The sequence below is a fragment of the Apis cerana genome, linkage group LG10 (genome assembly GCF_029169275.1).
Source record: "Apis cerana isolate GH-2021 linkage group LG10, AcerK_1.0, whole genome shotgun sequence".
In the NCBI taxonomy this organism is placed as follows: Eukaryota; Metazoa; Arthropoda; class Insecta; order Hymenoptera; family Apidae; genus Apis; species Apis cerana.
Window position 1 is genome coordinate 2875420 of NC_083861.1, and position 116584 is coordinate 2992003.

The 116584-nt window shown below is 30.6% G+C and overlaps 3 protein-coding genes and 2 long non-coding RNA genes across 13 annotated transcripts; 4 read left to right on the forward strand and 1 right to left on the reverse strand.

The window, feature by feature from the left end:
* The first annotated feature begins 17878 nt into the window (after positions 1-17878).
* Positions 17879-18724, forward strand: LOC107995722 (uncharacterized). The gene is made up of 2 exons (XR_009831501.1): positions 17879-18321; positions 18390-18724. It is a non-coding gene; the product is annotated as an uncharacterized LOC107995722 (long non-coding RNA).
* A 12549-nt stretch (positions 18725-31273) lies between these two features.
* Positions 31274-68913, forward strand: LOC107995723 (sodium/hydrogen exchanger 3). 7 transcript variants are annotated; one of them, XM_017053375.3, is made up of 19 exons: positions 33701-34403; positions 34473-34568; positions 34658-36057; positions 39553-39816; positions 43240-43436; positions 44056-44312; positions 47610-47827; positions 50135-50337; positions 55222-55311; positions 55867-55937; positions 56779-56994; positions 58150-58285; positions 59139-59300; positions 59427-59496; positions 59588-59692; positions 59977-60078; positions 60468-60629; positions 62391-62567; positions 63759-68913. In XM_017053375.3, the coding sequence occupies exons 3-19, from the start codon at positions 35598-35600 to the stop codon at positions 63995-63997; spliced, it is 3129 nt and encodes a 1042-aa protein (XP_016908864.1). In that variant the 5' UTR covers positions 33701-34403; positions 34473-34568; positions 34658-35597; the 3' UTR covers positions 63998-68913. The 7 variants fall into 7 exon arrangements, 6 of the variants coding, with proteins under 6 accessions (XP_016908863.1, XP_016908867.1, XP_016908864.1 ...); XM_017053376.3 differs by having other exon boundaries at positions 33701-34219; XM_017053377.3 differs by having other exon boundaries at positions 33701-34170.
* Positions 68914-69507: 594 nt separating this feature from the next.
* LOC107995725 (uncharacterized) lies at positions 69508-74016 on the forward strand. 2 transcript variants are annotated; one of them, XM_017053379.3, is made up of 13 exons: positions 69509-69882; positions 70495-70572; positions 70634-70728; positions 70809-70886; positions 70983-71129; positions 71209-71284; positions 71377-71564; positions 71675-71819; positions 72138-72353; positions 72689-72807; positions 72995-73130; positions 73207-73545; positions 73644-74016. In XM_017053379.3, the coding sequence occupies exons 1-12, from the start codon at positions 69589-69591 to the stop codon at positions 73510-73512; spliced, it is 1878 nt and encodes a 625-aa protein (XP_016908868.1). In that variant the 5' UTR covers positions 69509-69588; the 3' UTR covers positions 73513-73545; positions 73644-74016. The 2 variants fall into 2 exon arrangements, with proteins under 2 accessions (XP_016908870.1, XP_016908868.1); XM_017053381.3 differs by lacking the exon at positions 72138-72353 and having other exon boundaries at positions 69508-69882.
* Positions 73579-76706, reverse strand: LOC107995726 (uridine-cytidine kinase-like 1). Of its 2 annotated transcripts, XM_017053382.3 has the most exons (11): positions 76300-76698; positions 76107-76234; positions 75903-76004; positions 75551-75721; positions 75364-75470; positions 75123-75293; positions 74971-75042; positions 74615-74866; positions 74334-74543; positions 74070-74255; positions 73579-73996 (listed from the first exon to the last, which is right to left on the reverse strand). In XM_017053382.3, exons 1-11 carry the CDS (start codon positions 76350-76352, stop codon positions 73679-73681), a joined length of 1770 nt encoding a protein of 589 aa, XP_016908871.1. In that variant the 5' UTR covers positions 76353-76698; the 3' UTR covers positions 73579-73678. The 2 variants fall into 2 exon arrangements, with proteins under 2 accessions (XP_016908871.1, XP_016908872.1); XM_017053383.3 differs by lacking the exon at positions 75903-76004 and having other exon boundaries at positions 76300-76706.
* Positions 76707-89637: 12931 nt separating this feature from the next.
* On the forward strand, positions 89638-95247 carry LOC133666819 (uncharacterized). Its single transcript, XR_009831509.1, has 3 exons — positions 89638-90219; positions 91135-91231; positions 95205-95247. It is a non-coding gene; the product is annotated as an uncharacterized LOC133666819 (long non-coding RNA).
* The last annotated feature ends 21337 nt before the right edge of the window (positions 95248-116584 follow it).

Genomic DNA, 116584 nt, shown 5'->3' on the forward strand with positions numbered 1-116584 from the left:
ATTCTGTCGAAGACATTTTTTTTTTTTTTTGATAGTGGAACGTCGATGCATCGTAAATTTCAATTTCATCTCGATCTCTGGTAAAAATTGCCTCGACAAAGTCGTGGAAGAAGGCTGATATCGATATATCTTGCCGTATAATCGAGTGTCTTCGAGGACGATCGGATATAAATAGATCCAATGTATCTCGATCCTTTAAATATATCACTCTTTTTTTATACATATATTCGAGAAGTAAAAGGATTCACTCGTAAATCTTGCGATCTAGCGGGACGCATTTGGGGAAAAAATGCATGGTTCATAGAAAGGAAAAAAAAGAAATTGCGAATCTAGAACGCTGTCCAAACAGGGTAACGCGAAACATCCAATTTCCTGTTAATATGTGGCCAGAAAATATATAGGAGATGGATTTCCATGATCTTGCTTTTCTACCGTGGCAATTTTTCAGAATAATCTGTCGGAAAATTTGCCACCGGATCCAAAGACTCTGTCACGTGTGCTTCGTCACACTTAACTTCTTCCCGTAGATTGCACCATTTTTCGATGACACATCCCCGAGATTTGATGAATTCGGCATAATGGATTTGGTGAGGGGATAGAATTATACTTTAGAATTGTATTTTTAATCTCGTCCAGGCAAGACTTTTAGAAAGTTTCACGAAAATCGGCGAAACCTCGCGATCCACGACAATAGATCTCGAAGTCGTTAAATAATACACAATGGCTTTCGAGTTGCTCGCGCGACGAACGATATTTTCAGCCGCTTTGAGAAGTACGTTCGTGCAGACACTTCGATCGTCTACACATAAAGCCGAAACAAGTGGAAAGCCGATGTGTGGTCGTTGTTTTACTCGTTCATCGTGTTGTTCATATCTTTCGGTTTGGGATTTCAGTGACGAGTTTTTCGGCATAGAGAGAGAGAGAAAGAGAGAAAGAGAGAGATTTTAATTAACGCGGCCGCGTAACTGGCTATAATGCGGAGAAATTACTCGACGGATTGTGTGTATACGAGATTTCGACGAGGTGAAGATTATCGAAAAATTACGAGAAGACTTTGACCGATGAAATTATATCAAGAAAAATAGAAATATGCGCAATAAGTGGTTTTTTGAAATATTTAACGCGATTTTATCGACGAAGTAATCCCATAAAAATCGGATAAGAGAAATGTGATAAGTGTTATTGATTTTCTGATGATTTTGGCGATTAAATGAGAAATACTTTAAGAGATTATAATTAATCTCGTCAAACGATTCGATGTAATCAATAATTTTTCTATCCATCGATTTAATATTAAATTTTAATATTATTATAATGCAATTTTAATTTACTCATATTAATAAAATAATAATATTAATAATCATATGTATTATGAATGTTTATGCATAAAATTATAATATTAATAATAATAAGCGTTTAATATTAATAATAAATATTTTAACATTGAAAAACATGCAGATAAAAATAATACAAATAGAATTACATTCGTATTATAAAATATAAATTTATATAAAGTTTTAAACGTTTTATTTTTACAATTTCGATCGTAAATATGCACGCTAAAAATAACTTTTCACAAAAAAAAAAAGCAATATTATTAATATTTTCAAAATACACAAATAAGTGGCAAAAGCATGCGGTTAATCCCAAAATAAAATAAAAATAGAATTTCGATAATACAAAATTATCCATTAACGTTATCCATCGAATTTTAAAATTCCCCCGCTATAAAAAGATAAAAACACTTATCACATTTTTTCCTCTACATGCAAACAACTCGCAAATCGACCGATACCCAAATTCGTATCTCGTTAACGCATTTCTCCATGCTTACGTGCCTTCGATGAATCTTCTATCGAGAAATCCCACCTCCTATCTAACCAAAGGATTTCTAACTCGAAAGCAATGAATCGAGTCTTTCTCCTGCGGCGTTACGATTGAAAAGGGAAATTATTTTCGCGGAATCACTTTTACCTTCTCCTGTGTTCTCTACGATTCTTTTTATCCACCCTTCCATCTTCCCTTTTTCCCAACGATAGTCAATTTCTTCCATTACACGTGTTTATCAGGCGGCACGAAATAGTCCCAGGTATTGCGGGGAAAACTGTAGAGCAGGAAACTCGCGTGCACACGGGGCTAAAATCTGGCCTACCGATAGATTCCTCGCAACCCTTGGTCGACAGCCCTCCCCCATGGCTAACAAAAGCACCTCTATACGAATGAAACGATAGCACCCCTAACGGCGTGTCACGCGAAACTTTCACGAAGGCTACTCACCCTTCTTCTATCTTTCGCTTCCTTTTTCACGACGTTGTCGCGCGGTCTCCATCAACCCCCTTCGTCGCTGCGTTTTCTACGATTCATAATGCTGCGTACACACCGACGAAAAGCGTTTTAGAATGTGTTCCTTGTGGATACAGAAAATATTAATCAAATGGTAATAACAAATTCCTCGAGATTTGTTTTATTGTCGAACAAAAAGATAACGTTTCGCGGTCAGAAGAGTTATGGTTTCGTATCGTGTTTGTAAATTAGATAAATGATATTGCGTTATCAGCATAGTTTCTCTACCCTGTCACCTTCTGTGATAGTTGTGGAATGTAGATTCAAATCCTCCATCTACGGATGCATCTACACCAGCGTTATGCTAATCGTCAAGTGTTGGATCGTGTGTTGTCTAACTTCAGTAAACGTTAGCTATGAAGTGGAACGATTTTAAATATAAAACTTTTGACGATGTAATATTTAGGAAGATGGAAACACATTTTGTCCTAGATTTGTTATTCAAAAGAGGATAGTTTAGCAACTCTATTGTTACTAAAGTTATTATGCTCACTTAGTAATTGTAGTGTTAAGTACACGCTGTACATTAAAGATCACGTGTATAGTCGGTTAAAATTTTTCAATTAATCAATAATTCTGATTCGAGCAAAGTTTAATGCCAGAGTTCTCTGCATTATTATTCGATGTTCCATGATTTTGGTATTTGTATTCTAGTCTCATCTGGTAAAATCATTCAACTGTATGTAACATTATATTTTCGAAAAAATATACTTTTGATGTGTTTATCTCTGTATGATGTCTCTAAGAACATATTTAAACAACTACATATTCTTTTCTTTGTTTTTAATTTCAAAATTTGTTTCAATATACACACGATGAAAATTAACAACGAACTGTTTGCAAAAATCAAACTTTACAACAGTTTATATATTACAATATTGCTCTTATTCACGTTAATGATGTAACCAACTTTGTTCATAAACTTCAGAATTGTTCTGGTCAATGTGAACGCGGCATAAGACACCGGTGGGTGAAATTTCCGCAACATTTGCGAGTTCACGACGACGTCGTTCTCTCTATGGCAACGATACTCGTCTATAAAACTTCCGACGTTGTTTTGAACGCGATACCATACATATTTCGATCTACCTAATTCAAACTCGAATCTTCGTTTTCCTCTTTTCTTTTTCTTTTTCTTTTCTTTTCTTTTTTTTTTTTCCCTTTAAATAATCAGATTTTTCGGCCAAAGCCAGGTATAGAAACGAAAACAATGGACTTGAAATTGCTTCTCACCATGGTTCTTCCAATTTGTCGGGAAACTGGCGCGTTTTTGAGAGGCTGCGTCAGGAGTTTTCCAGCCAGAGTTTTGTTAAAACGACCATTCGAAGGAGCTTTGGAATAGAATCTCGTTTTCATATGCTTCCTTTTGGATGTCAATGGAGCCTGTTATACTTTGTGTCGTGGTCACCGTTTTAACGAGGTTCGGATTGATTTTTCTTATTAGAATGCCTTTGTTTTTCGAATTTTTCGCGACTCGAGAGAGGATGTAACGGAATTTCTTGTCCTTCCAGTAAAACCTCGTTTTACTGGACTGACAATCCATGTACGTCGTCCGTCAATCGTTCACAAATAATGAAAGACAAAATAGAAAAGTAGATACAAACAAGTATTTTTATCTTGGAATGGAGAATAAAAGACAATAATGGAGAACAAGAGACAATATCTATAGATAAATGATCAAAAAAACCTGCAAATAAAATATATATTAAATTCATGAATAACTAAATATCTAAAACTATTTTCAAATCAACTTTTTAATAATATCAAAATAACATTTAAACATTCTCACAAAAATTTAGAATTGAAGAAGATTATTTCTATACCAATAACCTTTTATTTTCACGTTGAGTTGTCGTTCTATTTATTTCTTTTTGAAAAATATAGCTCTGTAAATAATCTATTATTCTTCGAATTCATCAACTACAGTTCTCGGTATTCACGAACGATAACACCAGGCAACGTACGTAGCTCGTATAATAAACAATGTCTGGGAGGCTTAAAAGCGAAATAAAGTGTTTCGAGTTTTCCTTGGGAAACGGTGAGTTCAATTTTGGCATTCCACTTTCATACCTCTTGTCATATCCGGTTGGCTACGGTATTTTAACTTCGCGAGATTGAAAAGGAACTGCTCGAAACGAGGAACATTGAGTTTTCTCCCTTTCTTTCCTTTTTTCCCCCTCCCTTTCTCCTCTTTTTTCTTCCGTTTTTTCGCGATGTCTCGACGAATCTAGCGTATTTTGAAAAGCGCCGTGTCAGAGTTTCCGCGAGATCGTCTACTCTCGTTGATGACGAAACTCGATTGCACACGAGGAATCCTCGAAGTTCCTCGAGGGTAGAACGAACGCCGAGTTTCCCACGGTGCACCGTCATCCGTTGATTTTCTCGTATTCCAGGGGAAGTTTTTTTACGGTTCGAAGAAACTGTGTCGGGTTTTCCGCAACATCTACGTAGGACCCGCGAAGGATACGGAAAGGACAAAACATGGTTCCACGCGTAGGCACCGGCCGAGTTTTCTTTCTCTCGCGACTACGTCTACCTATGCTTGTCACCGGTTATATTTTATATTTCCGAAAGACTGCGTCTGCTTTGTTGGGACACGCGACGTGTTCGTGAATATACGACTGTGAAACTTGGTTCTAAAACGAAAACGGTGACGGCTCGTTCCTTGAACCGTGGGATTCTTATTCTACTTCGTATTCCGATCGTTCTGAAAAATTATCCATCAAGGGAAACGATGCGTTAAAATCGGTGCTTTTATTTATTGGGATAAAATTGTTTTTTCGATTCTTTGGTAAGCGCTAAGCATATCTAGTTTATCTCGTTATATTAATTATTTATATTTGATGTTGTAAAACCGAGATGTTGTTGAAAAATATAAAGTTATTCTTGCATATACTTGCTATTGCACTTGTGAAGAAGTCTTTACTATTCAAAACCGTTATAACAAAATGTTCACGACATATTCGAAAAAGGTGGCGTTGGCGAAGTTGTATGAAACCGACTTTGATGTTCACATTAAAACGCGATGTTCTTTTGATCATAATAATTTTATTGCAGAACGTTTCTCACAATTCTGCGGGAACTGAGCCGGGTTTTACTGTGACGAGGTCGCAATCTTTGCCAGCACTGCTACCCTGGAACTCGTTCCTCATACGAAATGAACTCCGCGACTATTACTGTTGTACGACAAGTCTTCTCCCTTCGCTTATGGCTATATTTTTCGTTATTGTGAATTTTCTAATATTCGAAAATGATCGCAGTGGCAGAATTTTCCCCGATGGAAAGCCGACATTGGAAACTACATAAAACATTGGACGCAATTTATTCCTTGGATGAAACGAATTTCAATATTTATAACCGAATATGAAGTTTCCCAACCATTTTCCCCATGAATACTTTTAATGCTTTTGATTACTCGTCGTCTAGTCCATAGGACTAGAAAAAATATTATAAAATTCACTAAAGCGTTTCATTTCCCTATTCATAATATTTTAATAGAAATTTTTAATAGTATCTTTAACGAATTTCGATTTGGTATCATTCGTTCTACTGGTGAAATTGAAAAATAATACTTTCAATTTATTCAAAAGATCATATTATGGTATCACAAAATGATTATCATAAAATCTTTCATCGATACGATTATAAAACTTGTTAGTCGAGAGAAAAAAAGATCCGATACGTTTCGAACGAAACACGAGATTTTTGATTTTTCCTCTCTTGTATATATTTTCAGTATATTGGAACAGAGAAATTCCTATTTAAAATTATGCTTTTCCCTCCATGTTTATACTTTATTCGACAAATAATATTAACATTTTTGTTTTTTGTTTCAGAATACTCGAGAAGCAACGTCGATCATAATTGTATTAATAATCGTACGTTGTATTTTCGATATCATAACTTATAATAACATAAATTTCTAGAAGAAGAAAACATGCTAAGAAAAATACCACTGTTAAATCTAGATCTAAAGTTATCTTCCCTCACAAGAAATAGAAATTATTCCCATTTAATTTAATTATTTGGAATTCAATTCGAGATACAATCAAATTAAGACAGATACAAAATTTAAATCCTTTCCCTTTTATTCTCTCTCTCTCTCGAATAATATATCTGATTGTTATAAAAATGATTAAAAATTACTTTCTTTATTAAAAGAGAGAAACATAGTTCGAAAGTTTCATCACTCTTTCAATTCTCAAAGTCGCATTTCAAGATTAGGAAACAATCGTTAAAGTAATGAATATTAATACCCTGTTGATCGATAATAATACGTGTTTGCATTAAACAAGACACTTATACTTTCCCCCCACAATAATTTAAGGATTCAACCATAATAAGCTGCTTACTACCCAACACTACCCAACATCATAAATATGGCACCTCGGCAAAATTTATCTCACGAAAAAGAGCTCAAAGAGGTCCTTGACGGTGGTATACACGTACAATGTTTTCCGTGTTCGAGGTATCCTTCTTCCCTTACGTTTTCAATTTATCCAACGAATTATATTATAGCTCGTACGCGATGCCGCGCCAAGATTTGCCGAAGGTGTGCAAATCTCGTTTGTCACGCGAAATGAACTGTGACGTTTATGGTGAAGCACGGATGTTCGCTTTCTACGCGATGTTGTCCGACCGTGTCTCCAGAAATTTTGCAAGGAACAGGGATTTCCATGACATCTGCGAACCCCGTTAAGAAGACACCACCGACCAACAACAACAACAACAGCAACAACAAAACTCGTTTCAGACGCGGAAACGAAAGCGCTGAAGCGTTGATAACACGGAACTAGGAAAGTGTGGGCGTGAATTAGATTTCGTTGGAAATTGCCACGTGTATCGTTTGTTTACCTGTTGGAGCGAGTAAGAAAGTCAAAGGTGATTGAACCGGACCTATTTCGATCGCTTGTTGCGCGTGCATTTAATTATTCATGTTTTATCGAGCGAATTTTCAATCTTATTAGAGACGCGGATTTCATCTCTTTCAGTTTGTTTGAAAGGCAGAAGAGAGAATGAACGGGATTGAACTTGTGAACGGACGATATCGTTCGGTTTGAAATGAGCCAAGTAATAAAGGGGTAAGAGCAATGGTACAGGACCTAAAAGAAAAATTTGTTAAATTCTCGACTGTGTTCCTCTCCCGAGGTGAGGGACTTTCCGAGTATAATGGACTTGTAAGTTGAGATTTTGAAAACGTGTGCGCGTGCCTCGGACAGGGCGGGTGTAATTCAACGGGGATTGTGTGCACGTGTACGTGCGCGAAGCTGACAAAAGCACTTAAAGGTGCCCGGTCGAGGCGAAATTTCCAGCAGTTGAAAAGAAAACCGTCTCCAGCGGAAGAGTTTAGAAGAGGGAACTTTTCAAGTTTTGAGATTTCAGTTAAGAGGCTGGTGGACAGTTTTCGAAAAGCGTTTAGCATAACTGTATATCGATTGCGTTTATATCCTCTTTTATCTCGAAAGTTTTCATCTTTTCTATAATTGTGTTTTGAATAAACTTTCAATATAATGACGAATATTAATTCTAAAGGGATTTGATAAGTTCTAAATGAGAAGAAATAAGAAATGAATATAATAGGATCATGAACGATTTCTCACGCCATCAAATTAAGTCATTTGAGATACTGTTAGTCCTCAGAAATCCTTTTTATTATTGCTCTCTCTTTTTAATAAATATTCTTTTGATAGAATATCTCAAATTTATATTTACTATATATCGTAGAGTACATATACGTTTTTGAATAGTGATGTGAAAATTTTTGCAATCTCCGCAAAAAAAATATCTGTATCGATTCGTGTGCTTAACTTGTTTGTGCTTATTTTGTGAAAAAAATTGTTGAAACTCGCGAATGTAATTGTTTTTCATCCCGCAACACGCGTGTACACTATTCATATAAATACATTAATACGTCCATTTCTTCCATTAACCGGTAAAAGAAATGCCATACACTCATACGTAGTTAAAACAATCGAAAGTCCTTGGCAAGCGAAAAATTTCGCTCGTTAGGGATGAAATAACGGCGTCGAGCTTAATTAACAACGCAACAACAAGTTGCAAACACGTTGCTCTTCTCGAGCGGATTAGACAGCGATGCTTTAAAGGAAGCGGCGTCCGGTTTAATTAGCTTAGACAGTGCATTTTTTTAATTTAAACAAACATTACAAGACTCGAGCTCCTTTTGTACGAATCGCGACTGTTCTGTCTCGTTCTCGACAAAAAAATAATAATAATTATTTTTTTCGCTTTGGGTACAAGCCTACGCGCGTTTATCTTGGTCTACGCGTAGATGTGTATGCACGTATACACGGACACCTTCCAATTTCGAATCAACGTTGCTTTGATTAAGCGAAACTTTCCGCTCCTTTCAACCGTCGAGTTTTTCTGACTGCAACGAAGTCTGTGCCCGATGCAAAACTTTCACGACTCTACCTTTCTACCACCCTTATCCCCTCTATCTTCCTTCCGTCGTTTCGTCGCTTTTTCTCCCCTCCTGGCTTGCTAGTTTTTCCATTATCTGTTTTTATCTGTTATCCGTGCTGCTTTGGTGGAAACGCAGAACCGCGTTAGAAGCGAAACGATCGTAAGAACGGTGCCCTGGAAAAATTGGTCACTCGGGATACGTTACGTTACGAGGTTTGGAACGTTTCAAGATTTTTTTTTTCGCCCTCTCTCCGTTCAGTTGTAAAAACGTAGGGACACTTGACATCCTCTGTCTTTTTAAAATAACGTACGCTTTCCACGGGAATTTTAAATACCGCGGGAAGAAAATTTATTTGAATATTTAATTTGAAAAAATTATATCTTTGATCCTCTTTCGTTACTCGGTTCCCGGGGATAAAGGGTTTGGGATAAATATAATCCGCTTTAAAAATGAAAATAAGAATCATTTTTGTTGATTGAAGAATTTGAAATTGATAGGTGGTGTTTTTTGTCCTTGCAGAAGTATTTGATAAATTTGAAATTGTAGAAAATTATCATTAACGTTATTGTTTCGCACGTGTCATAATCAAGTTGTTATGTATTTTATTTAATTTCGTATTTAATATTTAAATATAATAATAATATAATATAACAATAGCGACGAAAAATTCGCGTTACTATGAAATAAAATGTATTCAGTGATGAACCGTGCTGGAGGAATTAAAATAGTTAGGAGATTGTTACAAAATTTTCGTTGATTATGATATAAAATTATTGGTGTATATTCTTCTTATTTGAACGTTAATTTTGATAATTTTAAAAGGAATTGCAAAGATATGCCAGTTAATTATTTAACAAAGTTAATTAAATTCTCATTCTACATAGACAATCCATTATATTAATTTTTCCGATAATTACAATCATAAATATTGACAATTACGAATATTGATAAATAAGTTCTATGGAGTTAATTAAATATTTACTTCAGATAGACAGTCCATTAAATTAATTTTTCCAATAATTAAAATCGTATAATATTGATAAATAAATGAGTTCTCATTTGTCGATCGAGTGACAAAACGCAGAAGATGAACGAGCTCTCGAGCTTAACTCTTCTCCTCTACGATGTTCAAGCTTGGCCTCGAGCAACCCTACGTCTATGTACCCTGTCTCGCCGCTGTCATCTAAACGGAAAAGGGGGAAATAACGAGGGACAAGGGTCTTTGTTTGAGACCTCGAAAATGTGATTGTTTAAGCCGTGGCGGCCGAATCGTCCTACAGACAGGACAGGCCTCGTATTATTTAGTTAAAACGAATTCGTGGTTATTCATTTGGACCCCGAGAAACATTTAAGCAGTTTGACCAATGTATTTCAATTTGCCTTAAAATATCAAGAGCTTTTATGCTCGAACTTCATAATAATTTTTCGATACAGAAACTTTCGAAATTAAAGTTTGTAAATATTTTTAAATATATTAGAAATAGAAATCGATATAAAATGAATCATCCGTGATTTCTCGTATGTCAATTTGAAAAGAATTCTAGACGTGGATATATAATGATCGATTTGGTTTAAAATAACTCCACTATACTTTCTTCTATTCGTCTAAAAATCGACACAAACTTTCCAGACAATCCACCACAATATCCCGCTACATTTTATTCAAAAAAGTATAAGAAACTGCAGCACAAGATTATCGTAAAATCTTACTTCAAACTCTGCTACGAGTTTCACCTTACAAGGGAAATCCAACCCCAATCTAACCTCCTTTGTTTCATACTTGTTATCTTCGTGCCTTCAACGATGTTTACTATAAATCGATTACAAGGTAAGAAATTCCACGACCATAGAACCGACCCAAGGTACCCATCAACGTCAACGAAGAGACCTGGCAACCTATCGCATCTCTCAACCCCCACAACTCGCGATTCAACCTCGATTCAACGTAAAACCAAAATCCAATCCAAGCAGAAGTTACTTCCAACAAAATCGTTGGATCAAGTCCGTTTACGCGAAACATGCCGCCTTCCCTTTTTACATAATCAGAAAATAAGATTCATCGTTCGCTCGGGGCAGCGCCCATTTCTCCCCCTCCTATTCCTGCAAATCCCTTCCTTTCTCACCGCGTTTCCCTTTATTGAATTGATTGCAGCCAGGAAATTAAGGAATAAAATTAGCCATAGCGTGTCGTGATTAAAGTTGCCCTGGTAAATCAACGAACGTCTTCCCGAAAGGGGAACAGGAACTAACTCCCCCTCCGCGAATAGTATCGGAGGTACCGCGGGATTGTTTCACAGGGAGCGTTGCAAATATAGGAAACTTCGGATGCATCGATGTCGTCTGTAATTTACGTGCAATGCGAAAACTTCTGCACAGCCACCGTTATTTCCATCCTTCCTTACCGGTGCCTCCAGCCACCCTCTATCTCTTTATTTCTCTCTCTCTCTCTTTCCATTCCCCTGTTTCATCGTTGCTCAGTTCCACAGGGAGAGAAAGAAAGACGTATACGCTGGCTGCACACATAGTGGAGAGAACAGAGGGGAACAGAGACGATGACGTGTCTCTATATTAAGATCTTGAAAATGTGATTGCTTAAGTTCACCGTCCTTCTTCCTTTCTCCATCTCTCTTTTCTTCGTTTTCCTAGATTTTCTCCTCTGTTATCGGCGATACAGTCGACCAACGAGAAACGGTTAACCGTGAAGCGGTTTAAGTCTCTTTCTCGTCTCTCTCCCTCCGATTCTCGGTGATCGTTGCCCGTATCCAGAGATGTCCTCTTAATGAAATGAAGCCTGTAATGAAAGGGGCGCAAGGCAGCGTGAATAAGCGCGCCTCCTCGTGCCCCTCTCCCTTCGCGAAAGAATATTCGCGGTAATTGCGTTCCGGAAACGACGCGAGACCACCGCGATTCAACCGATCCCACGGTTATTTAAAAAGCCGCTTTTTAAAGCTGACTCGTGTAATTACTGGAACGCGTTTCAACCCCCTTGTTTCATTCACCGATTTAGAAGGCTGACTGTGACGTCGAGTTCCATGTGAAAACCTTCCTCGACACCCTTCGTCTCGTGATTAATACAGGCTTTCTGGTATCGAATGTTTACTGATCGAATGTTTACTGATAAAGATTTCCTGGAAATCTTGGCGATAATCTTGAACGGTAGTTTGTTAAGTTGGTAATTGTGAGATTTAATTAAGCCTTTGTGATTTCAATTCGATGTTTGATGGAGAAACGATTAATAATCGTCATTCAATATGATTTATACTTTTTTAATCTCTAATTTTTGTGGTCTTTCTTTTGGTCATTCTTTTTTATTTTTATTATAAGTAAATAATTGAATTTAAATATATAATTAATCTTTAAATATATATATATCAATCTTTCGTATAAATAAATATAAAATAAATTGGACGAAATAGGATAATAAATTAAAATCGACGTCAAGAATTAATAAATATTGGAACTTCTTTTAAATTATGTATTCGGATTTTTTTAATATTACGTGGTTCTACCTCTTGATTTATTTAGTAAAAAATTAAATTGCTTATGAATATAAAATACTATCTATTTCATTCGTTAGAATGATGTTATTGTATTGTCAGTATAAAAGAAAGTTTAATCTTTTCCTTCTGTAATAGTACATATCAAATATCTGCTTTGTATTCAGAGATTTGTAATCATGATTGGTCATCGATTATTGTATTTATAATGTACATTATACGATGCTATGCAATTTTAGTTCAAAGAGCTTACATAATATGATAAACTGTAATTAACAGTAAGGAAGAATTCATAATTTAGTAATTAAGAGTTTAATGAGATAAGAAGATCAACTTTGTTCTTCTTTTCTATGAAAAATTTTTTTTTTTTGCTTTAAAAATCTACCATTTAAGCCTGAATTTTTAAAGGTCGACTGTGTTCTAACAAAGAATTGAAAAAACAATAACTTTTATTCCTATCATTCTATTAAAATAATAATTTTATTATTGTTATTCCCTATTTTAACGCAAAAAATAAATTTATAAACATAAGGCAAATAAATACAGATAAAATACATATTACAGAAGGAATTACGAAATTAATATTCACATATCATTCGTCACCCACCTTATTAAAACATTTTGTTAACATCTTTAACGTTAATGTAATTATCGTGATGTATAAAATTCATCTAATAATATCAACTCGTATTATAATTCAGAAAGATCGAAGCGAAAGATTAAGAGAAACGCTATTTGTCCTACTTCTTGGGACAGCATCGTCGACTGTTAACTATAAATCATAGGATTTTTGCCCGTCCCTAGACCCTAGGATTATTCGAACGATCTTGTGTCAATGTTTAAGATTTACCCTGGCTAGGTGTTTACAGAGTCCAAGGAATCTAGTCCCGTTGATAGGAGAGCAAACCGAGTTCCCAGACTTCGAGTGTTTCTTCAAATTCGCCTGTGATCGTGTTCCCGCGCTTTATGCAAGCAAAGTTTGCCGTCACGAAGAACGTTATAAATTTTCGAGCAGCCATTACTACCTTCACGCGCCGGCGACGCGTCGAAATATCGGCCATTTTTCCAAGATTGCGGGCCCGTTCTCCGTTCCTAGCAGACCTTACCCCATGAATATTAATCCATAAATAGTTCACTTTGTTTTCTCTCGTTTTAAATGTTTTAAAGAAGACTGTCTCCTCCTTAGTTTATTTCTAGATTGTATTTTTAAGCAGAATTAGCTTTTGTTTTGCTATTATATTATACGTAGATCGATCCAAGACTTCGATAAACTACTTCTAGTAAATAATCTTTTCACGAAGATTTGCATTATTATTAATAAATGCCAATGTTTATATTTTCAATACGAAAATTTATTTATACGTGTCCGTATTAAGTGTTTATGCAACTTTATATAATACTAGTAATTGCAACAAAGATATACTTTCTGTCTTTTAATTATAATATTTATCGATCAAGAAGAAGAATTTCAAATTCTATCAGTTTTTAATTTCAAGTTACGAAATTTTATCACATTTATTTCAAAACGTGTACATAATTTTTTATTACGAAATTTCCATTTAGAGATAGTGATACCACGAAAATTTATACAAATATCATCGCATGATCCTCTAATGGATATTATAACAGCTTATAGGTTAAGTATTAGGTTAAGTATAGACTGACTTATAGACGATATATTCAAAGCATATATCCAAATATATGTCGTTCCACGTTTATAGGATATCCTTTAGCTAGCGTATCGTGTGGAAGAGTATCGTTGTCCATCGATGGATCAATGGGACATCGGCACGATTTAATTACTCCGGCGTTGAGCACACGATCGATGTTCTCTTTGCATCGACGAGATATCCACGCGTTTCGAGAATTTCGCATGGTTGAGTCCATAATTCAGCTCAGTTGTCTCATTATCCACGCTTTGTGGCGCGGATTGCTTGCATTTTTCAGATCGTCCATTAATTTCAACGCTGCACAGCATTTTAAAAAACGTCTCTTCCAAATTACCTAAAACCCTCCGAGATACTTTGTAAATAAACTGATCGTTAATTTCAACTCTATAATTGATTCGAACCTTAATAATTATTCGCATTCGCCGTCTCCATGCGAATTATCGATTAGAAACAGATAATGACGTTCTAAACCCTCCCTCTTAAAATAACCAATTACTTTTTGCTCGTCATTGTTTCAAATTTATGGCTTTACATATACGTGCACGGATGTATCGAAAGTCTGAATTTCAAACCTCGATAATTACATTCATAACCTATAGGTCTTGCCCTTAAACCAACTCCCTGCTGTAATTGTTCGTGGTATCTATACCACGTATGGAGGCCAATGACACGCGAAGAAATAAAGATCTATATCAGGTATGCAGGGCAACGTATGAAGAAACGAGAATTCATACCAAGTGTAAGGCCTGTTATTTTGCTGTGATTCACGATCGAACGATCTTCAAACACTTCTCCAGCATAGTTATTATTCGGAATATTTGCGTTAATATCGATTACGTACAAATAAATAATGAGATATTACAAGTGAACGCTGTTACAATATTCTCAACCCTTTCTATATATTCATAATTAGATTCAACGTTTTATTTTATTCGAATCTTTTTAATTTTTGCAACGACTAATTACGTGAAATATATATTTCTTTGTAAAAAGAAGTCTTGAAAGATACTTTGAAAAGTAAAGTCCAAAGAATTATACACATATCATTTTAATAATTTATGTTCCCCATTTCAATGATTGCAACTTGTACTCTTTTAATAGAAAAAATTTAAATACACAGTATAAAATATTTAAAGATATTTCCAACGGAAAGAGAATTTATTTTAGTTTAACTTTGTATACCTTGCAATATCTCCACTTACTTTCAGTTTAATTTATTTTACTATTACACCGAAACTGATTGAAGTGATTAAAAGATCGACATATTTATAGCATTCGGAAGTTATTTATCTCTGGGGTAATTAATGACCAACAAGGGTTAAATGTTCTAAAGTTAGATAGTGATAAATTTAATGCTATGTAAACGCATATGTATGATCATCTGCGTATTTAGTATTTAATTTAGAGAATCAAAGCTAAAGTTCTCGGTATTCAAGGATTCTGTACATATATAAAATCTACTCTAATTTCTCTTATTTCAATACAAACGTATTACCCTCGTCTTGGAATATTTATTTGTTAAAAAATTTGGAAAATTAATCGTTAAAAAATGTATACCATTCTTATATCACTAAATATATATTCTATATCACTTTCATTAAATTAAATATATTTTTGAAACAATAAATAATTCTTGAAACATAAATGATAGTTTTAAGAAAATTATTTACACGGAATATAATTGAACAAAAGAAACATACATACGTTGTCGATAACGAACGTATCGTTTATAAATCAAATAAGTTTGAAACAAAATATCATTTAGATCACTCGAAGGGTAAAAATAAGTGTATATCGTAAGTTTGAGCGAAGAGGCCGCGATTATTTCGAGCAGAAAAATTGGAGCGTAAGATCGATGATCACCGAGCAAACGAAAACATTATTCGATACTTAAAAACTTCCCTCGAATCTGATAGAATGACTTTTCAGAAACAGACACGGCCCCCTCCCCCTACTTCTAACTTTCGAAGATGCAACAATTCCAATTCAGAAGGATCAATCTCCGGTAGGGAACATTCGTGCCGGAAGTCGAAGAACTGTAATATCGTTATAGTCTCTCTCTCTCTCTCTCTCTCTCCCACCCCCCGTTACGAAACGAGAGAAGTCGAGAAAAGGTGAAAAGGAAAAATAAAAATAGAAAAGAAGAAAAAAAGGGGGAAAAGAATGGAAAAAGGGAGAAGAGAAAGCCTCGTTATCTCGATGTTGCTCGCGAAAACGCTTTAAGCTACACGATCCTTCAACCGTGTAACGTCGCTTTTACGTTTCAATCGTGCTCGATAAATTCGCAGAGGGAGAGGGATCCGTGTTCGACACGCGAACCAGCCATTTTCGCGAGAACGACGGAGCAACGACGGTCCAAACATATTTCTCCTTAATTTTCGTTCGTTTTCCACGCCTTTGAGTGTTCCCGCTCTCTTTGTCCAACCCTCCCTCCCCATCCTACCTCGTTATCAGTGGCCGAGGTATACAAACCAGGCGACCAAAGTCTTTTCCCTCTGATCAAAGAAACGAGGTGTAGAATGCAAGAGGTCGCGTTACATCGAGTATTAAGGGAAACAAGCCCCGCGAAACGCGAGGTCCTTTGAACCTCGAAATGAGAGCACGATCCTCTCTCTCTTTCCCTCTTGGTCGTGATAAAGTCTGAAGAAGAAAGAAAGAAGCAGGTGGGTGCAGTTTACGCCTTGATTAACGCCCTGTGATCAAAGCGTGATCAACAGCGGGTAAAGAAGAAGAAGAAATCAGAAAGAAAAGTGGACCAAGCGATGGGACTTTACTTGCCTCGACCGTCTCTCTCTCTCTCTCTTTCTCTCTCTCTTTCTCTCTGTGTGTCTTTATACATGTATTTACACAGGAAGGAACGAGAGGAACCATTCACTGAAGACAGAAACAGGCGATAGAGCGGGCTCGTGATTTTCCTCGTGGAACGTGTATAGCAGAACTGCATGGTCGAGGGAACGAATTTTGGGGCGGTTTTGATGGAGTAGGTTGGAGTGCTCGCTACGCTGCTCGAGCGTTGGTAATTTTTTGTTAAAGCTACTGGCTTACTGGGTGTTCGGGAAATATGTTCATTTTAGAATAAATATATATATCGGTCGTGTTGGATACTGTACACCGTATAAGAGGAAAAGTAGTTCGTTTCTGAAGAGATGATCGCGATAGTTTCGGGAACAGGATAGTGGGATGATATTTTTCTCCAAGAATACTCTCTTTTGAAGATATTTTAAATCGGTTGTGAATTTTGAACACGTGTCTTCTTCTCTTGTTCTTGTATTTCGTCGCGTAGAAGGAGCGCACAAGTCATATGATACTTTTTTTTGTAGTTTAAGAATCATTAATTCTGTCAATGATAATTAGAATACTTTGAGTTCGTAAAAAGATCTGTCTTTAATCGATTGTTATTCACAACTTATTTTTTATTTTTAATACTGATTTTTTTTCAATCTAAATTTCTTACAACACTTTTTAAAATTTGTCTTTTTTAAAATTGTAGTATTTAAATTTAACGATGTAAATGTAAGTTGGTTATTGAGTTAATAGTTACACCCATGACAACCATCGATATCCAACTGTATTGAAATTAACCGAAAGTATTACGTATTAAATAAGCTGTTATATTCACGAAGTTATAAATAATTTTATCGTTATACTATACGTATGATACGAAGTAAACATAAACATACCGAAAAGCATTTTCACTGAGATAAACGGAGGTTATCTCAAAGCAAGCGTCAGTCATGAATCGATTTGTTTGCAAACTAATTTATAAAATTCATAGTGAACTTCATTAGTTCACGTATTGAATACACAAAAAATGATTGCTATCGGACACGTGTTAACCATGACTATGAAAGTATTAATAGTACAATTTTTTACATACATATTACAATGTATTGAACTGCAAAATAGTAGCACTGTAATATTATAAATAAGATGCATTTCGTTATTAAGTAAGTAAAATATAACCTGCAATGAAATCGAAAGCTTTGAAATAGATAAATCACGCAATTATCGATTTTCTAAAATTTATAAAAAATAAAGTAACATTTTCTAACCAACCTAAAATCCTTCAATACAATAAATGGATAATTTCAGGCTCAACCAATTAAAATGAGACGTATCGAATTTAAATGAAATTTTACAAGTCAATAGATTCCGAATGATTACATCAAACTCTCGCAAATCGTCCATTCCATATGCGAAAATTTCTTATTTAAATTCGGTGAGCAACTTGGGTAAAGATAACAGTAAGAAAGTACGCAAGGAGATCGATTAAAATGGACCATCCTGTACAACTGTCGCAATGCGTAGAAAAGATGTACATACATTATAGAATGTCCCCTGAAACACGCGATAAAATCTAAAATTGCGGAATAAGGAAAGAGATCAGGTATTAGAAGATTAATCGCGAACGAAGGGGGGGTGAAAATTTGCTCTGAAAAATCTCTTGGATTTCAGCTTGGAAATCGACTTGGAACAATACAGGGGAGCGCGAGAGAGGGAGAGGCCGCGGCTCGCCATGTTCCGTCAACCCTTAGATTTAGTGACTGTAAGTGCTGATGTAGAAGTGTCACCCTCTCTAGCTCTCTCAATGGCTTACCCGACGTATCCCCCTAAAAAATGACCCAGAGAGCGGCGACCGATGAGATTTAAAAGCTACAAAAACCCTAGGTGGTTCAGCTCCGCCCACGCGAAATTTATTTTGACTCTTTACTGCTCACACTCCACGTAACACATGTACTGCAACGGCAATTCAAGGGGATTTCTTTAATAAAAAAGCAATCTCTACCATGTACGCTGGAATTTTTTCCCTTTATTAAACGCTCTCTCCTCCTGTGTTATCAATTTACATGCCCCTCCCTCCACTCTTGACTGCAATGAAAAACAGTGGTAAGATAAATAACTGTAGATTACGGTAACGCAACGGTAACGTCGTTACTAAAAGCTAGGGAAGAAGCCAGGAGGAAACGGGAGGAATTCCATGTTCCACTTCTGTGTTCTTTCATTACACGGGACAGAAGTTCTCCCAGGTACCCATTATACCGCTGTAAGGGAATCTTTTCACCGACGGGACATCGGTATCGATTTCCCAGATACGAACAATCAGTATAATTGCATTTGGGGTTACTTCTAGACTCCTGACCGGGACCCACTGGTAAACATTAAGCATCGTATGGATTGGTCACTTGACCCATGCGGGGACTCCCTTTGAGATTCGTTTAAGATTCGAGTATGATTCATTATTTATCGAGTATTTAATAGTTGATCAGATTAAGGATTTATTTGAAATTTCCACTTTTTTCAAGGGCACAATTGAAACGAGACGATTTAATAATACGTTCGAAATTTCTCTCGTTATTAACAGATAGAAGTATCATCGTCTCAACGATATTTCAGGTAATACTACTGCTTCGAGTTAAGTTACTTGAATTTAAGTGGTTTCCTTCTCTTGCAAGAGGAATTTCAACTGCTTGAATTCATATATATAACTTGACTAAATAAGAGTTGTGAATATCTTTTGCATAGTAATTTAATAATTAATAATAATAATTAATTCAGCGAATTGAGTTGATTAATGAAGCGACGAGTTACAAGTTTGGTTTGTAAAATATGTAATTTTACGTTAAATTAATCATGATTACGTATAATTCCGTATTTTCATCGTTATAAAACTTGTAACTTGTAAAATTTCATGGAAAATATTCAATTTTGCAAGAGGAAATTTGAAAAAGGAATATTTTAATGACACGAATGCTGTTTGACTAGAATGAATTATTATTTTAAGAATTGAGCAATATATAAAATTGAAAAAGAAAATGGATTTTTTTCCATTACTCAAAAGATACAGAATTATTAAATAATCACGTGAAGACATCTATATCAAGGGACGATTTAAAAATAGATCTCGCATTGATTTAAAAAACATCGTGTTGAACGAAATAACAGATTCGAATATTCGATATATTTCAAACCAAAGTATTTCGAAGCCAAGTATTTCTTGCTCAATAAAAACGATAATAAAAAGAATATTTCAATCGAGATGAAAAAAAAACTCGAGATTCACACCATTAGAAGAGTCACTTGAATTCAAGTAACTCCTTTAATTCCAACGTACCTTTTCGCGTCTCTCCAACAATTTATTACGATGTCAACGATGGATACTTTGTCAACCAATTTCCATCTCTCGGCATACATACTTATACAGGCTATAGAACCATCCTCGTGTAACGGCATTGTGGGAGGACAGAGAGGACAGGATAAAGAGTTTCCGAGTAACTGCGAGAGGGAATAGAACCACTTCAGCGTGAGATGTTAACCGAGACTCAAACCGGATCCGCATGACGCGTAGGAATCCCAAGGATCCGCAAACATCGAATACGCGGTTTCGTGTATCGCCCTCGAGAGTCGGTCATTGATCAGCGTCACGGAGAGGGAGGGGGGAGGTAAATCTTGATTTTAGATGCGTCACGGTACGCATGGCCAACGGGAGAGAAGAGAGTTCGATACAGTTCTCGGTCATTAAAGTGCCATTAGCCTGGACTACTTGTCCATCACGGAAATTAATGTTATAAATCCACCACTTTGAAAACGATGCCAGCCAATGCCTTTTTCTCTCTTTCCCTCTTTCTCTTTCTCTCTCTCTCTCTCTCTCCTCTTTTCCCAACACCCGCTGTTTCTGTCATTGCGATATCGCGCTCGGCCATCTCTCTGGTTTCCAGGTTCATTGTGGAGCACCGGAAGTTTCTTGCAGGGTTTTCGAGTGGCCGTAATTAAGCTGCGAACCTCGAGGACGAATTTCGCTCTCTATCTTTGGTTTTCTATAAAATAAATTCCATGCAACGATGGTGTTATAATTAGTTCCGCAGTGAGATTTTAGGTTGAGTGGGTTTACGTACTTGTTTCGATGTGTTCGCGTTGAAACGAAGGGGGAGTGTTTGAGAGTCGTCGTGGATCGAAGGAAAATATCGATCATCGTCGTGTATCGACATTTAAACGAATTAGAACGCTAGACAATGTTTTATTCGTGTATCGACGATTGCTGACGTAGACTGGAAAGACTACGGAAAGGTTGATAATGAAGATTATTCTCGTCAATTGCTGTTTCTTTTCCAGGAATTTTTTTTAATAAAATATTCGTGAAACACTTTTATACGTAATTCCTGAAAAAATATATCGTTAGATTATGGTGTTAAAATACGATTAAAATTGGATAAAGCTTGTTCTTGTTTAAGATTTTTAATTATTATGCTATCAAATCTACATTTATTTAATTCAGTTTTTCTTCATTTCGTTAATGTAATTTTAATGATTTTGTACGAGCTATATAACAAATGAGAACACTATCGTGCTTTTGTCGTTTCTTTTCTTCCATTTCTTGCAATAAAAATTTTCTAACTTTCTGTTCTATTTTTACACTTACATGTTTTGAATTTTTCTTTAAATTATATTTCTCTTGTTTAAATATTTCTTTTCTTGCAGTTTCTTTCAATTTTTTTTTTTTTTGCATTTCCTATTATATATGCTTTAAATATTTTTTCCATGATTTTATTTGCATCTGGTTTTCAGTTACAATGGATAAAACTAACCAGGCCATTACGAGCTCCTTCACTTTCACTTCTTATTACTTTCCTCCGTTTTCTCCGAATTTTCTCGCGCATTTAGCTCTTCTCTCTCACGTTTGCTTTTTTATTCTATTCCTTTTCTTTCTCCCCTTTTAATTTTTTAAGGACTTGATGCTTTGTTCCGACTTTTAGTTAGTCAATCTTCACAATTTATTTCGTAAAGAGGTCTGTTACGCCAAGTTTGCGCATAGATTGTTATTTATTATATTAAATACACTTTAAAAAAAGATTATAGGGTTCTATTTTATCTTAATTCGTTCATATATAATATATCTATTCCTCTATTTCTTTTATAATTTCATGTATTCAAAAATGAATTTTCCATTCTGTCTAAAAAAACATTAAAACAAACCAAAAACAAAAAAGTATCCAATCCCTTATTTACATATAAAAACATTAATAAGAATTATAATAAGTAAACTGAAACGAAACAATTATCATCGTTATCCAATATCGAATCAAATGAAATATCAATCCCAAAAAAGTATCACATCCAAGCACATTTCCCTAATTACCCACCTATTTCAAACTTAATTCGTATTTATCCCCTGTATCCAATATCAACCACTTCATCCCTTCGTCCAACGACACACAAAACCTTTTCAACATCTGGTTATATAGCCTGAAAAACGAAAAGAACGCACAACGCAGAACACGAAACAGCGATACTCGTATAACATCTACTGTCGTAGAATCACAATTCCTTCTCATAAATTCCGCCTCCACACAAATTCGCGCACGACAGAGTGTCCACATCGTCATCGTATCTACCATACGATACATAACGTTTTCCCATTCTTCGAATCGGATCCGCAATAGGAAACATTCCCATCTAGATTTCGAAGGCAACGCTTGCGAATTCCTCCTCCTGTCGTCGAAGGAATTTCGACGTGACGGCACGCGCGGGGATGGCCACCATCTTGGAAAAATAAGCCTAACAACAGTCCAAGGCTGCACGCCTTGCCTAACGCGAAATCGATATCGGTGCAAACACGGACACGCGGCTTCTTCTCGGACACTTTTTATCGTCCGCTTGCTCCGATTTGTCTGCACCCCCCCTGATAACGAGGATGTAAGCGGTGAGACCGTACTCTTCAGCGTCATTCGCTGAAAAATCCACCACCGGAGAGAGGATCGTCCGTCGTCCATCTCCGGTTTTTCCTTATCGTACCCGACGTCGCTTACAAGAGGATCAAGGATCATCTTGGAATGGTTGAACATCCGATGTCTGGTTTTTTTTTTAACGATCCGAGGAAGGAGTAGATTTATTTTTTGTATCTATAAATAATTGTACGACGTATTAAAAGATATGCTTGAATGTACATGATAATATATTTGTAAGATATTTTTGAAGAGTCGATTTTAGATAAACAAATGTAAGAAGTGATGTACAAAAGAGTTATTTATTGAGTTACGAGTAATTTAAGAGGGGAGAAGATATTAAGTTAAATAGATAATTTTAAAAGTGTTATATAAATGAATCAGTCCTCTTATTTCTACAAGATCTTCAATTAAGATTGCAGAAACATGCTGAGAAATTGGATGAATGGAGATCTGAAAGTTTGAAAAGATTTTGATATTTGAAGATAGAAAGAATTAAAAGAAGTTAGTTTAAATTAGTTGAAGATAAAATTTGAAGAATCGAATGAATGAAAGTTTAAAAGGTAATGATAAAAGTAGATTTATCTCTTCTAAAGAATTGGAAACGTTTAGTAAAATTTAAAAATGGAGAAATATTAAAGAATAGAAATATTAAAGAGATAAAGAATATTAAATTTTTATTAATCGTAAAAAAATTTAGAAATATTTGAATAGATAGAAATATAAAAGACTGAATATTTTCAATAAAATCTAAAAATGAGTAAAACTCTTAAAACGAGAGAATTAGAACTTCGATAATTGCAGACAATTTAATGTACAAGATGCAGTAGAAATTGATTAGTAGAAATGAACAATTTTGAATTAATAATGACGAAAAAAATAGAATAATGAAAATTTTAATGCTGAAGTTTAATAAAATCTCAGGATGAAAAGTTCACGAAATCATCAAAGAATCATATTTTTATTAATCACAAAAAAGAAAATAGAAACTGATAAAAATGTGAAGAATCGAATGTGTTTAGCTTAAATTCAGGGGTGAAAAGAATTTGAACGAAGAAAATGCGGAACATTTAATAGATGAAGATTTCAAAGGCTGGGAATGTTTGATAAAATTCGAAGGAAGCAAGAATTAAGGGGTAGAGACGTTACGGAATGAGAATGTTCAGTTTGAGTTAGTCGAAGAGGAAATTTGGAGAAATGAAATGGATGAAAATTTGAGAAGCTGGGGCTTCTAATACCAAAGGCGAGCAAAATTTAGAAATGGAAACATAGTGGAATGGAAGGATTGGAATTTTATTAAACATGAAGAAAATTGGAAAATCGAATGAATTCGCATTTAAGAGATGAGGACATAATATGATACAATTCAAAGATAAATAAAAATATAAGATGGAGAGAAAAAAGATATAAGAAGATTAAAAAAAACGATTAGAGAAAATTAAATTCTTTTTTTTTTTTTTAATAAGTATTTATTACAATATAGATATCAATAATATTTCGATTAATCTTGAAATATTTCTAGAAAATAGTATTAAATATCTATATAGGAAAAAAAATGAGAATTCAAAAATATTCGATTTTTAATTTCTGTCTTGTTTCCTGCCAAACTATCAATTAGATAATAACACAATTATCTTGTGTTATATTTTTATTAAATCTGTATCCTTTGTAACTTGAATGACGGTACAATAGAATCGATATACATCTATTTCGGTTTCGATGTTTTCCCTCTGTTACCAACGAACTCTACCAACTAATATTTCCCGGACGAAATTAAGGCTGTGTCGCAATATCGATTGGTTTACAATTGGCGCAACGTGCCCGCAAGATACACGAGGAATTATCTTTCTAATCGCTTTATCGTTATCTTTAAATTCGAGAAAAAAAAATATATATATATCGTATTACAAATATCTTAAAATTCGTTTCCAATTAAAAATAAAATTAAAAACCATACGAAAAATCATAATTGTATTATTATTTTTGTTATGTTATGATATTTAAAATATTTAAAATTAAAGTATCTACGATTTGTACACATACACAGACTTATATAATTGAGATGAGAGGAAGATACTGTATGACAGAGCTTCCATTTCTCAAATTCTATCAGCGACAGCAAGAATCACCTGTCGCGTAATACAAGAACTCTTCTGCATTTCCATATGTACGTCCCGTAGAGAAATAGCACAGGCGTGTTTTAGGTACGTTCCACTTGCTCCACGAAAGAATATTAAATAATCTCAACGTTGATTTTTAATAGAAGATTACATTTAACAATAAAAAACTTGGAAGAAAAGAATTGTATATGTTTCAAACTATACGAATTTAATCAGATATTCGATCTGCATTCGATGCATTATTTATTTGTTTAATTTAATTATAAATATAAATATTATATAAAGAAATGTTTTAGATATTGAAAAAAGAAAGATGAGATGTATAGACAGATCCATTAAAATTCAATACAATAATTAAGATTAAAGTAATCGTAGAATAGAAAATAATCGCAATAAATAATATAATAATTGAAAACAGATAAAGAAAAATAAATGAAAAATGGAATGGAATTTAATAATAAGACTAAATTAAATAATATTTATGCACGTCCAATGAAAAAGACAGCCGAAAAGATAATTAAAGAGAATCAAATGATACAATAAATAGAAAAAGGTTCTTATCATTATGATTTCAAGTCGTCAATTAATAACCAATAAATGACACCAACTCTCCTTTTATCTCGATGCAATTAGCACTTGTCGATTGGAAACTGTATCCATCTGATTGGTGTTTCTCCGATTCGATCAAATTTAAAGGCATTGTTATGTAATCTCGATTGATCCATAATAGTTTTTCACGAAGTTTAAATTTCCTTCTGCAGTATTTCATGAAATCCACCCATTGTCTCACTGAATTGTCTCGAATGGAGAATTAAATAGCATCTGATTTAAGATTTATCGTTATTCACCCAGGTGAATCCATTTCTCTCTGCTCGATTCGATTTCATTCCTCATCCCCATCTCTTCGCCCGATTTATAAGCATTGAAAAAATATTACTGTCTTTTATTTTTTACTATTAATATATTTATAATTAATAAACAAGGAATTAACCTTTGCATCAATATTTTCGATTTATTATTAAATTCGCGATAGTAAAATATTTGAAATAAATCGATAAAAAACGTCTCGAATAACGACAATCTATTTAAAAATCCTCTGAAAGAAGAAAATTTTTTAATTTTACGTTAATTATAAGTATAAATTAAAAGATATATCTATTTTCTAATCGATTTCACTTCTCCATCTATAAAAATCGAAGAAATATTATCTATTATTTCTCGCTATTAATATTTGTAACTATATGGAATTAAATAACATCAGATTTCAAGATCTATCCTTATTTTCCCAGGTGTATTCTCATTTTTCCTCGAATCGATTTCATCCTTCACCTCTTCGTCCTGTCCAATCTATAAAGATCAAAGGAATATTATCGTTTGTTATTTTTTATTATTCCACAAAGACGAATCGAAGTTGGTCGGAAAGTTTGCCAGGTGGTACAACGTCCCAACGTGCTCGAAGCAAAAACCTTTTGATAAACGCGGTTCCGCGAACTTCTTGCCTCCAAAATAACCCTTATCAGTTCCGTCATGAATCATACATCACGTACCGCAATACAAGTATAGTACTTTAAGCCACACAGAGCTCAAATTATTCTCGTCCCTGTGTACATCTGTGTCGGACAGATTAAATAAACATCGGCGTAAATCATCGTAATTGTTACATGTATAATTTCGAGAGGATTTCTCGAGCGGTGTCCCATTAATATTAAAAGTATCACGATATTTGATCGTTTCGATGAAACGATAATGTATCGATCCGTTTCTGCAGATAAATCGGCAGATAAGCCTCGCATTAAGGCCTTGTTTAGACATGGATCGATTAATATCACGGGCATCCTTTGTATCCAGGCCCGGAACAAAGGAAATTTTCGAGAGAGAATGAAATATAAAATTAAGCGGGGAAATTTTTGATTAATAAATTTTATAAAATTTAATATCGCGCGTGTAACAATTTAGAACGAAGTTGGGGATGAAGTCCATATTATTTCTTTCTTCTTTGAAATTAAATTTTTCTTTTTATTTATTTATTTATTTTTTTTTTCCTCCACTTAATAATGAACCACGTCCGATTTCCATTGTTCGAAATTATTGTACTTGTCTGTGTGTAAGGGGGATGTTATTTATCGCATCGTTGGTCGTGCACAAAATGATAAAATCGATAACAGACCGTTTTCTATTTATTATTTACAAACGGAATGGCGATCATTAATTTATAATAATCACAGTTTGTAATGACGGGCGTGAAGGACTGTGATGAAAGCAACGTTAACAAAATGAGAAAGCACAAAGAGGGTTGGAAACGTATTACAGAAGGTACAAAGGGCAGAAGAATATGCAAATAAAATTATACAGCTGCTCGAGTGAATTTCAAATAAACTGTAAATCAACTTTCATTATTGGATAAATTGTTGCCTCCGATTTTATATAGAAAATATCGATTTTCGAGGATTGATACTTCGTAATTAGGATTTCTTTGACTTAGCGAAATCTTTTTATTTATTTTGTTGCAACTTTAAAGAATTTGATACGTGAATTAATACAATCTGCACCTACAAATATTCTCTTTCCAATGCAAAATTTCAATCTCTCGATAGAAGAAAAATTTTTTTAAAACTATTCGATTAATTTTAAGATTCTAGAGAAATATATTTTTTAAAAAAGTTTAAAATTCTTCAAAATCTTTTGAAATTTCACATTCCTTTCAGATCTGTATGAATTTAAAATTTCAATGAAAAATGTTATTATCAAGAACATTTCCATTCCTACCATTAAAAAAGAAAAAGAATTTAATTAGTAGAATTACTTCGTATAACAGATCCTTATAATTTTTATAAAAATCTAATTTAAATTTCAAAACTTTTATCATTAAGCTGTTATTGTCGCAAAAATTAGCTTCAGAAATTTTTTATATCGCGCACAGAATATTACGTATATATTAAATTTAAAAAAAAAGAGATTCGTTAATTGGATCTTTAATCAACTATAACAGCAAATCTTTAAAATCTCTCGAAATCTCTTCAAATTCAATTGGCAAAAGGCAATGGACAAAGGTTCAAACGTGGCCATATCTCATTCCTTCGACTTTTCCACGTGCAACATGGAAGAACACCCTTATGATCGAACGTTTCGTTGCTTAAGCAACGCCGCTCCTGGCAAAGGCAGAATTATTTACGAGCGGGAGGAGCCAGTTCGAAATCGAAACGGTCTCGTTTACCGCATGTGCGCCGTTCAAATTGCCGCCATCAATAGCCACCCAGCACGATCCAATGGCTCCAAGAAGAAATACCACCCCTCCCTGCACACCTTCCCTTGTAAATAAAACGCGTCAATCGAATCTCTGGTAACCGGTTTTTCTCGTTGATAATAGATTCGAGTTTGCAAGTGATTCGAATAAGCCTTTATCCGAAATCTCTCGAAACGATTTGGACGTGCGCATATCTCGACGTATCTTGATGGAATCGATCATAAAATTCGAGTTGATGCGTGTTACGCAATGCGTTATCAATGAACAGTTGGTGGAACCGGTCGATTCAACCGGATAGAATTAGATTTCGTGCTAGGCCGATTATCAATAGGCTTATTATCTGGATAGATATCGACCGATTCCATGTTTCATGGTGATAAGGGAAGATTAGATGGTATTCGTTTTTCTTTCAGATGGATTTATGTATTTTGTTTTTTTGGATTTGATCGAGAAGTTATATATATATGTAGGGAATGTATATATATATTTATAGGATAATTATAATTGTCCTATCACTTGTATTTTTTTGGAATTGGAAACATTAAAATGAAAATTAAATTTTTTTTACAAATATTATATAAGAGTATAATCATGTAGAGTATTATGTGTATTAAATTTTGTGCATATCTTAAAGACAAAAGTTGCAAAAAAAAAGTAATTCGATATTGGAACAAATTAGTCGTTCAGAATTTGATTTCATTAAACAGATTCTGCGATAAAGCGTATCTCATCGAAGAAAAAAATTTACAATAAAAATAGTCTCATTAAATAAATTGATAATTTGTATCGATTTATGAAATTATTCTTCAAAAAAAATTCAATACAGAAAATCAAATTATTTCAATAAGAAGAAACATTTGAAGAATATTTTAATAACAGGAATGAAAAATTTTACAGCGATGGAATAATTAACTCGTGAAGCTTTCTGAAAAAAGTACCTGTATGATAGAATAGCGAATTGAGTAAATTGCCTTTGAAGCTTTTCAGCTCTTCCATTATAAAATAGAGAAATCATATAATAAAAATTATAATAAATATACATTGTAATTAAATATATGACAGTTAATTAAAAATGATTTCTCAAAAAAAAAATCTTTCATTCTCTCTTCTAAAAAATTGCTCGATTGAAAAAAATTCTTGTTAAGAAAAATTTCAAAGCAAAGTGATGCCAGATTGAAAGAATTTTTAACAAAATAGAAAGTGGAAAATTCTACAAGAACAGAATAAATAAATTGCAATCATGTGACAGTCATAAGTAACAATAGATTTTACATTACTAGGTAATTAATAACAATTTTGTTCAAAAATAGTAATTCTTTTTTTTTTCTTTAAAGAGAAAAAAACGATAAAATGTAATATTTTTCGTTCTCTTATGTATTTAACTTACTTATGGAGGAAAAATGGTATATCGTGTCTTAATGGTAATGGAACTTTGAATCCTTGACTGTTCACGAGGTGAAGAAAAGAATGATTTATTACATTTTATTTTCTGCTTTAAATAATCGATGATTAATTATGTCTCACATGTAATAAATAATGCGGAGAAAAGTGGAGCAAAGTTTTTATTAAAAATTCAAAATAAATATGATATGAACTTGACAACCTAATGGATACGATAAACTGAAGAAAAATAGCTTTGGAATGTATTGTATCGATTTGTAACATTGTACGTTTCACGTGTATATTTATATAACGACTATATGATTCCGGATTATTGAATCATTCTGTAAACTCGGCCAATGAAATTTACGAGAATTTAATTTTATATGAATCGAATACAAGAATAATGCAGTTTTATTTAGATGTATAACGATATTTACAAATGCAATCGAGATGGTAATGATAATAAAATGAATTCTTTTAATCGAGAGATTCACAATCAAAACGATCCTCCTTCAATTTTAATAGCTACGACTCTAATTGCATATATTATAGTTCCTTAATGTAATTCAAGGATTCTTTCTTGGTAAATTATCTCCAATTAACTGTCATTTTTTAAATACAATACATAATTCCTTTTTGAATAATAATAATAATAATAATAATAAGGAGAAAGAAAATTTTAATATTTGAAGTTTTCATAATTAAAACAATCCTAATCTCGATTACAAGACCCACTATTTCTTGCGATTAGATTGCAATATATTCAGATTAATAATTAATTAGTTAATATGCAATTAAATATTTTGTTAAAGAAAATCTATCAAACAAAAATTGAAGATTCCAGATTAATTTCCTGGAAAAAAGACAAAAACTGCTAACTCTCGTAACCACCGCAATTGCAACAGCTTGTTAAAACAGATACGATTAGTTCGAACGAAGTTCAAGACGTTGGTATTTTTAAGATTTCACGTAAAACACGGGGTGTAATTAATCAAAACGTTGACGTCGGTTTCTGGACGGTATATGGACACACGTGTGTCCCCATTTTCATCGTTTCGAGATTTCGAGCGCCACGGGTTGAAATGAGAATTAATAGCTACAGAAATAATTCGAATACCGAGATTTAATATCAAATTTATTACCGCACGTTCTACACCCGCGACGCAAACTTGTCCATGCCACCTTTCGAAAAACAAGAAAGGAACATATGCAGCGAAAAATCGTTATATCATGATCCCCTTGACATAGCGAGAGGACAATATTCGTTCAACCATTTATTCGCCAAGTATTTTATCCGATTAACCGATACGCGAAACAAAGCGAGAAATCAATTATAAAGAAATTATATTACCTTCCCTCGATACGTTCATAAGGGAAACGCGATTATCCCGCTTTTCAATCGTTCGAAATCCACGAAGAAAAAAACAAAGAAAAGTCGAAGTTGGAAAAAAAGGAGGGAGAGGAAGGGAAGAGATTATCGCGAATTCCTCGATACTCGGAGGAATAATTGAAACGGCAGCTTACATCCGGTAATTACGGTCGTTCGTTATACCGTTCCTCCATTTTTCCAACGAAAGAAGCTACACACGGTAACGTAGCAACCAATTTCCATTTTCGTTTCAACCAGACGAAACGTTGTTACGAATAGCCGGGTCCGTTTAATTATCGCGTTGTTATCGACCGTAAAGGGAACGTATAGTTTACGATTTTCCATTTGTAACAAGAGGGAGGGAAAAAAGCTCGATACCCACAGTGCACAGTTTCGTCGAGTGGTATACACCCCGAACTGATCGTGCATCCTCCTCCTCTGTCTCTGTCGGATCGACACACGTGGAAACCGTGTATATAAGTAGGCTAGAACGAGCACTGGGTCGCGGGTATGATCGAAAAGGTTGGCAAGTAGCGAGCTGAATGTCGAGGCAGCCGAGCATTTTGCTAGCGCAACAGCGACAAGGTCAAGGTTAAAGGTGTCTCCAAGATCCGGCGACGTGACGCGGCTGGTTTAAGGTCGCTCTCACTTGGATCCTCCTCGCTGTGTACGTAGATGGTCGATTTCAACGTTGTGTGCACTTACTTATCTCTGTCTAAGGCAATTTTCGAATATTTTTTAGAAAATAGAGAGGAAGTACATGTTCGATCCAACGTATTATTTTTTTATTGGTATAGGATTTAATAATATCGAATTTGGCAGCGAATAATATGAAATTTGTTGATTCAATATTGAATGACGTTAAATTATTATATAAATGATAATTGGTAATATTAAATTTTGCTTTTTAATGATGTATATTGTTAAATTTGTATTATTTTGTATTGATCACTTGTAATTGAAATTGTACAATTTTTGGGTTTAAACTTTGAAATGATACTTTATCTTATTGTGAATATCTATAATAATTTATTTAGATTAATTTAAGCTATTATTTAAGAGGAGATAATATACGATATAATATTAAAATTATTTTAGTGATCGAGGAATTGTTTTTCTGAAAAAATTTTAATTTCGATATGGAGTTATATCTTTTAATTCTAAATAATATTTCAATACTAGAAACTAAGAATCATTTTCGTGTTTTCCTTTATTGAAAATTTAATTCTACGTAATATTTTGAAATATATATAAATAGCAAATATATTATTAATATATCAATTAATTAAATATCCTAGATAAAAATTTTTAATTCAATATTGGCGCAACTGATGAAACTATTATTAATATATTTATCGTATCGTATGATATACTATATATTGATATTTAAATTTCGTTCATTAAAGATTTTTTTATATTCAAACGTCTAAACATATCTACTTGTCATGAGATAAAATTAAATATAAATTTATCCCGGTGACCTACTTTGAAATTTAATCTGCAGCAATACTAAAAAATGAAGATGCGCAACGCGAAACATGGAGAAACAAAGACTGTTCTCTGCTTAATGTAATCGAAAGGAACATTAAAGTGACCCTTTGAATCGTGCAATTCCCTATAGACGTACTGTTTCGTGCCCGATTCTCATTGGGGGGAAACGCGATGCATTTCATTAAATATTCTTGAGAGAATTTCCCCTGCAAAGCATGTCGCAAAAAAAGTCGCAGGAATAAAAACAAAAGCGTGGAAATCTACATATACGTTCCCTCTTCTAAAAATCGGATTTCGATCGGATTCCATAACGTTGGTTTACATAGCTGACCTATATCTATCTATGCAACTACACGTGGAAACTCTCAACATCCCATAATAGCTTGTAATCCAATTGCATCGATAAATACAGCATTTCTCGCTCGAATTGCCTAAAATTAATATCAGAGATAATGTAAAATTTTGTTAATTTTTAAATACTTGTTTAAATTAAGATACCTTAATGATGATTATTTAAATAATCATATTTTTTTTATATAGTTTCTGATTTTATTCTTCTTCATATCACAAGGTTATTTTACTCGAATGAAATTTAAATACAAATTTATTTTTCTTATTATTGAAAAAAGAGGCAATAAAATAATTGAAATAACCTATTACTCGAAATTATTATCTTTTATCCATATTTCAAATAAAATTTGCTCAATTAAAGACAAACAATAGAAAATGTAACTATTTCGTCGTATGATCAACAATTTTAAACCATTTAACTCTTCGATCAATATTCCTATCTATACGGAGATTGATATCTGCGGCATTAATTTTGAATTAATACCAAAATGAGGTACACCGACACACACTCAAACACGGATCAATAATCGTTAATCATGGTCGCGCGTGATTCCAATCGTAAAAACGTGAAACCTCTCGTCAAAATGATCAATTCTCGTCCAATATCCAGTTTCAAATCTCATATGAATTCGAAGATCAGACACCGCATCGTCGAGAAACAAATCCGCGCGGAAGGAAGGCAAAGCGCGATCTCCAATCCCTCCATCCGCTTCTCCAATTCCCGCCATCTGCAAACAAAGCTGCAAACCCGCCGCTGCAATTCAATATCCCATTCCGTCTATCCCTTTATCCATACACCCTTTATCCATCCCTGATTATCGATCATTCTGTGTCATGCACAATTCCAATAATCCCCCTTTTCGCACGCAACATTGCTGCGTGGCCCGATCTCGAGAGCGGCGGCCACGACAACAAAACGATTCGCGTCGAGGCGGCGTGCGAAACACAACCCAGCAGCGACGTCTCTATATCGGAGCGTCGCGACGCCTGCGCGGGTTCCGCAACGATCAGCTGGCTGGAGGCGCTTCGACGAGGGACGAAGGAGAGACGGAGCGCGAGAGAAGGCGGTGGAGGGAGCGAGAGAGGGAGGTGGAGAGGCGGTGGAGGGAGCGAGAGGGGCGATGTCGAGGCGACGAGAGTTAGAGAAGGAAGGGCTGCGCACACGTCCATCGGGTATCAGTAGCGACGTCGAGGGTGGCCTCGTCGCCAGCTACACGCACGTTTTTGGCAACGTTCGTGGCTGCCCTTAGCCGCTGGTGTCCCACTCATCGCAATGGTGTTGATCGTGTGCACGACGTGGACGTGAGCTCTCTCGAGAGCCGGCGCGCGGCCCCACGATCACTCCTCGCGCAGTGCTGCCGTGACGGTCGATCGAAGCGCACCGCTGAAACCTGGGAACGAGGAAACCTTCCATTTTAACGACACCACGATGTATCTGGCCGGCCGCCACTGCGTCGTACTCACCCTGTGTCCACCAGCGTCCTCGCCGAACGATCTTCAAGGGGACAGGAGGGTGGTGTATCGTCGGGTGCCAGCGTGAACGAGGTTCCTGGAGAAGGTGACGGTCTGGACCAGCGATTGACCCGCTGCCTCCCTTCCTCATCCGTGTATAGTACACGTTCCATGTCTTTTTTCGGAGATTCTTTTCGTTCGACTGGGCTGGCCTGTGAGAGATCTCTGGGTGGATGTTGTGGTTGAACAAGGGTGTACATAAAAATCCATTTGGGGAGCGTTAAAGAGCAAAGAGTTCACTCGAATCTGGGCATTGATCGATCCAGAGGAACATAAATGGTTGAGTTATAATGTAGAATAAGAGTTGTACGAAAGGCTGATCCCTCTTGGTCTGGTTCTGTGTTGCAGCTGCGTACCGACGACGAGATTCTCTGTCGTCGATAACCGGCCAATAAACGGCGCATAGAGAGCACGCTCGCGAGAGAGAAGCAGCGTCGAACGTGGGTGAGTAAACAAAATAAATATGCCGTCGTGGATACCCCTTTTTTTTCACTCTGGAACGAATATGGATCTCGATTTTGCCCGTCGTCTAGGTCACCTCCCACTCTCTCTCTCCCCCCCCAAGCGTATCGAAGGGTTCGTTGACATCACGACTGGAAAATTGGCTAGAGAACTTGTGGCCGTCGAAAAAGGTCAGCGAGGATACAAATATAGAAGCACTCGGGCCGCAACAATCGAGAGAAGGATGGAAACTTACTAGCTGTTTCTCGCCACCAGGATCCCAGCTGCGTCTCGTGGAATCGATATATATATATATATCTATATATGCGAAATATTCCGGGCCGCTATTAACAAATCCAAATCCGACGTTATAATCAGAATCTCAGAAGAGGAAGAATCTCGAGAGTATCGAGTGTATATATATATATATACTATTCATACAAAAACTCGTAGTTCCTATCGCGAATCGTGTGTGTATTTTCTCCATCTTTACCCTCGTTATGATTAAATCAGTGACAGAAAACAGACCGGCTAATCCGTGAGCCGTAAAATACCTGCCGTACAAGCAATAAACATTGGCTCGTCTTAACTTCATCGAACTTCGTTGAATAAAAAGTGTATGAACAAATCGTATTGTCGTATTTAGTGAAACGATCGTCTTCCACGTGTGATACAATACAAACTCTAAATGTCTTAAACGATCAACGTTAGTCAAATTAATAATAATAATAACAACAATAACAATAACAATAACAATAATAATAATAATATTAATAATAATAATTTTCAACGTTGAATAACTCTGGGAACAGCCGTGTCGCGAGCGAATAGTGCGTTAAGGGAGTTGAAGAGTGAGCTCGAGAGTATAGGAGGGTTCCGACTCTCTGAACAGCAGGAGCCTTTCAAGGTGTAGGTTCCTCGTGGTTGGAGGTCTCTTCTGATGGTACTGAGGGTGACTCAGCACCGGTGGACGAGCGCGAACGAGCAGCGCGGTCCCCGCGATCAGCACCACAGTCGCCGTGTCACGTCGTCATGGCTACACGTGCTGTCACCTCGACGATGATCGCGTTTGTTCTCATCCTTCTCGTCGCTGGTTGGCCAACAGGCGGACAAACAGGCTTGGTCAGATTCTACGAATCTGTGCCCGATCATCTGCAACCGGACAGGCGAATACCCATCAACGATTATGCGATGCACGGGCCCATCGTCGACGACCACGAGTTCCCCAGGGATCTCAGGGAGCCGTATCCAGGCAAGAGCTTTGGACCAATGGGCCCTATCGATGGCTCCCTCCCGGATGACGTCTCTTTTCGAAGTTTGTCGTCTGGACAGGAGAAAGGGGCGAACTCGATCGAACTTCTGTCGTCTCACGCTGTCGAAAAGATTGAAAAACATAAACCGGAGTATAAGATCATGTCCGTGGAGTTTCATCGCGTGGAGACACCGTTTGTCATTGGAATATGGATCTTCTTTGCCAGCATCGCGAAAATAGGTATGGAATTTTGAACTTGGAACTTGGTTCTGGTTCAGGGACTCTGATGGTTGTTTGTTGATGTTGTTGGATGGTTGACGCGTGGAAGGATCGATGAACTTTTATGGATTTTAATTTTCGATTGAGAGATCGTTGAATTTTGATTTGAAAATAATATTTCGCGTTTTTTTTTGTTTTTTTTTTATAATATGGGGACTTGGTAAATATATTCTAAGAGATGATACTTGAAAGATAGAAAAATTATTGTTGTTTGTTTGAACAGCTAGTTTTCTTTTCATTCCTTATGGCAATATTGAGATTTGTTGGATGGAAGATAGAATAATATTTAATTTACAATTGAGATTTCATTATTGCCTGATATGGATTTTCTTTTATTCCTTGCGATAATATTGGGATTCGTGAGTACGGTATAATTAAAAAGTGATAAATAATTGGGATTGATGTTTTGTGAAAGCTATTAGTAATTAAAAGAAATGAGATCGTTTGCTTGCAACAACGTGGATTTTCTTCTCTTTTATTTGATAACAATATTGAAATTTTATTAAACGGAAGATAAAAGACAATATTTGATTTACGATTTAGCTTTTATTATTGTTTCTCATCAACGATATAGATATTTTCTTTTATTTTATACGATAATATTGAAATTTATGAGAGATAATAGATATATTTGAAAAATAAATTTGTAAAATAATCGATTGGCTAAATATTTTATAAAAGAGATTAGTTAAAAGATAGAAGATAGATTTCATTGTTTGGTTGAAACAAAATGGTTTCTTTATAATTTCCGGAATACGATATATAATTGATGGATAATTTTTTATAAAAACGTTGAAACAGAATTGCAACAAATATTGAAAATTATCGAATTGGAAACGTACGACCGAATTTTAATCCGATTTATTCGAATATACATTTCTCTATATGTTTATTCGTATATTTATAAAACAATGATAAAATCGTAGCGTGTTTTCTATTGTTTGAAAAATTCAAATGAATGCAAATAAATTTCATGGATAAGTTCTATAAATTATTCAAATATTCTTTTATTTTTCTCTTTTTAACAAATAATTTATAAAAAAATATTTATTCGTTTCTATTATTTGGAATAATTTTAACTATTGTCAAATAGATCGATTGTCTCATGATTTGTATAAAGTCCATTCATGGATGTTACCATTGGTTACGTAAATGATTATTGGACATTAGATTCATATTAAACTCTATAAATAGAGGTACATTGTGTTACATTCTACTATATTTCGAATCGGTGTAAAGCGTTCCCATTGCGAAATAGGAGAGAATAATACAACAGTATCGATAATACACTGTTCAGAGACCTTAATAGAACATCCACGAACTGGAGATTCAAATAACAGAGGTTCTACTTGTTTCTCAATCGATCGTGTTTATAACGTGCACGTGAACTACTATACACATATCTTTTTATAGATTCTATATATTTTGCAAGAATAAAAGTCAATATTTCTATTTTGTATTTGATAATAATGTGTCTATAAGATATCACGTATGCACTTTAAAAATGCATTTAAATATTATTTTTCAATTGCGTAAAATATTATTCAAAAATAAATATTATAGTGGAAAAATATACGCCACATTTCTTTAATTTTTATGAGAAATGAAAAAATTCAAGAGTCTATCGACCAATTTCATTATCAGAATTGTACTTGTCATGTAAATATATTTATTTGATTTTTAACATTATATAAATATTGTTTGTTATGGCAGTAATTATATGATTATATGTCTTCTTCAGAAGTTTAAACTTAATTTATTGAAGACTTGTATCTTTGACCCTAAAAGGATGTTCCCATTTTCAACTAGGTCATATTAACCTTTTCATGCTTGATGTTGCGTACACGCAACATTATATACTACAAATATTTATTATACTCATCAAACGATGAGTGCATTTATTTTTTATTATTAATATAGATTCAATGTGAAATGAGATTCAAAAATAATGCATTTTTAAAGTTAATAAATAATGAAAACGATTCTTTTTACCGATGGAAAAGAATTCAATTTTAAAAAGATTAAAGTATTAAATTTTTTTAATTAAAATGGGATAGGAAAATCAAAAAATCGACAAAAACAAAATCAATAAAATATATCGTACTTTTTTCACATCTTGAAATGAAAATTCAAATAAACGAAACATATCAAACACAATAACAAAAATAACGAAAAATTTAATACCCTTTGCACTACAATTACACAAGTTATTGATTAATAATTTAATTTTTTAATGTAAATTTTTTTTGTATCATATGTCAAACGAATTCGTGATCTAAATTTTTATAAAAATTTAAAACAAATAATAGAATAATTTATAATTGGAATAATATAAATAACGAACGTTGCAAACACTAATTACGTTATAAATTGATTAAATCATAAAAATATTCAATATTCCAATTGCAAAGAAAATTCATTTGAAATTACATTTTTTCAAAATAGTATGGATTTGATTGAAAACTCGTTTAAACCAATTGATATTTAGTGTCATTGAATATTTTTTAGTTTAATAATCATTAATATAGATAATTTTAAAATAGGCTTATACCATCTTCAAAACTTGAGTCATTTATAAATTAATCAATTAATCCTGTAAATCAAACATCCTTAAAAAGGAAAATTGATTAATTTGACTTTTAAAATTCACTAGTTTAATACAAGCACTTAATCTTTTACTCGCTATATTTAAAATTTCATCCAACTGGTTTATATTATTATTTCAACAAGCTACTTTTCAAAGCTATTCATAACTTGGATGAATTTTCATATTTTCGCAATCAATAATGAATCTATGTAGGAAATATTCGTATCAAATTAACATTTTCAATATGTGAGAAATATAATTTCAGTAAAACTTTAATCGAATGAAATTAAATTTCAAATTAGTTCGGCATACAATGAATAATAATAATAATACATATACCTCATAAATCAAGAGAATAAATTTGGTATAATGTATATAAACATTCGCATAGATTCACGGTAGCCATAACACACGATTGAATATTCATATTTTCATAATCAATAACACGTCTATGCTCAAATATTTCTATTAAATTAATATCTCTAATTATTTTATACATTGAAACTTCGATCAAGTGAAATCAAATTTCGAATTTAACTCTCCATGGTGTAAATAATAACAGATGCAATACAACAATATAACAAATATTTCCAACCACACTCGATTCAACGAAACTTCCACTACCCCAAACCATCGAAAAAGGAGTGTACCAAAAACCAGAGACAAGGAAACCAATTTCCCCGCAACAGGCGGTTTAAAAAGTAGCTCGCTGTTCTCCAAACGAGGGTTAATAACGGAACCATTGTTTGCATCCTACCACTATGCCCAACCACCAAAAGGGTTCTCCATCGTTCTTCCCTTTCTTTCCATTTTCCATCGGTATACGGGCCGCTGAACGAGTGTTAAATCACGATCGTATGCGTTTACAGGCTTCCACATGACGCCGAAGCTCAGCAAGATCTTTCCGGAATCCTGTTTGCTGATCGTTGTCGGCGTGGTGGTTGGTGTCCTACTGTTCCAGGCGAGCAGTGTCCACGTGTCGCCTCTCACCCCCGACACGTTCTTCCTCTACATGCTGCCGCCTATTATCCTGGATGCTGGATACTTCATGCCGAACCGACTGTTCTTCGACCATCTGGGAACTATACTTCTATTCGCCGTCGTTGGGACTATATTTAACACTTTGTCGATAGGTTGGTAAAAATGTATTGTATGCACTTTGAAAATGTGTGCATGATTTTATTTCAATATTGGCGAGGAATGGAATGCGTTTTATTTTAACAATAATATTTAGGCTACCAGGAGGAATTTTATTTTTGCCCGATAATTTCTTTTATTCTCATTTATGTTTCATATTTGAAAATTAAAATAAGTTATTCTAAAATTAACGTCATCTGAATTGGTTCATCAATAATTCAATATATTAATTATCAGGTAACGGAATACGAGAATAAATCTTCTCTTCTTTTAAATTTTTTTTTTTAGAGTAATGATTTCAGTTGGATTGATCCTTTTTTTTTATTTTTAATCTCCTCTTTGGGAAATGAGTGGATGAGTTAAAAAGATCCTGGATGTGAATGTTCTTTTCGAATACGAATCGAGATAAATTACTTTTTAAAAAAGTAATAGTCAGATTCTTTTTTTAAGAACTCTCGTTGAAAACGTAAATTTTCTCATTTTCTTTACTTTGTATTTAGCTTCATAGTAATATTTCCCTTTTGGATACTTTAGTAACTTCTATTTTATTTAGCTTTTCTTTCCTTCATGTTACTTTTGTAGAAATGCATGATGAAGAGTGATTCTGAAAACTGCTTGTGAGATTATTTATGCTGGTCCAGGAACACTTCTTTCTCGAACATAAGCGGCTTTTGATGCGATAGAATCGCGCAAGTACACTTTACAGAGCTAATTAGTTCTCGTAATGGAATAAAAGATTCGTTCTTGATTAAATGGTAAAGTCTGTCAACACTTCACTAACAGCATCGTGTATTTTCACGTCATCTGAATGATTTATAGGAATTTTAACAAAATCAGGAGCAACAAATTCTTTTATCTCATACATTTTTTTTTTTCAATGTACGTTCTTGAAAACCCATTCAGGAAAATTAGCTATTAGGAAATTTTAGGGTATATTTGGCTAATCATTCGTTACTTCGAAGTTTAAACATATCAATATCAAAAGGTTAAATCATAACTAACTCCGCTTTTTTAATGAAAAAAATCAATCATCATTTCATTTAATATATATTTTATATATGTTGTACAATATTTTATATTAAATATATTTATCCATTCATGATTTTTACAATAAAAATAAAAAGATTTCTTAATAAAAATTTACAAATTTTCATTTAAAAAATCAAATTTATACTATTAAATTAATTCACATGAAATTTTAATTTTTTTTATTAATTAAGCTTCTTTTTATTCTATTATTATTCCATCATAAATCATGTCTCATCTATGTAACAGATTAGCATACAAAAACTCGCAATCCACACGATACTCGTGGTTCGACTTAATATCCGACTATTTTCTGTATTTGAAACTACTTAAGTCGATCACTTTCGTACGTCAATATCTTCGCAAAGTTTAGTCGGTCGTTGTTTCGTAATCACCCAATATACAGAGTCCCACATCTAGATCTGTATCGAGAGTGAAAAGCGGACGTCGAACCGCCCACGCAATTTCTGTTTGTGGCACGTGTCGTTCACGAAACGGCGCTTCATCGTTACGAAACGTTCTCTTACACGAGAGGACGATGATGTCCGCGATAATTAAAGACTCCACGTAGTTGGTGAGATCTCTTACGGTATTATTATTATCGGTGAATTAACCATCGAAATATTTTACAGTGACGATTTTTATTCCGTCGATTTACTGATTCATCGATTCAATGAAATCGATACGTGGATACTTCTTGTTTAGAATTTGTTATATTAAATAGAATCGAGTATGATTCATGAATAGAATTGAGGAAGGATGATTGATAGGTTAAGAATATGGTGAGGAAATGTTTAATATAAAAAAAGAAGTAACACTCACGTTTAATAGGGTTTATTATAAATTAAAATATATAAATCACTATGGAATTTATTTCATCATTTATTCGTTGAAACTTCGTCAAAGATAAAATAGAAGGTTTTAATCATTGAAGAATTAAAATCATTGGTGGATTAAGAATAAAAATGAGAAATTTCGCGTTTATTATAAATTAGAATATTCCTACTATATATCGTATCATATTCATGATTACAGAATTCATTCTATCATTGTTCATCTTCTGTTACTGATAGACAGGAAAAACCCAATCAAGGAAAAAATTGGAAACAAACTATCAATCAAATCGAAAAAATAAATAAAACTGATATGAGAATCGAAATAGAAACATATCTTTATAATTATTTTAACCATCAAAAAAGAACTAGTTTATGAGAATAAAATTTTATTCTATTTTTGTTATTGTTTCGTAATGTTTTGCTAGTAATTTGTGTTTCAGTTTTTGTCATTAATGATCGCTACTTTTAGAAAAGATAGTAGATTGCACGCCCTCTTACATGTCAAAAATAATATGAAGATATAACGATAATATAACACGATAGTTTATGAAGTATATACGTAAATTTACAACATATACAATATTTCTAGTCATGCTGAAAATTAAAATATAAATTAAAGAACTCGAAAAAAAAACTCGATCAAACGATAAATAATTAAAATAAAAATTTCGATTTTTAGTTTGATAAATATTGGTAGACCTGATAAAGTCTCGTTTAGATTAATCAAATTCTTCGAATTCAATAGATTAGTGAACTAAAGTGAACTGAATACAAGTTTTAATTCAAGTTTGAATTCGTACAAATCAAGTTACTCGATTGAAGTCGTTTCAAATAGAGATAACCCAGTAACTTCGAATAATAAATATGTATAATGTGTATAATAATACCATTAAAAAAAGTATTCAATACTAATATAATGAGAAATATTGTTAAATATAATAAACTTTTAACAATTAACGAATGAACTGTTAAAAGTTAAAAGAACTGTTAAAAGTTTGAAATAACTTTTTGTATCAACTTGTTGTTCGACAACAATTATATGATACAATTATTCTTTGTGTATTATAATACATTGAACGAATATCTCTTCCTATTCGGAATTATCGCGTTCTCTACAATTTTAATCCCGTTTAAAAAGAGAGAATAATAGATCCATTAAATAATTTTTTTCAAAAAAAAAAAAAATATATATATATATTTAAAACGCAAATATGTGAACATCTGTTATTGGCTTAAATCCAATTTTATCGAAAATTAATGGAATAATCTATAAAGTACTTAACATTCATAATTTAAAGCGGTTAAACGAGCTTACGAATGAAATATTTAACCAAATTATTGAAAATCCAACAACTTGCGTTTTGATCTTTTAATGAACTGTTTCTAAAATTTCAATAACTGTATTTCAATCGCATTTAATCGCATTTAATTTCAATTAAGCTAAATATTGAACGGATAAATATTGATTAATCAAAAGTTTTAATATTTTTCTTTACATTTCTTTTTTTTTTATTTTTAACTATTTTTTTTTATTCTTCTGTTTCAAATTGTTCATAGGTGCTTCGTTGTGGGTATTGGGTAAGAGTGGTCTTTTCGGATTTGAGACACCACTCTTGCAAATGTTCTTGTTCTCCGCGTTGATCAGCGCAGTTGATCCTGTCGCTGTGCTAGCTGTCTTCGAAGAGATCCACGTGAACGAAATCTTGTACATCGTTGTCTTTGGGGAGAGCTTATTGAACGACGCTGTCACCGTGGTAAGCATTTATGCCCGATTTAAACAATTTAACCCCTCTTAATGTATTCTAGTAAACTCTAGATTTTTTTTAAATATAGTTCAGTGATTATTCAAAAAGGAATGTAGATTGGAAAAAAAAGTAGCAACATAATATTTATATAATAATTCATAATAAAAAATGAACAAAAATACTTGTTAAAATATTACATCCTAAACGATGTTTCTCTTGACGCTCGAATAATTTCGATTGAATCATTTATATTTACATATTCCCAAAAATAAATGGATTCGTAGAATCTGAAAGAGCTCCATTTATCCCTCTATATTGGGATAAATCATTGTACGCTTAAATAGATACAGATAAATGATACAGAGAGTATGAATTCTAATTAAATTGCTCGACGAATAAAAGTTAAAATTGTTATTAGAACGAATTTAAATTTAATCTCAGTCCAAATTAGATAACCCTCGATCCTCCAATAACGATTATTATATTATATCAAATTGTACGATTTCCTTATCCATGAGAAACGGGTCTCCATGACCCGATTGCAGTCTGAAGAATTTCTAATTAACTTCGCGGAATCTCTTAATCATTGGAACAGCTTAATAAGTTACGGTTGTTTAATGACACGCAGGTGCTGTACCATATGTTCGAGGCTTACAACGAGATAGGACCGACGGAAATACTTTACACGGACGTGCTCTCGGGATTGGCTTCGTTCTTCGTGGTGGCGATCGGTGGCACGATAATAGGAGTGATATGGGGCTTCGGTACCGGTTTCGTTACAAGGTTCACCCACCAGGTTCGCGTGATCGAGCCCATCTTCATATTCGTCATGGCCTACCTGGCCTACCTGAACGCCGAGATCTTTCATATGTCCAGCATACTGGCGTGAGTAAACTGATCCTCTTCTGATGAATGCTTTAGAGATTGTGAAAGTTCAACGATCATTCGTAATTGGTGTATTTTGAGGGTTTAAGAGCGTGGTTTCTAATGAAATGAAATCTTAAAAGAGTAAAGTAGGAAATCATTGTTTCTATGAAAATTTGTTTCTTGAAAACTTTCAAATGGAAAGTTTTAATTCTGTCAAAAAGATGACTGTTATTAATTGATTGGCTAGAAAATCTCTTTGAATTTTTTTACGAAATAATGTTTCTTAGAAAAAAGAAAGAGAAGAGGGAAAAATAATAGTTTTGAATTTCGAAAGTTTTGAATTCGAGAAAATTAAATTAAGACTCTAAATTATACATGTGCATTATTTTAAAATTGTTATTTTACAAGGGGAAGATCCTCTTAATTAATTAATTCAAAAGCAAGAGGAAGTTTACGATGTATTTGAATATTACAAAAGAGTATTGGAAATCAAAACAGATTGAGAAACAGATTGTTTAAAGGAATAAGGAAATATTTATAAATTTTATTTCAGTTAATTTTTCTAATAACTTAAGATTTTTAGATTGAATTATTTCCATTTCTATATTCTAATTTTTGAGAATAATGATCATAAATTCTTTCAAAGAATTTCTCATTCAATTTACAAATTTTCAACTTTATACTTAAAAATTTTTTATAACGAAAGCTTGTAATTAGTATTGTTTGGAAACTTTGGTGACACTTGCAGTTTATTTAGAGAAAACTACACGAACAAACAAGTATACTTTCGTAATAACTATTAAATACAATTAAGAGAGAATCTAATAAGTAGTTATTTCTATATTAAAGTAACTTTCTCGTGTAAAAAAAGAAAATTTCTTCAGATTTTTAAACACGAACTATTTTTAATAAGACATTTCATGTTTTAAAATTATTAATATATTCATTTCGTTATTATTTCGCTTAATTTTTATATTTTCATGAACTTTGCGACATATATACTCTCCATTTACATAAAAAACCTGTTCGATTCTATCATCAATTAATATTCTTCGTAATTTAAATAATAAACAAAAATAATAATATATCTGGAAATACTAGCTGGTAAACTTATACCAGCCAAAGTTAATTGTACGGTCAGTCTCGTACAGGTAATAAAACACAAAACTCCAGAAAACCAGTTCATCAACGAAACAACCCTGTAACATATGCAAATTTCCCTTGTTTACATCGATAAACCGAAAATGCCCTGCACGTGGCCACCGCGACCTAGAAATGTGCAACACGAGTGTGCCAACTCACTTCTCTCGACACGCTCTCGGCCGGCAATAAATTCCAAAAAGGACCAGCTCTCACGCGAATCGTTACATACATATATATATAGCATATTCGATGAAATCTCGCCATGTTACCTCGCCATCCAAGGGCGAAACGATTCATCGATACGCTTTTAATCAATCCTCTGAAACTGTTCTTTAAACGAAACTTCAAAGTTTTTTTTCTCCTATTTTTTCCCTTTTTCCTTTTTTCTTCCTCTTCTTTTTTTTTTTTTTTCATTTTCAAATCCTCGAACCGTGTCGCGGAAGGAAGAAAAAGGTTAAAGGGAAGCCTGACTCTTTTCGTGATCGTCGATTTCGTATCGATCGACTCGATAACTCGCCCAAGGCTAAGTCTTTATTAAAAAGAAAAAAAAAAAGGAGAGAAAGGAAAGTAACAGATCGTCGTTATAAATACTCAAAAGCCTTACGATAGCAGCACGATTCTCGTTAAGTCTATTATTTACACGTTTCCTGGGGAAGTTGGTAGCGATGATCGATCCCGAAGCAAAGTACGCCCTGTGTAATAACTGTTCAAATATGCTTAACCCGTAATCGCTGCTTCTTGCTCGGCTATCGTGATTTTTTTTTTCTTTTTATATGATTAAACAGTGCCATGTGTTCGATTGACGAACAAAAGGATTTTAAATAAACGAAGGATGAGTGTGTTATAGCGGTAGTTATAGCACGATGATTTATTTGTTTAAAGAGCTTAAGATACGTGCAATATTTGAACAACGAAGAGAAATAGATCGTTAAATGGAAGATATTGTACTCTTAATTTGCTTTATATGTATTTACAGTTGCTCTTAAAAGTAAAATAGAATAAAAGTAAAACGCGATACTTCTATAATACAAAAATATATAAATAAAGAATAGACAAATTCTAATGAAAAAATGAAATATAATCTTATATTAAATTTAATAATATGCTCGAATAATTTTGGAAATTAAGACTGAATAAACTGTTTTCAAGTAATCTTGTACCAATACTTTTAGAAGTGTCTGGAAATTTTGGAATTAATTTCATCAGAAATTTTTTAGAATATTAATTCAGAAATATGCGGTACAAAGTTGAAAAGAATTCAATTATCAATGTTATTATTTATAGAAGGATCAAAAATTAGAATAAATATTAAAAGATATAAACGTAAGATATTTTTTTTATGATGAAGATATTTAACCCAAGTCACGTTTCATATTTTATCCCTACTTTACTTGGAGTTCTTACTTAGTTATTACTTAGTTATTTTAGAAACTGTTCAAAATTTGACTACATTTTCATATCTTTGTTAGATTTACGTATATATTATACATATTCCTATTTTATAGTAGAGAATTAGCTTGATGCAAAATTTAAAAAACTAATATTAAATTCTTTTATTCTTTATTTTATCTTCCTCTAATAATAAGATTTTATCCTAATCTTATTCATAAGAGTTCGCAGATTATATTTATTTAATGTCCATGTCCAACTTATCCATAAGAACAAAGATGAGAGTTGGTTCCATTTTATATATAACAAAAATTACTTTAAATATAATTCTTCATATACTCAATATTACACAATTTCATTAAGTTAGAATTAAATTTCCTTGCTGATAATGTAGGACTTTCACGACTGTCTAGACACATGTACGCCAATTTCTCTCAAGAGGTTAAATCCCCATCAAATTTCCTCTCGGCACACATTAACAAGTGAATCATGGGTGGATCTAAACTTGGATCCAAATAGTAGTCTCCAGTCAGACGTACGCACAAATTTCCACTACATATGTGTACAACGGTCGCATCCATATCGTAAATCGAATAGACGCCTCTAGCCGCCGATTTCGTAAACCCTCGGATCGTACGTTCGAATTAATTTCAACGACGTTTACGAAACGTACTGACTACGATCGATACGCGAACTCGAATCCACCCTCGCGCCATATTCGTCCCCTTTGTATCGTCCACTTCCCCCCCCATCGATTAACCGTGACCTCTCCTTTGTCACCAGGATCACCTTCTGCGGCATCACCATGAAGAATTACGTGGAGGCGAATATATCGCACAAGTCGCACACCACGGTCAAATACACGATGAAAATGCTGTCAAGCAGCTCGGAAACTATCATATTTATGTTCCTCGGGGTGGCGACCGTGAACAACCATCACGATTGGAACACGTGGTTTGTCGTCATGACCATCGTCTTCTGCTCGATCTATCGCATCGTCGGTGAGTATATATGAATCATTCCCTCAAGGTTGAGGGTGTGAAATCATCAATTGTCCCGCACTTTGTCATACAAAGAACTCGTGACAGTAATCGGTTTCACGTGGATGCAATCGACGCGTCAAACTGGACGATACGAAACTGGATTAAGTGGGGTAGGTCTTGTTAATGGTATCAAGAGATAAGGGGGGAGTCTTAAGGTTTAAACCGATTCATGGCTTATCGCGTGTCACTTACTTAGCAAAACGGTTACGCGATCGTGCCAAGAATAGGCGTTTCTTGCGCTTTGGTATTTGCCTTTTTGCCGGATAACGAGGCGGGATGATGCCGGGAAACTTGGCACGTGCCGTCCCGGGCATTGTTTCGTGTCGTTTCGGATAATTTGGATAAGCAGAAGGGGTGAAGATTAAGTAGTTCGGTTGGGATAGAGTTGTGTTTTGCGAGGATGATTGCTTTACCGTTTTGGCGGTATTAGCTTCTTAATTCTGTGAAGTTGAATGAGAGCATTTTGAGAGACGATGGTAATTTCTCAGGTGATTTTTGTGAAGAGTATTGGTGATAATTTGGTCAATGAGTATTCGGCCATGATGTATTCGACGTATAAATTTGTCATCAATATTCTATTAATAAGTTTATAGCTAATTTCCATTTAGATGGTCTACTATATAATATAATCCTAAAATATTAATGAAATAACGATTTTCAAGGCGAAAAACTATTGGATTTATCGTAATTTTTTTGTGAATTTGTATATATAGTATAGATCTCCATAATTCCATTATTACTAACTAAAATTTTTAAAATTTAATTAAATTTATAATACATATTACACATAGTATAATATCATAATAAGTTTATTATTGTAAAGAATTTGCTTGCTACAAAGTACAACAATCAATTGCATAAAAGTTTGTAACATTGTATCCAACTTATTTTTTAGAAAGAATTTCTATTTTTGTGTTTATAACGAGAGATTAAACGTATAAAATCAAACGTAATATTACAAAGGTAAAATTTTGTGTTACTTTGCAATAAAAGGATTAAAAAATAAAGTGGATGAAACAACGAAAAAGCAAAGAAGAAGACAAATTTTTTGAAATATTAAATTTTTGTATTAATACAGATACTTTTGATGGACATTTCTGTTCACTTTTATATTTCTATTCTAATTTAATTATTTAAATAGTCAATATCGAGATTGATATTCGCCAATTTAAAATAAACGAAAAGAATAATCTTGAGAAAATGAACTTTTCTCGAACTTTTCTAATCTATCTTCTCGGTTAAATCGTGAAATATCTGGAAATACTCTTAACAAGATTCGTCTAGCTTCTTCCGCAACCACCAGTTTACATCAGGGCTTACTGTCACGGGCTTATGGCTTCCTGTTCCATCGACGGTTTATCGCTAAATCGCTGGCCACTAGCTGCACTTAAAAAATTCATCGTCATCCCTATGTAGTCTGAAAATATCCTACTTTTTTCAAATCCGGATATTTCATTTTTTTTCTTTTTTTTTTTTTTTTTTTGCGAAATAGGAATCACGATTAACTATAGCCTTTCGTTGTCAGATTAAAACAACGATTAACTTCAATTTTTCACTGTCACGTAAAGAATAAAAGCTGACATTTTTCGTGAATAAAAATTTCCTCTTTTTACAAAAGAAAATTATTTTTCTTTATGATAAGAGATAAACGATAGATTTTTTTACAAATGAATCAATTTCTGTAGTAGAAAAGAAATCTTTTCTACTATTTCATAGAAAATTGAAAATGTTAATTATCAAAATATTTTCTCCTTTACAAAAAAGTAAGTTTTTTCACCATTTTGAAATTATCAATTATTGTAAACAGAAATGCTTCTTTTTACAGAAGAACAATTTACGATCGATCACAGTTTTTCAATTTTACACGTGAAAGAGGAAACCTAATAATATTTATTGCAAACAGAGGTAGAACCTAGAAATAAATCTGTGGTCAGATGACAAAGCCTGATATGTCATGTTTTGCTAACTTTACAGTACAGTAAGTTTAAAGTTTGTTCAGCTATGAAAAATCACAATGTTTCTCAAATATAGAACCTGTCCTTTTTCTTTTTTTTTTTTAAACTACGTGCTATCTTTGACAAACTAATATATATATAATATTATAGATATACGTGGAAATATATATATATCTCAATTAAAAAAAAATAAGAGAGATATATGTATATCAAATTTGGCATTTGACCGCGGAAATAGTGGTTAGATTTCATGTAACATGCTGTTTGTAGAGGGTTAAACGCGCTGACTTGGATTGAAATGGATTTTCAGGCGTGATCTTCTTGACAGCGTTGGCTAATCAATTCCGACTGCACAAGTTGAACAAGGTGGAGAAATTCGTGATGTCTTACGGTGGTTTGCGAGGTGCCGTAGCATTTGCTCTGGTCTTACTGATCGATCCGAAACACGTGTCTTTACAACCGATGTTCGTCACTACCACGATCGCAGTTATTTATTTCACAGTATTCATACAGGTAAGGATGCAATAATATTCGTAAATTGTTCAATTAACTAATTTCGAAGCATGATAACAAAAGAGATTGAAGAAAATTAAATATTACGTCTTCTTTCTCCACTGTCGGATAATTTTTCGATTATGAAAACTATTGTTGAAGAATATCAATATTAATTTTAATAGAATACAATTTGATTTGACAATCAATTTCTTTTCTTTTCTTTTCTTATATTTTCCAAAAGTTTTCTAATATATTTAGAAATGTTAAACTAATAATCTTCGGTATTTTATAACGTAACATATATATATATGGTATTAAACTAGTTTTAATATTTATTATTATATACCATTTATCTGGAAATGTCTCCAGATATCAGTTGAATAAGTATTATTACAGTTGCGATGTTAAATGACAAGGGTGGAAGCCGAGCCACAAAGTTCGAGTCAACATTTCCTTATATTTGAAGTGGTAGGATAACGTGGAAAACTTTTCAAGGGTATTTGCCTTAAAAGAAGACATTTAAGCAAATAGAAGAGATTTGTGCATTACGTTCTTTTCGTTTTCGACCATTGTTGCGTGTAATTCCCCATCGAGGATACAGAGATCGTTACGTTTCCTTTTACGTACGCCATTATAACTTCACGGTTGCTCTTTACGTTTTTCATTTGCATTATTCCCAATACATACGTAGAATTGTTTCGTGCACACATCGGTTGTTTAAACCAATAAGGTTGAACGGTGGTATAAACTTCCTCCCTGCAACTGCAATAGTGAAAAGTTTAAATTAAACTTCATCGTAATGATGCGCGATACTCTTCTCGAATCTCTTCTTCCAGTCGGTACGCGAAGATACGTGAAAAAATAATAATAAACGAGATCCTCCCTCTCGATTCAGCGAGGGAATGACACGATAACGGGGAACATCCCCTTTTTCTTTAAATCAACATTTCTCTCTCCGGGAGGGAGCTCGTTGTTCGCGGCAAGTAAACTTTGAGAAATGTTGATTCAGACTCGAAGAACCATTCATTGGCTCTGCCGGTTTGGCCAAGCTATTCTTACGAATTTTCTCAATTTCCTCGATTCTAATATGGCGGCCAGTCGACATCGATAGGTGGAGTTCACGTGACTCGAAAGTTTGTCGCGAATAAATGAATTTTTCGAAACTCTAAAAAGATTTCGTCATTAATTATTATTAAGGATGGTTTAAAAGGTTCGAAACTTAAATTAAAAGGGTTTCCAAAGTTCAAGATGGTGTCCTTTAATGTCTCTCCTATCAATTTTTGATCCGTTCGCGGAATTAAATAGCAGTTTGAATGAAGCGGGATACATTTTTAAATTGGAACGATTCAATGATTCTTTTTTGCTTCTTCTTAACTGTTCGTAGAATTAAAATACGATTTAAATTTAACGAAATACAATATAATTATTTTATAAATGTTACGTATTACGATATTCATATTTGCTATCACCTCTATTGTGTAAATATTAATAATAAAAGTATAAAAGATTTATTGTTAAAAGGCACTAAATTACAACTTACAATAAAACTTGAAAGTTTTACGAAATTTCAGCATCTTTTATTTTATTTGGTAAAATTGAAAAATAAAATTAAAATCTTCGATAGCTGAAAACAGTTCATAAACCAAAAAATTCCGTTCAGATGAAAAATAATGATGCCCGAAAGAGATCGCAACCTCCCGTTAAACTAAACGGCTATCTATAAAAAAAAAAAAAGAAAAAATAGCATGCGCATAAAACAATATATCGGACGTTACACAAATCGATATTGGATTTGATCACTGCTCGTGGAAACTAGCTAATAATGTTTCATAAAAGGTTACCAACGATGCACAGGAATATACCGGAACCTGTTATCACAGTTCATACTACTATGGCTGTACACGTTAGCCGAGAAATACGCGAACATTTACTACTTGTCTCGGTTATTTTGTCATCGTAGACAACTACGATCGAAATCTCCCTCGACTCGTACGATTTTACGACGATCTTCGAACATTGCAAACATACTGTTCTATAATATAATTTTCTCTCGTAATATGAAATAACGTTTACACGTGGACAGATTCTCTCCACTTTTATTCTCGTTTCATTATACGCTTGACGTATAACCGGATAAGGGATGGATATTCTCGCTTGGTGTTTCGATCAAATTTTGTTTTTATTGTCGCGGATGACACGATTTCGATTCGATGTTCGAATATTTTATCGCGATATCTTCAATTCTTTTATACATCAGCGAATTCAAAAGCAAACACTTTGTCTTCCTAGTGAATTGATAAAAAAGTTACGTTGATTTTTGATTCCGATAACAAACAAATGGATGATGTATTATTCTGTACGATAAATTTATTTTACAAGGATAGTATTTATTCGTAAAATATAGTATTTTCGTTTGAACTTAGAAATTATTGTAGATCAAGCAATTGTAGCAATTGAATGATAAAATTTCTCTAAGATGAAAGAGAATCTTTCGAAATAATATAAGGAAAAAATTTTTTAATCGAGTCACCAATAAAGAAAATAATCGAGATAGTCTCTTTAAGTGTGTGCACGTTTAAGTACCTGCCTTAGAGAGTGCAGCAGTTCAGCTCCATTGCGATTGACGTGAAAATAATAAACCGTTCGAATGGCGACGTCCCTCTTCCGGCACGATTACTCGCTTCAATCCTCTGCAAAAGGCGTGCCGTGATTTTTTGTTAACTGCGTTATAAATACGCAATCAGCGATGACCTTTCTTTATGCCGACACTATCGATTCCCCCGGCTCTATTTTAAATGTGTATTACTAGCGCGGATATTGTGCGCGCCATAGATGCATGAAATCGTAGTTTTATTTGAATAGCGTGCATCGAGATATATAGACCGATTCCCATCGAATTGGTATATGTGCAAGTACTTTATTCCGATCGTTTCCGATCGCGGAAGGGATAAAAAAAGTTTGAAAGGTGAAAGGTAGAGAAAGGATTATTAGAAAGGAAGATATTCAGAGTTAATAAAGAACTCGAAGGAGATTAATTTCATATTCTACATTCAATTTTCGATTCGATAATTGGTATTCGTTATTAAAAGATATCGGGCAGGTGAATTGCATTAAGAAATAATTTGTTACGAATGATTATTAATACAAAGAGTATAAATGTTAAGGGATGGAAATTTATTGCAATTTATTGATAATGTCTCTTGCACAAATGGTTTTTCGTTTTAATTTCGTTCTGCCACCCTTGTCGAGGAATTAAATCGTATTTTAAAAAAAAATGTGTACGGAGCGAATAGAGTACGAATGTAATTAGACTGCAAAGGGTTAAAGTAAAAAAAGGAGAGAATGAAAAAAAGGTTCTACTTTCATCCTAAAGGCGCGTCCTGTTTGCTAAGGAACTGGCGGTTCTGAACTTCCATTAAAAAACACTATCGACCAATCGATTGGAAATTCGATATCGACACCACTTCGTGATATCCGATCGATCGTAATAATTTGATAACTTGAAATGTTTAAATGGTCTTATATAAATAGTTATAAATTAATTTATTATTGTGATTGTAAAAAATTGTAAATATAAATGCATTATATATTAGTCGAATGCAATATTTTTTTTTGTTTTTATAATAATAGAAAATAATATTAATCATCAATTGCAAAAGAGGAAAAAAATAATAAAACTGGATGGACAAATATCGACAATATGCAAATATTACGATTTAAATATGATTAAAATAAATTCATAAACTGAATAATTCATTCATTCCGTATTATTCTTGCAAAATCAATTTATTTTTGCTTTATTATATTATGTAGGTAGATTCATATAAATTTATCGATAGATGACAACTTCGATTTCTGCTTCCTCGAGGGGTCACAAGAGATAGTTACAATAAGAGACAGGGGATACAATAATGTATCGAAAGTTGAGTACATAGAATTTCATGAAGCTATAATGTATCAATTTCATTGGAAAAATAGCGAGGGCCATTTGAACTCCACTCTGACAATTAAATACCATTGGCCTATAGAAACTTGTGCAAACTTGAATCCCTTTAATCATTAGTATCGTATTACGAATGAGGATCTTTTTCAATTTTTTTAGATGCATAATTAAAATAAACATGATATATTTACAATTTTTTACAATCACAATAATAAATTAATTTATAACTATTTAACGAAATAATATAATATTCTTACGACGAGCAAAAAGAATCACGTTTATTCTGCTCCGTGTCCGGAATACGAGTTATAGTTGTGTTAAATCGATATTTTGGATTTCAATGATAATCGAATGTTATCATTTTCTGTCTGTATTCGTACTGCGATTTGTATTCCATACTATAATTATTAACGATCGTATTTATTATTATTATTTAAAACAAAGGAAGATTATTTGTAATAAAAACTTAAAAGAAATTGTAAAGAATTTAAAAAATTTTAAAGAAAATTAATTTTAATTTAATTAATTTTTAATTTGATCAAATAAAAAATATCAACAAAAATAACTAAACATAATATTAAAATAATCATTCCTTATAAATAGTACAATAATTTAAAATTAGTATTATTCTTTTAATCGCAAGATATATAATAAAATCTCTAAAAAATTATATTGATTCAACAAAAAATACAATAAAAATAATCTCTTCTCATACATATATAATAATAATTCTCTTGTATCAATCTCCTTCCTTAATTGCAACTATACATTATAATATGCTTAAAAAATTATTTCAATCACGAAAATAATATATATTAAAACTACCACCCCCTTCCACATTCATCCTCCTACAATTTCCTCGCATAATAATAACTTAGTATTACTTCTTATCAATCGCAATTACAAGTTGAACTCTCCAAGTTGAAACATCCGCTGCTATAAAAAACATCCGTTTCCAGGGAATCACGATCAAGCCCCTCGTAAAGATCCTGAATGTGAAACGAGCCGAAAAGAAGAAGCCGACCATGAACGAGAGGATCCACGAAAGGGTACGTGCCTCATTGTCTTCGTTCTACGAACTGTTTGCCTACGATGATGGTCGCGATCGTTCGTAACGAGGCATAACTTCAACGTCGCTTCGCTCGTTTCGATCGATCCGTAAAATAAAAATGTACCGAATAGGGGATGGTTTAAGTCGTGAAAGAAAAAACGGTGCACGAAGAATGGCGAAGCTGAATGTATAAATTGTAGGGAACGCGTGGTTATACGCCCTTATCGTTCGCGCAAATATTAAAAAAAAAAAGAAAAAGAAAGGAAAAAGAGAGAGCAGCGAACTACGATACGCGAGAAAATCAATAATCGTTCGTCGCTCAGTATGAGAGAAGATTGCACTGATTTTTGCCGGAAACCACTAAATGAACGTATCACAGGAGGAAGAATAATGGGTCTAGAGTAGATAAAAACCGCGTTGCATCGCGTGAATTCGTACGTTTCGAGTCATTTGCGCGTGGTGTGCACGTGTGTATACGTTGGTAAAAGGATAAGGGAAATAATGTGCTTGATGAAATCGGCTGAGTAAAGGAAAATGGCGTCTACGTTTGCAGATAATAGACCACGTGATGGCTGGGATCGAGGACATTTTGGGCAAGCATGGCAATTATCACGTTCGGGATAAGTATGTATTACTTCACGTGTTTTATGATTGATAATATTTCGAAATGGACTTTCTCTAACGTTTTCGACTTCTTGATGGAATGATTCGTCTTATTTGATGAAAAACACTAGGGAGGTTTATCGATTTTTCGCCTCTCCCCTAATAGGATGACTCACGAGTCGTTTGAGATGTTAGGTGGGATGCAGATGATTCTGATCGCTGGTTTATTTGGTCGTAAATTATTTATTACCGTTTCGCGTCTAAGAAAGTATTTGGATTTTTACGATCTATATAGTTTAAAGATAAAAATTTCTACTTAATAAAGTATCCCTAAAATTTTGTTCTTTTACCGATCTTTTAAATCTATAATTCGATTTATTATTTGTTATTATTTTAATTTAATATATCTTCAAAATTTAAAAAAAAATATGGTTTATTTATTTTAATATCTATAAATTTTTAATTTCGTATAAAAATCGATATAAAAGATGCATATTTCAATATGTATCTTTTAAAAATAATAATTATAATAGATATAAAGAAATATAAGATGAATTTATTTTGAATTATTAAAGAATCAAACGAACAGATAAGTGTTACTAAAAGTTTCAAGAGAGAAAAAAGAAAGCTTCCATATTTGTCAAGAAGGAAAGAGATTAATCTTGATACGCAATAATATCCAACGTTCTAACAGTGACAACAAAAATTAAGAGAGCTTAAACGAAAGCTTTTTTCTTACAATTTCATCAATTATTATCTTATTATCACTTTTTCCTATCTCTCAAAAATCTTAACACAAAGAATAAAACTATTTTTATACCGTAACATTTTTCTTCGTTTCTTTTCTTGTCCCGTTTTACAGATTCAAACGGTTCGATAATAAATTTATTCGCCCGTATCTGGTGAGGAATCACTACGGTGCCGAGCCGAAAATATTGGAAACGTATTCGAAACTCGCTATGAAAGACGCTCTGGATTACATCAGAAGGAACGCGTCCACCATCGGCAATATCAGTGGAACTGAAAGCATGTCCGCTATATTCCGCAACTATAGCAACACGGGACAATTCAATGGAAGGTAGAATTTTCTATTCCTTCTTTTTCGCATTTTCTTCTTCCCTTTTCGCATCATCTTCTCTTCGCTTCAACCCTCATTGAATCATCTCCTTCGTACTTGACCTGTATATTTCCACAATAAGGAACTGGAAGAATGCTTCTTTAATCGTAACAGGTGTAGAACAAAACACTCTCCGGACACTACGGTGAAAATATATATTAATTATCAGCGGAAGTTGGCTAACAAAAAGTTTTCCGTCTGAAATCGTAGATGGGACGGAAGCAGTAGTCAAAGTGTTCTTTGAGCTCGATATTCGCAGTTCAGTGCTTTGTTTCCTTTAATTTAGTGTCACGGAAGATTGAACGGAAGGGAGATTGGCGATGATGTTAAATATACCGGGTGAGTCATTGGGATATTTAATGCTTTTTTTAAAAGAGAAATTCTTTTACGATACGATAAAAAAGATCGTCATATGTATAATCTGTACGATGCAATAATTCACTGTGTTTATAAAAATTCAGAAAAATTTTATCCTTATTATATTTTTACTTTACTCATCATTTATTTTACTTAAATTCTTTCACTATTAATGTTCAAATTTTATATTTAATCATAACGAATTACGATTAAAATAAATTTATTCTTGTATAAATACCTTTATTCAAACAAAAAGAAAATATAAACAATTCTCATTGTTCTAAAAACTTTTATTTATATCATATAAATTCATTATAAATCTGAATTAAGACACAATTAAAATAAATTGCTATTTTATAATAAAAAGAAGGCAATCTATAAATCTTAAAAATAATCGAAAACGAAAAGATACGATATCAATTCCAAATTATAATTAAGACACGATGAAATAATAAATTTTCCAAAATAATCTTTCGAAGAAAGTTAAGCCACAAATCATAAAAATAAAGAAGATGGGAAGGATACGATCCAACAGTCTTCCATCCAATGTCCCGTAGTACATTCACCCGGTTTACAAGTTGCTTTGGGAGTGTCGATGCTCCATGACTCACCCTATATACACACTGGCCAAGGAGCATAACCGAAGATAACTCTGCATTGTATCTCGATTGAACAGCGAACCCTCCTCGAAAGCACTGAGTATCGATCTTCAAGTGGCAGCCCGTCATAAAAATGCAGTCTCATTCTTTCTCCTTCCAGTCCAAGTTGCAGCCAGCTCGAAGCGGGCTGGAATATTGATCTCCAAGAATTGGAGTACAACCCTTCCAAGAAGGACTTGACGGACGCCAGGATCCACCACCTATTGGCCGAAGAACTTTGCAAGCCGTACAAGAGGGTAAGAAACCCCACTTTGCTGAGCACGAGAATTTTACATGTATTGTATTGTGTATGCACGGCCCTGAAAACTTTTGCTGATCGCGATTCTCCTTCGAACGATATTCTGTCACTGCTTTAAATTTCATCTATCAATTTTATACTTTAATTATCATCATATAAGCCTCTCGTAAATGATCGACTCGATTATTTTAATCGATCCTTTTGTAATTTATATTTGGAGATCATAAAAATAAATTTACAATTTCCAGACTTTTGTTGAATAATTATTTTTAAATGTAAAATTGTGAGGAATAATTAGTTATGATATTTTAATATAATTTAATTAATATAATTTATTTTCACGTAAGGAGTACATTAAAAAAAAAATTATATTGAATTTTCATCAAACGAAATTTTGATTAGCACTCGATCAACTGAACTCCTATCGATGTGATTTATTCATCGAAACGTAAAATTTTTATTATTTGAACGAAAAATTGTAACTAATGAGGAGAATAACTAAATTTCCTTCATTCTCTGTCCTTCGACAGATTCGATGAAATCGAGTTTTATTATAAATGCACATACTTTTCAATTCTTGTAAAAGAATTGACATTTTTTAACCATTTGATTTCATTTTCATCATACCAAAAAAAAAAAAGATTTAATTTCTCAAATTAATGCAGGGCATTTGAAAGATGAATCATTAATCGTTAAGGGACTTTCGAAGCGCCTTGGATTATAAAATTACACTATGCTTCTTCAATGTTTCAATATGTATGTAGCTCGTAAATTTGTTGTACATCTGTAACAAAAACCGCTGCATATACGAAAGAACCAAGGCAAATCAGATTTATAACGTTTCTCTACAGCATGGAACAAAACTGTTGCAGCATCGACGTTTAAGCTACAGCCGACACGCGGTGAACGATCGCGACCTGTCAACCCAAGTCAATTACAAAATGCACATGAATATAAGACGGATGATGGGAGAGCACAAGCATCGTCACAAGCGCAGTAAAAAATTGCTCAAAGTAAGAATGTTCCTCGCGTAAAAAAAAAAAAAAAAATGAACACATGTGTCGCATTCCTCGTTGAATCGACGATTACTATGATTTGCAATTAAAATAACTTTACCTTCCCTCCACCAACCTGTGTAGGATGGTAAGCAGAATCACGTGAGTTTCCCGGAGTTCCAGCAAAACGGATCAACCAAGTTGTTCACTCAAGGTAAATTGGCAAAAGGGATATCGATGAGCCCTCCTCCTCACCGATCAAAAGGTTCTTTTCGTTTGAATACGTGAACTTTTATTACTCGTAGATTACATCAACGGTGTCCTGTACGAGCTGGAAAACGGAGATACTTCAAAGCCTTCGAGCAAGGAAGACTGGGACTCTGCGATTACCTTCACGGCTCGCACTTCCGGTGAGAAGATGATTTTCTTCTCCTTCCCCCTCTTCCTTAATTTTCTCTCTTTCTCTCTCTTTTTAATTTCAACGAAGCTTTCGGTTAGTTGTTAAAAAAGTTAAGGAAGTTCTGGACAAATTATCTCCAGTCGTGTGGATTCTTTTGAGAAATTAGCTTCAGGAAAGGATAATTCAGAGTTTCCTGTCGAAGCGTTTCTTTGAATGTAAAACGAGATGAAAGGGGTAGAGCTAATTTTTGGCTCGATTCACGGTTATAATTTTCTCGACGCTCAATTTCCATAGATTCGTTGAACGTGAATACGGATGGCCACCACGGCGTCACCACCACTACCTCAATGGACACCATAAATACCGACGATCCGGATATGAAATTAGGACGAGACGGTGAGTATATCGTGACGAGCGTTGTCGATGATATCGAGGGATTTTTTTATATTAAATTTAATCAACTTCGAAATCTCTTTCAATGATATAAAAATAAATATTCTTCGATTCTTTAATATAATATAAGAAAGGAATAAAAACAATAATTGAAAATTAAATTCATCTTCTATAAAAGTGATTGGAAATGTTGTTTCAATTTTTTTTTATAATATAAAACTCTTTTGTGTTAATTAATAAGAGTATAAATTATTAATGAATTACGAATGAATTTTTTATATTTTTCATTTATTATTTTGGTAATAAAAAAATTTTCTTAAATTCCAGTTTTTGATTCGTTGAATTTTATAGAGTTTGTTTTCAGGATTTTTATCTTGTTTCTTAAATTTTAGAAAGTTACAGGGTAACAACACCGACAGCCACAGAAACTATGTTGCCATGGAAAAGGGAAGACGATTACGATTCCGGCCACCCGATCAAACAAAATGAATTTCCTGCTTGGTGTTCTAACAAAGAATATCTGGCTTATAGTTCTCCTTCGGCGACATTTTTAGGTATGATTGATTGATTAATTTGACCAATATATATGTATCATTTTACCATGGATTAGTGTATTGATATAAATTCGCGATAATGGATATACTAATTTCATTGGCTGCCACCTTATTAAGTTTTAATAAAATTTTTCATTGTATAAATAAATTTGTTGTTAGGAAGATTGTTGCTGAAATAAATTTAATAAAAAAATATTTCTGAATCATCTTAATTAAACTTATTATCCTATTAAATACTTATACTCAATCTGACTCTCTTCGACACCTAAAATAAACTCTGACATGCAGTTATTTTTTGATGGGGGGGCTCGGGTAACCCCTCTCACGTTGCAGAAAAAGCCTTTTACTTCCATAAATTATTAGTTCACGCCAAACTTTCTAAATATTGACGCGTTGTTTCAGGTATTCCCTAGCAGGTCTATTTTTTGATGCAAGGTCGATTTGATTTTTTAATCAACATCTAAAACAAGTAGAAATACACATGCACGTGTATTACCGTGTCTCTAAAAATGGCATCTGTTTGTAAAAATGTCTTCAATCGTTCAATTTTCCCAATTATTTTGTATTATTGAATGTTTTATAAAAATAAGATGGTTGTTTTTGTGATTCGATTCGGCTAATAGATAAAAAAGGTACGTAAAATGTTGAAAAAAACGCTGATTTACAGGAGAGCCGTATTTGTGAAGACAGGCCAGCTTAACGAGCTCGGAGGATACAAACCTCGGACTTCCGGCCGAAGAACATGTAAATTTTATATACTCAAGTCGTTCAGAGTTTTCTATATGTCGTTCTTTTACTTTTTCTCGATCTATAAATCTGCGAATGCGTTTTTTCTTCTTCGATTTTTGGGTTACCCGGTCCCCTTTGAAGCATATACATGTGTACACAGACACATACATATACACACACGCGCGCACTTCATCGCTACGTACACGATTGATTGTGCATCACACTGAGAAACGTGCATTCATTGAATTTACTTGTCGAATCTTTCGTGTATATTCTTAAACTCAACAGATCATTGAGTTTTTGTGTTGTCAAATTCTTTCACGAGCACTTCTGTTTCACATTTTCTTATGATGTATTTCGGTTGTTCTGGCCACCTGAAATGACAGTGTATTAATAATAATGAATTTTTAAAAGTTTACTCTAATATAGAAATATATTCTTCTCTTTCTACCCATATTTCATCTCGTTTTTTATTATATTTCTTTTCTTCTCATCTCTGTCAATTTTTCTTTTCATTCCCTGTTAATCATTATATTAAAAGAATAAATTTTCAAAGTTTATGTTAATTATTATTTTAATTATATATATATATGATTTTTAAATAATTTCTATCTTACATAATTTATTGATATTTATTGGTATTCATTGAAATTCGATTACCAAGTTTCCTACAACATCTCACTAAAGTTGTTAATAACGATAGTAATTTATTCAGTTTGAAGATCCCTAGATTTTTATTCACTTAGCGTATGTCTGATGAAAAATGAGCTAATATTCCCCATTCTATATTCCAACATTTCTCATACAAATTAAATTTTAAATGCAATTTTCCGCGTTTCATATAACAGATATGACGTAATGAGTCTTAAATTAAGTTCCTATTTCAAAAAAAATAAGAAAAAGATATTAATTCAAAAGAATAATTTCTCTCTTAACAAAGATATTTCAAGAAAGAGATATTCCAGGTGGCCGAACCGAAACATTTCATGAATCTTCATTAGCCTCATTAGTGACACTTCCTTCTAATTAAAGGTGGAATCGAGCAGCCAAAGGTCCAGTCAGTAATTGGTCTATTCCGTCGCGAAAGCGTGTGCACCCCAGATGGTATCGATTGCCAGGAAACTGTGGATGAGCGTGACGAATACACGTTGACGGGGACAGAACAGACCGAAGATTCACCTACGAAAACATTTAGTGAATACGAGAAAGGTAAGATTAAAATGAAATATCATTTTAAATTTTTTATATTTGCTTATTTAAATAGAATTAAGAACTTTACAACAATCTAAAGTTTTTAATCCTTTAAAAAATATTTCTTCATTCATCAGAAAAAATATCTTTTATTAATAAAATAATATTATTTTATTAGTAATTTTAAAATTTGATCGATCAATAAAGAAAAAGAGAGAGAGAAAACTTTGAAATTTACAACTTATTCTGTGCCTGATCTTCAGTAATTCAAGACAATTACAAAATTTAAATTTGTTATATAAGAATCAGAATTATTTAGGAAAATGTTCTGTAAATTGTATGTTAAATAGATATTTAAAATTAATTTTCTTGAAAACAAAGTATAGAAAATAAATATTCTATCTCTATATCATTATTTTCTTAATTGTACAAAATATGATCTAGAAATGATATATAATAAAATATAAAAGAAATATAAGATGAATCATAAATTCAGTATTGAAGTATTAAATATACTTGATATTGAATAGGGTGGAAATATTAAAAAGAATATTAGGAATAAAACGGTCATATTTCGTTGAAGATCATGAAATATTAGTATATTATAAGTTGTGATTTCATTGCCACTAAATATGCAACTTTATTATAGGATATAAACGTCGAATATATAATTTATGATTTTTCTGCTAGTTACATTATTCGAAGCTCCCTTAAATAAAATAGCAAATATCTCACTTCTCAGAATATTTTTATCTATAAAAATAAACTAAAATATTTTCTTTTATTATTTGAAAAAAATTACATTCAATAAGCTGAAAATTAAATTAAATCTTTATTATTATTTTTGTATTAATATTTAACATTAAATGATATAAGATAAAATTATAAATATGATTACCAAAAAATTAAATTAATCATTAATTTAAATAAAGAAAATCAATCAATAAATATTTATATATAGGAAATTAATATATTCATGAAATATCTTTGAAAGATCAATTCTAAAAGTCAAGATAATGATTTGCTCGCCAATTTTTTAATCAAGATCATTAAAATCATTAAAATTATGAAGCTAATTCAAATACATCAATTAAAATCTTATTGAAATATTAAAAGAAAAATATTTTATTGTAAAATAAAAACATTTAACCAATTCTTTTCATATATAAAAAAAATAATCCTTAACAATAAACAATTTCATCATTACAGATAACAAAAAAGGACCCACAAGACGCGTGTCCATGATGGAGCTAGGCTCGATGGAGAAGTCGCATTCAGACAAATGCACGGATGACGGTTCTCATTCCCTGCCAGAGTGTTGGAACGCTCAACGAGTCCGGATGACCTCGTTCCCATACTCAGCCCAAGTTCCAAGCCTATCGACCGCTCTCATCACCTCCTCCTCGGAATCGTCGGAGGAGATCGACGAGGAGGAAGAGAAAGCTTGACCTTTGGGGATCGTCGAGGGGCAGGCGTCATCCTACGCGGACGAGGAACGTCGTTTGCGTCGACCATGGCGACGGCCACCCCGACGTTCATTGCTTTCGTCGCTCCTGCGACGTCCCAGCGCTCCAGTTTGAATGAAGGCGAGTGTCTCGTATCTTCTCCTCCCTCAAGAGGAAAGAACGAGCAACATTTCAAGGATTAATTCCTTCCCCCTGGACGATTGTCGATCTCGCTCCCTTCAAGACGAACATTTTTAGAAAAACAATTCAAGAGGAACGAAGAGCTGCTATTGACCAGAGAGCTCTTCTTCTCTCTCTCATAGGACCACGATGACGGAAAGTACCTCTCGTTTTGATTACCGATGTTTTCATTTGCACGCAGAAACGAGTGATTCGGGATTGTTATATATATTAGATAGTTCCGATATTATTGTCAAAAAAAAGGATAATAATATTTTATCGATTGGTTCGATCGTTGATGATACGTAGAAGTGTGCGAAATTGTGCCATGATTCAAAAATTTGAATATCGGGAAAAATCGGAAATATTCGGGTAAGATTTCGATATATTCGTGTTCTTTCGGGACAAATTCGGTTAGAATTGAACAGGTACGAAGATATTACGAGAGTTCGCCCGATTCTGTTCGAATTTTTCCGAATCTATGATCTCGGGAATCTTTAATGTCAATCATTAGACAATGGATGTTTGTATCTTTATTGAAACCTATAAAAAGGAAAGAACCAAAAAAGAATATGTACAATGTATAGTAAATCATGAAATTAGAGACTGAGAAAAATATCTGTTTAGAATTCATTTGTTTAATTTCCAAAAAGTATGGCACAAATATCCGTAATCTAATGATGATATACAATCGAAATGTGATTTCGATAACGATGTTACAATTTTACGACAAAACGGTCAGTCGAGGTTGAGTTCTCTTTTGATACCTGGTGACCGCGTGAATCTTTTTTGAATATTTGACCAGACTGATGAGATGAGAGAATAAAGAGAGAAAGGGAGAGAGTGAAAGAAAGTGCGAACGAAAGAGAGAGAGAGAGAGAGATATTTTTTTAAACCGATACACCTCGTTTTCTCCGTAGCACGACTGATGATGAAATGTTATATTTACCGATAGACAGGAGTACATTTTTTTTTTTGGTAGTTGATTTTTCAAATGCTTCCTGAAGAAATTGCGGTTCGTCCAATTAGAAAAGAAATGTTTTCGATCGTAGGAATAAAGAGGGATAGAAAAGGGACCGAGCAACGATATTTCTTCGTCAATCTTCGTTGCTGCGTTGCTTTCTGCGTGCTAAAAAAGATCGAGAACAGGGAGAATGCGCGCCATTTTAAACTCCTAGACGCTGTAGCGTGTTTCTCATTTAGCGACGACTCGTTATACGATCGCTCATTAACTTGGTATCGTGGCCTTAAGATTCTACTAGAAGTATCCTAGCAGCAACTCTGAACCTTCCGGTATATTGTAAAAAAAAAAAAAAAAGAAACGAAAGAGAAGAAAAAGGAAAAAAAGAGACTAAGATTGAAGATATTAAATAAGGGAGAAGAAAGGAGTGATTTTTACGAAAAAAAAAATAAGCAAAACTCGAGGACTTGATCTGTGTTACGCTTAAATGAATAGACATGTGCACACGATGATTTTGATTCTTTTGTTTGATTTATTCGATGACGATGGAAAATAGTCTTTCGAGAAAGAAAAATAAATATATACAAATATATTATACGTGTATAATACAGTTTGATATACTTGACGCGTAACGTTGAGATCATCGCGCAATCTGCTTTCGAGTTTATAGACGCAAGTCTAGATTTAGATGTGCCACGTGCCGTGGATATACACCCATGCAAGATGAATTTGGGACGATTAACTATTTTTGTTGCCTTTAGAGGAGAAGGAAATCTTGTGAGGAGAAAATAAAGTGGTTTGAAATCATTATTAAAGTGAATTGAATAAAATTTTTTCATAAATAATATTATAAAAATATTATTATTGAAGGTATAATTGATTTAGAAATCTATTAATTAATTTGCTAACAATTTACATCTATTAATAATATATTTGTTTTTATATAGTAAAATTATTTATTATTCTTACTTCTATAAATTGCTTGGTTTCCTCCAACAAGACTTCCGTATTCTTGAAAACAACAATGTCTCCCTTTAGTATATTTCATCTTGCACTCATACTGTATTTTTGCAGAGATTCTTGCAAATTTTTAACTACAAAAAAAACACAATAATAACCGGATAAAAATGTATGTAATATTATACCAAATCTCTATTTACAAATTTTATGTGAGGAAAATTTTCTATATCTATATCTATTCGTTCTGTAAGAATCACTGCAACAAACATAGCCACATTTTTAATGATCACAATTCACATAATTTTTTAAAAACGAGATTTGAAACCGCATATTTAACGCGAAATTTTATTTCTATGTAAATTTTGGATATCATAATATCTATTTATTGAAGATTAGATATGAAAAAACAATTTTTTAATTATTAATATATTATTTATTAACGAAATATTTATTAAATAATCTAAATATCAAAATTTATTTCTTAAGTTTATCACATTTTGATGTTGTAATATTTTAAAATCTTATTGATTAACATAGAAAACAATATTATATTGAAATAATATTCAAACAATGTTATAAAAATAGTGAAATAATTTTTTAATATGTTTATGAAAAAAATTGCAATTTATTACAACTTTATCTTTTGAATAGAAGAAAAATGAATAAAAAAAAGAAAATAGTCAATAAATTGCCTCATCTTAAGTTATGCGACAAAGTAAATTTCATCATAAGAGATATTTATATAAAATTCTAAGAACAAGAATGTTCGAAAAATCGAGCATTTTATAATATATTTAAAATTGAAACCTTAAAGTTGAAACCTTTTTCACAGTGATAAAACAAACACAAACACACACATACGCGAAAATTATTTAATGAAACGCTCCTCTCCTTAAGTATGGCCTTAAAAGAAACAGAAAACAGAATAAAAAATAATTAATTAAATAAATAATTAAAAATAAAAGTCTCATATGTAGAAAACAAACTGTGGAAATGTTGTAGGTATATACCTAACATATGTACATAAAGAGACAAAATAAGAAATGAAAAAGCAACAAAAAAAAACAAAGGAAAATAACCAAAAAAATGAATTTTTCTTAGCAAGATAACGTAGCAAATTAATCGCGATGATTATTAATTACAATCATTTATCAAGACACGAGTTGAGCAAAAAGAAATGTGTCAAAGTGTGAAACTATGGCGGAGAGCTGCCATAAGGGAAAGTTTAGAATTCCGATTTTTATGAGAATTGAAGAGATGAATTATCAATTACCCCTCGCATTACCAAGATACTTAATTAAATTGAATACAAAATTAAAGCATCCATTTTCTCTCGATTAAGCGAAAGTATGCTGTAAAAACAATAAAACTTAATATATATTTGAACTTCATATGTTTAACAATAATTAATAAAATAAATATCGTAGATATTATATGGTGGAAACAAAAACTTTCTTGGTAGTACGAGATTAGTTTATATTCAATTCTATTCTATTAAATAATTCTATTGGCACTCGTGATTCATTAAGTGCTTACAGAATTGAACGAAATCACAGCGATAGTCCTTTGGAATTATTGACAATGCATTAGACTGATTAAAAATATTATTATCGAAGAAAATTGAAGAGATTAAAAAAAAAATTATGAAAATTCGTAAAGATATGAAAATGATTTATAAATATATCCAATTATTTTAACGTAGAATATTAACAAATATATAATTCTTTTAGCAAGAAAAAAAAGCTAATAATCTACAAGTGTTAATAATCGGCTGTAAGCAAGTTTTGAAATACTTGTTGAAACGAGATAAATTTAGAGTTGATAATAAATAATTGTAGCGTAAATATTTCATTCTATATGTCTTAACTTGTATTTCAAAAATTGCTTTTAATTAATTTTAAAACTTTTTTCAATACACATATACGTATTTTTTTAGAATTAATTATAGAGATAAATATTATACATGAAATATATGAAAAATATCTTTTGGCAGTAGTAATTTGTAACTTAATGTTAAAAATTATTACTCTAAATTTTCATTTCATAATATTTTTATTTAATCTCTTGAAGGATATTATCTATTATTTTAATAACTTTTCAAATATTTAAATTAATAGTTAAAAATATATTTCAGTATTTGATAATTATAGATACATTTTAATTAATATAATTGAAATTATTATTAAATATTAAGAAAATTCAATAATATTGAAATATGAAAAAATATATAAAAATTATCATTATAATTTTCAGATCTTAATAATTTTATCTCTCGAGAGATTAAATTTCAATCAATCAATTTCTCTTTCACTAAAAGTAATTCAATTATTTAATTTCCAATCTTTGAACGTTCCACTTGCTCATATATATACGTATGTTATATAAATATTTTATATACGCTGTGCCGTGATGTTCCTCGTTGAAAATTCGGATGGAAAGTATTTCTATATCGAAATACGTAAAAATAAATAACGTAAAAATATCGTCGACCAAGACTGCGATTAAAGCAAATACCGCAAAGTTTTTGTCAATTAAGGCAATACGTTCGTTAGGCTTTCCTTCGGACTCGTTGTTTAAAAGAGCATTTTTTCACGCACATATTGCTTGAATAAAATACTTGCTTAAAGCCGAGGGAGTTTGGAGAGAATAAGGGTCGATTCAATTTTCGTAAAAATCGAACGAGTTTGAAATTTCCCTTCGTGCGATATATTCCTGGTGGCCTCTAGTTACCTAGGTCAAACAAAACGTCGAGCTAGTCTCTAGACGCTAGTCTTTACGCTGTTGATTTGTTAAAATAAATGTTTATTTCGTAAAAAAACAATTATTTTATAATTACCTTTACATCTGTTTCCTCGAAGTATTTATTAAAATTATTTCAATATTTTATTTTTTTTTCGAATACGTATAATATTTTTTTAATGTCTCAACTTCATAGAAACAATAATTTTGAATAATATTTTTAATATATATTTTTTTAATTATTGCATATTAAATAATTTAAAAGAATAATTATTTTATTTTATTATTTTTTTTTTAATTAAGCAAATGATAATAATATTGCGTTTAATGAAGATATTTTTTAAATCATTTTCTTTAAATCATCATATGATATTTTTGAATTATTTCTGAACATTGTTATTGCGATAAAAAACGATACTGCAAAAATATTACACCATAAATTCACAGAAAATTTTATACAATATAAACGATCTGATTTCAACTGTCGAAAAATACGGAAGAAGTAAATGCAAATTGAAATCCATAAAAAATAAAAATTAAAAATCATCGAGAACAAACTATCAAACCTTCGATCTATTCATCAAAGTCACGCTAATTGAAAGTAGCATGACAAAACAATTACAAAATAATTAGCAACTTGTTAATGAAACAGATGCATATACAAGGATCGCTTCGAAATCGAACGGATGGAACATAACAAACGAAACCTCGTGAAAACCTCGTGAATCTAAACTAAACAATTGTGCAGATCAAAATGTCTGGCGGTGTTGTATTTTTAGTTTGCATACCTACGTTCAGTTATGAACATGAGTTAATCTTTGGCGTGCCTTTAAAACAAAACAAGAAGAATGAAAAACCAAGGAAAATTGTAACTGGACCAAAAGTTGATGTGAGACTTAGAGAGACGAGATCGAAGACACATCTATTAAGGTTGAATGACGAGCGAGATTATATCGATATCGATGATGATTTGGCTGATAGACGATATCGAAGACGTGGCATTTCCGGTCAACGGGATAAAGATCCGGTTTTCGTATCGATGGAAACGGTATTTATAATTTATATTACATATTACATTAAATATTTATAAATATTTGTTACGGATAATAGTTTAATTTTTTAAAATATGAAATAAATTATATTGAAAAAAAATAATTGAAAAATATGAAAAATCATTTACATCAATAATATACTTGAGAAAATATAAGAAAATTTTGATACTAGAATACAAGAATTCTTTATAAATGGAATGATATTATATTTTATAATTTTAAATAGATAACTATATAATTATGATGGAATGTATATAAAAGTATCATTAGATTTATTCAAAAGTTTTCGATTTGATAAAATACACAAAATACAATTTTTTATAACTTCTATATTATTACTATAATTAATAATATGAATTTAAAAAAAAAATACCAAAGTTGAAATAGAATATATATTTAAAATTGCAAAAATAAATTAAATTTTCATAAATTTAATAATTCTATTCTAATATTAAACAAATTATAAGAAGTAATATAACTTTAAAAGTGAATTATACCAATTTATTGATTTCAAATAATAAAAAAAAAGATATAGGCTACTGTAATTTATTTATTTATATATAACGAAAGTATTTCTTTTATCTTCTCTGTCGTTATTATTTTCCAAGGTCTTAGAAGAATTGCTGAAGAAGTTGAAAGTAGAACACGTTGTCTGGTGCAGGGACAAGGAGAACATGTATTACGAGGTAAGATAAGTACGCTAATTATTTTCATTTCTTATTACTCACTGACTTATCCTCTGGAAAGGTTATATTTCCTGTACCAGCCGGGGAACCATGCGAAAATTGCCTACATTGCCTCACGGAAATGGGAATTGGCGTGAAAATGAACTCCATAGTAAGGTGAATTAATGTCTCTGTATTTTCTCGCCAGGAAGCTTTTCCAAATGTCTTCGTTTACAAAATCTTCGACCAATTTCCAGCGTAATTCCGACCCAGTGCACGTATAGCGGTATAGGAGGTATTGGTGCTATGCCCATCAAAGATGATCTAGCTCGAAGGTATGAGAAGAAATTTTATTAATGCACTAAATCTATTAAGTGCGATATAAATATATATTTTGAAATTGCAATTTTTCTTTTTCTTTTTTTTTTTAGACGAAAAGAATCTGAAGAAAGAAATAATGCTTGGAAAGCTTTCGTGGAATCCATACGTTCGAAATTGACGGTTAAACAGGTCGTTGATGGGGTTCGTAGTGGAGGTGATCTCACGTTTGATTATGTATTGCTGGTACTGACTGCAGAGTAAGAATTATCATTAAAATTTATTCTCTGAAAATTATTTTTCTTCATTTTGTCAATTTAATTTTATGATTACGAATAGTTGTCTAGCAGCTCTAGGTCTCATTGAGAACAGTGCGACTAATGTTGTGGCTGCAATGTTAGTGTCTCCCTTAATGGTAAAATTTTATCTCAATAACCCTGATTATAATTATTATTAATTGATATAATTATTAATCATAATTAATTATTTTTTTTAAATATTATTAAGGGTCCTGTGATGTCCTTAACCTTTGGAACCATCATAGCTGACAGAAATCTTCAATTTATCGGTTTAAAGAGTCTCTTACTCGGGATATTCCTCTCTATACTCTTTGGCTTCATCTTCGGTCTCATTCTTGGTACAACGGAGATGCCTTGGGGTTATAACGATTGGCCAACCGATGAGATGAAAGGCAGGTATGTTTTCGCATACCAAATAATAATATTAAATTTTGTATGTAATACTAAAGAGATAAATAAAAAAAAAAAATAATAAAAATTCACATGAATTATATATTTTCTCGCAGAGGAAATTATAGATCCCTTTGGATGGGTGTGTTATGGGCTTTACCATCAGGTACAGGCGTAGCCGTGGCATTGTTGCAAGGAAGCAATGGTCCTTTAATTGGAGTTGCTATATCAGCTTCTTTATTACCACCGGTAGTAAATTGCGTAAGTACAAAACAATAACCATAAATATACAGAAGAATAAAAATAAAAAAATAAAATAAAAATACTTTTTATCAACTGAATCAAAAATTTATGAGTTTTTCATTGCTCGTTTATTATTCACGTATCCGATCGTGAATCGAAATATATATATGAGAGACATCGAAATTGGACAGTTATCGTCACAGACAGACAGAATAATTCGCCAGGGAAAATAGATATGGTATTGGCAATCGAGCGAGGTGTTCTCATTCCATCAGCAATTGATTAATGGATGGCAGTTAATCTGACCGTAACAATCGATGAAATTTATTCCCGTAGGGTTTATTCTGGGCGCTTGGATGTATATGGTTAATTTATCGACCGATTAAAATGCCGCATATGAAAGGAGAATCCTATACCAATTACAACACCTCATATGTCTATGTATATACTGATTATCTACCGGTCGAATTCTTCTGCAATGGCATAATCAGCGCGTGCCTAACCTTTGTTAATGTAATGTGCATCTTTATCACCGCAATCATCGTACTTAAGGTGATTTAGAAATCATCTTATGTGGAATAGAAAATAAGATAAGAAGATTTAATATTTGCAATGGATATATAGATTATTTAGTGCGTAATTTCATTTCTTTTATGTTTTAAACGATCAATATAAATAGAGATATTATAATGGTAAAATAGCTAAATTAGAAACAATTTTTTAATAAAAATAATTCATTAATTGATATAAATCTATTGGGATAATATATTTAATATAATTATGTATAATATAATATAATTGATTTGAAAAGATTTACTTAAAATAGAATAAATTATTCGAAATATAAACACTATTATCTCTTTTGAAATTAAATGGTTTTTGTTTAGATTAAGGAAGTAGCCGCTCCGTATACTTCAACACCAGAACTACGTCGTTTTTGGGAGCATGATATTCGCTTGGTTCGTGATAAAAATATTTCACGAGATAACAGTTCTTTAGATTCGAGGTAATTAAAATTTTTCACATTATAAAAACTATATTTTCTAACTTCTATATACTTCTAGTATAACTAATCAAGATATCTCAAAAAAATAGATTCAATCAAAAATTTCCATATATAAAAATTTTTATTTAAAATCGCACAATATTTATAATTTCAATTTGAATGAAAAAATAAATAAAATCTTTGTCAGTTTTTATGGTGGATTAAGTAAAACAAAACAACGCGTGCTAGAACAAACGTTAAACGAAGCGGTACGTGAAGCCATAGATGATGAAACATTCCGCAAAGTCCAAAGATCAAGTTATGGTCAACATGGTCCAGACGAGGTAACATAAAATTTCTAATTAATGTAATTATTTATATATAATACATATATAAAACATAAGATTGTTTTTCGTATAGTTTACACCAAAATTTGGACCTTATACGAGCACTGGAACAATTAACATTACAAATACTGAACAAAAAGAACAAACTATATCTAATGGTTTCAATTTACCGGAAGGTTCTGGCAGTACGAGCGAAGATTTGGCCGCTCTCGATAGATTAATCACATATCTTTTGGGACAATCAAATAATCCCAGTTGTGGTCATTTGGATTCTTGGCGCCGTTCCTGTAGAGCAAGTGCTCGAGGTTACAGACAATTACGCAGTACAGATGCACAAGGAGGCGCTATTGGTTCTAATATCGATACAACGTCACTTTAATCATATAGTAAAATGGATTAAAATGAATATTAGGTAATAAACAATCGATATTGAATACTGCATAAGTTTCTCAATATAACACAAATTTTATTAAAGATAATATGAGATTACTGTATTTTGTATAATAACAGATTAAATAGCTTTGACGAAACTGAGATCAACTGTATTAATCATCGATCGAAGATGGCTCGGTTCCAAAATATCGGTCACCAAAATTACCGATACCGGGCAATACGTAAAACTTTTCATTTATCACAGGATCTAAGGCAGATGTTACGATCTTTACGCGCGGAAATGCATAAGCAATTGAATGTACACCAGATTCTGCCATAAGTAGAGACACAAGCAACACATTTTCTTCTGCAACATCATGATCCAATAGGACTCGAATAGCCATAATAGCAGCAGCACCTGTTGCTACTGTTGCATCCATCAATATCACTTTATAATCTTTAATATCTTTTGGCAATCGTAGATAATAAAGCTGAAAAAATATTGCGATAATTTTTATATTAATATTTTAATGAAAATGAAGAATTTTATAAAAGTATTCTTACCTCTGGCTCTCCAGTTTGTTGATTTGTTTGTATAAGTATTTTTCCTATTCTAATATCTTTGCATACATCTCTGACAGCTTGTTCCATCGTTTCACCCGCACGCAAAATGGAAACACCGCATATTTTATCCGTAGCAGCACGTTTTCCATTATATAATACTCCTTGTGGTGTTTCTACTGTTACATCCTATAAATATATATACAAAATAATATATTTAAATGAAATCTTATTTCGTTCATATTTCATTGATATATTAGCATTTACCTCGAAAGGTAAAAGAGATAGTGCGTACTCAATAACTAAACGTATCAGACGCTTAGAATAAAATATAAATTCGTCTCTGTATGTTTCCTTGTTTCTTATAAATGTATGTAAACCCTTTATCTGAGGTGTATCTGGAAGCAGGTAAAGAGAAGATGGCAATGGCTGACCGATATAAGAATGAGCTAATTTTTCTCTGAGTTTGAAACCTCTCTAGAATAGGAAATGATAATAAGTAAATATTAAATAAAAGATACCAGTATCTAAGAAACCGTTAATTTTACCAATTGAAGCTGTGTATGAACATGTTGTACAATGAGTTCTATCGCGACTTCGTTATCTCCGCCACGAGGCACAATAATATCCGCGTGTACCATTAATGGAGCTATATAATAATAAAAAGCAGGTTGTACCATAGTACTATACTGCTTTAATACACCTTCCAAGTCTCTTCCTCTTTGTGATATATCTCTACGTAATCTCCGAGCAAGCCTCACATCAGCATCAGTATCAACAAACACCTTCATGTCGCACATCTTGACCAATCGAAGGAAGTAGATCAATGGTAATTTGGTTTTACTTTCGTATCTTATGTGTTCAAACCCACTCATTCTGCTTTCCTGACAGTAGGTCGGCTTACCTTCAACACGTCGACATTGTAGAATGTGAATATTCCCTCAAATATAATCACATTGGCACCATACATTGTTTTCTTTGAAACATAAAATAATATAATATGTACAAAAAAATATATGATATATACATATAATATTTTTACCAATATCAACATACAGTTCTACTTTCTCTACAATGCGTTACAAAATTATAGATAGGAACTTCCACCATTCTACCCTCTTTCAAACGCTGTAACGTTGTTTTAAGTAATTCAAAATCGAAAGCGTCAGGATGATCAAAATTATATTCATTGCGTGCAGCCATTTCATGCTGTTTTTCATTTAATACCTGTAACAAAAATTAAATATTTATCTAGATTCATTTTTGAAGAATAATACTTATAACAAATCTTTCATACTTTATAAAATGAATCCATACTAAGAAGTGTTACCCAAGGTACATCTAGAGATTCTATAATTTTTGTTGCAACTGTAGTCTTTCCAGATGCACTACCTCCACAAATACCTAAAAATCATTATATCATCAATTAATAACATCATACGTATAATTTTCTTTTAAAATAATATATATATTTTTATTGTTACCAATTACAAAAGGTTCTACTTGTTGACCAGCTGAATTATACCATGGTGGCCTACCAGCTGTGTATATTGTTCTTGTTTTACTTCTAAGAATAGATTCTGCAGAAGTTTTTTTGCTAGACTGAGATAAACTAGTAGTACGTTGTCTCCTCGATCTGGGTGATCTCTGTGAACCTAACAAACAAAACAAAAATAATTTTTTTAATTTATTTTTAAAATTATATAAAATTGTTTTAAATTAAAAAGATATAAATAATAAATAAAAAGATATAAAAATAAACAAAAGAAAATTTAATAAAAATCAAGAATAAAAATTATTTTAATCTATAGGTGGTATGGTAAAGGATAAAGGTACTTTTGGAAGTTTTAACTGATTTCTTCAAATTATAAAAAGACTCTACTTCAGTAAACCAAGTACATCCTGTTTGCCAAACACAGGTACTCCAAATCAATGATTCTGTAAATAATTAGTATATCACTTATTTAATCACCAAAATAAGTAAGGAACTCAAATAAAAATATTTATGTTACAAGAAATATGAATAAAAAAAAATCTCACCTGTAGAAGGTGGCCTCGGAGACTGCGGTGTAGGAGTTCCGATATCAGAACGTCTATAATGTTCAGCATCTTCGCATAATTCATCAACAAGGAAAATTTCTTTTTCACCCAAACAAACTTCATCATCACTAATTATATAAAGTTTAATGAATATATATTGTAATTGATGAAATATATAGCGAAATATTGTTACCTTTCTGAACTGGCCGAACTTGGTGGATCAAAATGCTGCATTTTAGCTGCCATGTTTTCAATCACGTGTAACACAAATTAAAGTGCATATGGTAAATGACGCTGCAAAACTATAATTCACAAAACTGCATTCTATCATGCATCCAGACTTGCCACACAAATTCCCACATTGAGAGTAGTGGAGAAAATTGATATTATTTTATCGTATTTTATCGTATTGTTAGAATCAAGAATCTTGATCTTCTTAATCTTCCACTATTCTTAATGTAAGAATTCATGTGATAGATGACATATGTAGAGATTTTTTATCGTCACTTATATATAATAATAAATCTATTGTGTAACTTATTTATGAAAAATCAGAGAAGTATATCAAATATATTATAAAGTATATCAAATGGATCTATATTGTATTTTATCTATGGTTTATTTATATCTATATAGATAAACAGAAAAAATTATCTCAAGAGATTATACCTCTCATATTTTAAATTTAAAAGCGATTGGGTAAGAAATTAAAAAATTCCAAGAATTTTATTTTATTCAAAAATAATTTCAAAATTTCGGATGAAAAATCCTTCGTAAAAATATCCAAGAGAATATAAATGAAGCATAATATAGATGTACGTTCGATGTATATTTTTGTTTCATGCCTTAACCATAGACAAAATATGAAATAGATTTAATATTTAATATATTTTTTTATTCTATGTATTCGGAACTAGATCACCATTCTAGTATTTTATATTTATATAGTATTTTATTTTATAACATTTCAATGTTACTGATATGACTTAGAATAAAATTGTATCGTTAATAATAATAATGATTAAAACTAAAACTAAATTTCAATATAAAATTATAAATAAAAAAAAGAAAGAATATTTTGTTATGAAATCTTGAAGACATATATAAAATACTACATATGATTATATTTATATAAATTACAAAACAGATAAGAATTGTATAATAGATAATTGAAATAATTTCTTAACTATATTTAATTATTAAGTATTAAATATATTTTTTAATTACAAGTTGTTTTTATTAAGCGAATATTAGATATAAACTTTTATTCCATAATTATTTTAACAAAATATATTTTAAAATTAGAAAAAATATTATTATGCATTTTATATAAATTAATTTTCATTTTTTCCATATTTTGTTTCTAATTTATTTTAGAATCGATTACGATTTGATACTTTTTAATTCATAATTAATCCTGATAAAAATTAATTATAGATTATAAATTTTATAAAATTCAAAATTAAAATTATATTTTTTTCAAAATTTTGAATTTAATATTTTCTAAAATAATACTTATATATGAGTTTTTTAAGTATTTCAAAATCATTTATATATAAAATAATTATAAACAAAAAAAATAAATGATGAAATATTATATTATATTTTATATTTTTTTTTGTATTATATATTTTTTATTATTATTTTATTATTTAATCAATTTTTATTTTAAATGTTGAGTCTTATATTTCAATCATTTTTTTGGATAATTTTTATATTAAATTTTATATTGGTAATAATAATGTTTTCTTATTATATTTTTAATATTTCTAATAAATTTAAATATTTTTAATTATACTTTAATTTTCGCACGGCTGAACTGTATTGCTCTAACCAATTAGAAAGCGACTAAAGTGACTAGTGACAAAACCAATCAGAGCGCATCATTGTGCGCATGTTATTAATCTACAGTTGAAAATCGTGACAAGTTGCATTTCATCAACAAAAATATATAATTAAATAAAATTTATTGATAGAAGATTATATTGTATAGTTATCAAACTTCACTATAAATTATTAACTCATTATTTAATTAATACATGTTTGCGTAACCGTTATTATACTAAATTTGAATTTTTATGTAACATTATAATTTGATTGGAATTTTGAAAGCGGGATAACTTTGAAAGTTAATAATTTTTTATGCATATATTATAGCAATTAAGAAAATTCAACAACTTTCATGCAAATAATATTTTTTTTAAATTTATTTATTTTAAAATATAATAGAAATATGAGTAAATTTTTTTGTCTTTTTATTCATATAGTAATTAATAATATTTAATATTAATAAATAACATAATAAGTAATAAGTAATAAATAATATAATAATAAATAATAGTAATAAATAATTAATAGATAATTCTAATATATATATTTATATATTATAATAGGTAATTCTAATATATATATATTTTTTTCCTAAAAGCATTTCTCCTAATACTTCTATTATTTCTCTATTATTTGTTTTAATATCATTCAAAGTGCTAAGGCTGAAAATATTTCATATAATTCAATTTTTCGAGAAAATTGATAGTTCGTGCTCGATTTATTAAATTATCGAACATACATCCTCTTTTTTCAATTCAATATATTATACGAGATGTTATTTGCTTGTCAAAAATCGTAACGTTTAGATGTTTTATTTTAGATATGTGACTAATATATTATAATATTTAAATGTTATTTTTTTATTTTTTTTACTATTAATTTATTATTAACTTATTATATATTTATGCAATTATTTATAGAATATTATTGTAATTCAAATTTTTTGAATAATCATAATATTTTTTTTTTATTCATTTATTTGAGCTTATTAGCTTTATTGTTTATTTTATTAGCTTTATTATTATTTTTGAGCATTTATTTTATGAATTATAAAATTCAAAATAGAATAAAACTAGATTATATATCTCATACATTTATCTTAAAGATTGAAAAAAAGAATTTAATACAAATATAACCTAAATTAAGATAAAACAAAAACATTTAACAAAACAATAAACTTTATTAAATTTACATTTAAATATTAAATTTTTCTTTATGTTATTTTGTTTATTAGATTTATTTAATTATTATGTTAAATTTCTTTTTTCCAATTCAAATAATATGTATGTTACATTATTTTGATTGATGTTTTAATTTTCTTAAATTAATTTAACTTTAAGATTAATTAATTTCTTTTTCTATGTTTTACATTTATTTTTTTCTATTATAGTTAATTTAATTTATCTTATATTCTCCATTTATATTTTATTTATTATTTATGTATTCAAATGTTAAATTTTTTTTATATTGCAACTTTATTTGATTTATATAATTGTAATTTATTAATTAATTATTGCAATATGTAAAAGAATTTAATATTACAATATAAATGAATGAATAATGGATGAATAAATATACAAACATAAAAAGAGACATAACATAAAAGTTAACTGTAATAAAATAAAAAGACATTAAAACATTGGAAAAGAATTTAATTTTTTCTTCCATGTTTTTCATTTTTTTTATTCTATTATCTATTATAGTTAATATTTACTTTATATATTCCTCTTGTATCTGTATATATATTCATTATTTATATTATTTATATATTATAAAACTAAATTTTATTATTTAATTTTATTCTTTTATATGTTGCAATATATACAAAAAATTTAATATTGTAACACATAAATAATGAATAAACCATAAAAATTAATTAAACTATAACATAAAAAAAATATAATAAAAAAAGAATTTAATATGATCTAAATCAAAATAATAAAAAAACAATTAAATTTATCAAATTTACAATGTTAAATTCTTTTATATTTTTATATTTTTACAGTTATAGTTTTATTGGATTAACTTAATTCTAAATTCTTTTTTGATGTTTTAGATCTTTTAGATTAAAAAGATTAAAAAGAATCTAAATCTTTTTAATTTTGAGAACAAATTCTTTTCCAATGTTTCAATCCTTTTTTACTTTTTGGTACTTAAATTTTATATTATATTATATCTTTTTATGTTTGTATATGTATTCATCATTTATATATTATAAAATTAAATTCTCTTTTATATGTTGTAACATATAGAAAAGGACTTTAGCATTGTAATACATAAATAATGAATGAAACATAAAAAGAAAATATAATGTAAGAATTAATTATTATAAGGGAATTAATTATATTGAAAAGAATTTAAACATAGTGGATGAATATAATTAATCTCTGTGTTAAGAAAATCTAAAAGAAAATTAAGTAAAGAGAAGAAGAATTTAACAGAAATATTACTTAAATCAAGATAAATATTTAAACAAAACAATATTTAAACAAAAACTGAGTTTAGCAAATTTACAATGTTAAATTTCTTTTTATATATGTTTTTTGTAATTTAATTAAGACTTGTGTTAAATTCATTTTTAATGTTTTAGATTCAGATCTTTTTTAACTTTGAGAATTAATTCTTCTCTTATGTTTCAATCCCTTTTTATTTTATAATAGTTAAATAATTTTTATTTTATTTCCTTTTTTTAATGTTTTTAATGTTTTATTCATTAGTGATGTATTACAATGTTAAATTTTTTTTCTTTTATACATATTTTTTCAAATTAATAAATATATGTGTTAAATTTTATTTATGTTCTTTAAATTTTTCATATTTATTTAACTTTTTTTTTTATATACATCAATTTTCTTCTGATTTTGTTCATCTCAATATAAAATATTTTATTTGTGTTTCAATCTCTTCTTTTTTTTGAATCTTATGTTAAATAATATTGTTATTTTTTTTCTGATTTTATTACTTGTTATGTTAAATATTTATTTGTGTTTTAGGTTTTTTTGTTTTATTGATTTTTATGTTACATCGCTTTCTATTATTTTCTTAATTTTAATGTCTAAAATTTATTTATTTTAAAATTAAATTGAATTCTTATATTTTAATTATATTAAATTTAGTTATTTTTGTTATTACTATGTTGTGTTATGTTTTCTAATTTTTTGATTTTTTTAATTTTTAGGAATTAATTTAAATTTTTTTCGTAAAAATTTTTTTTTGTGTTTTACTTTTATTTAAAGTTATTTAATTAATCGATATATTAAATTCCTTCTTTATATTATAATGTTTCATTCAATTTAATTATTTTTTTAAATTAATAATTATATTAATAACTTTTGTTATATTTCTACGTCTTTACAGGATTCTAACTTTACAGTCAACAACAATTAATATATATTGTATGATATTTCAATTTTCCGCGCGATTTTAGAGTGAATATGAAAGTATGATATACTAGCCAATTAGAACATCGCTTAGTTCGAAACCCGAAACGAATCAGTACGCATCTTAGTGCGCATCATAGTGCGCATCGTAATGCGCATGGCGTCAGTCTACAGTTGAAAATCGTGACAAGAGGACGAATCGTTGCAAATTCGAATTACACACTAAATAAATTTATCAAATTTATCAATTATTGTTGAATTAGTATTTCAAATAATCCATTCAGTGTAGTGTAGTGTAGTGAAAAAAAAACTAATTAGTATTTTGTGTAATTTTGTCCTATTTCTTTCGATTGTTCATTTGGCGTCTATTGCGTCATTAGCGTCTCGATATCAAAATATTTCGAGACAGAATTTGAATTCGTTTCATTTAATATAATTTTAATTATATACATTTATTTTACGTTCTTGATCTTCATTTTTTATCATTTTAGTCATATTAATTTCAGAAAATATTTGTGACCGCGCGCAATGCGGTTAATAGAATCAGTGTTTGTTTCGTCATAGTATTTTTAATATTTTTTAGAGCACAATAGCTCTGATTAAATTTAATTGTTATAATGACACGCAAAATTAGAATCAGTGTTTATTCGCCGAATTACAAAATATGTACGAACGCGTTAATAGTTTCTTATTTTTATTTTTTTCTTATTTTAAACATTCGTTTCCGGTACAGGGTAGAATCAGTGCTTTTCTCAAGAGAATAAGGTGATCATCCATCACGCGAAGAGGTAATTATCTTTTTTTCTATTAAAATTTTTTTTTTTTTAAATAAAAATTACTTAGAATTTCAATACATATCATTATTCCAAACCTAATAGTTTCATTATATAATTTTATTATATAATAAGTTCATTATATTTCAATTATTTCAAAACTGTGTTTTAAATTATGATGTTTTGTCATAGATTTCTTCCTTCCTTCTACCTGATGACAGCCTTCTTCTCGATGACTTCGCAGTGAACGGACGACAACACAGTGAAGGCGTTCGTCGCATCATATGGTGAGTCGCATGCTTTTTGGTTCCTCCGATCACTCAATCATGTCGTAGGATGAAAGATCCGAATCGACACGAGTGATTAGTTGTATACGTAGAATTTTGCACGAGCACAATGATCGCGGGTAATTTATTCATAATACCCGTGAGTAGTAACAATTATTTCTTTTGTGTTTTATTAGTTCAGGCTAGAGTCTTCTTGTGCTTCGCGTTTTTGATTAATAATGTTTAATAATTTTTTAATGCCAAAACATATAATAATTATTGCATTAGTATAATACAAAAATTAATTTGAATTTCTAAAATAAATTCAAAATTCTTGAGACATTTCAAGTTATTTGATCAATTTAATTATTGTGATTTTCATATAATATTTTTATATATAAGTTGCAACATCTATAGATAATTTCAATTTTCTTAAAATTCAATTTTCTCCGTACAAATATGAATTAAATTTTATGCAAGAAGACATTTCGCGACAGGTAGATTTTAGAATCAGAGCAATAAGTTTTGAATATTATTTTTGTGGTTTTGAAAATGTGCTCTGATGAAGGAATCGCCTGAGGGTATTTCTATTAATATTTATGTTAAATTATAATGAATTCTTCTTTAAATTCAATCTTAAAAATTTAATATGCTAAAATTTCAATAATTTATTCAATTAATAAAGTAAAATATAAAGTAGAATCACAAATAGATTGAAATATAATAAGATAATTTAAATTATAATGCAAAATCAAAGAATATTAGCTCGTTAGATACAAAATGTGGATATGTTAATATGTTTTTAGCTGAGGATTTTCAGATTTAACCCTTTCCATGTTCACTGCCAGGAACTCACTCACGTGCCCAGGTGTTACTTGAGTGAGGGAGAGGCAATGGATATGATGACTTTAGTTCATAAGCTAATACAAATTTTTAGCGACTGACGATGTGTTAGTGTATCGTGCACGACGTATTTTCCACATTGTGTATGTGTGGTCAGGTTGTGGAATTGCGTCGTTTCAATTACTATTTCTTTCACTATTCAATTACAATTTACAATCACATTCGCAATTAAATATTGCGAATAAGTAATAAATAGCAAGATTACTAATCTTTAGTCTCAAATTATAATAATGGTACAATTTTGATTCAATATGATACCGTTTAGTCTGGTGACTAATATTTTAGAAAACATTACATATTCATAAATATTCAAAATATAGATACACGCGTTTTTGAGATCACGTTTCACGCAATGATCGTTAGCCATCGTCAGTCGATTTCAGGAAAATGGTACGTAAAGTTAGAGTGTGAGAGCAGTGTGCCAAGCCCGGGTGTCGGAGGCGTCTCGGGACGTTTTCCCTAGTGTAGGCTTTTGCGCCCGGGTGTTATGCGTGAGAATCGTGGAATGAGTGTGTTGGTATGCCTGTTTTGCCATATTTATGAATATAGAGCTAGGTAGGATAGGTAGTTACTTCTGGTGTGTCTGTTAGATCATAAGTAGGTAGGGCCGGGCAGGTTGTCACAGTCTCTGATCGGGTAGGCGCGTTTTCGTGTGACAATCTGTTTCAGGAAATAAAATTTGAAAATCGAGGGCGAAGCTGAGACGAATGGACGATAATGCCATTTTTCTCTGGCTTTGTTCATCGATTTTTCGAATTTCGCGGTCGCGATCGCGATTTGTTTTCGAAACGAACGTTGCGCTCGAGATTCTGCGCATGTACGGAGAACGTTCATTGCGATCGTTGGTCGTCCATGAGCACTTAGCTTCCGCGATTTAGTCCTTTTTTTTCTCTTTTTTTTTTTTTTGATTTGCGATTAGTGAATCTCGAGCCTAGATTTAAGTTTCAGCGGGCATTGCGCTCGAAGGAGGAAGACCGAAGAGGCCCGACAAACTGTCACGAAGAGGGCTGCAACGAATGACTTCTCATCTTTTGGATCTTGTATGGATCCAAAGAATGGGAAATCATTGTTACTACTTTGTCATTGTGCTCGTTTTAGTAATACGTAGTATATGTTGTATCGTCTTGGCCAATTTGCATGCTGGCCCATCATTTATCCAGTCATCATGGGCAAATCGCGGTTTTGCATTAGTGTTGCGATTGATTAGTAACGGGTTGAATTAGAGTTGCGATGAAAAGATCGCATTTGCTATAGCGTTGCGTTGAAAAGAATATCGCGATTTCTTTTAATTATTTTCATTATGAATTAATATATTTTTTATTTATTTATTAATTTTCTTTTAATGTTTGAATTTGATTCTTTTAAAATTTTATTCTTTCTTATTATATCGATTTATGATATCGTGATATATTCATATAGCTTTTTAAATTTATAGAATAATAATATTACCTTAAATTTCCTTAAATTTTGTTTATTAATTAAATTCATTTGAAGAATTAGTGTTGCGTTAATGAATGATCGCGTTTTTTATAGTAGTGTTGCATTTATTTGTCCAAATTGCCCATATTTCTTCCACTTGGATTGTGGAAGTACGTTCCAGCTCGTTCCTGAATCACCTATTACGGCCAAAAAGGCTGTACAAAGGGTGATTTTACGACGGCATCTCTGACTATGGCTGCAATCTTCCGCATTTAGTGTTGCGTCTATAATAAAATAATAAGTGCATAAATTAATTTATTAGAATTTCGTATATGTTTTCGCGAATTTTTTATCTTTTTTTTTATCTTTTTTTTCTTAATAAAGAATTGCAGTATAATAAAGCACTCTTCGCGTTTTCTTTTGACATTTTAGTACATTAGTGTTGCGAAATAAAAAGAAAATTCCACTCACGGTTTGTTCGGGTTTATATTGAGTGGATAATTGTTTTGGTAATCCTTCTGGTTACCTTTTCGTCATTTTTCTCTTTTCAGCGCCCCCTTATTAAGAGCGTTTGTTATTGAAAATATTGTTAAAAATTAATTTTATTTCTTTCTTATCAATAAATATCTTTGATTTATTATCTTTGACCTGGGAAATCATATTATTTAATATACAATATATAATTATATCATCGTATAACTAATATATCCATGATACAATTATATATTTTATAAGAAATAATATGAGCTAATTGGCTGCGACCGCGATTATATTTTTCATAAATAACATTTTTTAGTTTATAAAAATTATTGATATGTAAATTCCCTTTTACATATTTATATTTATTTACTACAATGTAAATTTTTATGATCAGTTCTATTAAATTTACGTAGTTAGATTTAATTGTTATATTATTTTTTTATGTATGTTTTTTGTAATTCAATTAACACTTATGCTAACTTCTTTATGATGCTTTAGATTTGATGCTTTTAGATTTCTTTAACTTCAAAATTAATTAATTTCTTCTTCTGTGTTTTATTTTTTTTTATTTTATAATAATTTAATTCTATATTATATTTTCTTTTTGTGTTTGTATATAAATTTATTATATATTATAATGATATATATATATATATATATATATATATATATATATTAACATTAAATTCTTTTATACGATGCAACATATAAAAAAAGAATTTAATATTGTAATATATTAATAATGAATAAAACATGAAAGAAAAATATAATATAGAAATTAATTATTATGAGATAAAAAGAAATGATACAAAAAAAATTAATCTCAAACTTAAAATAATCTAAAAGAATTAAAACATAAAAAAATAATTTAACACAAATATATAAATCAAGATAATAAAAGAACAAATATATTTATCACAATGTTAAACTCTTTCTTTGAGTTGCAACCGTGTTAGATTTACAATTACAATAGAGATTTACAAATTAAGATTAACAAATACAACCTTGTAAGATTTACTTAATCATTATGTTAAGATTCTTTTTTTTTATTTTTTTCTTTTTCAATTAATATCTATCCCAAAATTTTGTTTGATGTTCTAGTTATTTTAGATTCTATAAATATCAGAAATAATCAGTTTCTACCTCTATGTTTTAAATTTTTTGTTATTATATCATAGTTAATTTTTATATTATATTATTTTCTTATGTTTATATTATATTTATAACATTATAACATTTATTTATGATTTATATATTATAAAATTAAATTTATTTATATGTTGCAACATATAGAAAAGAAATTTAACATTATCATACATAAATAATGAATAAATTATAAAAGAATGTAATATGAAAATTAATTAAACAGTAACACAAAAAAAAGGAACATAATAAAGAAAGAGTTTAACACAAATATGATCTAAATCAAGATAATACAAAAACAATTAAATTTGTCAAATTTACAATGTTAAATTCTTCTTTCATATGTTTCATTTATGTTATATTTAGTTAGTTATTATTTTAAATTTCCTCTTATTTATGTTCTTCTTTTTTTCCATTTCAATTAATACTTATTCTAAATCCTTTTTTGATGTTTTAGTTCATTTAGATTCTTTTTAATTTTGAAAGCAAATTCTTTTTCAATGTTTCAATTCTTTTACTTTTTGAAAGTTAACTTTTATATTATATTCTCTTTTTATGTTTGTATATGTATTCATCATTTACATATCATAAAATTAAATTCTCTTTTATATGTTGCAACATATAGAAAAGGAATTTAACCTTATAATATATAAATAATGAATATTAAAAAAAATTATAAAAGAATATAATATGAAAATTAATTAAACAGTAACACAAAAAAAAGGAACATAATAAAGAAAGAGTTTAACACAAATATGATCTAAATCAAGATAATACAAAAACAATTAAATTTGTCAAATTTACAATGTTAAATTCTTCTTTCATATGTTTCATTTATGTTATATTTAGTTAGTTATTATTTTAAATTTCTTCTTATTTATGTTCTTCATTTTTTCCATTTCAATTAATACTTATTCTAAATTCTTTTTTGTTGTTTTAATTCTTTTAGATTCTTTTTAATTTTGAGAACAACTTCTTTTCCAATATTTCAATTCTTTTCCATATTTAAATAATTAATATGTTATATTCTCTTTTTATATTTGTATATGTATTCATCATTTACATATCATAAAATTAAATTCTCTTTTATATGTTGTAACATATAGAAAAGGAATTTAACCTTATAATATATAAATAATGAATAAATTATAAAAGAATATAATATGAAAATTAATTAAACAGTAACACAAAAAAAAGGAACATAATAAAGAAAGAGTTTAACACAAATATGATCTAAATCAAGATAATACAAAAACAATTAAATTTGTCAAATTTACAATGTTAAATTCTTCTTTCATATGTTTCATTTATGTTATATTTAGTTAGTTATTATTTTAAATTTCCTTTTATTTATGTTCTCCATTTTTTCCATTTCAATTAATACTTATTCTAAATTCTTTTTTGTTGTTTTAGTTCTTTTAAATTCTTTTTAATTTTGAGAACAACTTCTTTTCCAATATTTCAATTCTTTTCCATATTTAAATAATTAATATGTTATATTCTCTTTTTATATTTGTATATGTATTCATCATTTACATATCATAAAATTAAATTCTCTTTTATATTTTGCAACATATAGAAAAGGAATTTAACATTATAATACATAAATAATGAATAAATTATAAAAGAGATATAATATGAAAATTAATTAAACAATAACACAAAAAAAAGAAACATAATAAAGAAAGAGTTTAACACAAATATGATCTAAATCAAGATAATACAAAAATAATTAAATTTGTCAAATTTACAATGTTAAATTCTTCTTTCATATGTTACATTTATGTTAGATTTTGTTAGTTATTATTTTAAATTTCCTCTTATTTATGTTCTTCATTTTTTCCATTTCAATTAATACTTATTCTAAATTCTTTTTTGTTGTTTTAGTTCTTTTAAATTCTTTTTAATTTTGAGAACAACTTCTTTTCCAATATTTTAATTCTTTTCCATATTTTAATAATTAATATGTTATATTCTCTTTTTATATTTGTATATGTATTCATCATTTACATATCATAAAATTAAATTCTCTTTTATATGTTGCAACATATAGAAAAAGAATTTAACATTATAATACATAAATAATGAATGAATTATAAAAGAAATATAATATAAAAATTAATTAAACAATAACACAAAAAAAAGGAACATAATAAAGAAAGAGTTTAACACAAATATGATCTAAATCAAGATAATACAAAGACAATTAAATTTATCAAGTTTACAATGTTAAATTCTTCTTTTATGTGTTGCATTTGTGTTATATTTATAGTTAGTTATTTAGTTAGTTAGTTATTATTTTAAATTTTCTTTTATTTATGTTCTTCTTTTTTTCCATTTCAATTAATACTTATTCTAAATTCATTTTTGATGTTTTAGTTCTTTTAGATTCTTTTTAATTTTGAGAACAAATTCTTTTTCAATGTTTCAATTCTTTTTACTTTTTGGTAGTTAAGTTTTATATTATATTATATCTTATTATATCTCTCTATAATATTATATATATTATATCTCTTTATGTTTGTACATGTATTCATCATTTATATATTATAAAATTAAATTCTCTTTTATATGTTGTAACATATAGAAAAGGAATTTAGCATTGTAATACATAAATATGAATGAAACATAAAAAGAAAATATAATATAAGAATTAATTATTATAAGGGAATTAATCATATTGAAAAGAATTTAAACATAGTGGATGAATATAATTAATCTCTGTGTTAAGAAAATCTAAAAGAAAATTAATTAAAGTGAGAAGAAGAATTTAACAGAAATATTACTTAAATCAAGACGAATATTTAAACAAAACAACTGAGTTTACAATATTAAAATTTTTTTTTATATATGTTTTTTGTAATTTAATTAAGACTTAAATTCTTTTTTAATGTTTTAGATTTTTAGATTTAGATCTTTTTTAACTTTGAGAATTAATTCTTCTCTTATGTTTTTAATCCGTTTTTATTTTATAATAATTAAATAATTTTTATTTTATTTTCTTTCCTTTTTTAATGTTTTATTCAGTATTAGTGATGTATTACAATGTTAAATTTTTTTTTATACATATTTTTCCAATTCAATAAATATATATATTAAATTTTATTTATATTCTTTAAATTTTTCATATTTGTTTAACTTTTATGTTTTTTTTTTTTATTTCAATTCTCTTTTGATTTTGTTCATCTCAATATAAAATATTTTTCTTTGGTTCCAATCTTTTCTCCTCTTTGATTCTTATGTGAAATAACATAATAATTAATATGTTTTTTCTAATTCTATTACTTGTTATGTTAAATATTTATTTGTGTTTTAGGTTTTCTTGTTTTATTGATTTTTAAGTTACATCGCTTTCTTTTATTTTCTTAATTTAATGTCTTAAATTTATTTATGTTATAGTTAAATTGAACTCTTGTATTTTAATTATATTAAATTTAGTTATTTTTGTTATTAATATGTTGTGTTATGTTATGTTTTTTAATTTTTCGATTTTTTTAATTTTTAGGAATTTATTTAAGTTTTTTTGTTTACATTTCTTTTTTGTGTTTTACTTTTATTTAAAATTATTTAATTAATCGATATATTAAATTCCTTCTTTATATTATAATCCTTATTTATATTATAATGTTTCATTCAATTTAATTATTTTTTTAAATTAATAATTATATTAATAACTTTTGTTATATTTCTACGTCTTTACAGTCAACAACAATTAATATATATTGTATGATATTTCAATTTTCCGCGCAATTTTAGAATGAATAAGAAAGTGTGATGCACCAGCCAATCAGAACGTCGCTTAATTCGAAACGCGAGACGAATCAGTGCGCATCATAGTGCGCATCGTAATGCGCATGGCGTCAGTCTACAGTTGAAAATCGTGACAAGAGGACGAATCATCGCAAATTCGGATTACATAGTAAGTTATTTTACTCTTATTATTACCGAATTTATCAATTATTGGTGAATTAGTTTTTTAAATAATCCACTCAGTGTAGTGAAAACGAAATTAATTAGTGTTTTGTGTTTTTTTGTGTCTTTTCTTTCGATTGTTCATTTGGCGTCTATTGCGTCATTAGCGTCTTGGTACCGAAATATTTCGAGACAAAATTTGAATTGGTTTCTTTTAATATAATTTCAATTATATACGTTTATTTTACGTTCTTGATCTTCATTTTTTATCATTTTAGTCATATTAAAATAAAAGAAGCTTTCGTTACGAATTCATTTCGTGAAATCGAATTATTCAAGTATCGCATATTTTTCCGAATGAATATACATATTGTGTGCAACGTCTCGCGTGTGTGTTTATTGTTTACTTTTTTTAGTCTATCGTTTATATTTTGCTCGAGGCTAGAAACATTCCTTATGATATTTGATCGTTTCCAAGAAATTGGATTTGTGTTCAAACATGTTTCGGCTTGTCGAATTGTCGATCGTATCCCCTCTCCATGTTGTTATTCGATGCGCGACATCGAAACGCGAAGAGACATTATTCGTTGATTCGTCGTGGCGATTAGAAGTTTTAAATTTTCTCGAGACGTGTGTTCTATTTAGTGCGTAATATTTTAATATTATTCTTTTTATAATTTTTTTTTTTTATTATTCGCGCGTTTGTATTTAATTGATACATTTATTCAATATTTTAGCATAAGAATTGATAATTCTTTGACAATAAAATCAATTTTGAGTTCTTCATTCATTCATATAATTAAAGTATCGAATTTAATAAGATAGCTTACGTGAGTTTTTATTTGATTTGATACTTTAATTTAATTTCATATGTTTTATTCATTTATTTAAAAATTTTGATTTTTTTTTCTTTTTTGTACAGGTTTAATTGGTAACATCATGATAGATCTTCGAAGGCGGGAAAAATTCCAATATGGCCACTATGTGTTTGTTGATGACGTGGTAAAATTTTACATTTCGTATGTATAAATTTTTATTTTGTTTTATTGGATTATTGATGATTGTTGTTAAGCAATTCGTATATAATTGTAATAAAATTACATTTACAAAAGAAGTTAAAAGAAAATGAAAAAATTAAAAATTTATGAGAAACTTCTATGGTTTATTATAAGAAAATAAATTTTAAAATTTGATAACGAACATTTTATTAAATTTCAGATATTCAAAAATAATTGATAATATTTTTATACATAATTTATAACCAGTTAAAATAGAAAAGTAATATTTTCAAAGCAAATGCTCGATAGGAAAAAGAAGAAAAATATCAAAAAGATATTGCTTCTTTTTCTAGTCCTCATCACTCCTATTAATTTAATATTAATTTCAGAAAATATTTGTGACCGCGCGCAATGCGGTTAATAGAATCAGTGTTTGTTTCGTCATAGTATTTTTAATATTTTTAGAGCACAATAGCTCTGATTAAATTTAATTGTTATAATGACACGCGAAATTAGAATCAGTGTTTATTCGCCGAATTACAAAATATGTACGAACGCGTTAATAGTTTCTTATTTTTATTTTTTTCTTATTTTAAACATTCGTTTCCGGTACAGGGTAGAATCAGTGCTTTTCTCAAGAGAATAAGGTGATCATCCATCACGCGAAGAGGTAATTATCTTTTTTTCTATTAAAATTTTTATTTTTTTAAATAAAAATTACTTAGAATTTCAATACATATCATTATTCCAAACCTAATAGTTTCATTATATAATTTCATTATATAATAAGTTCATTATATTTCAATTATTTCAAAACTGTGTTTTAAATTATGATGTTTTGTCATAGATTTCTTCCTTCCTTCTACCTGATGACAGCCTTCTTCTCGATGACTTCTGGACGACAACACAGTGAAGGCGTTCGTCGCATCATATGGTGAGTCGCATGCTTTTTGGTTCCTCCGATCACTCAATCATGTCGTAGGATGAAAGATCCGAATCGACACGAGTGATTAGTTGTATACGTAGAATTTTGCACGAGCACAATGATCGCGGGTAATTTATTCATAATACCCGTGAGTAGTAACAATTATTTCTTTTGTGTTTTATTAGTTCAGGCTAGAGTCTTCTTGTGCTTCGCGTTTTTGATTAATAATGTTTAATAATTTTTTAATGCCAAAACATATAATAATTATTGCATTAGTATAATACAAAAATTAATTTGAATTTCTAGAATAAATTTAAAATTCTTGAGACATTTCAAGTTATTTGATCAATTTAATTATTGTGATTTTCATATAATAATTTTATATATGAGTTGCAACATCTATAGATAATTTTAATTTTCTTAAAATTCAATTTTCTCCGTACAAATATGAATTAAATTTTATGCAAGAAGACATTTCGCGACAGGTAGATTTTAGAATCAGAGCAATAAGTTTTGAATATTATTTTTGTGGTTTTGAAAATGTGCTCTGATGAAGGAATCGCCTGAGGGTATTTCTATTAATATTTATGTTAAATTATAATGAATTCTTCTTTAAATTCAATCTTAAAAATTTAATATGCTAAAATTTCAATAATTTATTCAATTAATAAAGTAAAATATAAAGTAGAATCACAAATAGATTGAAATATAATAAGATAATTTAAATTATAATGCAAAATCAAAGAATATTAGCTCGTTAGATACAAAATGTGGATATGTTAATATGTTTTTAGCTGAGGATTTTCAGATTTAACCCTTTCCATGTTCACTGCCAGGAACTCACTCACGTGCCCAGGTGTTACTTGAGTGAGGGAGAGGCAATGGATATGATGACTTTAGTTCATAAGCTAATACAAATTTTTAGCGACTGACGATGTGTTAGTGTATCGTGCACGACGTATTTTCCACATTGTGTATGTGTGGTCAGGTTGTGGAATTGCGTCGTTTCAATTACTATTTCTTTCACTATTCAATTACAATTTACAATCACATTCGCAATTAAATATTGCGAATAAGTAATAAATAGCAAGATTACTAATCTTTAGTCTCAAATTATAATAATGGTACAATTTTGATTCAATAAGGATACCGTTTAGTCTGGTGACTAATATTTTAGAAAACATTACATATTCATAAATATTCAAAATATAGATACACGCGTTTTTGAGATCACGTTTCACGCAATGATCGTTAGCCATCGTCAGTCGATTTCAGGAAAATGGTACGTAAAGTTAGAGTGTGAGAGCAGTGTGCCAAGCCCGGGTGTCGGAGGCGTCTCGGGACGTTTTCCCTAGTGTAGGCTTTTGCGCCCGGGTGTTATGCGTGAGAATCGTGGAATGAGTGTGTTGGTATGCCTGTTTTGCCATATTTTTTAAATATAGAGCTAGGTAGGATAGGTAGTTACTTCTGGTGTGTCTGTTAGATCATAAGTAGGTAGGGCCGGGCAGGTTGTCACAGTCTCTGATCGGGTAGGCGCGTTTTCGTGTGACAATCTGTTTCAGGAAATAAAATTTGAAAAATCGAGGGCGAAGCTGAGACGAATGGACGATAATGCCATTTTTCTCTGGCTTTGTTCATCGATTTTTCGAATTTCGCGGTCGCGATCGCGATTTGTTTTCGAAACGAACGTTGCGCTCGAGATTCTGCGCATGTACGGAGAACGTTCATTGCGATCGTTGGTCGTCCATGAGCACTTAGCTTCCGCGATTTAGTCCTTTTTTTTCTCTTTTTTTTTTTTTTTTTTGATTTGCGATTAGTGAATCTCGAGCCTAGATTTAAGTTTCAGCGGGCATTGCGCTCGAAGGAGGAAGACCGAAGAGGCCCGACAAACTGTCACGAAGAGGGCTGCAACGAATGACTTCTCATCTTTTGGATCTTGTATGGATCCAAAGAATGGGAAATCATTGTTACTACTTTGTCATTGTGCTCGTTTTAGTAATACGTAGTATATGTTGTATCGTCTTGGCCAATTTGCATGCTGGCCCATCATTTATCCAGTCATCATGGGCAAATCGCGGTTTTGCATTAGTGTTGCGATTGATTAGTAACGGGTTGAATTAGAGTTGCGATGAAAAGATCGCATTTGCTATAGCGTTGCGTTGAAAAGAATATCGCGATTTCTTTTAATTATTTTCATTATGAATTAATATATTTTTTATTTATTTATTAATTTTCTTTTAATGTTTGAATTTGATTCTTTTAAAATTTTATTCTTTCTTATTATATCGATTTATGATATCGTGATATATTCATATAGCTTTTTAAATTTATAGAATAATAATATTACCTTAAATTTCCTTAAATTTTGTTTATTAATTAAATTCATTTGAAGAATTAGTGTTGCGTTAATGAATGATCGCGTTTTTTATAGTAGTGTTGCGTTTATTTGTCCAAATTGCCCATATTTCTTCCACTTGGATTGTGGAAGTACGTTCCAGCTCGTTCCTGAATCACCTATTACAGCCAAAAAGGCTGTACAAAGTGTGATTTTACGACGGCATCTCTGACTATGGCTGCAATCTTCCGCATTTAGTGTTGCGTCTATAATAAAATAATAAGTGCATAAATTAATTTATTAGAATTTCGTATATGTTTTCGCGAATTTTTTATCTTTTTTTTTATCTTTTTTTTCTTAATAAAGAATTGCAGTATAATAAAGCACTCTTCGCGTTTTCTTTTGACATTTTAGTACATTAGTGTTGCGAAATAAAAAGAAAATTCCACTCACGGTTTGTTCGGGTTTATATTGAGTGGATAATTGTTTTGGTAATCCTTCTGGTTACCTTTTCGTCATTTTTCTCTTTTCAGCGCCCCCTTATTAAGAGCGTTTGTTATTGAAAATACTGTTAAAAATTAATTTTATTTCTTTCTTATCAATAAATATCTTTGATTTAAAATCATGAATTGCTTAACAATATTTTGATAATTTGAATTGTTTTTAATTAATATTTATTTTCCTCTTTTTAAATTATTTTTTAATTACTAATCCAATAATTGAGTTTGTTACAGGTATGAAGTAAGGAAAATAAATAGGAAAAACTCCGTAATGATGTGATTCTCATTTGCTAGAAATTAATTATCTTTATTATTAAATTTTTACTAATTCTCTTATATAATCTGTTTCAGGAATTTTCCTCAGCTTTCAATGGAATGGATTATATCTCATCATCTGATTAATATTCTAATTTTTATATTAAATAGGATAGGTTTTTGTTTTTAATAGATGGGATTTATGAACGATGTTCTGTTCTTCTTATATATATTAAAAAGGCAGTCTTGCCTTTCTTATTCTGATTAGTTTTCTAAACTAATATTTCCTATTTTTTCAAAACAATGCCTTAATTTCCTCTTCACTATAAATAAGTATTTGGTACTTAATATCTACATGACTTTATTCATTAGCCATCATTAGTATATCTTAATTTGTATTTTCCTCTTGCCACATGTGATTTATATCGTATGATAAATTTTTTGAAAATTGTGTATCATCAATGTGAATGATGAATGTAGATATGAAAAGAATAAGACAATTGTTGAAATTCCTAGAATAAGTTCTACAGAGAAATTCAATCATATTATGTTCTCGTGATATAAACTAGAATTCCTGCCCAATTATTTCTTTCGATTGTTCTATTCGGAAAATTCCAGGAATTACAACATTGATTAACGTTGTCCATCGATGTAGCATTAATACATAATTTTGAATTTATCTTTTATTACACTTAAATATAGCACTTACTACTCAATTACTAAATTGATAGTGTGTTTCGTTCTTGGCTTGCCATCGCTTTTCGAAAACTATTATAATTGTCATATAACTTAAAATACTTCGAAAAATTTTGAAATTGAAATTTGGATAATATTTTTTTAAATAAAAAATATGAAAAGCGATGCCAATTACCGGGTCTCACCCACGGGGAGGTGACTACACATCGAGACCCATCAGGTTGAATTTATTGAACAAATTGACTAGTACATTAAATGATACAATTAATTATCTACAAATCAAATCTTATACATAGAAATGTGATACAATTGGTAAATAAATTATCCATCGTCGTCAACGTCGTTAGGACCTAAATCTAAGATGCATGTATCTTATCATTTACATCGAGTATAATCAATTATAATAAAAATCTAAGTCTTAATGTTAAATCTTAAATCTATCTTATATTATACTTTAAACTAGAACTTAAGTCTAAGATGCGCGCATCTTGTTATTTAAATCGAATATAAAAAAACTTTATTAGTACCTTCAATCTAATCCATTGTTAATTAATCAAAATAATTTAAAGCAATCATTCTAGACTAGATTGAAAGTGTGCGTAGTTCTTGGCTTGCCATCGCTTTTCGAAAAATTTTCGAATGGAAATCAAGATATCTTTTTAAATGAAAAATATGAAAAGCGATGCCAATTACCGAGTCTCACCCACGGGGAGGTGACTACGCATCGAGACCCATCAGGTTGAATTTATTGAACAAAATGACTAATACATTAAATGATACAATTAATTATCTATAAATTAAATCTTAAAGGTAGAAAAGAAATATGATATAATTGGTAAATAAATTATCCATCGTTGTCCAACGTCGTCCATTGATGAAATATTAAATTTAACTTATACTAGACCTTAATATTAAATCTTACATCTATTTTATATCTATCTTCCATCAATCTTCCATCAATCTTACATCTTTCTTACATCTACCTTATATTATATATATATTTATATATTTATATATATATTTATATAGTTATATATATATTTATATATTATTAAAAAAGTAGGACCTAAATGCATCTTATGATTTACGTCGAATATAACAAATTATAATAAAGAAATCTAATCATTTTAAAAGCTACATTTTATGTTGATTATCATGATCCAACGCAGTCCAACATTGTTCATTGTTACATCGAATGTAAGAAATTATAAAAAAAGAAATTAAAATCTATGTCGTATATACTGATTATCCTGATCAAATATCATCCAACGTTGTCGATCGGTGTCCATCGTTGTTCATCGATACATCGAATATAACAAATTATAATAAAGAAATCTAATCATTTTAAAAGCTACATCTTATGTTGATTATCATGATCCAACGCTGTCCAACATTGTCCATCGTTACATCGAATGTAAGAAATTATAAAAAAAGAAATTAAAATCTTTGTCTTACGTTGATTATCATAATCAAACATTGTCGTCGATCTATGTCCATCGTTGATCATCGTGATTCAATGCAGTCCCAATGTCGTCCAGCGTAGTCCACCATAGTCCACCGTAGTCCACCGTCGTTCAACGTCGTTCAATATCATCCAAGAATATTCAAAGATGTCCAGCGATGTCCACTGATGTCATTCGATGTCCATTGACATATCGAATATAAGAAATTATAAAAAGGAAATTAAAATCATTATCTTATGTTAATCATCGTAATCCCACGTCGTCCAACGATGTCCAGCGATGTCCAATGATGTCCAATGATGTCCAGCGATGTCCAATGATGTCCAATGATGTCCAATGATGTCCAATGATGTCCAATGATGTCCAATGATGTCCAATGATGTCCAATGATGTCCAATGATGTCCAATGATGTCCAATGATGTCCAGCGATGTCCAATGATGTCCAATGATGTCCAATGATGTCCAACGATGTCCATCGATGTCCATCGATGAAATCTTAATTTAACTTATTTTAGATCTTAATCTATCTTAAATCTAAACTAATTAAATCTTAAGTCTATCTTATTTTATACTTAGTACTAGGACTTAGGTCTAAAACGCACGCATCTTATCGAAATATAATAAATTACAATATGAATATTATAATTTAAATGTTAATATTATCTATTTTCAAGATATCAAGAATACTCTTCTTGATCAACTTACAGCAAAAATAGAAAAATTTTGTCAAGTAATTTATTATTTAATTAAAAGAAGATCATAATGTTCAAAACGAAAACAAGCAAAGCGAGATAGAAATAAATATTGAAGAAAAACGTAAGACACGTCATCGATAAAAATAATAAAATAATTGAAAAAGAGGAATCCTATAAATCATTGTCATTCTCATGTTACGACTTACATCAGTGGAGAATCGCTGAATAGACAATACTTGCCAATTGTGGTCAATCAAAAGTTACGACAGCGGCCTAACAGAAGAAGATATTTGTCCCAGCAACACAGGAAGGAACGAGGAAAATCCTCGACCACCTGTGCCGGCTAACAAAGACATTGTTCGACCGTAAGGCCTAACTCTGATCGAGTACTCGGTAGCACCAATCGATCAGAGCGCGGACCTTTGACTGACCATTGGAAGTAAAGTACTAATCTAACAACTCTTGCCATTGTTGCGTTACATGTGATTGACAATAACTTGAAATAAATAAAAAAGAAACAACAAACGAAGATAGAAATGAGGATAAATTGAAGAAAAAAGTAAGAAACGATTCGAAGGACCACATGAAACCACTCGAGATGAAAAATAAAACGAAAGATATATCAAAGAATTAAGAATCTTATTTTTCGCTTTAAGTTGAGAAGAGTATCTTGATACGGATATAAATAATGTCCTTAATAATTTAATGTCCTTAATAATTTAATATTCGTTTGTTAACTAATATTCAAAGACATTCTGGTCTTATTTAAAAAAAGACAAAAAAGATAAAATCGCTAAAATTTTCTTAAAAAATTATACAAATACAAGAAAAAATTAACCAGAATAACCTTGTACAGATTTTATTAGTACCTTCAATCTAGTCCATAGACAGTTAATTAGAATAATTTAAAGCAATCATATTTAGACTAGATTGAAGGTGTGCGTAGTTCTTGGCTTGCCATCGCTTTTCGAAAACTATTATATATATATATTAGTTGAAATAAATTAGTTGAATAAATTAAAATATTTGGAAAAATTTTTGAACTCACTTGAAATTTAGAAGATATTTTACTACATAAAAAATATAAAAAGCGATGCCAATTACCGGGTCTCACCCACGGGGAGGTGACTACGCATCGAGACCCATCAGGTAGAATTTATTGAACAAATTGATCAGTACATTAAATGATACAATTAATTATCTATAAATTAAATCTTAAAGATAGGAAAGAAATGTGATACAATTGGTAAATAAATTATCCATCGTCGTCCAACGTCCTCCATCGATGAAGTCTTAAATTTAACTTATACTAGATCTTAATACTAAATTTTACATCTATTTTACATCTATCTTCCATCAATCTTCCATCAATCTTACATCTATCTTACATCTATCTTACATCTATCTTACATCTATCTTACATCTATATTGTATTATTCAAAAAAGTAGGACCTAAATCTAAGATGCATGCATCTTATGATTTACGTCGAATATAACAAATTACAATAAAGAAATCTAATCATTTTAAAAGCTATATCTTATGTTGATTATCATGATCCAACGCTATCCAACATTGTCCATCGTTACATCGAATGTAAGAAATTATAAAAAAAGAAATTAAAATCAATGTCGTATACTGATTATCGTGATTAAATATCGTCCAATGTCGTCGATCGATGTCCATTGTTGTTCATCGATACATCGAATATAACAAATTATAATAAAGAAATCAAATAATATTAAAAGCTATAACGTACGTTGATTACCGTGATCCAAAGCCGTCCAACATTTTCCATCGTTACATCAAATGTAAGAAATTATAAAAAAAGAAATTAAAATCCGTATTCTATATTGATTATCGTGATTCAACGCTATTCAACATTGTCCATCGTTACATCGAATATAACAAATTATAATAAAGAAATCAAATAATATTAAAAGCTATAATGTATGTTGATTACCGTGATCCAACGCCGTCCAACATTTTCCATCGTTACATGGAATATAAGAAATTATAAAAAAAAAAAAATCCGTAATCTATATTGATTATCGTGATCCAACGTCCTCCAACGATGTCCATGAATGAATATAAGAAATTCGAAAAAGGAATTTATATCCTTTTTATCCAATGATGTCAACCGATATCCAACGACGTCCAACAATGTCCAACGATGTCCAGCAATGCCTAAAGATGTCCAGCGATGCCCAACGAAATCCAACTGATGTCATTCAGTGTCCATTGATACATCGAATATAAGAAATTATAAAAAGGAAATTAAAATCATTATCCTATGTTAATCATCCCACGTCGTTCAACGTCATCCATCAATGAAATCTTAAATTTAACTTATACTAGATCTTAATATTAAATCTTACATCTATCTTACATTATTCAAAAAACTAAGACCTAAATCTAAGATGCATGCATCGTATCATTTACATCGAGTATAATCATTTAAAATCTAAGTCTTAATTCTAAATCTTAAATCTATCTTATTCTATACTTAATATTAGGACTTACATCTAAAACGCACGCATCTTATCGATATATAATAAATTATGATGAATATATTAAAATTAAGTCTTAATTCTAAATCTTAAACCTATCTTATACTATACTTAAAGCTAGAACTTAAATCTATGATGCGCGCATCTTGTCATTTACATCAAATGTAAAAGACTTTATTAGTACCTTCAATCTAATCCATTGCTTATTAATCAAAATAATTTAAAGCAATCATTTTAGACTAGATTGAAAGTGTGCATAGTTCTTGGCTTGCCATCGCTTTTCGAAAAATTTTCGAATGGAAATCAAGATATCTTTTTAAATGAAAAATATGAAAAGCGATGCCAATTACCGGGTCTCACCCACGGGGAGGTGACTACGCATCGAGACCCATCAGGTTGAATTTATTGAACAAATTGAATAATACAATTGAAATAATACAATTAGTTATTTATAAATCTTAATACTAAATATTACATCTATCTTACATTATGCTTAAAATTAATACTTAAAACTAATACTTAAATCTAAGATGCATGCATCTTATGATTTACATCGAATATAAGAAATTATAATAAATTAAAATTTATTACGTATATCGCGATCCATCGTCGTCCAACGCTGTCCAACATTGTCCATCGAATATAAGAAATTATAAAAAAGAAATTAAAATCTATGTTGTATGCTGATTATCGTAATCAAATATCGTCTAACGCTATAATATCGTCGATACATATCCATCGTTGTTAATCGATACACCGAATACAACAAATTATAATAAAGAAATCTAATATTATTAAAAGCTTTCTCGCATATTGATTATCGTGATCCAACGCTGTCCAACATTTTCCATGATTATAAGAATTATCCATCAAATATAAGAAGTTATAAAAAGAAATTAAAATCCGTATTCTATATTGATTATGGTGATGCAACGTCGTCCAACGATGTCCATCGTTACATCGAATATAAGAAATTAGAAGGAAATTAGAATCCTGTATTGATTATTCTATATTGATCATCGTGATCCAACGCCGTCCAACATTTTCCATCGTTATAAGAATTATCCATCGAATATAAGAAATAATAAAAAAGAAATTAAAATCCGTATTCTATATTGATTTTCGTGATCGAACGTCGTCTAACGATGTTCATTGATATATCGAATATAAGAAATTAGAAAAAGGAAATTTAAACCTTTTAACGATATCAATCGATGTCCAACGACGTTCACCAATGTCCAACGATGTCCAACGATGTCCAACGATGTCAAACGATGTCCACTGATAACATTCGATGTCCATTGATACGTTGAATATAAGAAATTATAAAAAGAAAATTAAAATCATTATCCTATGTTAATCATCGTGATCCCACGTCATCCAATGTCGTCCAACGATGTCCAGCGATATCCAGCGATGTTCATCGATGAAATATTAAATTTAACTTATATTAGATCTTAATACTAAATCTTACATCTACCTTAATACTATATCTTAGCTCTATCTTACATCTATCTTACATCTTATATTTATCTTATATAATACAAAAACTAGGATCTAAATCTAAGATGCATGCATCTTATGATTTACATCGAATATAAGAAATTATAACAAATTAAAATCTATATCTCATGCTGATTATCGTGATCCAACGTCGTCCAACGTCATCCAACGTCGTCCATCCACGAAATCTTAAATTTAACTTATTATAGATCTTAATATTAAATCCAACAGCTATCTTACATCGATCTTACATCGATCTTACATAAATCTTAAATCTATCTTACGTCTTATACCTATCTCACATTATTCAAAAAACTAGGACCTAAATCTAAGATGCATGCATCTTTTACATCGAGGATAATAAATGACAATAAAAATCTAAGTCTTAATATTAAATCTTAAATCTATCTTATATTATACTTTAAACTAGAATTTAAGTCTAAGATGCGCGCATCTTGTTATTTAAATCGAATATAAAAACTTTATTAGTACCTTCAATCTAATCCATTGTTAATTAATCAAAATAATTTAAAGCAATCATACTAGACTAGATTGAAAGTGTGCGTAGTTCTTGGTTTGCCATCGTTTTTCGAAGAATTTTCGAATGGAAATGATGATATTTTTTAAATGAAAAATATGAAAAGCGATGCCAATTACCGGGTCTCACCCACGGAGAGGTGACTACGCATCGAGACCCATCAGGTTGAATTTATTGAATAAATTGACCAGTACATTAAATAATACAATTAATTATATATAAATTAAATCACAAAGGTAGAAAAAAATATGATACTATTAGTAAATAAATTATCCATCGTCGCCCAGCGTCGTCCACTGTCGTCCACCGTCATCCAATGTCGTGCAACGTTGTCCACTAATGTCAATCGATGTCCATTGATGTCTACTGAAACATCGAATATAAAAAATTATAAAAAAGAAATTAAAATCATTATCCTATATTGATCATCGTGATTCAACGCTGTCCAACGCCATCCAACGATGTCCAACGATGAAATCTTAATTTAATTTATTCTAGATCATAATATTAAATATTAAATCTACCTTATTTTATACTTAATACTAGGACTTACGTCTAAAACGCACGCATCTTATCGAAATATAATAAATTACAATGAATATATTAAAATTAAGTCTTAATTCTAAATCTTAAATCTATCTTATACTATACTTAAAGCCTAGGACCTAAATCTAAGATACATGTATCTTATCATTTACATCGAGTATAATCAATTATAATAAAAATCTAAATCTTAATACTAAATCTTAAATCTATCTTATATTACACTTAAAACTACGACTTATGTCTAAAAACGCATCTTATCGAAATATAATAAATTACAATGCAAATATTAAAATTTAAATCTTAATATTAAATCTTAAATCTATTTTCAAGATATCAAGAGTACTCTTCTTGATCAACTTACAGCGAAAATAGAAAAATTTTTTCAAGTAATTTATTATTTAATTAAAAGAAAATTGTAATGTTCAAAACGAAGAGCAAAAAGAAATAGAAATAAATATTGAAGAAAAACGTAAGACACGTCATCGATAAAAATAATAAAATAATTGAAAAAGAGGAATATTCTATAAATCATTGTCATTCTCATGTTACGACTTACATCAGTGGAGAATCGCTGAATAGACGATACTTGCCAATTATCAATCAAAAGTTACGACAGCGGCCTAACAGAAGAAGATATTTGTCCCAGCAACACAGGAAGGAACGAGGAAGATCCTCGACCACCTGTGGTGGCTAACAAAGACATTGTTCGACTGTAAGGCCTAACTCTGATCGAGTACTCGGTAGCACCAATCGATCAGAGCGCGGACCTTTGACTGACCACTGGAAGTAAAGTACTAATCTAACAACTCTTGCCATTGTTGCGTTACATGTGATTGACAATAACTTGAAATAAATAAAAAAGAAACAACAAACGAAGATAGAAATGAGGATAAATTGAAGAAAAAAGTAAGAAACGATTCGAAGGACCACATGAAACCACTCGAGATGAAAAATAAAACGAAAGATATATCAAAGAATTAAGAATCTTATTTTTCGCTATAAGTTGAGAAGAGTATCTTGATACGGATATAAATAATGTCCTTAATAATAATAATTTAATATTCGTTTATTAACTAATATTCAAAGACATTCTGGTCTTATTTAAAAAAGACAAAAAAGATAAAATCGCTAAAATTTTCTTAAAAAATTATACAAATACAAGAAAAAATAAACCAGAATAACTTTGTACAGATTTTATTAGTACCTTCAATCTAGTCCATTGACACTTAATCAGAATAATTTAAAGCAATCATATTTATTTATCACTAGATTGAAGGTGTGCGTAGTTCTTGGCTTGCCATCGCTTTTCGAAAAATTTTCGAATGGAAATCAAGATATCTTTTTAAATGAAAAATATGAAAAGCGATGCCAATTACCGGGTCTCACCCACGGGGAGGTGACTACGCATCGAGACCCATCAGGTTGAATTTATTGAACAAATTGACTAGTACATTAAATGATACAATTAATTATCTATAAACTAAATCTTAAAGATAGAAAAGAAATATGATACAATTGGTAAATGATTTATCCATCGTCGTCCAACGTTGTCCATCGATGATATCTTAAATTTAACTTATACTAGATCTTAATACTAAAACTTACATCTATCTTAATACAAAACCTTACATCTATTTTACATCGATCTTACATCAATCTTACATCGATCTTACATCGATCTTACATCGATCTTACATCGATCTTACATCGATCTTACATCGATCTTACATATATCTTACATCTTATATCTATCTTACATTACTCAAAAAACTAAGACCTAAATCTAAGATGCATGCATCTTATCATTTCCATCGAGTATAATCAATTATAATAAAAATCTAAATCTTAATATTAAGTCTTAAATCTATCTTATATTATACTTAAATCTATGATGCGCGCATCTTGTCATTTACATCGAATGTAAAAGACTTTATTAGTACCTTCAATCTAGTCCATTGACACTTAATCAGAATAATTTAAAGCAATCATATTTATTTATCACTAGATTGAAGGTGTGCGTAGTTCTTGGCTTGCCATCGCTTTTCGAAAAATTTTCGAATGGAAATCAAGATATCTTTTTAAATGAAAATATGAAAAGCGATGCCAATTACCGGGTCTCACCCACGGGGAGGTGACTACGCATCGAGACCCATCAGGTTGAATTTATTGAACAAATTGACCAGTACATTAAATAATATAATAATTATTATAATAATAATTAATTATATATAAATTAAATCCTAAGGGTAGAAAAGGAACATGATACAATTGGTAAATGAATTATCCATCGTCGTCCAACGTTGTCCATCGATGATATCTTAAATTTAACTTATACTAGATCTTAATACTAAATCTTACATCTATCTTACATCGATCTTACATCGATCTTACATCTATTTTACATCGATCTTATATCTATTTTACATCTATTTTACATCTATTTTACATCGATCTTACATCGATCTTACATCGATCTTACATCGATCTTACATCGATCTTACATCGATCTTACATATATCTTAGATATATCTTACATATATCTTACATCTACCTTACATCTTATATTTATCTCACATTATTTAAAAAACTAGGATCTAAATTTAAGATGCATGCATCTTATCATTTACATCAAGTATAATCAATTATAATAAAAATCTAAAAGTCTTAATATTAAATCTTAAATCTATCTTATATTATACTTAAATCTATGATGCGCGCATCTTGTCATTTACATCAAATGTAAAAGACTTTATTAGTACCTTCAATCTAATCCATTGCTTATTAATCAAAATAATTTAAAGAAGTCATTTTAGACTAGATTGAAAGTGTGCATAGTTCTTGGCTTGCCATCGCTTTTCGAAAAATTTTCGAATGGAAATGATGATATTTTTTAAATGAAAAATATGAAAAGCGATGCCAATTACCGGGTCTCACCCACGGGGAGGTGACTACGCATCGAGACCCATCAGGTTGAATTTATTGAACAAATTGAATAATACAATTGAAATAATACAATTAGTTATTTATAAATCTTAATACTAAATATTACATCTATCTTACATTATGCTTAAAATTAATACTTAAAACTAATACTTAAATCTAAGATGCATGCATCTTATGATTTACATCGAATATAAGAAATTATAATAAATTAAAATTTATTACGTATATCGCGATCCATCGTCGTCCAACGCTGTCCAACATTGTCCATCGAATATAAGAAATTATAAAGAAATAAATTAAAATCTATGTCGTATGCTGATTATCATGATCAAATATCGTCCAACGCCGTCGATAGATGTCCATCGTTGTTAATCGATACATCGAATATAACAAATTATAGTAAAGAAATCTAATAATATTAAAAGCTCTGTCGCATGTTAATCATCATGATCCAACGCTGTCCAACATTTTCCATCGTTATAAGAATTATCCATCGAATATTAGAAATTGTAAAAAAGAAATTAAAATCTGTATTCTATATTGATTATTGTGATCCAACGTCGTCCAACGATGTTCATTGACACATCGAATGTAAGAAATTATAAAAATGAAATTGAAATCATTATAAATTATAAAAAAATTAAAAATCTATATCTTATGCTAATTATTGTGATCCAACGACGTCCAACGTTGTCCATCGATATGCATCGATGAAATCTTAAATTAACTTATTCTAAATCTTAATATTAAATTTTAAATCTATCCTAAAAAATGTTATACTTAAAACTAGGAGTTAAGTCTAAAATGCTCGCATCTTATGATTTACGTCGAATATAACAAATTATAAAAAAGAAATCTAATCGTATTAAAAGCTATATCGTATATTAATTATCGTGATCAAATCTCGTTCAACATTGTCCATAGTTACATTGAATATAAGAAATTGTAAAAAAAAATTACATCTGTCGTATACTGATTATCGTAATCAAACATCGTCCAACATCGTCCAACGTTGTCGGTCGATGTCCATCGTTGTCCATCGATACATCGAATATAAGAAATTATAATAAAGAAATTAAAATCTATGTCATATACCGATTATCGTGATCCAACGACGTCCAACGTTGTCCATCGATGTCTATCGATGAAATTTTAAATTAACTTATTAACATAAAATTTTAATATTAAATCTTAAAACTATCCTAAAAAGTATTATATTTAAAACTAAGAATTAAATCTAAAAAATCGAATCTTATGATTTACGTCAAATATAACAAATTATAAAAAAAAATCTAATCGTATTAAAAGCTATATCGTATGTTGATTATCGTGATTCAATACCATCCAACAATGTCCATCGTTACATCGAATATAAGAAATTATAAAAAAGAAATTAAAATCTATGTCGTATGCTGATTATCGTGATTCAACAGCATCCAGCGTTGTTCATCCATGCTCATTTTAAATTAAATTATTTTAAATATTAAATTTTTATACCAAAACCTAAATAAATATTATATTTAAAACTAGGACTTAAATCTAAAATACTCGCATCTTATGATTTACGTCCTATATAAAAAATTATAAAAAGGAAATTAAAATCCGTATCCTATATTGATTACCGTGATCAAATGTCGTCCTACATTGTTCATCGATGTCCATTGTTTTCTATCGATACATCAAATATAAGAAATTATAATAAAGAAATTAAAATCTATATCGTATGTTGATTATCGTGATCCAACATCGTTCAATCAATATCATCCAATCGTCATCCAACGTTGTCAATCAATATTCATCCATACAACGAATATATGAAATTATAGAAAGGAAATTAAAATCATTATCTTATGTTGATCACCATCACCTAACGTCGTTCAACAATATTTACCGATGTCCACCGATATCTATCGATGTCCACTGATCGAAAATAAGAAATTAGAAAAAGGAAAAAATCTGTATTATAGAGATTTTCGCGATCCAACGTTACTTCGTTGTTCATCGATGTCCATCGATGTCCATTGATGTCCAGTGAAACATCGAATATAAGAAATTATAAAAAGGATATTAAAATCATTATTCTATGTTGATCATCGTGGTTCACGCCATCCACCGTTGTCCAGCGTCGTCTATCGTTGTCCAGCGTCGTCCACCGTTGTCCAGTGTCGTCCATCGTCGCCCAACGTCGTTCACTGTCGTGCAACGTTGTCCACTAATGTCAATCGATGTCCATTGATGTCCACTGAAACATCGAATATAAGAAATTATAAAAAGGATATTAAAATCATTATTCTATGTTGATCATCGTGATTCAACGCCATCCAGCGTCGTCTATCGTTGTCCAGCGTCGTCCATCGTCGCCCAGCGTCGTCCATCGTCGTCCAACGTCGTCCACTGTCGTCCACCATCGTCCAATGTCGTGCAACGTTGTCCACTAATGTCAATCGATGTCCATTGATGTCCACTGAAACATCGAATATAAAAAATTATAAAAAAGAAATTAAAATCATTATCCTATATTGATCATCGTGATTCAACGCTGTCCAACGCCATCCAACGATGTCCAACGATGAAATCTTAATTTAATTTATTCTAGATCATAATATTAAATATTAAATCTACCTTATTTTATACTTAATACTAGGACTTACGTCTAAAACGCACGCATCTTATCGAAATATAATAAATTACAATGAATATATTAAAATTAAGTCTTAATTCTAAATCTTAAATCTATCTTATACTATACTTAAAGCCTAGGACCTAAATCTAAGATACATGTATCTTATCATTTACATCGAGTATAATCAATTATAATAAAAATCTAAATCTTAATACTAAATCTTAAATCTATCTTATATTACACTTAAAACTACGACTTATGTCTAAAAACGCATCTTATCGAAATATAATAAATTACAATGCAAATATTAAAATTTAAATCTTAATATTAAATCTTAAATCTATTTTCAAGATATCAAGAGTACTCTTCTTGATCAACTTACAGCGAAAATAGAAAAATTTTTTCAAGTAATTTATTATTTAATTAAAAGAAAATTGTAATGTTCAAAACGAAGAGCAAAAAGAAATAGAAATAAATATTGAAGAAAAACGTAAGACACGTCATCGATAAAAATAATAAAATAATTGAAAAAGAGGAATATTCTATAAATCATTGTCATTCTCATGTTACGACTTACATCAGTGGAGAATCGCTGAATAGACGATACTTGCCAATTATCAATCAAAAGTTACGACAGCGGCCTAACAGAAGAAGATATTTGTCCCAGCAACACAGGAAGGAACGAGGAAGATCCTCGACCACCTGTGGTGGCTAACAAAGACATTGTTCGACTGTAAGGCCTAACTCTGATCGAGTACTCGGTAGCACCAATCGATCAGAGCGCGGACCTTTGACTGACCACTGGAAGTAAAGTACTAATCTAACAACTCTTGCCATTGTTGCGTTACATGTGATTGACAATAACTTGAAATAAATAAAAAAGAAACAACAAACGAAGATAGAAATGAGGATAAATTGAAGAAAAAGTAAGAAACGATTCGAAGGACCACATGAAACCACTCGAGATGAAAAATAAAACGAAAGATATATCAAAGAATTAAGAATCTTATTTTTCGCTATAAGTTGAGAAGAGTATCTTGATACGGATATAAATAATGTCCTTAATAATAATAATTTAATATTCGTTTATTAACTAATATTCAAAGACATTCTGGTCTTATTTAAAAAAGACAAAAAAGATAAAATCGCTAAAATTTTCTTAAAAAATTATACAAATACAAGAAAAAATAAACCAGAATAACTTTGTACAGATTTTATTAGTACCTTCAATCTAGTCCATTGACACTTAATCAGAATAATTTAAAGCAATCATATTTATTTATCACTAGATTGAAGGTGTGCGTAGTTCTTGGCTTGCCATCGCTTTTCGAAAAATTTTCGAATGGAAATCAAGATATCTTTTTAAATGAAAAATATGAAAAGCGATGCCAATTACCGGGTCTCACCCACGGGGAGGTGACTACGCATCGAGACCCATCAGGTTGAATTTATTGAACAAATTGACTAGTACATTAAATGATACAATTAATTATCTATAAACTAAATCTTAAAGATAGAAAAGAAATATGATACAATTGGTAAATGATTTATCCATCGTCGTCCAACGTTGTCCATCGATGATATCTTAAATTTAACTTATACTAGATCTTAATACTAAAACTTACATCTATCTTAATACAAAACCTTACATCTATTTTACATCGATCTTACATCAATCTTACATCGATCTTACATCGATCTTACATCGATCTTACATCGATCTTACATCGATCTTACATATATCTTACATCTTATATCTATCTTACATTACTCAAAAAACTAAGACCTAAATCTAAGATGCATGCATCTTATCATTTCCATCGAGTATAATCAATTATAATAAAAATCTAAATCTTAATATTAAGTCTTAAATCTATCTTATATTATACTTAAATCTATGATGCGCGCATCTTGTCATTTACATCAAATGTAAAAGACTTTATTAGTACCTTCAATCTAGTCCATTGACACTTAATCAGAATAATTTAAAGCAATCATATTTATTTATCACTAGATTGAAGGTGTGCGTAGTTCTTGGCTTGCCATCGCTTTTCGAAAAATTTTCGAATGGAAATCAAGATATCTTTTTAAATGAAAAATATGAAAAGCGATGCCAATTACCGGGTCTCACCCACGGGGAGGTGACTACGCATCGAGACCCATCAGGTTGAATTTATTGAACAAATTGACCAGTACATTAAATAATATAATAATTATTATAATAATAATTAATTATATATAAATTAAATCCTAAGGGTAGAAAAGGAACATGATACAATTGGTAAATGAATTATCCATCGTCGTCCAACGTTGTCCATCGATGATATCTTAAATTTAACTTATACTAGATCTTAATACTAAATCTTACATCTATCTTACATCGATCTTACATCGATCTTACATCTATTTTACATCGATCTTATATCTATTTTACATCTATTTTACATCTATTTTACATCGATCTTACATCGATCTTACATCGATCTTACATCGATCTTACATCGATCTTACATCGATCTTACATATATCTTAGATATATCTTACATATATCTTACATCTACCTTACATCTTATATTTATCTCACATTATTTAAAAAACTAGGATCTAAATTTAAGATGCATGCATCTTATCATTTACATCAAGTATAATCAATTATAATAAAAATCTAAAAGTCTTAATATTAAATCTTAAATCTATCTTATATTATACTTAAATCTATGATGCGCGCATCTTGTCATTTACATCAAATGTAAAAGACTTTATTAGTACCTTCAATCTAATCCATTGCTTATTAATCAAAATAATTTAAAGAAGTCATTTTAGACTAGATTGAAAGTGTGCATAGTTCTTGGCTTGCCATCGCTTTTCGAAAAATTTTCGAATGGAAATCAAGATATCTTTTTAAATGAAAAATATGAAAAGCGATGCCAATTACCGGGTCTCACCCACGGGGAGGTGACTACGCATCGAGACCCATCAGGTTGAATTTATTGAACAAATTGAATAATACAATTGAAATAATACAATTAGTTATTTATAAATCTTAATACTAAATATTACATCTATCTTACATTATGCTTAAAATTAATACTTAAAACTAATACTTAAATCTAAGATGCATGCATCTTATGATTTACATCGAATATAAGAAATTATAATAAATTAAAATTTATTACGTATATCGCGATCCATCGTCGTCCAACGCTGTCCAACATTGTCCATCGAATATAAGAAATTATAAAGAAATAAATTAAAATCTATGTCGTATGCTGATTATCATGATCAAATATCGTCCAACGCCGTCGATAGATGTCCATCGTTGTTAATCGATACATCGAATATAACAAATTATAGTAAAGAAATCTAATAATATTAAAAGCTCTGTCGCATGTTAATCATCATGATCCAACGCTGTCCAACATTTTCCATCGTTATAAGAATTATCCATCGAATATTAGAAATTGTAAAAAAGAAATTAAAATCTGTATTCTATATTGATTATTGTGATCCAACGTCGTCCAACGATGTTCATTGACACATCGAATGTAAGAAATTATAAAAATGAAATTGAAATCATTATAAATTATAAAAATTAAAAATCTATATCTTATGCTAATTATTGTGATCCAACGACGTCCAACGTTGTCCATCGATATGCATCGATGAAATCTTAAATTAACTTATTCTAAATCTTAATATTAAATTTTAAATCTATCCTAAAAAATGTTATACTTAAAACTAGGAGTTAAGTCTAAAATGCTCGCATCTTATGATTTACGTCGAATATAACAAATTATAAAAAAGAAATCTAATCGTATTAAAAGCTATATCGTATATTAATTATCGTGATCAAATCTCGTTCAACATTGTCCATAGTTACATTGAATATAAGAAATTGTAAAAAAAAATTACATCTGTCGTATACTGATTATCGTAATCAAACATCGTCCAACATCGTCCAACGTTGTCGGTCGATGTCCATCGTTGTCCATCGATACATCGAATATAAGAAATTATAATAAAGAAATTAAAATCTATGTCATATACCGATTATCGTGATCCAACGACGTCCAACGTTGTCCATCGATGTCTATCGATGAAATTTTAAATTAACTTATTAACATAAAATTTTAATATTAAATCTTAAAACTATCCTAAAAAGTATTATATTTAAAACTAAGAATTAAATCTAAAAAATCGAATCTTATGATTTACGTCAAATATAACAAATTATAAAAAAAAATCTAATCGTATTAAAAGCTATATCGTATGTTGATTATCGTGATTCAATACCATCCAACAATGTCCATCGTTACATCGAATATAAGAAATTATAAAAAAGAAATTAAAATCTATGTCGTATGCTGATTATCGTGATTCAACAGCATCCAGCGTTGTTCATCCATGCTCATTTTAAATTAAATTATTTTAAATATTAAATTTTTATACCAAAACCTAAATAAATATTATATTTAAAACTAGGACTTAAATCTAAAATACTCGCATCTTATGATTTACGTCCTATATAAAAAATTATAAAAAGGAAATTAAAATCCGTATCCTATATTGATTACCGTGATCAAATGTCGTCCTACATTGTTCATCGATGTCCATTGTTTTCTATCGATACATCAAATATAAGAAATTATAATAAAGAAATTAAAATCTATATCGTATGTTGATTATCGTGATCCAACATCGTTCAATCAATATCATCCAATCGTCATCCAACGTTGTCAATCAATATTCATCCATACAACGAATATATGAAATTATAGAAAGGAAATTAAAATCATTATCTTATGTTGATCACCATCACCTAACGTCGTTCAACAATATTTACCGATGTCCACCGATATCTATCGATGTCCACTGATCGAAAATAAGAAATTAGAAAAAGGAAAAAATCTGTATTATAGAGATTTTCGCGATCCAACGTTACTTCGTTGTTCATCGATGTCCATCGATGTCCATTGATGTCCAGTGAAACATCGAATATAAGAAATTATAAAAAGGATATTAAAATCATTATTCTATGTTGATCATCGTGGTTCACGCCATCCACCGTTGTCCAGCGTCGTCTATCGTTGTCCAGCGTCGTCCACCGTTGTCCAGTGTCGTCCATCGTCGCCCAACGTCGTTCACTGTCGTGCAACGTTGTCCACTAATGTCCATCGATGTCCATTGATGTCCAGTGAAACATCGAATATAAGAAATTATAAAAAGGATATTAAAATCATTATTCTATGTTGATCATCGTGATTCAACGCCATCCAGCGTCGTCTATCGTTGTCCAGCGTCGTCCATCGTCGCCCAGCGTCGTCCATCGTCGTCCAACGTCGTCCACTGTCGTCCACCATCGTCCAATGTCGTGCAACGTTGTCCACTAATGTCAATCGATGTCCATTGATGTCCACTGAAACATCGAATATAAAAAATTATAAAAAAGAAATTAAAATCATTATCCTATATTGATCATCGTGATTCAACGCTGTCCAACGCCATCCAACGATGTCCAACGATGAAATCTTAATTTAATTTATTCTAGATCATAATATTAAATATTAAATCTACCTTATTTTATACTTAATACTAGGACTTACGTCTAAAACGCACGCATCTTATCGAAATATAATAAATTACAATGAATATATTAAAATTAAGTCTTAATTCTAAATCTTAAATCTATCTTATACTATACTTAAAGCCTAGGACCTAAATCTAAGATACATGTATCTTATCATTTACATCGAGTATAATCAATTATAATAAAAATCTAAATCTTAATACTAAATCTTAAATCTATCTTATATTACACTTAAAACTACGACTTATGTCTAAAAACGCATCTTATCGAAATATAATAAATTACAATGCAAATATTAAAATTTAAATCTTAATATTAAATCTTAAATCTATTTTCAAGATATCAAGAGTACTCTTCTTGATCAACTTACAGCGAAAATAGAAAAATTTTTCAAGTAATTTATTATTTAATTAAAAGAAAATTGTAATGTTCAAAACGAAGAGCAAAAAGAAATAGAAATAAATATTGAAGAAAAACGTAAGACACGTCATCGATAAAAATAATAAAATAATTGAAAAAGAGGAATATTCTATAAATCATTGTCATTCTCATGTTACGACTTACATCAGTGGAGAATCGCTGAATAGACGATACTTGCCAATTATCAATCAAAAGTTACGACAGCGGCCTAACAGAAGAAGATATTTGTCCCAGCAACACAGGAAGGAACGAGGAAGATCCTCGACCACCTGTGGTGGCTAACAAAGACATTGTTCGACTGTAAGGCCTAACTCTGATCGAGTACTCGGTAGCACCAATCGATCAGAGCGCGGACCTTGACTGACCACTGGAAGTAAAGTACTAATCTAACAACTCTTGCCATTGTTGCGTTACATGTGATTGACAATAACTTGAAATAAATAAAAAGAAACAACAAACGAAGATAGAAATGAGGATAAATTGAAGAAAAAAGTAAGAAACGATTCGAAGGACCACATGAAACCACTCGAGATGAAAAATAAAACGAAAGATATATCAAAGAATTAAGAATCTTATTTTTCGCTATAAGTTGAGAAGAGTATCTTGATACGGATATAAATAATGTCCTTAATAATAATAATTTAATATTCGTTTATTAACTAATATTCAAAGACATTCTGGTCTTATTTAAAAAAGACAAAAAAGATAAAATCGCTAAAATTTTCTTAAAAATTATACAAATACAAGAAAAAATAAACCAGAATAACTTTGTACAGATTTTATTAGTACCTTCAATCTAGTCCATTGACACTTAATCAGAATAATTTAAAGCAATCATATTTATTTATCACTAGATTGAAGGTGTGCGTAGTTCTTGGCTTGCCATCGCTTTTCGAAAAATTTTCGAATGGAAATCAAGATATCTTTTAAATGAAAAATATGAAAAGCGATGCCAATTACCGGGTCTCACCCACGGGGAGGTGACTACGCATCGAGACCCATCAGGTTGAATTTATTGAACAAATTGACTAGTACATTAAATGATACAATTAATTATCTATAAACTAAATCTTAAAGATAGAAAAGAAATATGATACAATTGGTAAATGATTTATCCATCGTCGTCCAACGTTGTCCATCGATGATATCTTAAATTTAACTTATACTAGATCTTAATACTAAAACTTACATCTATCTTAATACAAAACCTTACATCTATTTTACATCGATCTTACATCAATCTTACATCGATCTTACATCGATCTTACATCGATCTTACATCGATCTTACATCGATCTTACATCGATCTTACATATATCTTACATCTTATATCTATCTTACATTACTCAAAAAACTAAGACCTAAATCTAAGATGCATGCATCTTATCATTTCCATCGAGTATAATCAATTATAATAAAAATCTAAATCTTAATATTAAGTCTTAAATCTATCTTATATTATACTTAAATCTATGATGCGCGCATCTTGTCATTTACATCGAATGTAAAAGACTTTATTAGTACCTTCAATCTAGTCCATTGACACTTAATCAGAATAATTTAAAGCAATCATATTTATTTATCACTAGATTGAAGGTGTGCGTAGTTCTTGGCTTGCCATCGCTTTTCGAAAAATTTTCGAATGGAAATCAAGATATCTTTTTAAATGAAAAATATGAAAAGCGATGCCAATTACCGGGTCTCACCCACGGGGAGGTGACTACGCATCGAGACCCATCAGGTTGAATTTATTGAACAAATTGACCAGTACATTAAATAATATAATAATTATTATAATAATAATTAATTATATATAAATTAAATCCTAAGGGTAGA

What these genes read in the sequence shown, in the direction of transcription:
- LOC107995725 (XM_017053379.3), top strand. Translation starts at nt 69,589, where the DNA reads ATGTCTGGCGGTGTTGTATTTTTAGTTTGCATACCTACGTTCAGTTAT. An exon ending in TTTTCGTATCGATGGAAACG is followed by an intron (nt 69,883 to 70,494) that starts GTATTTATAATT and finishes TTATTTTCCAAG; the next exon opens with GTCTTAGAAGAATTGCTGAA. An exon ending in GTCAACATGGTCCAGACGAG is followed by an intron (nt 73,131 to 73,206) that starts GTAACATAAAAT and finishes TTTTTCGTATAG; the next exon opens with TTTACACCAAAATTTGGACC.
- LOC107995726 (XM_017053382.3), bottom strand. Translation starts at nt 76,352, where the DNA reads ATGGCAGCTAAAATGCAGCATTTTGATCCACCAAGTTCGGCCAGTTCA. An exon ending in ACAATGTCGACGTGTTGAAG is followed by an intron (nt 74,867 to 74,970) that starts GTAAGCCGACCT and finishes CGATTGGTCAAG; the next exon opens with ATGTGCGACATGAAGGTGTT. An exon ending in AACAAACTGGAGAGCCAGAG is followed by an intron (nt 73,997 to 74,069) that starts GTAAGAATACTT and finishes ATATTTTTTCAG; the next exon opens with CTTTATTATCTACGATTGCC.
- LOC107995723 (XM_017053374.3), top strand. Translation starts at nt 35,598, where the DNA reads ATGGCTACACGTGCTGTCACCTCGACGATGATCGCGTTTGTTCTCATC. An exon ending in CATATGTCCAGCATACTGGC is followed by an intron (nt 44,313 to 47,609) that starts GTGAGTAAACTG and finishes CTTTGTCACCAG; the next exon opens with GATCACCTTCTGCGGCATCA. An exon ending in ACGGGACAATTCAATGGAAG is followed by an intron (nt 56,995 to 58,149) that starts GTAGAATTTTCT and finishes TTCTCCTTCCAG; the next exon opens with TCCAAGTTGCAGCCAGCTCG.